The 144,179-nt window shown below is 39.8% G+C and overlaps 3 protein-coding genes, 2 long non-coding RNA genes and 1 pseudogene across 6 annotated transcripts; 4 read left to right on the forward strand and 2 right to left on the reverse strand.

The window, feature by feature from the left end:
- The first annotated feature begins 19,105 nt into the window (after nucleotides 1–19,105).
- LOC125961813 (metabotropic glutamate receptor 7-like) lies at nucleotides 19,106–20,873 on the forward strand. The gene has a single exon (XM_049700837.1). It carries the CDS (start codon nucleotides 19,119–19,121, stop codon nucleotides 20,115–20,117), a length of 999 nt encoding a protein of 332 aa, XP_049556794.1. The 5' UTR covers nucleotides 19,106–19,118; the 3' UTR covers nucleotides 20,118–20,873.
- On the forward strand, nucleotides 20,651–69,128 carry LOC125961667 (translation initiation factor IF-2-like). The gene is made up of 7 exons (XM_049700478.1): nucleotides 20,651–20,714; nucleotides 21,467–21,568; nucleotides 24,506–24,820; nucleotides 31,347–31,437; nucleotides 33,354–33,402; nucleotides 53,681–54,023; nucleotides 68,878–69,128. The coding sequence occupies exons 1-6, from the start codon at nucleotides 20,651–20,653 to the stop codon at nucleotides 53,996–53,998; spliced, it is 939 nt and encodes a 312-aa protein (XP_049556435.1). The 3' UTR covers nucleotides 53,999–54,023; nucleotides 68,878–69,128.
- Nucleotides 69,129–75,299: 6,171 nt separating this feature from the next.
- Nucleotides 75,300–87,477, forward strand: LOC125961668 (ferritin light chain-like; annotated as a pseudogene).
- A 2,321-nt stretch (nucleotides 87,478–89,798) lies between these two features.
- LOC125961861 (uncharacterized) lies at nucleotides 89,799–95,272 on the reverse strand. The gene is made up of 2 exons (XR_007472937.1): nucleotides 93,399–95,272; nucleotides 89,799–93,238 (listed from the first exon to the last, which is right to left on the reverse strand). It is a non-coding gene; the product is annotated as an uncharacterized LOC125961861 (long non-coding RNA).
- A 2,040-nt stretch (nucleotides 95,273–97,312) lies between these two features.
- On the reverse strand, nucleotides 97,313–102,146 carry LOC125961809 (UDP-N-acetylglucosamine--peptide N-acetylglucosaminyltransferase 110 kDa subunit-like). 2 transcript variants are annotated; one of them, XR_007472802.1, is made up of 2 exons: nucleotides 99,086–102,146; nucleotides 97,313–98,350 (listed from the first exon to the last, which is right to left on the reverse strand). XR_007472802.1 is itself a non-coding variant. In XM_049700835.1 (1 exon), exon 1 carries the CDS (start codon nucleotides 102,067–102,069, stop codon nucleotides 99,343–99,345), a length of 2,727 nt encoding a protein of 908 aa, XP_049556792.1. In that variant the 5' UTR covers nucleotides 102,070–102,146; the 3' UTR covers nucleotides 98,685–99,342. The 2 variants fall into 2 exon arrangements, 1 of the variants encoding a protein (XP_049556792.1); XM_049700835.1 differs by lacking the exon at nucleotides 97,313–98,350 and having other exon boundaries at nucleotides 98,685–102,146.
- Nucleotides 102,147–108,624: 6,478 nt separating this feature from the next.
- LOC125961845 (uncharacterized) lies at nucleotides 108,625–114,038 on the forward strand. Its single transcript, XR_007472921.1, has 2 exons — nucleotides 108,625–112,235; nucleotides 112,516–114,038. It is a non-coding gene; the product is annotated as an uncharacterized LOC125961845 (long non-coding RNA).
- The last annotated feature ends 30,141 nt before the right edge of the window (nucleotides 114,039–144,179 follow it).

Consider the following 144,179-nt stretch of genomic DNA (forward strand, 5'->3'; position numbering starts at 1 on the left):
GCTGATCTCTCAGCAGAAACCCTACAAGCCAGAAGGGAGTGGCAGGACATACTGAAAGTGATGAAGGAGAAAAACCTGCAGCCAAGACTACTCTACCCAGCAAGGATCTCATTCAGATTTGATGGAGAAATTAAAACCTTTACAGACAAGCAAAAGCTGAGAGAGTTCAGCACCACCAAACCAGCTTTACAACAAATGCTAAAGGATCTTCTCTAGGCAAGAAACACAAGAGAAGAAAAAGACCTATAATAACGAACCCAAAACAATTTAGAAAATGGGAATAGGAACATACATATCGCTAATTACCTTAAATGTAAATGGACTAAATGCTCCCACCAAAAGACACAGATTAGCTGAATGGATACAAAAACAAGACCCTTATATATGCTGTCTACAAGAGACCCACTTCAGACCTAGAGACACATACAGACTGAAAGTGAGGGGATGGAAAAAGATATTCCATGCAAATGGAAACCAAAAGAAAGCTGGAGTAGCAATTCTCATATCAGACAAAATAGACTTTAAAATAAAGACTATTGGGGCTTCCCTGGTGGCGCAGTGGTTGAGAGTCCGCCTGCCGATGCAGGGGACGCGGGTTCGTGCCCCGGTCCGGGAAGATCCCACATGCCGCAGAGCAGCTGGGCCTGTGAGCCATGGCCGCTGAGCCTGCGCGTCCGGAGCCTGTGCTCCACAACGGGAGAGGCCACAATAGTGAGAGGCCCGCGTACCGCAAAAAATAAATAAATAAATAAAGACTATTAGAAGAGACAAAGAAGGACACTACATAATGATCAAGGGATCAATCCAAGAAGAAGATATAACAATTGTAAATATTTATGCATCCAACATAGGAGCACCTCAATACATAAGGCAAATACTAACAGCCATAAAAGGGGAAATCGACAGTAACACATTCAGAGTAGGGGACTTTAACACCCCACTTTCACCAATGGACAGATCATCCAAAATGAAAATAAATAAGGAAACACAAGCTTTAAATGATACATTAAACAAGATGGACTTAATTGATATTTATAGGACATTCCATCCAAAAACAACAGAATACACATTTTTCTCAAGTGCTCATGGAACATTCTCCAGGATAGATCATATCTTGGGTCACAAATCAAGCCTAGATAAATTTAAGGAAATTGAAATTGTATCAAGTATCTTTTCCGAACACAACGCCATGAGACTAGGTATCAATTACAGGAAATATCTGTAAAAGACACAAACACATGGAGGCTAAATAATACACGACTTAATTACGAAGTGATCACTGAAGAAATCAAAGAGGAAATCAAAAAATACCTAGAAAAAAGTGCCAATGCAGACACAATGTCCCAAAACCTATGGGATGCAGCAAAAGCACTTCTAAGAGGGAAGTTTATAGCAATACAAGCCCACCTTAAGAAACAGGAAACCTCTCGAATAAACAACCTAACCTTGCACCTAAAGCAATTAGAGAAAGAAGAACAAAAAACTAACAAAGTTAGCAGAAGGAAAGAAATAATAAAAATCAGATCAGAAATAAATGAAAAATAAATGAAGGAAACAATAGCAAAGATCAATAAAACTAAAAGCGGGTTCTTTGAGAAGGTAAACAAAATTGATAAACCATTAACCAGACTCATCAAGAAAGAAAGGGAGAAGACTCAAATCAATACAATTAGAAATGAAAAAGGAAAAGTAATAACTGACACTGCAGAAATAAAAAAGATCATGAGAGATTACTACAAGCAAGTGTATGCCAATAAAATGGACAATCTGGAAGAAATGGACAAAGTCTTAGGAATGCACAACCTGCCAAGACTGAATCAGGAAGAAATAGAAAATATAAACAGACCAATCACAAGCACTGATATTGAAACTGTGATTAAAAATCTTCCAACAAACCAAAGCCCAGGACCAGATGGCTTCCCAGGTGGCGCAGTGGTTGAGAGTCCACCTGCCGATGCACGGGACACAGGTTCGTGCCCTGGTCTGGGAGGATCCCACATGGCGCGGAGCGGCTGGGCCCATGAGCCATGGCCGCTGAGCCTGCGTGTCCGGAGCCTGTTCTCTGCAACGGGAGAGGCCACAACAGTGAGAGGCCCGCGTACCACACACACACACACACACAAAAAATCTTCCAACAAACAAAAGCCCAGGACCACACGGCTTCACAGGCAAATTCTATCAAACATTTAGGGAAGAGCTAACACCTATCCTTCTCAAACTCTTCCAAAATATAGCAGCGGGAGCAACACTCCCAAATTCATTCTACGAGGCCACCATCACCTTGATTCCAATACCAGACAAGGATGTCACAAAGAAAGAAAACTACAGGCCAATATCACTGATGATCATAGATGCAAAAATCCTCAACAAAATACTAGCAAACACAATCCGACAGCACATTCAAAGGATCATACACCATGATCAAGTGGGGTTTATTCCAGGAATGCAAGTATTCTTCAATATACACAAATCTATCAATGTGATAAACCATAATAACAAATTGAAGGAGAAAAACCATATGATCATTTCAATACATGCAGAGAAAGCTTTTGACAAAATTCAACACCCATTTATGATAAAAACCCTGCAGAAAGTAGGCATAGAGGGAACTTTCCTCAACATAATAAAGGCCATATATGACAAACCCACAGCCAACATCATCCTCAATGGTGAAAAACTGAAACCATTTCCACTAAGATCAGAAACAAGACAAGGTTGCACACTGTCACCACTCTTATTCAATATAGTTTTGGAAGTTTTAGCCACAGCAATCAGAGAAGAAAAGGAAATAAAAGGAATCCAAATCGGAAAAGAAGAAATAAAGCTGTCACTGTTTGCAGATGACATGATACTATACATAGAGAATCCTAAAGATGCTACCAGAAAACTACTAGAACTAATCAATGAATTTGGTAAAGTTGCAGGATACAAAATTAATGCACAGAAATCTCTGGCATTCCTATACACTAATGATGAAACATCTGAAAGTGAAATCAAGAAAACACTCCCATTGACCATTGCAACAAAAAGAATAAAATATCTAGGAATAATCCTACCTAAGGAGACAAAAGACCTGTATGGAGAAAATTATAAAACACTGATGAAAGAAATTAAAGATGATACAAATAGATGGAGAGATATACCATGTTCTTGGATTGGAAGAATCAACATTGTGAAAATGACTCTACTACCCAAAGCAATCTACAGATTCAATGCAATCCCTATCAAACTACCACTGGCATTTTTCACAGAACTAGAACCAAAAATTTCACAATTTGTATGGAAACACAAAAGACCCCGAATACCCAAAGCAATCTTGAGAACGAAAAACGAAGCTAGAGGAATCAGGTTCCCTGACTTCAGACTATACTACAAAGCTACAGTAATCAAGACAGTATAGTGCTGGCACAAAAACAGAAAGAGAGATCAATGGAACAGGATAGAAAGCCCAGAGATAAACCCACGCACATATGGTCACCTTATCTTTGATAAAGGAGGCAGGAATGTACAGTGGAGAAAGGACAGCCTCTTCAATAAATTGTGCTGCGAAAACTGGACAGGTACATGTCAAAGTATGAGATTAGATCACTCCCTAACAGCATACACAAAAATATGCTCAAAATGGATTAAAGATGTAAATGTAAGGCCAGAAACTATCAAACTCTTAGAGGAAAACATAGGCAGAACACTCTATGACATAAATCACAGCAAGATCCTTTCTGACCCACCTCCTAGAGAAATGGAAATAAAATAAAATTACATTTTAAGATGAAAATTTTTACTAGAGACAAAGACATTTTAAAATGATAAAGTGATTATTCCATCTAGAATGCATAATAATTATAAACTTATAAGCACCTAACAACAGGACTTCAAAATACAATGAAGCAAAATCGACACAACAGAAAAGAGAAACAGACAGTTCTACAATAATAGTTGGATACTTTAATACCCTTCTTTCAATAGCAGAACAGACAGAAAATCAACAAGAAAATAAAAACCTTGAACAGCATTATCAATCAAGTAGACCTAACAGCCATCTATAAAATATTCCACCCAACAGCATCAGAATATACATTCTTTTCAAATGCACATGGATATACTATATGCTAGGCCATAAAACAAATTTCAGTACATTTTAAAGGACATAAACAATACAAAGAGTGCTCTCAGATGAAAACAGAATGCAATAAGAAATCGTTAACAGAAAGAAATTTGTTGAAAATCACAAATGGAAATTAAAGAATATATTCCTAAATAATTCATGGGTCAAGTAAGAACTCATAAGGGGAATTAGAAATAATTTGAGATGAATTAAAGTGAAAGTATAACATATTAATACTTGATTGGTCCCACATACTCTTCTGAAAAGCAGAGGGGTTAGACAAAGAGATCTAAATTAATTAAAAAATCATTTATTATTCTGGGAATAAAAAGAACTGGGCTTAGTCTCAGTTTTGCCTTTATCTTTGTGTCTGTTGATTATCTTGGAATAGTCATTACATAGTCAAAATACAGTTGCCAGCTCAGGAATCAAATACTGTCATCTCTAGGGCTACCATGACAAGATACCACAAACTTGTTAGCTTAAAAGAACAGAAATTTATTTTATCACAGCTCTAGAGGCCAGAAGTTCAAACCCAAAGTGTTGAGAGGGCCATGTTCTTTCTGACGCCTCAAGGGGAGGATCCTTCTTTGTCTTAACCAGATTCTGGTGGTGGCCATCAATCACTGGTGTTGGCAGTTTTTTGATTTGCAGCTGCATCACTCTGGTCTCTTTCACTGTTGTCACATGGAATTGTCTCTGTGTGTTTCTGTCTCTGGAAACAATTTGAATAGAAATTTCTATTTTAAAAAAACAAACTGTTGATTATTATGCTCTATTTAGATACTTCCTCTAACCCACACCCACCTCCATTTCCCCATATGTATTTGAGAAGGAAAGAGGAACTCCTCTGAGCTATCATATTGGAAAGAATCAATAATACAGTGTTTTACTAGAGATGCCTCTTATCTAAAATATTTGAATTAAATATAAAATCTGGGGAAATTATCGCCCAGTTTCCCTCTTCTAGAGGCATGTTCTAAATGATAGGCAGCAGAATATTTTATACCCATGAGGTTTGCTGACATTATTGATTTGGTCCAGGATCTGTATTTTCTCTCTAAAGAAAACAGTATTCTCTCTTTACTTTCCTTAATATATAATGTTGGTGTCTTAAATTTATTGTCAGAGAGGATGCTTATAGTTCAAATGATTTGGTTGTATTTCACCAGTATTATTACAAGATAGTCAAACAATGGCTGGGCTCCAGGATAGACCTCGGTCCCTTTGTTCCACTGGGATACTGATCTGAAAGCCACTGTTTTCTTATATTCCAAAGACCAAATAAATAAAAAAATAAATAAACAAACAAAAAAAACACAAGTAAATGAAACTATTTTAAAACCAACTCTCTTTTCTTCCTCATCCATGTTAATTCTCTTCTACCTAAAATTACTTCCTGGAAGTGATTTTTATGTTTCTTAGAGCTTCTTTATGTATATATCCACACTAATGCATATAAAACTGTGCCTTGTAGATACTTATACTTTTTCCATTTGAATATTTTCTCGTGTCATATAGAGTTTATCCATTGTCCTAGATATGCATTTTTCCTGTGTATTTGAACATCATAGGAAGATAAATTCTACTCTTGAAAATGTTAACTGGTCACTGAGACACAGAAAGCTATTATTCTTACCAGTTTTCAATAGTGAGTAGATTCTGTAGGGGTGGAATTTTAAGATGTAAGTATACTGTTTTTCTACACTCAAATTCCGTTCCCCTTATCATAGAAATTGACCAGTGAAGTGTGCTGCTGACTTTTCAGAATCCATGTACATATAATCCATTAGGGTATTAGATATAACATTGGTCAGAAAAGCATACTGTGAAATGTTGCTTTTATTTAAACTCCCACTATTTTCACTACATGGTTTCAAGATTTTACTTCATTTTTGTCCTCTGGTGGTGGGCTCTGTGAACTGCATATTTATGGGTCTGGAGCACATATCTTCAGGGAGGTATACAACTCCTCAGGTACCAGCTAAAGAGTAGATGATAAGAAGCATTCAGATTTATTAAAACTCATTAAGAATATCAGTTAGCCTGACTGTTGTTTCTAAAAATATAAAATATTTATCCTTCTGTTGTCAAACAACCATATTTCATGAAAAGAAGTATAAATCCTTTTTTGCTTGCAATAGAAGAACAATAATTGAAGATATTCTTCATTTGGACCAAATACCTTCTCTGAAAATATAAGTTAAAATAGGAGTTGAAATTTCCAAAATATTCTTTAGGAAATAAAACTCCACATATAATTTCAAATTATAATTTAATTTTACCTTAAATTTAAATATCTATATTGAATTTAATTTAAGGAAGGAAGAAAGAAAGAAGAAGGAAAGAAGGAAAGAAAGAAAGAAAGGACGGAGGGAGGGAGGGACGGTGGGAGGAAGGAAGGAAGGGAGGAGGGAAGGAAGGAAAAAGGAAGGAAAGAAATAAGATAAAGTAAAATAAAGTTATTAAATTAAAAAATACTTATTAAGAAAAAAATTAAGAAAAAAAGCGAACGGATAGAACCTTTGGATAAATGGTGGAAGCAAAGCTATACAGACAAAATCTCATACAGAAGCATACACTTACAAACTCACAAAAAGAGGAATAGGGGAAAAAATCATAAATCTTGCTCTCAAAGTCCACCTCCTCAATTTGGGATGATTCTTTGTCTAAATGAGGGAAGGAAAGAAGGAAGGAAGGAAGGAAGGAAAGAAAGAAAGAAGATAAAGTAATATAAAATAAAGTTATTAAAATAAAAATAATTATTAAGAAAAAAATTTTAAAAACAGACAGATAGAACCCTAGGACAAATGGTGGAAGCAAAGCTATACAGGCAAAATCTCACAGAGAAGCATACACATACACGCTCAGAAAAAGAGGTAAAGGGGAAAAAATGATAAATCTTGCTCTTGAAGTCCTCCTCAATTTGGGATGATTCGTTGTCTATTCATGTATTCCACAGATGCAGGGTACATCAAGTTGATTGTGGAGCTTTAATCCACTGCTTCTCAGGCTGCTGGGAGAGATTTCCCTTTCTCTTCTTTGTTTTCACAGCTCCCAGGGGCTCAGCTTTGGATTTGGCCCCGCCTCTGCGTGTAGGTCGCTGGAGGGCGTCTGTTTTTCACTCAGACAAGACGGGGTTAAAGAAGCCCCTGATTCGGGGGCTCTGGCTCACTCAGGCCGGGGGGGAGGGAGGGGCACGGAGTGCGGGGCGAGCCTGCGGCGCCAGAGGCCGGCGTGACTTTGCACCAGACTGAGGCTCACCATGCGTTCTCCCGGGGAAGTTGTCCCTGGATCCCGGGAACCTGGCTGTGGCGGGCTGCACAGACTCCCCGGAGGCGGGGTGTGGATAGTGACCTGTGCTCGCACACAGGCTTCTTGGTGGCGGCAGCAGCAGCCTTAGCGTCTCATGCCCGTCTCTGGAGTCCGCGCTTTTAGCCACGACTCGCGCCCGTCTCTGGAGCTCCTTTAAGCAGCGCTCTTAATCCCCTCTCCTCGCGCAGCAGGAAACAAAGAGGGAAGAAAAAGTCTCTTGCCTCTTCGGGAGCTCCAGATCTTTTCCCGGACTCCCCACCCCCCCACCTCGGCTAGCCGTGGTGCACTAACCCCTTCAGGCTATGTTCACGCCACCAACCCCAGTCCTCTCCCTGCGCTCCGACTAAAGCCCGATCCTCAGCTTGCAGCCCCGCCCACCCCCGCGGCTGAGCAGACAAACCTCTTGGGCTGGTGAGTGCCAGTTGGCACCTATCCTCACGGGCTTAGTTGCTCCACGGCATGTGGGATCTTCCCGGACCAGGGCTCGAACCCGTGTTCCCTGCACTGGCAGGAAGATTCTTAACCACTGCACCACCAGGGAAGTCCCTAAAGCAATTATTTTTTTAACTCTATGGCTTTAAATAATCCTTGGCTCTGAAATTCCCTGTACCCCTCAACTACGTAACCACAGGCCGCTCTGCCCTAAATCCTTTTCTTACACTTTGTAGCTTTTTAAGCAACGCCCCTCTTTAGGAAGACATAATCCCTTCTCTGTAGAAAACATGAAAGACCTGAACAAATCAAGATTTCTCCATGGAGAATTCAGCTAGTCCTGTGCTTAGCTCCGAACACGGAAATCCATGTCTTACACCAAGCACGCCATTACCCGGACTAATGCCTGCTTGAATAACAAGCAAATTATTGTGCTTTTAATTGTACCTTGCTGGGTCACAAAGCACGTGTGAGAGAGGAATGTGCCCAGCTTCTCCAGGAGAAACAGGTCAGGCCTCTAATCCTCCTTTTCTGTCACCTTCCCCTCCCGCTTTCCAATCCTTTCTCTTCTCAGCAGAGCAGAGGGAAGAAAAAGAGACAGCTAAATTATGTTTAAAATGGAAGAGTCTAAAAGAAGAAAAACGGCGGTCAGTACTGACTTGGGAGAGGATGCATTATCTATCCACAGCCTCTGCAGTGTGGGCCATTTGAGCACAATCAGTGTTCCAACCGGCTTGCTGGAGGGCGATATCTGCGAGCCTAAACCAGGCTTTCTCAGCCTCAGCACGACTGCTGGGTGGGGTTGGATGCTTCTTTGCTGTGGGCCTGTCCTGTGATGGAAGGACTTTTAGCCTCGCGTAAGCTGTGACCATCCAAAGTGTCCCAAGACACTTTCAAATGTCTCCTGGGTGCAAAATTGCCCCTGGTTGAGAACCACGGCCCCAAGCCCTTCCATATTGGGATGTACTTGCTCTCGCTCCCATTCTCTCCCCCCACATACACAAAACCCAAGAAAATCATGGTTCCTGTGTTAAAACTGGGGAGATCAACGTGCTCTTCATGTAGGTAGAATGAGCGGATAGGAAAAAGACACTGACTTGTGTGTAGTCAGGGGACAGAGTGGGAACCCCCTCAACGCCAAGACTGAAAAGAGTCTTAGGATGTGGGTGTGTTTCTGGCTCCCTCTGGGAAGTGGCAATGCCCCTGGTTGAACAAGCCAACTTTCGAACGCCTCTACCCTGTGCACTTTGGAATCGGGCTTGCTGTGGGCGAGATGAGGAGTGATGGCGAGGCTGCAGAGATGAAGGCGTCTGTGAAGGTGCTGACTGTCTCCTCCCACACTACTTGGGACAGGGGAGAACTACCCAGCTTCGGAGAGATACCCATTGCTCAGACAATGACGATCCTGTCTTGGACCTAAACATCGGGATGAAAGAGGGCTACTGACAAGACAGACGTTGTGCAAGCATGGGGTTGCACTTTCATTACAGACATTGAGGCAAACATTTCACTCCTGGTGATATAAGACCTCCCCTATTTTTGAGAACTTACAAGAAGCATTATTTCTTGTTACCTGCCAGAAGGAAAGGCGGGAGAACGAGCACACTGCAGTGAGCCCCCATATCCACTAGATGGCGGTGTACATCTTCCTCAGAAGCCAGGCGGGCAGCGCTCTGGGCAGCTCGTTGGCCTAAGCAAGACAAGGGCCACTTTTCTTTCCGGAGACAAGGCGTCTCTTCTCATTGTCGGCACAAACAGCCCCAAACAATTGCACTGACCACACAGCTCTAAGCCACGTTCCAGGGCACTGCCGTCTGTTCAGGAGTGAATGCTGGGAAAATGAACCACGCTGCTAATTTGCTTGATTGGGGGGAAAATAAGATCTCAAGTGACAGTGGGTGTGATTATTTTTCCAACAAGAATAGGGGCAAAGCCATTTCATCCACCCCCCCCCACAACTGCTACCATAAATGAAAGCAATCACCTTATTAGTCCTGAATTACTAACTGGCAGGGTAAAGATCTGCTGGAAGTCAAGCTGAAGTGGGGAGTCTGGAGAAAGGGATGTGATTTCTGCAGGGGAGGAGGGGAGGGGTAGGGCGCGGTGGGAGGGGCGGGAGGGGAGGGGAAGACCTGAAGCCCATTGTGAGGTCCTGCGCCCCTGTGGTCTGGGGGCCATGCTGGCCCTGACCCTGGGAGAAAAAGAGGCTCAGTGATGTCTTCAGGCCGTTCATTTTGTGCAGGAGAATGACTTTATAAAGTGAAGGAAAAAGAACCTGTTGGAGAAAACCTATCCGAGAGTTTCTCTGAAAATGCTACAGATTGAGATGAACTGGCTTGGAAAGGAGAGCACAGCCCTGTGGCGCCTGGCCACCCCGCTGCTGGTGGACCCCCCAGGAAGGTTCTGTCACGGAAACGACAGGCAGATCTGAAACCAAGTTGGGCTTTACGTCATTAAGAAATCCCCCAAAGGAATGGAATAAAGGCCTCCTTTCACACTTTGGGTTTTGCATGTGTCCTGAGGAAGCGCCTCTTCCCCAGCTGAGACAGCGCGCTGTCGCCGAGACCCAGTGAGCGTCCCTCGTCCTGCGGGCAAAGCAAAACAGCAGCGGGGTGGGTGCGCGCCCAGAGCTGCCCCTCTCGCCATTGATTTGTTCAGGGGTGACTTCTTGCGTTCTAGTTAGATGTGACTTTAATCGAAGTGCTTTCCTAAGGCGATTTATCACAACTGTGAACCGTCAGTCTGCACAGCTGCTGCTCTTTTAGGGAAACGCACAGGCTCGGGAGGCGGAGGGGCCGGCGCGGGCTCCCCTCTTTCCCACGGACAGGCCCGCGTGCCCCTCCCCACCAGAAATATGTGCGCCGCGTCCTCAGAGGCCGCCGCTTCTGTGCTCTGGCTCCTCTGCTGTTTCTGGCTGCTGAACAAGCCATCTCCTCTCTCCTGGGAGGGGCAGCTGGTTTCCTTTTGGGGCGCTCCCCTTCTCCCCGTCTCAGCTCCTGCAGCGGAGATGAGGCTGCCCCTCTCTCCCTGCACGCTGTGGGCTGGGTGTGCAACCCGGCTCGGGCCACAGTCCCCCCCCCCCACCCCCGTCCCCACCGACCCCGCTTGGCGCCCACCACAGCCGGCAAAGCCCACACGGGACGCCCAGTTAAAGCTGAACCGCAGATGAAAACCACGACTTTTTAGGGTGTCTTCAACATTGCATGCAACATACTTCTACTTAAAAAATTACTGTTTATCTGAAGTTCAGCTTTAACGAGGCGGGCATCCTGTATTTTGTCTGGCAGCCTTCTTGGTTGTAAAGAAAATGTTTGTCCAGAGCAGGTCAAATTGGAATCAGCCTAGGACTTTTAACTGGAGCTTTGGGGAACAAATACTTAAAAGGTATCTGTTGGGACTGCTAGGCTGGTAGGATTCATGCTTGCAACTGCTGGGAGCCAGCTTTGCTATCATGTGGGGAGAGCTGCTTGAACTACAAGCCAACACCACAGAGAGCAGACCTGTTTCATTTGAACAGGTGGATCCAGCTGTTCTTGAAGCTGGCCCGGTGGGTGGTAGAGGTCAGGGTGCTGATGGCCAGGAGGGATAATAATTTCCTACCCCTCAAATCTGGGAAGTGAAAACAGCAGGGCTGAATGTGCCCATGGGGCATGGCTTCTGTTCAACTGGAAGAGTGGTGAATGGCTATTGGGTGACCAAAACAGTCGGTCTACTATATTCTTACTTTGTTTGCTAATTGTTTTGCTGCGTGTAAACTCTTTGTTGCATTAGCTCTTGTTCATGACATCATGTCTGGAGACAGGGTCTGATAGACTTACATGTGGAATTGGAGACTTAAATTTCAAATCTGCCTCTGCCTGGTTGAGTGGCTTTAGGGTTCTCGTAACCTCTACAAAGTTGAGTTTCTGGGTCTGAAACCTAAGGACAGAGGTGATCGTAATCCATTTGGGCTGCTATAACAAAATACCAGAGCCTGGGTAGCTTATGAACAACAGAAATTTATTTCTCATAGTTCTGGAGGTTGGAAGTCTAAGATCAGGGTGCGAGCAGATTCACAGTCCGGTGAGTATCCTCTTCCTGGGTCACAGTTGGCATGTTTTCTCTGTAACGTCCCATGGCAGAAAGGTCGAGGGACCTCTGCGGGGTCTCTTTTATGAGGGCACTAATTTTGTTCATGAGGGCTCTACCCTCATGACCTTATGACCTCCCAAATGCCACACCTCCTGATACCATCACTTTGGGGGTTAGGATTTCAACATATGAATTTTGGGGGAGGCAAATGTTAAATCTATAGCAGAGGTACTTTCCCCATAGGATGGGGGAGAGGGAAAGTATGTAAGCACCTGTCATAGGGTCTGGTGTGGAGCAGGTGCCCCATACAGATGTTATTACAAAATATTGAGTATAGTTCCCTGTGCCATAGAGGAGATCCTTCTATCTATTCTATGCCTTCTTTGAATGACCATAGCACTTGTTGTCTGTATCATTTTTATGTCTGTTGTTGCTTTGTGACTGAAAATGAAAAATTTCTATTTGTCCATGTCCTGGCCCTTACATAAAAATGTGTTCATTTATCTATTTCATATTTATTGACTACATCTTAGACACCGTGTTAACTGCTGGTTCTAGATGTTAGTAAAATATAGACCTTCCTGCTCAAAGGGTCACAGTATTTGTGGGAAAGCAAAAAATGAACAACCTATGTCTCTAAGAGCTTTGTACTTCCCAAAGAGAACACACCTCGTAGGTACAATAAATCCATGTATCATACGTAAATGTATAAATAGTTAATGGGATTATTTATACACCTGAGATAACTGCTTTTCGATTCTGAGGAAATGATGATTATATTTCACCAGGAGCTCAATACCACTATGAGAATGAGGGCTTAACCCCCGACTTGACTCACTGCATCACTTTCCTATATAAAAATACACAAGTCTGTACATACGCTCTAGAAAAAGGCTTATCTGGCATGAATTTCAGATAGCAAGAAGAAAACTGCAAGAGGTTCAGAGAAGCATCCAGAAGCTCAGATGATTGTCTGGCACTAATACAACGTGCCTGACAGGAAAATAGAACTGTAAATCTCACAAAATTCGATGATCTTTTAAGAATTTCAAAACCTCCTGCTATTAATTGGAAATCCTAGAAGAATAGCTTCTTTTAAAATGTACCGATAATATGCTTTACAGCTTAATATTCAGAAGCCTATGTTTTGGCTAAGTGAGCTTCAGGAAGGAGGGAAATTTGTGGTTTACCTCCACTTACTTTGGAACCGCTGGTTCCAAACATCTACTTCTATGCACAGTCATCTTATCATCTGTAAAATGGAGGCAACTCTAAGACAACAGAGTTACAGAGATGTTGCACAGCTCCATGTGTCATTGTCTTCATTTGTTTCAGAATACCAATAACATCTAAGCTACTACTGAAAGAGGGCTATATTATTTGGGGTCATCTAGTGCAGCTCTGTCAAAGTAAAGAAAAGGGACCTAGAATGACTATAATTTTCCCAAGAGGACACAATTATTTTATGGTAAATCTGGGACAAGAACCCTGATCTCTTGGATCCCATTCCATTGTTCTTTCATTGCGTTCTGAACAACCCAGAGAAATAAAGAGAAATAAAACTCCTGTGTGCTGTGTCACTGGTACAGGACATGGCAAGATTGGAATTGGAGCACTACATATTAAGAGGTATCTGAGAAATTCTTCAAACTAATTGAGATATATACCAGGTACATAGAAAACAGTATGTTTTATGAAGATGATTCTGTGCAATGAACAGAACTGGTAACACACACTGGAAGGTGAATTCTCATTTTCTGGCACCTTGAAAACGCCACCTCAACATACACGTTAAAATAAACATTTGAACTGGGTCATATTTAATTCTGCATGCTCTTGTAAGTCAGCAAAATATTCCATATATCATTTAAGTTGTCACTCACTTTTTAACTTGACTTTCAATTTCTAAAAGTCTTTCCAAACATAAAACAGAGGTGGGAAAATGGTATATGGGAAGCTGCAGAGATGAAATAAGCTTATTTCATTAGGCATAAAGATGACTATCCAAACAACTTCATGGCTGAAAGTGTCCAAATCTACTGTCTTCGTTTTGTAGTCAAGGCTTCCGGAAAAATATGCTAACGGATTCCTTATTACCCAAATGCCCCATATCAGTTTCAGTAGGTATCATTATATATTATGGAAATTTTTCTCAGTGACAGTGAAAGACATCCTGGCTGAACATCCCCCTGCCCATGACACAGAGATGATGGTCTCAAGCTATCTTGAAGGCATTGGAGCCCACACTATCCGTTACTAATATTAATGGAGGATAAAACTTCATATTCTGTTTGCTCTATATTTGTTCAATCACTTCTTCCCTTCATTAAACTGGATGGCCCATAATTGAGTCTGTAGTGTCTATCATTGGAAACTGAACAAAGTTTTGTTGGTTTTATTAATGTCATACGTTTCTAGGGAGGGTCTATTCAATAACTAAGTCTAGTTTCACAGTTACAAATAAATTATGATGTAACTTTGAATAAATTAAGCTCATCATAAAGGAAGGATACTGAGAGTTGCTACTACCCCTTCCTTGAGGGACTCTCGTAAAGCGCTGAGTAAAGTAACAGAGGTGTATATGTATGCATATATTTTCAATGATATTTGTACAGACTTAAAAAGAACTCTACAGGGCTTCCCTGGTGGCGCAGTGGTTGAGAGTCCGCCTGCCGATGCAGGGGACACGGGTTCGTGCCCCGGTCCGGGAAGATCCCACATGCCGCGGAGCGGCTGGGCCCGTGTGCCATGGCCGCTGGGCCTGCGCGTCCGGAGCCTGTGCTCCGCAACAGGGGAGGCCACAACAGTGAGAGGCCCGCGTACCACAAAAAAAAAAAAAAAAAAAAAAAAAAGAACTCTACAGAATGCATTATAAAAACCTTAATGCTGTGTGTCCCTAGTTCCCAGCTCTCTCATTAGAACTACTTAAATGAACACAATCTTATCTTTTAGGATAGCTATCAGAGTACTCCAAATACTACTTCTTGCAGTACCCTGTCCCAACAATTTGCCATCCTCTTCCCATTAGTCCTCAAGTCAGAAGCCCCGAAGATCTGTTCATTAATTTATGAACACATTTCTTCATCCAGCCAAGAAAATTGATTGATCCCTTACCAAATTTCAGGCACCATTCTTCAGCATGATTTATAGGCATGTTCAGGAAACACAGCAGTGATTAACACAGATGAATATAGTCTCTCTTGAGCTGAGGGGGGAGACAAAAGTAAATAAGCAAATATAAAATCATAAGTATAGGGCTTCCCTGGTGGCGCAGTGGTTGAAAGTCCCCCTGCCGATGCAGGGGACACGGGTTCGTGCCCCGGTCCGGGAAGATGCCACATGCCGCGGAGCGGCTGGGCCCGTGAGCCATGGCCGCTGAGCCTGCACGTCCGGAGCCTGTGCTCCGCATTGGGAGAGGCCACAACAGTGAGAGGCCCGCGTACCGCCAAAAAAAAAAAAGCTATGAAAACAAAACCTATGGATGGAGACCTCCATGAAAGATGGAAGAGTATAATAATGGCCAGAGTACATTACCGTGGCAGAAGCAGCAGCCCTTAAGGAGGACAACTTTATAAATTACAAATTGGATTTAAATAGACAGGGAATTGGAAGTGGAGACATTATTTTCTGCAGAAGATGATGGACAGGGGAGAACAAAGAAAATAAAACTGAGATTGTTAGCAAAATACAATGCTAAGCATATAAGTTAGGACTGAGTCCTTAACTTTCATTTTTATTAATGAGTGGGTGAGTATAGATTACTGACTACACAGAATCAAACCTGGGAACACATTTTATATTTATGATCTTTGTGCCTAAAACTAGATTCTCCTGCAATTTAATATGACACTAGGACAATGACTGGCCAAGTTTTAGATTAATCACTCTTACACAAAGATTTTTCATTCATATAATCTCAAACAAATACTGCGTCACCAATTAAGTTCCAGATCCTATGCACTCTGGCTGAAGATATAAATATCTTGCAAGCCCAGCATCACTTTCCTCTTTCTCTGGTAACAAATCACACTTTCTATTATGACAATGGCCCCAGTTATCGGCCCAGGAATAAACACTTGACTCAGGAAGAGCCAATTAAAGCCCTCCTTTAGAGTTGATCGAGAGCTTTAAGGTTAGAGTATTTCCATCTTACGAAATTTTTGTAAAACAAAATTATTTCAAAATCGACTAATTATTCTTTAAGTTCTAGAAACTGCATTCTGTGACTAAGAGGACAATTTATTTGCCGTCGGTTCTGCTCTGCCCACTTAATGTTTCTGTTATTGTGAGATAAAGGCAGTGGGGAATGGCAAACCAATTCTGACTCATTCAACACATGAGTGCTTCTTAGGTACAAAACACCATTCTGAACATTGTCCGAGGTAAAAAGATAAATAATACCTAGCCCCTTATAATACCTAGCCCCTTACCCTCAAGGATCTTCCAGCTTAGCAAGGGAAATAAAACATGCACACAGATGACTGCAACAAAAAGAAGATAATGATTGCTGCCAGACGTTTGGGGAGAATGAGGAGAGCAAAGAGAGAACACAGAATAAGGCAACATTCAACAGTCAGCCAAGAACTATTTGTTGAGCAATTGCAAGCTGTGACCTGGAAATGGAAGAGGAGAACATAGATCTGCACATGGGCAGGTGAAAAATCAAGTGTTCTCACTTGTAACACAGCTCTTCAAATATATGTTTTGGCACCAAGTGCCTACTAAATAGCCTTAAATTAAAACTAAATAAGGATACAGTCTCTATCAAATACAGCCTCAGGTACTGATGCCTAAATACTAGGATCACAGTATTTGTGTCCCAAGGATGCCTTTCTAGTGCTTTGCTTCTTTCCCCCTTTCCAAATTAGCTAATGCTGCCTTACCAGGATATCTATTGCACTTGTTCCAGCCTTTTTGATCCAATGTATTGAATAGCAGAATAGGTGAGTTACAAGAGGATATTTTGACTTCAAACAACAGAAATAAAATACTCTATAATTGAAAAGAAAGAGGCAATCTTTCAGGCACATGTGGATCCAGGAGTTCACATGTTTTAACCAGGTCCCTTTCTCTCTTCCCCACCCCTTCTTCTCTCTGCCTTTTCTCCTCTCTGGTATTTCTCATTATGGGATCCAAATATTTCCCTGTTTATGTGGAAGCTTCTGGCACAGCTGCGGGCTTATACGCTCGCAGCTCCAGGGCTGGCTGGAAGGGGCGGGCGCATCACAGCATAAGGTTGCACAAGGTGTGCACTTATATAGCAGGGCATCACATCTATGAGTGATGGATGATCACATTGTATACAGGGGTAGCTTCGCATAGTTTTTACATCACTTTTCTTGAAGATGGCAGTAAAATGGTATGTTTTTACAAAATCAAATAGTGTAACATTGTCCAAAAGATATACATAAAGCATTTAGAGGAAGGAGGCTCCTTTTTCTTTTAACTCCGGCATGGATTGTCTATTGGACAGTGGTAACCCTATGTCATCAACCTCGTTACCCCAGCAGAAGTCCAGGGATTAGCCCTGCATAACTCTTAGCCTCTATTCCCTTCCTTGAACACTGTAGCCAGAAGGTTTTTTTCCGCCTCAAACCTTAAGTATTGAAACCTGGAGGAGGGGCATGTCTGAAAAGAAAATGATGGACTGGACTCTCCCTAGAAGGAAGATAAATGGGTGGTCAACAAGAAAAAAAATAAAATCCTCTGTACCAGGAAATGTTTGAAGTGTTGTTTGGGTATCAAAAAGCGGGTGCCCTACACATAAAGCAACAAAGGATATTGGTCTAAAAAGAACACCATGGCCAAAGGTGCATGACCTATTTCAACAGAGGATTTGAAAGTTAGAAGTTAACGTGTAAAACATTCAATTCAATTTCATCATTTTACAGATGGGCAAAGTAAAACTCAGGCACAGGAACAGAAGTGCCAAGGTCAGACAGGTGGTTGGTGGAAGAGACAACCAACTTCCCAACTTCTGACTTTTTAGGGGTGTGTGTGTGTGTTGTTTTGTTTATGTGCAAGGACATTTTTCTTTAGTACACTAACATTACAACAGAAAGTATAGTCTTGTTTTTGTTTTCTCTGCGCCCTCAATTCTGTATAAGGCAGTTTCGCTGCACTCCAACAGAAAGGCTCAGCAAGAGTAGAGACCACCATAAGCAGTACACGTGGGCACCAAGGGCAGATACATTGCCCTTCCTTGTGTAGGAACTAGGGCCACTTGTTGCTTTAATGGGCCAAGTTTGGGCTGGACCTGCAGGAGGGGACACCTTTGAAAAACAGCTTCCTAACTGCACTACAACCTGCTCTGGCATCCTGATTCCACTCCCCAAACCCCCCAAATCTTCAGCCAGAAAAAAAAAAAAGAAGAATGGATCACTGGATCACTGGATCGATGGGGAGATTTCTGTCTGCTCCTCCTACTGCCACCTCTTTCTTGCTATTTCCTGCCCGAGGAAACCTGACATCAGCCCAAAAGCATCTCTGGAACTGGGTAGGAGGGAGCCTTACACCTGTCAGCGCCAGAGAAGAAAGTGCGCTCTGCAGAGTTCTCAGTTGTTCCATCTCTTGCGATGAAAGGAAGAAAAGGAGCGAATCCGCCACAGATTTACTGGAGACCAGGGTTACTTCATCCGGCTCCGGCCACAGTAACCCCTGAAGACCAAAGATGCATTTCCATTCCCAGCATTTCTTGTTGGCGTCTTTCCCTACAGGCTAGCCCAATGCCTGGCCCCGAAGAAGTCTCTGCGTAAAGGTTCTTTAGGTCATCAATCAGCCTCCTGTGTGTATGTGTGTTTTTCTTAGGAAAAACTGGCACAGACGAATTAGCAGTACAGACTGGGGTCTCCCTACTACCCTTCATGCTTGGCGGCATCACCTTCGACTACCTCGCATTCTCCCGGCGCTGACAGTCCCGGCTCCGGACCTCAGGGTTGGAAGCAGTCAGCCCCAGCTAGAACAGCCCTGTCCGGGGCTGATGCCACCCTGTGCCTAGAATGTGCGTGTGGGTGCAGGCGGGCGAGCGAGCGGCTTCTACAGTGAGACCGAAGCAGGAGCTCAGCCTTCGCCTGCGACCTGCAATCCCCAGATTCCCTGGGGACCTCGAAACTCCCAATCGGAGGTACTCCGCCCCCCCACAGCCGCCCATCCATTCCCGCCCCCCTTACCTCAGCACGCAGCCCCTCCCTGCGTGATGATGCAAAACCCTGGGGAGGGTGGGCGCTGGGAAGGGTGGGGAGAGCCTGAGAGCGAGCGAGGGTGGGAGGGAGTGGGCGGAGGAGGAGAGGGAGCCGAACGCGCATTTAAAGCGATAGCCATCCTCGCTCTCTCCCCAGTGCTGGGCTGTTGGAGAGCTCGAGCTGCAAGCCACCGAGCGCGAGCTCGAGCGCGGCGCGCTGGCCGGGGAACCCAAGAGCGCACGGCGCCCCAAGCTGGCAGGCGCCGCGGGACCCCCCACCCTCGCCGGCTGCCCTTCCCCGGGCGCCCCTACCCTCCTCGCCCGCAGGAGACCCTGGGCTTCCCCGGAGGAGCTCACCCCAAGGGGCCAGGACTCCGGCGAGCCCGCCACCGTCCCCTCGAGTGCCGCCGCCACCACCGCAGCCGCGGGAGCAGCATGGTCCAGCTGGGGAAGCTGCTCCGCGCCCTGACTTTGATGAAGTTTCCCTGCTGCGTGCTGGAGGTGCTTCTGCGCGCGCTGGCGGCGGCGGCGCGCGGCCAGGAGATGTACGCCCCGCACTCCATTCGGATCGAGGGGGACGTCACCCTCGGGGGGCTGTTCCCGGTGCACGCGAAGGGTCCCAGCGGAGTGCCCTGCGGCGACATCAAGAGGGAGAACGGGATCCACAGGCTGGAAGCGATGCTCTACGCCCTGGACCAGATCAACAGCGATCCCAACCTGCTGCCCAACGTGACGCTGGGAGCGCGGATCCTGGACACTTGTTCCAGGGACACTTACGCGCTCGAACAGTCGCTCACTTTCGTCCAGGCGCTCATCCAGAAGGACACCTCCGAAGTGCGCTGCACCAACGGCAAGCCTCCGGTTTTCGTCAAGCCCGAGAAAGTAGTTGGAGTGATTGGGGCTTCGGGGAGTTCGGTCTCCATCCTGGTAGCCAACATCCTGAGGCTTTTCCAGGTAGGGGGGCGCTCCCTCCGGGGCAGAGCGCGCCGTAGCTCCCCGCGCTCTTTATCCTGAAGGCTGGCTTGGACTCCAGGGGTGCGGGGTCTGGTCAGCCTTCGCTCATTTCCACCCTGGAGATCCTGCCGAATCCCTCCCACCTCACCCGAGGAGGTACTTTCCCTGCTTGATTCATTTCCCTTCCATCTCTCCCCTGTCCGCGCTCCACTCCATCCGGCTTGACATTCTGGATTTATGGCCCCATTGACAAGAAACAGTCTCCGAAAAACAAGGCGATGATTTAAATGGGTTTGCATTCGAGTGAAATATGGTTCCAAAACAGGCTTGTAAAAGTGCCGGGCTCCTGTGAGAGCCACTTAGGCGCAAGGAATATGAAAGATGAGAAGACGCCTAGAAACTAGGCATTTCTCAACTCCCCAGGTTCCCTGCCCCAAGCCGCCCGACAAGCTGCAGCTGCCTTGGAAAATTTCGAGAAGAGCTTAGGGAGGCAGTTCTTAAACCGAAGGCTAGGTCTTCACCTACATTTGGACGTGAATTGCCCATTTCGCTCGGGTTGGATTTCCCGACCTGTCACCTATCTCTGCGAGGGCATGGGGCGGAAGGCGTGGGGACTGTCCTCAAGCGGGGAGAAGCCACCCGCAGACGTGCCCCCGGGTGATTTGCTCTGGGCAGTTGTTTGCACCGTCTAAACTGCCTTTGCGATCCGGCCACTGGCAGGAGCCGGGCGATCAGCTTTCTACTTCTGCCAGCTCAGAGCCCGGAGGTGAGCTCATGCTAACTGCGAGACACAGTCGCTTTTTCTGCACTCACCCTGTGCCCATCCTTTCCCACGACCTCTCTAACGCAGCCCCCAACCCCAGTCCTGGGTTTTGAGGACGATTCTCAGAGCCAGACAAGAAGGCGCCTGGAGGGAGGCAGTAGGGTGCGCTGAGCAAGGCCGGGCGGTCCTCTAGCTCCGGGTGCAGGCGGGCAACGGCGGAAGATGCGAGGACGGCGGATCGGGCCCGCTGAGCGGTGGGCGGTGCTGCAGTGCTCTCTCACCGCCTGCTCCCGCAGCCTCGGCCCCACGGCTCCTGTGCCGCCCTGGGTATAGATGGATGGCTTCTGGATGAAGAAATTGAGTTTCAGGGTCTGCGTGACTATGGGTTCTCTTGTTTCTCTTTCTTCCTGTGTGTCTCTCTCCTTGTGTCTCTTTCTCCCTGCTTTTTTTTTGTCTCTCTGTTTTTATGTTCTCCCTTTCAATTTCTGCCTCTCTTTTCCTTCTCTACCCCTATCTCCAGGTTTTTTGTTCATCTCTGTCTTGAAGTGATCCTTTCCTAATGCACAGCTCTCTCCCTGCCTGGTAGGACCCAAGCTCAGTTAGTCCCTTCTCCAGATGTTCTGGCTGACCCTTATGCTCCCCGTAGCTAAAAAGTCGGCTCCCTCTCAAGTGCCTTTCCTGAAGCATGTTGGGTTTCTGGAGGGGACTCCTTGTGAGATTCAAGCTGTCACTACATCAGCACCCAGGGGTATGAAGTTTGTGTTTGTGCCAGAAGGAGGGGTGCCTGTCTAAAGCTGCAGCCTGGTATGGCCCCTCTGAGCCTCTGAGCATCCCTAGCACCTGTTGAGTATGCCACCTCTAGATGTTTGCAAGGCCAAAAGTGCTTCTGGGCAGCCTTCACTTTGAGGTAATGCTTTCAGGAAGAGCCTGGGTTGTCGGAAGCAAAACCCAGAAGCACTTCCTTTACCTCTGAGCTTAAACTAGAGAACCTGAGGAGGCAGCGCTGCAGGGAGGATGAGGCCAGAGGTCACCTGAGAACCACAGGGGCAACTCACAGTATTTTTACTGGAGCTCTGGGTGTTGAAGGCACATTTGCTGTTTGACATTTTAAAACTTACTTTGGTGCCTTCACTTGGAGCTTGGGAGCTTGCAGATGGGCCTGCCTGTCGAAAAAAGAGTGAAATCTTAAAGTCAAGAGAGAGCTTGCAGACTAGGTGAAGGATTGTGTTTGCTGAAAAAGATTCCAGGGGGAGCTGATTCCTTCTCTGGTGTGTGGATCTGAGGCACTTGCAAGAAAAGAGAACGCTTGCCTTATGCTTAGTTCCCCCGTTCCCTGGGCTGGGAAGGAAAGGAACTGAATGCCAGCATTAGCAGTGCGCGTTGGGACCAAAACCATTCAGAGAAAACACTGTCATTTTCCTCTAATTTGCAAATTGCAGCTATTCATCTGGATTGAACAGCTGAGGGAAAAGAGCCCCCAGTTTTCACCTGCATTTATTGAGAAGAGGCTGGTAGTAGGAGGGATGCACCAACTTGTAGCTTGTGCTGCAAGCTGGATATAAGCTCGGTGTGAGTATCCTGGTTAACCACTGCCCATGTTCAAATATACAGAGATAGATTCCAACAATCTCTTCCAGTAGCCTTATTTTTGCGTGTGATCTTAGAAGCTCCTGGCATGTAAGTCCAGTCCCCAGTTTCCCAGCCTCTGCAAACCTGCAAAATGAATAGAGAGAATAGTGGAACACAGACCCCTTGTTCAAAGACACAGTCACTCTAGGGAAAGAGGAAAAGAACGGGTAGGTGAATCTTCTCTGGGATTGCAGGGTTCAGCTCAATGAAGACTGTCCTGTATAAAAGAAACTCCTCTAAATGGTTGAATTCTTAGCTCTCCAGAGATTTGAGTTTTCCTTTCCCCAGTCCCTGTGGGTTGCTGTGGGGAATGTGCCAAACCTATCATTTGAGATAAAAATTTATGGTGAGGTAAGCTTCTAGGCTGGGGGAAGGAAGACTTAGTGACTGCTAAGCACTGGGGGGCAGGAAGGAACAAGGAGCTAGTAATGGATGTAACAAATGCTGCAGCTGCCAGCAAAGCCTGGATTGAACTTCCTTCCTGAAAATGAGGACCCGGGCAAGAATGACCACTCAGATGTAAACAGTGTCTCTGACTGGGAATTCTCATCTGCCTGCCGGTGGGCCAGAGCTGAGCAAGTCCTTTCTCTCCTCTGTATGCACACTGAATTGGTTAGTAAGTGACATGTCAGAGGACAGGAATCATATTCAGTGGATCTTTCAAATCCAGGAGTTTGAGGCTAATGAAATTAGTGTGTGGCCAGGGCTCTGCCAACTAGAATTAAGTCACTGCAGCCACCCTGCAATGCATTTCCAGCCTGAAGGGAGCATCAGGGAGGAATTTCGGGAGATTTGTTTCTGAGCCTGTACAAAATAATACTCTCCTAATGCTAAGAAAGATTAAATGTAAGTTAATATTGACTACGAGTAACATATTTAAAAAATAATCGCCGAGTGGGGGATGGCTTAAAGTGGAGAGATTATATAATATGGTGTGCAAAGAATAAATCTCCTCTGACCATTGTTTCATGGGCTATAAGTAAGATCTATTACAATGGAAAGTAATGGGAACGTTTTTATTCAAGGCTTCTCTGCTATTGACTTGAGAGCAAACACTCTGAGAGTATAAATTACTCTTGCTATGTGCTGACTCTGAATGAACAATATTTCATGTGCAGTGACATGGTCTAAGCTATAGACTTGGAATTGAATGGCATCTGTTTCAATTGTTTTGTTCTCTCAAGAGCAACTAGATAGAAAAAAGTGGTCAATTTGACCCTTGTGGGAGCGTGTTGCAAATCTAAACCTGTGTCCCTCATACCATAAATGAAATACATTTGTAAATTTGTGTTTTCCTTCTGTTCACTGATGCTTGAGTATAATCTCAAACTTTGGCAGCAACATTTTATACATAAGTACTTGGTTTTCTTCCTTTCTTCTTTCTCTTTCTCCTCTCTCTCTCTCTCTCTCTCTTTCTCCATCTTATGTAATTGGATAGAACTGGGCACCTAGGATGATGTGGTGTTACTATAGTGGGATTTTTTTTTTTAAAAAAACAACTCTAACTTACCCTTTTAAAAATTTCATAAATACAGGTGTCAGTGCCATTTGGAATAGTCTCTATAACAATTTCTGTCTCCACATTTACTGTGTTTCAGCAAATTTACCTAACAGATGGTGAGTGGGCAATTTTTAAAGGGGCATTTTTAAAAAGAGCGGAGAGGGAAGGAATAGAGACAGGCACATACTATATTTGAAGTTACCTCCACGTGTATTTTATGTATGTATACCCATACAATTAAGAAGTCTTTAGATGTTTTATCTTCAAGAATAATTCAGATAATGGATTACTTGAATATCATAAACATTTAGGGTTTAACAGATTTGTTACATATAGACGTTGTATCATGGATTTAAAAGACCGTAGCCAGCGGGCAGCGGCGGGCGGAGCGACCGAGGGGCGGCGCGGGCTCGGCGGCGGGTGCGGGGGTCCATGCTTCCTCGCGATAGAGGGCTGGGGTTCGCCAGAGACGCCGGGTTGCTCCGCGTTGCCAGGTTACCGAGCGCGTGCCCTGCGCCCGCTCTTCCGCCCGGGCCGCCCTCGGCGCCGCCTGAGCCGCGGTGCGGGCTGCGCGGGGCGCCGGATCCACGGAAGCCTGGGTCGGGCGCTGCGTGCGGGACTGTCGTCGCTCGTGGACGGGGCGCGAGCGCGCGGGGGACGTAGGGCGCCGACCTGGGGCTCCCCGGCGCTCCGGCTCCGCTCAGGGCGCCCGCTCAGGGGCCTCCGGCGCGAGGCCCCCTTCGTGGTCAAGATGGCGGCGCCCAGGCGGGCCGCGCCGAGGTGAGCTGGAGCCGGGCCCGGAGAGGGGCGGGTCTGCCACGCCCAGGACTTGGACCCCGGGCTGGTCTCCCGTCTCCCGGGGAGCGGCGGGTGAGTGGGCGCGGCCGCGCGTAGGTCCCTCTCGTGGGGTGGTCAGCTCTCCGTGCGTCCGCAGACTTCTGTCGTCTGATAGTCAGATCTGGGGTGGCCCAGGTTGGAGGCGAGGGTGCTTGATTGGGGAAACCTGAGGGGTTTAAGGACTCTATTGGGATCGTTTCAGACCCCAGCAAGAAGCTGAGCAAGTTTCCTCCTGACTCTCTTCCCGGCTAAGTTTTCTCCCTTCTCTGAAGACGCCAACTTTTTTGAATCACCTTGTTCCCCGGGGGGATACAGTTGGTGGTTCTGACCGTGGAACGTAGGACCCGGCGCGGGGAAGCCTGAGCTGGTTCTAGTTACTTTGTTTGCAAAGCACTTGTCTTGTCTTCGGAATCTTTGTGTATGTAACCAACGTTGGGAAGAGCCAGCGTTTTCTTCTCCAAAACACTGCGAGGGGTAACTTTATACGTAAGAAACAAGTGGGCGTTCACATCCATCTCTTTTCCAACCACTGAGTTTTGGTTGTGTTTCCTTTCTTTAAGTTTGTCTCGTTCTGAAGTGATAACAAAGAAAAAAAAACAAAAAAAAGGCCATAGCCAATTACACAAAGTATACTCTAGTCTCAGTCCTGCCATTAATTAGCTTAAGTCATTTAATTTTTCTAGGCCTCATTTTTCTCATGTGATGTTTTTTCTTTGAAAAATAGAGTTTCTAGAAGTCTCTAATATCTGTGTCATAGTTCAGCTTGGAAAAAACCTGTTCTTATCCAAACTCCATGACATTGTATTTCCAGCTCCAACTTTGGACTTTGAGTGAGTTGGGGGCAACTTTTTAAGGATATTTTCACACAGCTTTTTTAGTTAATATCAGTCTAGCTGACTTGTCATACTCAGACTTTCTCCCTTATTCTTTTACCAGTGTGTTCCTTAGTCATATATATAAAGACTGTTGTGGGAAAAATGACCTCCTGGGTCAGCTTACTGCATGGTCATCGACACAGGGCAGGGAGTAAGATTCTGTGGATTTTACAGAAGCAGATACAGGTTTCATTATCCATGTCCTCTCCCCTTTCATCTTACAAAAACAGCAGGCTTTTCTTGGAGAACTGCCAGATAATGCCATCCTGCCTCCTGAGGGGCCCCGGGGATGAGTCGCCCAGGGACTGAACTCCAGTAAAGCAGGTGATTGGCTCATGGGTAGGCATCTGACCTCGGCTAAGTCTATCAGACTGCTCCCCAGGACTTTTGTCTCAGAGCAAAATGGAAGAATTGTCTTTTCTCTCTGGAATTTCTAAGCTGGGGAGATATGACTCTGGGACTCTCAGTGACCATCCAGCACAAGGAGAGACTTTCTGTAAAATAAAGTCTTGCAGAGGTAAGCAGGGCTGAGCGATGGAGAGCTGGAACCCTGCTGATACTCTGGAACTTCCAGATCCAACTGTATCTGGCTGCATCCCTGAGTTTCTAGGACTTGTTTGTTGAGGTTGTTGTTGTTGTTTGGTTTTTGTTTTTAAATTTCCTTTGACTATTTTGAATTTGTTTTCAGCCATGTGCATTTGAAAGCATCATAGCTAAAAGAGCTAATTTCCTACATTAATGTCAGGTTTGCTTCCTTAAGTGAAAAATCATATTCGCTATTTTCTTTAAATAAAATCCTTCTAGCTCAGGTTTGAGATATTCAACACTCTGCCTCCTACCCCCCTCTTTTCCAACATTTACTATATCACCTTGAAGCATTTGTGACCACATCTTTCCCATCTAGATGCAGTTGAGAGAGAGAGCAAAGACTTCTGATATAAACTGCAACCTATACGCCTCCTACCTGGAAGCTTTAGAACATACTTGATTCTTGTCATTAAAGCAAATCTTTTGTTGTTGTCTCCAGGGCACAGAAGCATTTTCATGGCATAATGGAGTACAAAGTACATTAAGCCTAACTCTACTTCTCATCCTCTTTTACTTTAAATAGGCAGAAAAGAACAATCTCAAACACATTTTCCCAACAAATAAAATACATATACGATTATGTTTAGAAGACATTTATGCAACATATAGTTAGACTGATTAATTAATGGACCTTTCGCCAATTGGCACAGTAAATATATATGTTCAATGTGCGCAATTAAAAAGACAATAACATATTTTTACAGGTTAATTATCTGAGAAGAGTATTGTGCCAGCACACTTGATACTACAGTATTTCATGCTTGACAGGTAATCTTCTTTCAATTATATTTACTGCTAAATGTTTCTTGGATCAAGCTATTAAATTATAAGGTCAAAAGTAAAATGATATGAAATTACAATGATAAAGGGACAGATATCCCACTTTATGAGAATAGAAGTTCTAATTTCTTCTCAGTACTACTAGTAGTGACCACAGTACTAATTTGAGCCCTTACTATGAGCCACTGTGCCCATATATATTTAGTTCTTATAGTAGTTCTGCAAAGGGCATATAATAATCCACACTGTAAAGCTGAAGAAAGTGATTCTCATAGCTGAAAGTCACATAGCTGGTGAGTGGCAAAGTCTAGATTCAAACTTAGAGTCGTCTGACAATGCCCAGGTTGTTGACCACTATGTACACTGCTCAATTGTTGCACCAATAAAGAAGTGCTTGAAATAATTATAGATTTGCCTACCCTGAAACTGCAGTGATTTAAAGACATCAAAGTTGCCAGTTGCTTAACATCTACTTACAGTAAGAAATTACATTTTATTTCATTTCTAAAACAAGATTAGTTCTGCAGGCCCATCGAAACTTGAGCACACAAATCCTACCTCCAAATGAAAGATGCTTGTTTTCCATTATTCAACAGATGGCCCTGTACAGAGGCAATAAATATATAGTAGAATTTTCATTCAAATAAATGAGAAGAGAGGTTTCTTCTTGTCCTGATTCAGTGCCCATCATTATGGATTATGATGGCTCTTCCCAAACTTTACTTCATTCACTCCACTCTTTCTACAAAACTCCAGTAATGGAATCCATCATTCAGATATATGTGCAAAGCGAAAGGACTGTATTAATACAGTTGCTGAAAGACAAGTTGATAGAGCACAGGAAATACATCCTAATAAATGCAACATTAATGTTTGTGTGGGCCTTGGAGTGAGGGGTAGAAGAATTTTCAGTTTAATGGAATATTTTGCCTCTTGCTATGAAAGTGTGGCTTAATAGTCTTGTAATTGGTCATTTACAGAATCCTCCATCTCTGGGTTTCATGCTTTCTTTACTCTGCAGCTGTTGATTCCTTCTCTTGTTCTGGATGGAAGATAGCAACGAAGCCACTTCAAAGGGCTCAGCCTGCCTTTTTGTGTTATTGTTTAGATGAAGATATTTCCATTTATTAAAGCACACTATTTAAACGTTTTTATCATGTTTCAAACTTGACTGTGTCGTGAAGGTATGAGCACAGGCAGACATAATGGGGGATGTTTTCCAGGAGAGAACATACCCTTATCAAAGGAATTATCAGAATTTTCATGTATGGATTGAGAATCAAATTCTGGAGTTAGACCTGAATTTAAATTCATACTCACAACTTATTACCAGTCTCATCTTGATCAAACGGTTACCACACTTCTCATCAATTTCCTTATCTTTGAAAGCGGAATAAGAGAAGTATGCCTGGTGGAGTTACACATAAAGCTTATCTGATAGAATATTCATAAGGATTTTGCACAAAATATATATGGAAATATTTTAGCACCGAGTTTAGCATGCGATTCGTCTTCAATACATTTAAGAGCTATTATTTTATTATTATTATGCTATCATTAAATATCACTGTTACTTAAATGTCATTATTGCTAAAATTGCTGTAAAATTACCGCAATAACCCATGATGAATTCCCCTCTTCTGTATCCTTTGTTTAAATGGAAAATATATATATAAATCTAGACAGAGAACACTTTAGTGATCCTATTCAGTGGAGTGAGAATTTCCATGGCACTGATTAAAACAAATCCTGAATTGCATGGACTTAAGATAGCAGAGAGGGGCTTCCCTGGTGGCGCAGTGGTTGAGAGTTCGTGACCCGATCTGGGAAGATCCCACATGCTGCGGAGCGGCTGGGCCTGTGAGCCATGGCTGCTGAGCCTGCGCGTCCGGAGCCTGTGCTCCGCAACGGGAGAGGCTGCAACAGTGAGAAGCCCGCGTACCACAAAGAAGAAAAAAAAAAAAAAAGATAGCAGAGAGGCTAAGAGATTTGAAGTTCGACATCCCCAAGTGTGAATTCTACTGTGACCCTCTTCTAGCTCTAGAACCTTGAGAAAGTTACTTAAACTTTCTGAGCTTTACTACTAGTTTCCTCATCTGTATCTTTTTCAGGACTATTTATCAAGCATCTTCCTGTTCTCTATGCTTGGACGTATCAATGAATAAATAGACAAGAGCCTTTGCCTTGCGTGCTCCTTCTTGCATGCTTTCTCCCTCCTTACACTCTCGTGTGGAAACGGATGTTATAAATAAATTCTATGCTTTGTCACAGGTTGATGGGCGCTACGGGATAAGGAAAAGGATGTGAAGCTCACTGAAGAGGCTTGGGTTGGGAGTGCTGGAGGAGTGTACAGGTAGGTTCTGATTTTAAATAGGGTAGTCAGGGTGGATTTTATAAGTTGACATTTGAGCAAAGACTTGAAGTGAGGGAGTTGTCAGAATGTATGATGGGGAGACCACTCCCTGGGAGCAAGAATAACCAGTCCCAAAACTCTAAGGCAGAAATATGCCGGGCAGCTTGGAGGAATATCAAGGAGGCCACCCTGGCTGACTTAGTCAGTGGGGAGGAAGAGACAGCAGGAGGGCTGGAGGTCGGATATGTGATGGGATGGATTGGGTAAGTCCTGGGAGGCCATCGCATGCATTGTGTCTTTTACTCTAAATGTAGGCAGCCAGGGGCAGGATTTTAGCCGAGGTGTGGCATGAACTGTCTCTTGTTTGAAAAGCATAACTCTTATCTGTGGTCTTGAGGATGTGGGGAGAGAGTGGAGTCAGGGAGAATCTCGGGAGGCGACTACAGGATCCTCGAGGTCTATGTTGGTGGCCTGCACCAGGCTGCTAGCGGCTGGTAATTCTCAGAAGTGGCACATTGGGAAGGTTGTGACAGCATTTCGTGGTAGATTGAATGCAAGAATGGAAAGGAAGAGGGGGTCAAGGGTGAATTTGAGATGTAGGGCCTGGGGAACTGGAAAGGTGTGGTTACTGTCACCTAAGATGGAAAAAGTTTGGGGTAGAGCATGTTTGGGGGATTAAAGACCAGTTTTGGAGGTATAAGATTTGAGATGTTTTCATGACGTCCAAGTAGAGATGCTGAGTACACAGTTGGATACACAAGTCTGCAGTTCTGAAGAAAGGTCTAAACTAGAGATACACTTTAATACAATGGAGATATTAAGAATAATTACATGGAAGTGCTATTTTAAAGGTAAAATGAAGTAATGCAATTAGCACTCTGTCTTCTCAAAACATTTAATAACTGTTAGCTAAAATAATTACCTGAAATGAAAAAATACCTATAGTTTGTTTTGTTGTTTGCAGTAAAAGTGAATAAAATGTCACAATTATTTTAATATTATTTGTGACACAGTAGTTTTAGTTAAGACACCATGACTACAAACATTTACACTAAACCTTTCAGTCTCCTGCTTTTCACTCTGATAGGGTACTTGGAACCATATTTTGTAAGGTTTAAGTTAGTTGTCATAGGGTACCTCTTTAATTAGAAGTAATTCTGAACTGTCTAGTTCCATGCAGTTTTATATACATATATGTATAATTATTATTTTATGATTTATCAAACTCAGTTGAAAATTTGCATCACTGATATACATTAGAATTTAAGCATTTACCCAGGTACTCAAGGAAAAAAATGTATTTGTCTTGTAATTTCCATGGGGTACTTACTTTCACATCTTCCCTTCACTTTGCACTTGCAGACATGGCAGGGGAAATATTATCTTACTGGTCTTTGAGTTCTCCTTAGCTATCTGCAAGTCCTTAAACAGCCTTTGTGGCTTAACCAAAATTCTCTTCCATCTTCATTCCGCTAACAGATATTGGTCTAAGCATGTACTTATACTAAGAAATGCATGACCACGTTGTCTCTACACATCTATAATTTTATGTTAACACTATCATTATGTAAGCTATACTTTAATTGTAATTATAACAGATTTTATGTCAACACACATCCATTTCTAGTGTTCATCTGGTGTTCAGGGGGAGAGCAGCATGTCGTAAATTTTATCAAAATATAACATCTGAAGACTAGAACAGAGGGTAATTGTGTAATTCTGTATTCACTCTAATTAAGTTCAGTGGAGTTGGCATAATAGAATTAAGATGAAAAAAAAAAAGACATCGAGGTACCATGGCTCCCTCTCCTAACACACCCTTTTCGTATCTGAGAGCAGAGACTCAGCACCTTTCTGTACAGAAATGGAGACAGGAAGAGGCCAGAGGATGAATGACACGCACGAATGAGGTGGAACTTTGAAGAGCAACATGGAAATGAAATACTTCTTTTGTATTTGGTAGGTGGGGAAAATGTACCAGCGTGTATGCCTACTGGGACCACGTTTTCCAGAACAGTTAAGCCCAGTGTCAACTGTGCTGTCCCACCTTCCTCGTAAGTAGGAACATACTGTTACTTGAATCTTTGCTTCCTGTTTCTTGATAGCTGGTTGAGAAGATTATCACAGGAACTGCATCTTGTTAGCAAATACAGTGTTTTGAAATGATTGACACTCACTGAAGAGTGGCAACTCCAAGCTTGCTCTCTCTTGATCTTGGACTATTTAAGTCTGGAGTGCAGGAGTGGGTTATGGGGAAAGACCATTGGAATTCTTATGTCTTCAGCATAATGGTTATAGCATAATGGTTAGGAGTGTAGGTGCTGGTTCAAATCTCTGCTTTCCACTTGCTAACCATATGAGCTTGGGCAATTTACCTGATTACCTGAACCTCAATACTCCTGCCTATAAAATGATGTTAATAATATTTCATCCCCATAGACTTGTTTTCAATGTTAAAATGAAGTCACTTACACCAAGCACTTAATACAATGCCTAGAGCATAGTAAAGTCTATTATTATTACTATTACTACTACTACTACTACTATTATTATTATTACTGTCACAATGCCAGGTGCTATTTTTCCTATGCCTTATTCCGTTATCTTCTGCCCTGTCCCCCCATTTCTGTCTTGTTTCTGTACAAGGGTAGGTTTGTCACAGAGCATTTTCTTTCCCTAGTGTCTGACTCTTAGTCATCAAGGTGACTGGTCCACGACCCGGCATTCATTGCTGCTCGTTGAAGCAACCCATTTTGAAAAGGGGAGTTGGATATTGATGCCAAGTTGGGTCAAGGAGAGAGAATTTTCTCTCTTCTGCACTCAGAGAGCTAAGTGAAATATTCAGGCCTCAGAAGGAGAATCAGGCAAAGGGCAACATGCTTAATTTCATACCTTAGTGATTAAGAACAAGTCAGACAGGCTGGATTTGAACTCATTTCCGTCATGTACTGACAAGGGGATCTTAGGTGCTTTTGTAACCCGTCTGAGGCTCAGTCAACATCTGAAAGAGACGAATAACATTATCAGGACCTAGCGTATAGCCTCGTTGTAATAAGTGAGTAAATCCTTTTAAAACGTTCAGCACGTTGTTTGGCATATAAACACGTAATAAAATTTAGCTTCTTTGACTACTACTGCTGCTAATATTATTAAGTAGCTGAGCAGATCCGAGGCCCATTTTTTTCTTAGATTGCACATAATCATTTGGACAACCAGCTCACATTGATCAACCGTTGCTTATATATAAACCCCCATGAACCCAAAGGTGCTTTAACTCTCTCCCAGTCAGAGCCTGTTCTGGGGGCAGAAGCAACACCGGCACTACCCCCGTCATCTTTGCCTTTATTGTCACTACACTCGCCTGCCGTACTGAGCACTTTCTGTTTGCCAGGCACCAAATTTAGCCCTGCGTATGCACTATATCATGTAGTTCTCACACTCAGGTGGGAGACATTATCATCGTCCCCAATTTTCAGATAAAGACGCCGAGGTGTTGGAAAGGTAAGAAACTTGACCCACAGCAAGAGATGGAGCCGGAGTATTCAAACCCTTCTCTCTGACCTCAAGAACCCTTACATATTAGCATACTACTACATCCTGGTAAGAAAATCTGCTTCCAGCCACTCTGGTGAGAGTAGAAATGATTCTCAGTCCCCACATTCCTCTATTGCCCATGCCACCCTAGCCTCAGGACTAGGTGGGAAAGGAAGTGATCTCTTCAAAGAGCAGCCAAAGGGAACCTACTCCCTTCTGCCTTTTCGTAATCAACTAACCAATATTTTATTTCCTTCTTAAGAGTCCCCACGTGTTCCTTTTGGTACTTAGCTTGGCCTTTTAGAATTCTGACATTCTGTACATGACTCATCCACTGTATTTCATGTTAATTTATTGAGGTCAAGTATAGGGTCTTACTCATCCTGAAGTCCAGTTATCCCCTGTCACATCTAACTCTGTTCTTTTCTTCTTGTAGGACATCTGCAGATATTTATTTGAATTTTGTTGAATTGTTCTCATCAATAGTACATTAAAAGTTATACAGAAAGTGCTTTCTTATAAGGAAAACCATCTAAATAGATTTCTAGCTCTTTACTTTTTATAGCACTATTGTAGAGATTATAGATCTCCAGGTAATATTTTTTAGATTGAGTTCTTCATATCATCTTATTTTTACATATAATGATAAATCTGAATTTTCTCTATCAAAGCTCTGAGACTTCACTGGCTTGTAACTTAGCTTGTTGATTATGTGTTGTTGACTTTTCCATTTACAATGATATTTGATCCTGGTAAGGATGGGGCTGGGTGGGAAGGTACATCTTAGGGCCATCAATTGGTTTTGTAGAGAACTAACATAAAGATCTAAAGTCTCATCATATTTCTGCAGAACTCATGAATCATTTTATTATAATTCCATTCATTCAGGGAGTATAAAACCATTTTCAAATTGTTATTCCTAATTTGTTCATCTTCTCTTCCTTAGTCTTAGTGAGAAGAGAGCAGGCTGAATGGAAGAAAGTCATTATGACCACTGGGGCCACTAGGGTAGGCATCAGTCCCAGAGTTTTGTTTTCATCTCTCCGCTATGAATATTGGCTAATGTCTTGAGTGCTTACTTGGTGCAAATTACTTAGCCGACCATGGCAAATGGATTGTGTCATTTCATCCCCTGATAGTCATACAATTAATGTATGTATTATTATGATATCCCATAATGCATATATGGAACAGAGCCTCAGAAGTAGTTATTTGCTCACCAAAATATGGTAGATGTGGAATTTGGACTGAGGTCTGATAGACTCCTAAATCACTCCTAGTGATTTTTACTATGAAATTAAAGTTGTATACCTCTGGAGAGTAGATAGTTTCTAAAATTTCCTCAGCTCTAACGTTTTATAATTAAATTTTTGTCTGATGGCAAGCTTAACAGTTAAGATGGGTAGGAAGGAATGCCAGCCTGTTGAATGGAATTTCCCTGAAATGAGCCAGTTCACTCATTCATTCACTCAGCATGTATTGAATGTTTGCTCTGTGCAAAGGCATTTTAGGCATCACAGTGGAGTGAGCGCCCCTTCCATAGACTCTCCTGCAGCACTCAGAGAAGTCTTGGACTGGTTTGCCTGTTATGGAATGCGGCTTGGTGATAGAAGCCTGGTTTGTCCTCCACTGATAAAACTAAGACATACTCATATGAGTTTATAGGCATCTTGAAGCCGTGGGATAGTAACACACATGAATCTTACCATTTTTGCCTGGGATTAATGATATAAAGGCTTTGGATTTGGGTATGGAAAATGGGTGCAATTATGGGTGTGTTGGTTCTACATATATACGGACATCACGTGTCATCAGCCTGCAGCTACCTGCCATTCCTCACTACTCCTTCTTTTCACAAACCAAACAAGTACCTTCTTATCTCTCCTGTGGCTAAGCTCTTGACAGTGGCACTAGGGCCTCCCTCAATAAGTACATCATTGGCTAAACCAGTGGTTTCTCAGATATGCTCACTGAACAACCCTTAAGGTGGATTGACATTCCACTGCCTAGAATAGAATATGGTGTTCTTTAGAAATCGGGGGGAAAAAATAGGCCACCAGATGTACTTTCTTTAATTTAAATTGTTTATATATATGAACAATTGTTATGTATACTTGTTCATATATATGAATGATTTAAAATTGAAGAGATAGATATATACACACACACATATATATATGTATATTTAAATTTTGGCTTCTGTTAGCAAGTAGTAAATTAAATTATTAGCAGATCCATACTGCAGGGAAATAACCAATCAGATTTCATTCAATAGCTTGCTTTTTTGTAGATTTATGGTTGTGATTTTATATCTGCAGGTATGTTTGCTGAAGAAAATATTTCTGCCACTTTACACAAAATTAAATTCATTTAATACCAATGCGGCATGTCTCAAATGTCTTAATACAGTTTTAATCTTGAATCGCATCAGAAGTATGAAATTAGAAACATACCCCAAAATCATTTGAAGATATAATTACTTTCATTTCCCTTATACTTTTGAGACTTTTGAAAAACAAGTATTTAGTTGTACTTATCTGTTTCTGTCTCTCTAAGGATAGCAAACACTGAAACACAATTCTTTTTAAAAGTCCGTATTAAAACTATATTGTCCAAGATGATCAAAACTAAGGAAGTGGCAAAGAAATTCAAAAATTTAAACTTTCAAAGGGTGCTTTTTTTGTGAATGTGTAGTACTTGTTCTTCTGAAGGAATTAATCTTTTTAAAAATTTAATTAACTTATTTTTTATTGAAGTATACTTGGTTTACAGCGTTGTGTTAATCACTGCTGTACAGCAAAGTGACTCTGTTATACATATGTATATACATTCTTTTTCATATTCTTTTCCATTATGGTTTATCACAGGATATTGAATATAGTTCCCTGTGCTATATAGTAGGACGTTGTTGTTTAGCCAATCTATATATACCAGTTTGCATCTGCTAATCCCAAACTCCCAGTTCATCCCTCTCCCACCTGCTTCCCCCTTGGCAGCCACCAGTCTATTGTCTATGTCTCTGATTCTGTTTCTGTTTCATACATAGGTTCATTTGTGTCATATTTTAGATTCCACATATAAGTGGTATCATGGTATTTGTCTTTCTCTTTCTGACTTACTTCACTTAGTATGATAATCTCTAGTTGCATCCATGTTGCTGCTGCAAATGGCATTATTTCATTCTTTTTTTTATGGCTGAGTAGTATTTCATTGTATATATGTACCACATCGTCTTTATGCATTCATCTGTTGACGGACATTTAGGTTGTTTCCATGTCTTGCCTATTGTGAATATTGCTGCTGTGAAGATCAGGGTGAATGTGTCTTTTTGAATTATAGTTTGGTCTGGATATACGCCCAGGAGTGGGATTGCTGGATCATATGGTAGGTCTATTTTTAGTTTTCTGAGGAACCTCCATACTGTTTTCCACAGTGGCTGCACCAACTTACATTCCCACCAACAGTGTTGTAGGAGGGTTCCCTTTTCTCCACACCCTCTCCAGCATATGTTATTTGTAGACTTTTTAATGATGGCCATTCTGACTGGTGTGAGGTGGTACCTCATGGTAGTTTTGATTTGCATTTCTTTAATAATTGGCAGTGTTGAGCATCTTTTCATGTGCCTATTTGCCATCTGTATTTCTTCTTTGGAGAAATGTCTCTTTAAGTCTTCTGCCTATTTTTTTGATTGGGTTGTTTGCTTTTATTGTCATCAAGTTGTATGAGCTGTTTGTATATTTTGGAAATTAAGCCCTTGCTGGTTGCATCATTTGCAAATATTTTCTCCCATTCTGTAGGTTGTCTTTTCATTTTGTTTATGGTTTCCTTTGCCATGCAAAAGCTTGTAAGTTTGATTCGGTCCCCTATGTTTATTTTCATTTTTATTTCTATTGCCTTGGGAGACTGACCTAAGAAAACATTGGTATGATTTATGTCACAGAATATTTTGCCTGTGTTCTCTTCTAGAAGTTTTATGGTGTCATGTCTTATGTTTAAGTCTTTAAGAGATTTTGAGTTTATTTTCGTGTATGGTGAAAGGATGTGTTCTAACTTCACTGGTTTATATAAGGCTGTCCAACTTTACCAACACCACTTGCGGAAGAGACTGTCTCTTTCCCATTATATATTCTTGCCTCCTTTGTCAAAGATTAATTGTCAAAGATTAACTGAGGTGTGTGGGTTTATTTCTGGGCTCTGTATTCTGTTCCATTGATCCATATGTCTGTTTTTGTGCCAATACCACGCTGTTTTGATTACTGTGACTTTGGAGTACTGTCTGAGTCTGGGGTGGCTATGCTGCCAACATTGTTCTTTTTCTTCAGGATTGCTTTGGCAGTTCTGGGTCTTTTATGGTTCTGTATGAATTTTAGGATTATTTGTTCTAATTGCGTGAAAAATGTCATGGGTAATTTGATAGGGATCGCATTAAATCTGTAGATTGCTTTGGGTAGTATGAGCATTTTAACAATATTAATTCCTCCAACCCAAGAACATGAGATGTCTTTCCATTTCTTTGAATCATCTTCACTTTCCTTTATTAATGTCTTACAGTTCTCAGCATATAAGTCTTTTGCCTTCTTGGTGAGGTTTATTCCTAAGTATTTTATTTTTGGGGTTGTGATTTTAAAAGGCATTGTTTTTTTACATTCCCTTTCCGATATTTCATTGTTGGTATAAAGAAATGCAACCAATTTCTGTACGTTAATCTTGTATTCTGCTACCTTGCTGAATTCGTTTATCAGTTGTAGTAGTTTTCATGTAGAGTCTTTAGGGTTTTCTCTATATAGTATCATATCATCTGCATCTAATGACAATTTTACCTCTTCTTGAAGGAATTAATCTTGAAGTTCTACTAAGACTTTTGGGATACCTGTTTTAATGAGCCACTACTTCCTGCCTGAGATTGCACTATGCACCAGAGATTCTAGAATTAGCATAATAAAACTAATAATGCAAACAACAGCAACAAATCTTCACAAACCTCCCTGGCAAGGAAGTAAAGTCCACTGGAAACACAGACAAGTGAAACACACATTCAAAATGGCAGTGATTCTCAAACATTTATGTGCTGAAAAATCATGACAAGCATGATAACCAGGGCAATTACTAGACCCCTTCTCCAGCTGGTCAGGTGTAAGGTCCTGTAACTCTATTTTTGGTGAATGCCTCCAGGAGAGTGTGAGACAGATGTTCTCAGTTGTCGTCAACCTTTAGTGTGCATCAGATTTGCCTGAGAATATTGTTAAAACACAGATTGCTGGGCTCCAGTGCCAGAGTTCTAACCAGTTCCCAGGTGTGGCTGATATTGCTGGCCCAGGGACCACATTTTGAGAACCACCTTTCAAAACTCTGCAGTATGCGGTTGTGTGTGTTGTGAATGAGACGGGCCCAGAGAACCAAAGGAGGGCAAAGGGACTCTGCCCTAAATTAGCCAAAGGTAACAATAGCAGCTAGAATTGATTGACCCAAGAAAAAATTATAAGAACTTTACCTGCATTTGCTCATTTAATCCTTTCAGTAAGGTACATAGGTGCTACTTAGTGTTCCTCTTTTACAGGGGTGTCCAGAGAAGGTAACTACTTTGCCCACGTCCTGAACTGGTAAGTAACAGATTAAGAATTCAAGTCTAGGAAGTCTGATTCCAGAGCCCACACCTGTACCCTTTCTGCATGTAGAGAGGAGTAAAGGGTTGTCAGTGAAGCCTTCCTGGGGGCCCTGGCCTCTGAGTGTAGATAGAAGGATGAGTGGACATAAAGATCATTATTTGTGTGTGGTGGGGGTAGGGGAGGAAGTATGAGGGCTTCCAGAAGAGCCCGCCCTCCCCATACATCTGCTATAAGCAAGTCTGATGATCAGGAGTCCGGAACATGAGTATGACTATGGGATACTGAGAAGGGTTCTAGAACCCTGGGGTTAGAGTTCTGGATCAGTTAGTAGGTAACAGAAAGTGAATGAGTGATTTACCTTACTTTCCACGGGTAGCAGGAAGTTTGGAGATAGTCCCTCTAGCGTTAGTCCAGCTGCTGAAGGGCATCACCAGGGGACTGGGTTGCTTCGCTCTTCCAGCTTCCACATCTCTAGCACGTCCACAGAGCTTCATAGTGACCCCAGAATCTCCAATAGTTTTCCAACAATTTGGGCAGGAAGAAAGAAAAGGAAAAAAAAGAAATTAAGTAAGAAAAAACAGGCAGTGTCTAACTCAGAGAGCAAATTTTTTACCACAGATGGTCAGCAGACTTGCACTTAGATCTCATCAGCTCGGATTTTAAACTGGCCACCTTAGCCTTAAGGATAATGGGGTCTCCTAAACCAGGGCTCTGATAGTAAGGAATAAGGAGAGAGTGGTACTGATTAGCAGTGCCTGCTGTCCCAAACAAATATTACCCCCAAACTATTTTTTTTAATCCTATATTTTACTTTAAAGAATGGAGGGGAAACATTATGTATCTGTAAATAGCCTTTTAGAAAGGGTACAATTATATAGTTATACAACCCCCTGGAGGGCTCCTTTCTTCTAAAATCTCTTTAAAAACTGTTCAAGGTTAAGGACATTTTTATCTTAATTTAGTCACTTGCAGTCGATTATCTTGGAATGACATCCTCTCTCTGCAGATGTTCTGTCAGGCTTTAGAAAATTCTAGAAGTGGACAGAGAAGTGTTATGGTACATGTATTTGCAATATGCACGTCTTTGAAATGAAATCCATTTAGGGAACAAAAGGCATTTCATGTCTTTGCTATCCATTTTCACATATTTGCCTTTCCAGAATTCCTTTGAACAAATCTGTTAGATGTAACCCATCCGTTTCTCCCATCTGAATTCTTTATTACTAAACATTCTTCAGTATGCTCTCACTCCCCTCTGTCAAAGGCGTTTCTCTGGGTCCTCACCCTTCTCATCTCATATGTGAATGCGTATCTTAAACTGAAGCAACAGTCTGCTATGACTTCTCCATAACTTGAAGAACCCGTCTTTGTGGGAAAAAAAGTAGACTTACTAACTTAAAAGGTAAAATGCGCGCAATGTTTCTGAGAATTAAAAACTAAGATAAAAACATAAGCAGTGGAAAAAACTTACAGTGGATCCTTTTCAAAGACTTTATTTTACAGAGAAGGCAACTGAGGTTTAAAGAAAAAATGCGTTAGTTAAACACTAAGTAATATACCTTAAACCTCAGTGGAGCAACACATGGACAGTTCATTTCTCACTCACTCAGGAGTGTAGTATGGACTTTGGTGGTCTGAGGGTCAGTTTTCTGCTCAGTTATTCAGGGACCCACCACCTTCATCGAGTGGCTCTACGTTTGTCCTAAAAAGGAAAGGAGAGAGGAAGCTGCAAGCTACAATTATCAACTCGTTATCCTTCAGACATAAACTCTTCAGGTCACCTCTGGTCACATTCTTTGGGATAGAAGCATACCCAGATGCAAGTGGAGATGGAGAATGTTGTTCCTATCTTGGTCCTAGTGATGCCTCTACAGGCTGGAGGAGCTGATTAAAGTGTAGTCAACAGCTCGTTGTTTCTGCCACAATGAGTGCTTAGCCTAAGGCTGTGGATTAATTATGTGTGTGTGTCACATATACATATAATAGACACAAACATATGTATGTGTGTGTATATATACATTTTTTAGCATGAGTTGACACATGGGGCTTCTGCCATATCAAGAGTACAAACTGCCTCTTGTTGCTTTTTCTTAATTGAAGTTGACTACTACTATCTATTTCCCTTCATTTTGCTACCTCCCCCCCGCCTTTCAGTATTATATGAAAATTCTGAAAGAAATAATTTCAAAGTTTCCAGTGCTTTTAAAGGTAATAGAATACTCAGACCTTAACAATTTTCCTGTGTGAAACTTTTGCCAGAGTAAAATGTTAACTTATGAAAAGTAAATTTAGATTGATACAAAAGAGAAAATAAGCTGATTTTTTTTTTTTTTACACAAATACCCTGAGCCAGGGTGGAAAATAAATGGAAAACTGGAGGAATTTAGATCCTTTTGTTGTAAATTTAAATATTTTTAATTGTAAAAATAATACAGGCTCATTGCAGAAACTCCAAAATTGAAAGGATTTAAAGAAAAAAGGAAAAATAACTCAAAATCCCATTTCTGATAAATCATCTCTGTAACATTTTTGAGGGTATCTTTTGAAACTTTTTTGTGACGGGGTGCATATAAATACAATGCAAGTATAAAATACCTTTAATTATTATATCAAACTACAAAACAGTTCTATAACATTTTTATTTAGTAATATAAGTATGATTACTCATCACCTAATAAAAATCTGCAGCATCATTTTTAATGGTTGAACAGCATTCTATTATTTATTTAACCAGTCCCTACTGTTCAACATTTAGATTATTCCTGTTTTGCTTTGCTAAACAATGAGACAAGCATCCTTGTTCATATGTCTTTGAGCATTTGTTTATTTCCTTAGAATGGACTTCTAGAACTTGAATGGCTGGTTGTCAGTTCTGGTACATACTGACATATTGTCTTCCAGAAAGGTTACCGTGCTTTTTATTTCTACCAAGAATTTAACATCCAATGTGGTTTCTTACACACACTCATCAGTACCAGTATTATCAATATCAATACCAGTATTATCAAGTTTTTTAAAACTTTGTCATTCTAGTCAGTAAAATATGACACCTGAATTATTTTATTTGTATTTCTTTGCTTAATAATAGCAAGGTTGAACCTATTTTCATATCTTTATTGGCTGTTAATACTTTTTACTTTGTGACTTTATGACATCCATTTTTCATCGATGTATAACAACCTTTTATATATCAATGTGTTTATTTTGTTTGTTGTAAATGCAATTTTTTTCTCTTCATTTATTTTTATTTTGTGTGTGTTGAACTTCTTTAATATTGTCAAGTCTATTCAAAAACCCTTTAATGAACACAACAAATGTGGAAAATCAGTCATTCTCCTGCATTTTGTAATCAATTTATTTCCTTTTGGGCAGTATGGAAATGTAGGTTCTTATTTCATCTTATGGTTGGAAACAATCTATTCCCTCGGAAAGGGATTATAGTCTCCATGATGCAGTAATGGGAGATTTTATAGGGTAGGCAGGGTCTACAGAAGAAAAAACCCTAAACCACACTCCATTGGTGGTTGCCTTGTTTATAAAAATGGCATTTGAGGTTGTGTGACTGCCATCAGGTAAGCAAAATTAATTTTTAGCATGAAGTACTCCTATCAGCAAGAACAGCCTAGGATAGGCTAGCAGTAAGAAGTGAGGGGTTATGGGATTGGGGCATAGCCTCTGTTTCCTCCAATGCAGCTGGAAATTTAAACTCCGGGGTTCCTGCTTGATCCAATCAGCCCAGCTAGTATGTGTTGCCAGGTAGGGTGAATAGACTCAGAAGTACAAGAGCTCATCCTTGGTCCCCTCTGGAAATGAGCAGAGAATACTGTGTCAAGCAGAGGTGATCAGTCCATGGTCTGGAGACCTGGATCTCCTCACAGAGTCCTTAAAGTCAGGGTGAGACAAAATGCCAATACAAATTATATTGATGACAGTATCAATGAGGTGACATTGAGTCCTTTGACCCAACGTGTGTCTGCAGTGTGCCATCCATTAGTAAATGGGCAAAGCCATTTGACAGATCTATCTGATACAATGAATGAATCTGACACTCATAGTTTGAAAAACTGAAACTGTATCCATTTGTCAAGAACAGTGGCTACTTGTTCTGCTTTATTCCCCCTGGTAGAACTAGGTAACATTGCAGGCAGTAAGACGTTCCGGCATTTCACCCTGGAGTAGCCCCCAAACTGAAGAAGCTGTCTTATCAGTAGTTAGCTCCTTGTCACCAAGAATATTAAAGTAGATTTGTATGATTAGCAAATTAAAGAGACTGTAGTGCCTACCACTACTGTATTCACTAAGGCACCCAAGTTATTCTAAAGAAATCCTAATAATACATTAGGACCATTTTGAATATTTTTATTTGATTAGCCATAATCTTCTAGTTATAACATCCATCACCATTTTGGCCTTCTTTTCTTACAGCCTAGCCCTGTGGTCTTGGGCTAATCACTAACCTGCTTAGATACAACTTTCTTCTCTATGAAATAGAAACAATATTATATGCTTTGAAGGACTGCAGGAAGATGAGCTGTAATGTTTATCAAGTGCCTAGTAAGTAGCCTGGCCCATAATAAATACTTGGCTAATTGTAGATGTTAGTTTCATTTTTAGTTTTATTTCCAAACATTGCTCTTTACTTTTGGAACTCTAAAATTTGTTTTGAGAGTGGAGGACTTGTTGTTTGGATTCCTCCAACACTCTCTGTATATTCTGTACTTCTATCCCTATATCATTTATATTAATGGAATAAATGATCTTTGGTCTGGTGATTCCAAGGTGACGAGGAGCTAAGTGGAGGTTCAGTATACACCTGGAAGTATGAATTTTCATGCCCAGTGCAAATGTGGGAAAGGCATTATTCCCACATTATAAATGGGGTAAAGACCTCCAACTTGAGGAGACTCTGGGTTGAGAGATGAGAGATTTACAGGTACTGTGTTTATCATACAGGGTACCACAGGGGCTTTTATGTTCTGTAGCAAGAATTTGCACCTTATACCCTTGTAGTTAGAAGTAAAGCATTCCACATAACTAATATCTAGTAAGCATTAGAGTTAGAATAAGTACCATTTATTTCACGTTTCCTTTGTGTTAAGCATTTTACAGTTACAACATATGGATGGATACTATATTGTAATGATTAACAGTGTAGTTTTTTGAGCTGGATAATCCTGGATTGGAGTCTCATCTTTATTACCTCTTTTTTTTTTCTGTTTTATTGAGGTATAATTGACAAAATTGTAAGATAGTCAAAGAGTATATCATGATGATTTGATATACATATGCGTTGTAAAAGGATCCTTCCCATCACGTTAATTAATACATCTAACAGCTCATGACACCTTTTTCCTTTTTTTCTTTTTTTGGTGAGAACACTTAAGTTCTATTCTCTCAGAAAATGTTAGTTATACAATACAGTATTATTGATGTAGTAAATATGTTATACAGTAGATCCTCAGACCTTATTCATCCTGCAGCTGAAAGTTTGTACCCTTTTACCAGTCTTCCCCTCTTTTCCCCACCCACACCCCAGCCCCTTGCAACCAGTCTTCTACTCTATTTCCATGAGTGTGGCTTTTTTTCTTTTTAGATTCCATATATAAATGATATCATTCGCATTTATCCTGTCTGGCTTATTTCATCAGCATAATGCACTCCTGTTTCATCTATATTGTCACAAAATGAAAGGATCTCCTTCATTTTTTTAAGGCTGAATAATATTCCATTACCTCTTAAATAAGTGACTTTTGGTACATTGTTTACACTTTCTAAGCCTCAGGGTTTCTTTTCTTCTGTAAAATATATATATATATATATATATATATATATACACTAACAGGTTATTTTCTGATATGTGGAATGTTTGTTGAATCAACAAATAATTAGTTGAGATCATAAATGTGACACTTAGCACTGTATTAACATTTATTAATACTCTCCCTGTTAATTTCTACAATAAATTGTATAATAAGTAACAATAATAATAGTACTACTAGTAGTTTTACAAAATGCATAGGATGTGCCAGGCATCATATACTGTACTACCCTCCTTCATGTGTACCACAAGTTACATGTGGATATCATCTTCCACGTTGTTTCCTTTAAAGAAAATTGAAGCTCAGCAAGATTGAGTAGCTTGCTCCAGATGTGAACTCAGGTCTGAATCACTCCACATATAGGTTCTTAATGACTCCATATCTTTAATTCCACATCTGCATTTGTTTGTTGTTGTTTTTAACTTTTCAAGCATCTGATCTGAAATTCCTTTCTCTGGGGCGTTTTCCACTTTGTGGGTCTTGGTGAGAAACAGAGCCTTCCTCTCGTTATACAAGCTGAACATGTCAGATACACTGTTTACTCACATGCTCAGTCTCCCTTACAGATGGAAAACAGTCGGGCGACCTCGGGTTGGCCAACTGCACCCCTCTCTTGGATTTTGAATTACAAATAAATGATGTAAAGAAGCAAGGCCAGCAGTGCTGGGTCAACCTCCTGTTTCCTGTTCCTGCTTGGTAGGAAGGCCAGCTAGGACTTATAACATCACTTTGGCCTGATCCTATAATTGCAATAGCATAGCCTTGGCTTTCGGTTGTTTCGTCTGCTTCTAGTTACTGAGGCCTAACCATAAACTTCCAAAAGTTTCCTTTCTGCTCAAATTAGCCGTATCTGGTTCCTGATGATTACAAATAAGACCTTTCCTGATATACAATGGTGACCTACTTATCCAGGCAGACGTAACATCGTCCTGGCAGGGACAGAGGGCAGGCAAGTTCCTTGAACAGCTGAACAAGAAGAAAAAGACCTAAGAAGGAAGAATTGAAGCCAGTTCTGCTTGTGTTATAATTCTACCCGCAGCTGCCTCTGTTTCACAGACCACATGCTAAGGACCATGTCCCTTCCCCTGTAAAAGACGAGCAAAGTAGACCCAGGCCTTCCAACCCAGAGACCAGCTGAGCTGTACCGTGGGCAATCTAGGATGTGAAAGACTTCACTCAATGTCTTTGTCACTTGACACATTGTTCCTCTCTTTGGGAAGTAGCTTCTTTGTGTGACAAGAATGTGCTAAACCAACACTTAAGTGGACAGAGGTGAAAGATGCCAAAATTAGCTACAGAAAAAAAGGCGTAAAGACTTGTATTTTCTGTTATTTGAAGGTGTTAAGACCCCACATAGAATATGAGTCCTTTAAAGGAAAGTTGTGAATGGCCCAGGGAATGTTGAATTTCCACGTGGCAATATGTTCGTGATCGGTCATGATGATGATGATGGTAGCATCAGTAGCATTTATCAGTGTTTCCTGGGTGAGAGGCACTTTATCCTACTGACCTTTTATCTCCATGACGACCCTGTGAAGTAGGAAATACTGTTTCAGCATCTTCAGGGTTTTTCTTTTTTTTTTTTATCAGGAATTTACCCTAGATCACAGTTGGGTGGTAGAACGACCAGAACTGGACACTGGCCTTTCCTGAATTCCCAGAGTGTGATCTTAGCAGTTGTATTGCCTGATGCAGAGCCATGTAAATGTTGCCAAAGCAATGAAACGTGTACCTATTTCTAAGAGATTCTAACTCAGAAGCTCTGGGGTTAAGTGCAGAGCAGTTGAGTGTGATTGTCTTTACAGACAGTAGATAACTGAAGAGAAGTTGTTTAAAAGTATATTTGCATATTATACTACACTGTCATATCTGTGATTGGTTAGCTATTGAGTAACTAACACAAATCCCAATCCCAACTCTAATCTCATTCATCTCTTGTATGATATTTGACCTAATTGAGGCAGATTTTTTTTTGTTCTTTCCCACAAACACACATCGAACATCCAAAACATGCTTACCATTTGTGAGCATATTCTCTTAGTTATTTAGGAGTTGAGTAAGAGTGAGAGAGAAGGGCTTCCCTGGTGGCGCAGTGGTTGAGTGTTCTGCCTGCCGATGCAGGGGACGCGGGTTCGTGCCCCGGTCCGGGAAGATCCCACATGCCGTGGAGCGGCTGGGCCCGTGAGTCATGGCCATTGAGCTTGCGCGTCCGGAGCCTGTGCTCCGCAACGGGAGAGGCCACAACAGTGAGAGGCCCGCGTACCGCAATAAAAAAAAAAGTGAGAGAGAAAAAGACACATAAATATGAAATACGGTCATCATTTTTTTAATATCCTTTATGTTGTTAATCTCTCTTAGCATTTACTGCCATTCACTCATTTGTATTATTTGGGGTATAGCAGTTTATTCACACAGCATTTTTACATATGGCTTATCATTTGTATTCTATTTTAATAACACTAATAATTATAGACTATTGACAAACTCATCAGACCCTACATATTCATTTCAAAATCATGAAAATAAGGGGGAAAATGAGGTGTAAAGTGGAAAATCTATGTGTACGTTTTCATTGGTGGAATGAGGAGCTACCTGAATATATCACTCCTTTAGCTTTTCCTTCAAATGGTGCACTTTTTCCTCCATGCATAGGAGTCCCTTCCATTAGGTAAACAGTAGTCTTGAGGGCAAACCTCAGAAGTAGAAACGGGAGAACTTTTCAGTTATGGTAAAATCAAACATAGTTTTCTTCAGTAGTGAAAAAAAAATTCTTCATGAGAAGTTCAACCACCGTGAGTTCCATGGTGAAAAACTTTCCACTTATAGATGCAACTTCCCCCAGAATTCTGAGAAATGTCGGTAGTAGAGAGGGGTGTTGCATACACCTGTTTCATTTCCCTCTGACTTTTCCTTCTCCTTTCTCTATTGCCATTAAAATCTATAGTGAAAGCACATAGTAAGCAGTCTAGGACAATTGATATGACATTTGATCTAAATCTCCAAAGTCTATTTTAGATGGGGATGCTGTGAGAGTCACAGGAGGGGGAAAATCTAGAATTATTCTTATGTGATCAAATGTACTAAAATAACAAAAGCAAATCTTATTTCTAGCTAATAACATAGCATTCCTTATGTGATGTCATATTATGGCAGAAAAGAAATATATGCGTCTATTTTCTTCTATGTTAAAACTGCTAAGGAGTGGGGACCAATGAACTAAATCAATTGTTTTGAGTTCAAGTTGTAGTTTTTAGTAGCCATCCTTCTTAGCAAGTTTTCCGAAGCAAATGTAGTTCGTTTACTATCACCACTAAATGTGCCATTGTGTAGATTTGTGGAAAAAAGTATTGTCAAATATATATACTTCAAAATGATTTGTGTAAATTTATCTATTCATATTATTATTCTCCCCAAGTAAATCAAAATCTACTATATACTGTGTTTTTCTTCTATAGCTTAAAAGGGGAATGTATGTTGAAACTTATTCAAATATTTATTAGGTGTCTACTAAGTGCCAGGCACTCTACTAGGCAGTAGAGATGTTGTATTAGAGGTGGAAAATGTCCTTGACCTCCAGAACTGATACTCTTGTAAGAGAAATACTGGGTCAAACTAAGTCAACAGTTTCTTTGCTACAGAGCTTTTTACGAGTCTTGTGAATTATGAGTCTCTGATAAGGAGATGTAGTGGACAACAGATCCCAAATTTATTTGAAATCTTTTCCTTCATGGACTGTCTCATAGGATTTATGATCCACTGAACACACCTTGAGAGACACTAGTATTCTGCAGTGGTTAGTTAATTGTTTTCTATTAAACAACTATATACTGAATCCATGATATTATTATCTGGATTTTTTGGAGGATACAATGATGTACATGGCCACTGTGATGATAAGGGGGTCCAGTTTAGTTAAGAAGAGAAACCACAGGAGCTGTAACTTAATGTAACAAAGAAATACACACACATATACATATATTTTTATGTAAATTATTATTTATATAGTATACAGTGTCTTCTGAAGAAGATAGAGTTGTTTGTAACTTGGGATCTCACAGGAGGTTTCACAGAGAAGGTAGACCCTGAGCTGGGCAGAATTTCAGTAAGTTAAATTTGGTTCTGACTGTACGATAAAATCAGGTATTTGCACTGGTCAATCTGACCTTGATGGAACAGCATTCCATTTGCAGGGAATAGTGTGATCAAACATGCAGTGGTGGAGATTGCCAGCTTGTAATATTCCAGTACCTGGAAAGTGTTGGAACATCTGCTTTCTCCACGGTCTAGAAAAGTGAATCTCGAGTGAAATGCAAGTATAATGGAGGCCAGTGCTCTTTGCTTTGTACACTGCTTTGATTCTACAACATGCAACAATGTAGTGATCTGTTTCAGATTGTCATTATTCCAGAGGGTTCTTAGTAACAGGAGTGGAAAAGGAAGACCTCTCTTCCTGTGTTTCTGCCCTATGCTCTTTTTTGTTGTTGTTGTTGCTGTACGCGGGCCTCTCACTGCTGTGGCCTCCCCCGCTGCCGAGCACAGGCTCCGGACACGCAGGCCCAGCGGCCATGACTCAGGGGCCCAGCCGCTCCGCGGCATGTGGGATCTTCCCGGGCCGGGGCACGAACCCGTGTCCCCTGCATCGGCAGGCGGACTCTCAACCACTGCGCCACCAGGGAAGCCCTGCCCTATGCTCTTAAGCCAGAAAAGGTACCAACATCACTGACCTGACCTTGTCTCAGGTATCTATCAGGATCTACTAGCATCATTCTAGTGAAAGGTAACTAGACGTCCAAAGGACTGAAAAGATACACTATAACCTTTGTATACTTTATATACCTGGTAAAACAAAAATGTCACCTGAGTGGTCCCCTTCCCTAGAAATACCAGTATGTTTTTCCAGTGCATGGCAGAACTTTGCAGGTAAAACTGGGATAAAGGTGAAGAACAGTCTTAAAATTCTAGTCCTTGAACAGCACCTAACACACAACAGGTTTTCAATAATCTTAGCAACAGTATTCACAAATAATGACCATCAGCGTAACTGCTCTTTTGTGCCAAAATACATTACCATATTACTTTTTTTCCTTCAGCTTTACAACTTGGGTTCTATTATTGTTTCCATTTTACAGATTAGGAAAGTGAGGCTCAGAGATGCTAAGTCACTTGGGCAAGGTCACAGAGCTTGTAGGAGATAAACCTGCAGGCTTACTGTTGGATCCTACAAACCAGACCATAATTTAAGTCCTTCAAAATATACCTCAGAACATTTGAGTAAATTAATGAATAAATCCTCCTAGTCAGACTGACCAGATCATTATATTAGGTTCAGCTATAAGTGGAGGAAAGTCATAATCATAGTTGGACAGTTAATACAGTAATTTACTTGCTTTGAATTTTCTAAATGATGTTTAGCTGGTAGTTTCATGATGATAACCATCGAATAAAAACAGGCATATTTTGGTGTTTGGAATAAGATCTCATATTGAGTAAAATACATATTGATTCCTAGACCTATATGATGTGAGTAACAGATGACATTGAGATGTCATCTAGAAGTACTCCTGTGCAGTTCATCATGTCAACCCAGCTAATAATTTTAGAATGTTCAGAGTGAATAATATATGCAGCCATAAAGCATATATCTAATCAATGCAAATAATATTTTTCCTATGCTAAACCCAGAGATAAGTTATAACACGCATCATAAGATTAATGGGCCATTTTTTCTTCATCACTTTGCTAAATTACTTAGTCTGGAAAACATTCAGAAGGTTGCGAATTGGAGCTCAGCAGTAGTAGTGAGACTGTGCCTCTGATGATGAAACTATTTCCACCCCGACCCCTACTGCTCCCTTCTTGGGAAAGAAGGCAACATTTCTCCTAGAAAAAGTCACAGGTTTATAAGCTGGCTTCAATAATACGTTTGGAGGAATAGTGTGTCTTTTAAGCAGAGTCTATCTCAGCATATAAAATAATTTTTACCTACCATTTAATGAAATTAACACTCACTTTGAGGCTAGGTCTTTTGCCATTTGACTCCTGGATCACGTCTATGGATATATTTTTTTCTTGAGATGAAGTGTGAACCCAATATAGTATCCATCATTCAGTCTATCTAGCTGATGTACATCCTCTGAAGCACAAGCTCCGTGAGGCCAGGCACTTTATCTGCTCTATCAGTGTAGCCCTGATGCCTAGTGTCTAGCTTTTGGAGATTCTTAATAAACATTTGTACTGAATAAGGTATGTACATGGTGAGCAAAAGTTGGCTTCCCATTTTACAGTCAAGAGTATCCCACTCATGTTCTGTGAACACTGGATAGCAGAATCTTACTATGTTATTTTTCTGTTCCCTTTGCAAGTTTCCTGAAAGGGCATTCCTGTGCTTAGAATGTCCATCTCCTCCCATCTTCCTGGAGAATAACTCTTCTTTCTTAAATACTTAGTTCCATTATTGACTCTTTAAGATTGAATGTATTACCTCCTTACAAACAGAAAAATGCAGTGCTGTTTTTTTTTTTTTTGGACATTTATCACCAGAAAATTATTCTAACACCTGAAATTCTGGACCTAAAAGGCCTGGACTAGTGGTTCTCAAAGTCTGGTATCCAGACCAGCACATCAGCTGCACGTAGGAATTTTTAGAAATGAAAGTCTTGGGCCCTGCTCCAGACCTACAGACTCGGACACTCTGGGGGTGGGGCCCACTACCTGTTTCAGCAAGCTCTCTTGGTGATGCTGATGCATACTCAAGTTTGAGAGCCACTGCTTAGACCTAGAACTTAAGGTTTAGGCTTTGGACAGATCTGAGTCCTAAACACTACTGAGACACTGGAGTGACCATGAGCAAGTTACTTCTGGGAACCTCTTAGCATCTGTGTGCCTTGCTTAGCTAATAGTGATTTTAATTAATTAGAATAATGCACACAGTGTACTCAAGAGAGTAACCAAAGCATACTTTATGTTCCATAAATTCTAGCTGTTTACGATTATCATCAATCAGAGCTTACTGACACATCCTGAAGACATTCTTCTAATAAGTGTAATAATATGGTTTGTAAAATTAACAGCTTAGAAGAGCATATTACAAAGTTCATCAGCCACGGTCTCAGCAGGAAATCAGGGGTACATCAATAAGGATAAATTGAGCCCAATGTAGAGAATCAAGAGATAGTGTAGTGCCCTGGGTTCAGTAAAAGTGTGGCTACTTTATAGGAGATGAAAGAGAAAGGAAGCCTTGCTGGAGAGAGAGTCCTCCCCAAAGATGCTGTGACGCCCCACAGAGAAGCACTATATGTTAGTTGGGGGATGCAGCCAACTCCCAGCAATTTGGCAAGAATTAATACCCTAACTTCACTCCCCTCCTTCGTTCCCTACAGTCTTCTATTGGTACTCTTTATTGGTGAGCCAAACGGAAGCCAGAGCAAGGACACTTACTAAGATAGGCCATGCAAGCCATCCATATAGAGTTGGGTGGAGAAAGGATGTGGAAGGGCAAATAGGACATATTTCCCACAGGTGGTGAGCGAGCTGTAAAATCACTCGCCCTTCTAACATCATTGCCATTGCAGGAGCACGGAGGAGCAAGTGGTTAGTTCTGACCTGGCAGATCCGGGAGACTGCAGGACAGAACTGGTATATGAGTTGGACTTTAAAGGTAGATTTGAATTTTAATGGAGAGTATGGAGTAAGAAATGGTGAAGAACCAAGGGAAAGGGAGATTCATTGCAAATGGAGAAAAGAAAAGTGGCATAAAGACAAGAAAAGTCAAGACTTACGGAAGAGATAGCAAATACTCTGCGTGTGACTGGAGCAGAGAATGGGTAGACGAAGGCTGGAAGTTAAGATGAAGTCATCCTTGAGTAACATTAAAGTTTCCTCCTTTAACCTCAATTTCCACCTTCTACTCCCTTCACTAACATTGGAAAATTAAAAGTGAATTTGACTGGGTTGGTGACAATGGCAGTATGAAGCAAAGAGAGGAGAATAAGAGTAAAAAAATTAGTAGTACCTTGGTGAAGCTGGGTAAATGATGGGTGGTGGTGTCACGTCAAAGCATGGGCAAGTGATTGTGACAAATATAGGCTTATTTCTTGACTATATGACTTCAGTTAAGGTACTTAAGCCCTCTAGGCTGCAGTCTCCCAACCTGTAAAATGGGGATAAAACCTCGCTTCCTCCAAGGTTTCTGTGAGGATCTAGTGAGCAATGGAAGTAAGAGTTGAGTCCAGTAATCAGTTTTTAATACATATAAACTAATGTGAGGATAAGGGTAAGAATACTTGCTATCATTTATTGAATACTTATTATGTGTCCAATATTGTGCTAGTCTATTTACATATCTTTTCTCACTTAGCTTTCTTTTCTCTTATCTGCCTTTCTATAGGCAAGAGATAACTGATGGCTCAGTTATGAGGAAACGCAGTTGTGAGGAAAATGTCAGAGGGAAAATGTACCAGAAAGTTAATTCCTAATGGATCTGTCAGCCTTAAACAGAGCATGTCTGTGCTAAACTGTGTAAAATATCTGTGCTAAAACTACTCAATTGGACAAGTTTTGATAAAGTATTAACTTAATGAATAGGCATAAACAGCTTGGAGCTTTTTGGAGGGTATTTGGTAATATTAGTATTGGTGTGATGACTTTTGAAAGTTCTATGGCGTGTAGAAGTCAAAAAGAAGACCCGGAAAGGGGGAAAACTCTCTCTGAAAGTTATTGGGGAAGTCTGGCTAGTAAGACTCCAAAAGGGAGAATCAGTAAGAGGCCAGGTTATTCATAGGCCTTCTAAGAATGTGTCCATGAGAAATATTTACAATGATTGGATGCCGGAATAAAGGAGAACACTGGCTCCACAAATGGTAACTTATTTTACACAAACAGGCTAATGATAAAAATAATGAAAATCTGATGGATTTTTGAGAGTTTCATTGACCAAACTGAGACAAAAGTGCATAACAGCTAGATGCTCATAGTTTTAATCAGTTCCCTTTGGAGTCAAGCAAACATAGCACCTGAAATGGTAAGGGACGTTTATGCAAGGTCACAAAGATTTTTGGTGGTGCATTTGGGATATAAACCCATTTCCGTAAGAATTCTTTCAGAAGTCAAATGTTTTCTTGTCAAAAATAGCATGAACTTACTTCCAAGAAAAGTTCCTAAGAAAAAATAATTTGAGTAATGAAGAACACTGATGTAAGAGTTAATTTAAGAACCCAGAAATAGAGGTAGAGAGTAAAGCAATTATGGGTTAAGAGTCTGCATAGGCAGAAGGAGCGGAGCGGCTGCTGCTCAATGGTAGAAAAGCCGCCGGTGTTCTGACCAATTCGTCCCCCTAGCAGTTGCGGGGGAGTTTCCTGCCGGCGCGGCTGGAGTCTCTGTTTCTCAGGGTTCGGTGGCTGGAAGATGCTCCAGAGAGACGAGGCTGCGGCGGAGGAGGTGGCGGCGGCCGAATCGGCAACGGCGCTAGGGTGGAGAGAAGGCGGCGGCGGCGGCGGCGGCGTGCGGGGCCCAACGGTGTAAACAGCCCCGGAGGCGGCGGAGGCGGTGGCCAAGACCCCGAGGGGGAAGCGGCGGCTGAGCCAGGGTCGCGCCTCCGTTGGAAACCTGGGCTGAGTGCAGCAGAGGGGTTCTGCGGCGGGCGCGAGCGGACGTCCTAGACCTCGCCTCCCTCCCTCGCCCCAGGTAAGGCCGCTGGGCGCCCCGCCGCAGGGGGAACGGCCGCGAAGCCCCGGACCGTTTTCGGGGTGCCACCGAGCTGCGGCCGGGACCTCTCCCCGCTTAATCCTCGCCTCTTTCCCTCGGCCGCGGAGCCCAGAGGAGCCCAGAGGAGCGGGACGCCGGGCCTGGCTCCTGGCTACGCCCCTAACCCAGCCGCCGCTTCCGCGCTCGGCCGAGGCTGGGAGAGGCTCGGGGCAGGAAATTTTAGTTTGCTCCAAAGCCTGGAAGTAAACTGCTTGTCCCTGTTCTCTGCGAGCATCTCTTTCACCTGAAAGCACTGGGGCTACTCCAGGCCGTAACTCGTCCCTTCCTGGTGCATGCCTGTTTGAAAACACTACCTTTCCCATTTGTTTCCCCATTAGCTTCTGCCTTCCTCTGCGCTCCATTTCACTTCCTCGTTAAATCTTCTTTCTCGCTCTTCTGTCTACGCCTCTCACCACCTCCTTCCTCCTTAGCGACTTTATTTAAATCGTTTCTCTTTTTCTTCTCAGGAGACTCCGGTCTTCTCTTCCCTGTCTTCCCCAGCAGTCCTTTTCGGATGTCATTCTTTTTACTAGTGAAGTTCTTAAATGAAACTGCTATCGTCAGTATCCCAAATCTACCAGAGGCCCATTAAGAATAGACTCACCAGCTTTAAGTGGCAGATCAGTTTCTGATTTCACCGAGCCTAGCATCCTTTGTAAAAAATTGTATTATTAAATGTAGAGTGTGGAAATAGCCCTGAAGTTATTTTTAAAATGAAGGGCTCAATGAGTGTTGGAAATAGTTATTTCATTTTTCAAGTTGCATGACCTCTAATGTCAGATTGAGCAGATCTAGAACATTTTTGCCCATCCTGTTTGGCAGAATGCTTCTTAAGCGTTTTGATAGCGGCTCACATTCATCACTATTCAAGTTGGCTTAAAAACAGTTTGAAAACTTTAGAGAAAAGACATTATGAGAACAACTAGGAAGCTGTTTGGATGAAGTCACTGTTAAATACCTTTTAAAATAGGCTTCACATGTTTAATGTATCAAAATAAAGTTGGCGGGAGTCTTGTAAAAAGGATTATTTAGGAATTTGAGTAGTCTTAAGAGTTATGTAGCTATTTTGGGAAAAACATTCTTTTTCTGTTAACAAACGTTTACAACTCCTGTGATGTGAGAATTACCGAGGTTTACTGTGGGATTAACACAGGAACTCATTTTATTTGAGCTACTACATGGATGTAGAAGTGGTAAATTGTTCAGGTTAGCGTAAATCAGTATGTAGTAGAAAAAAAAAAAAAGTCTGCATAAATTTCCCTGGAAGGGGGATATGGTCAGAGATGGCAATTTGAAAACAGTGAGTCACCAAAAGTAAAAGTAAATTACAAGCTGTTTTGGGGGTCTTCAAGAGAGATTTTATAGATTGAACAACAACAGCAGCAAGGATAAAATATAACGCTGTCATGTAGACTGCAGCCTGAAAAGAAAGCATTGCAGAAAAGCCACATCATCCTGAATTTATATTTCCGTGCATTTGAACAGATTGGAGAGCAGTAAAGTTGTTTTAAGAGCGAGTGATTTAAGTCAGCCAGCTTGTGAATAATACGAGATATTTTTGCATTTACATTAACTTATGTCCATAAATAACGAACTTTAACAATGAACAAAATCCATAATCCTGATAATGCTAAGAAAACTGGAAAGATACCTTTACCTTGAAAAGACAGGATAAAGAAGACAGCATAGAAATTTAGGGAGATTGCAGTTTTGGAAAACTTACATTAACATTTATTAGCTGCTACAGCTTTGAAATGTGATGATTTAAAGAAAGAAGTAGACTGTTGATTTCTAAAAGGTAAAGTGTTGGCTGAAAGAGAAGAGAATCTTGTTGAGACCTAAAGTGTTCTTTTAAGGATACATTTCAATGTCATTTCAAAAAATAAACACATTTCCCATAACAAAACAGTGAGGTTAATGGAATAATGCACGTGAAAGCTTTTTGGCCCGAAGGAGTTCCATCCTTTGGAACAAAGTTTTATTGTTGAACACACCATGACCCAGGCCTGTGAGTGCCAGCACAGTGGCTGTTTTTACAAGATCTGGTACAATATGCACAGTAGTTCTGGCCTTAGCACTAGGCAAGGATCATTCTTTTTGTATCTTCCTGATTGCTTCCTCTACAGAAATGGGATAATCCCTCCTCTTCTAAACTGGAAAGTAGTTTCTTCCCTCAATAAAACTAGTTTCTTCTCCAGGTTGAGCTTTTCCAACTCTTAGAGGTCTAAAATGAATGATATGAAACATACTGTATTTGCATCTATTTTTATTTAAGAGTTATCTAAGGAGACTTATCTAATTAAATAGGAATTTCCTAAGAGATGCCAAAATAAACAATCAACAAGTTTTCTTTAAAGATCATATATATTATATAACAAGATCCACCTAAGAGTTAAAATATAAGTAGGTATACAATTTAACTATTTGAAGATAATTTTTCTTCTTACCACTGAAGCAATAAGCAGGTAGTAGTACAATTTGGGGAAAACAATATTTCTGGCTTTTGTTTGTTTTATTTTAATTTGTGATATTCATGAGATCTTTTGTGAAGCCTTTGGGTATATAGTAAAATTCATGGGTTTTTAACTTTGTATTGACTCGTATTTTTGTAGATTTTAAATTTTTCTTCTGGCTTTAATTTATACTATCTCCTTTTACTTTTTCATTTAGAAATAATGTATTTTTCTCAGGATTGCAATCTCAGTGCAGTCCTCTACTTTTCTATTGGTTGGACGTTCTCTTAGACGTCTACATTTTTGTCTAGTTAGTACATTTCTAGTTTTTTATACAATTGATAAGAACTCTTTAATCTTATGAATTCTTTATATTTACTCTTTGGAGACAAGACTTATAGGGATTTCCTTGGGCTTAAACTAGAAAGAAAAATAAATTTGCATATGAAATGTTGAAGGCTTTGTTACAAAGTGGGTTAACATTATATGTATGTTTGAAATAAACTACTTCAACCAGAGCACCTAGCTGTTAACCTCCAGATTAATATCTATCATAAAATATGTGCATGCTTCCAACACATGGCATTGCCTCCTATTACTGCATGTCCAGGAGAAATGGTTTTGTCTTGTAGCAAAAGCCATTAGCTCTTTGCACATTTTTTTTTTTTTAATGACAGCTATCCAAAAATCAAGCTGAACCCTTGTATATGAGGACAATTTTTAGACAGGTCTAATATCCAGTTGTACCTTTCAGTCACTTAGAGAGAAGGCTTAGACCCCTGAAGCCCAAAGTCACAGGTTTTTAAGGATTATGGTGGTATATACCTCCAGTTTATAGGAAAAAAATGCGTTGTAGAAAATCCAAGTTAAATTAGGACTAAAATCCAAGTTAAATCTAGAACTAAAGTTTTACTGCCCCAAATACTTGTAAACTCTAGGTTACTGCTCTGTTGTCCATTTCATCAGTTGCAGAATATTCAAGTTAGTCTTTCAGTGCTAACAAGAACAAAAAAAATGCATTATGTCTAAAAGCAGAACATGATTGCCAAGCCAGATCTGCTCGTTACCTGAGAGTTTGGGGGGCCACCCAAGCGGCATCTACTTGTTTGCTACTGACCTTCAGTTAGACTTGCTCAAGAATTGTTACAGTGTAATAACATACACCCTTATGTACTCTTGAGTTTATTGAAAAGACACAGCAAATGTGCACACACACACACACACACACCAGCACACCAGCACGCACCTACTCTAGAGCCTAGAATTTTAAGAGTCAGAACTTTTTATTTGCTTCTGGATTAAGATGGACCCTGTATTTCCTCAGCATGCTAATTAGAAACTCTATAAACAATTCAAAACCAGCTTCTTAAAATTGTTTTACAAAAATTGATGTTAAATATTGTCCTCAGAGAGTTCTACTCTGACTTTTCAAATTGTTTTTTTCTCCCTTCATGGGATAAACAGTTAGGGTTTCTTTTTGTTTGTTTTTTATCTCTCATTGTAAAAAATTCTATCTTAAAAGCTGATTTATTATTTCTTCCTTAGCATGGATGACATGGGAACAAAGATGATATTTCATCAGTCTTGTTTTTATTTAAGTTGAAAGGTTATATATTTCTACTATCTATTGCAATACTGCTAAATATTTTTATAGTGCTTGTAAATCTAATGACATTATTTTTTTAGTTTGTATTTAAGGCATTTACTCAAAAGGGACCATATGCCTCAGTTCATGTCACTCTATCATCAGTGTGTATGGTCACTCTATTTTCTAATACTTTTAAGATTGGTTTTGGCCCCGACGTTCCTCTGCCAGATTTATTTCCTTTATTTTCCCCTATATAGCACCATTTGGGCCATTTAATAAATAATTTCCCAACTCACCTTTCATAGTTATTTTAAACATGTGTATCTATTTGAAATACCGAATTGTTTTGTATTTTCTAATTTTTGCAAAAGTAGTATCGACTAAAAATCACATCCTATTCTTTTATTTTTTCTACACAAAATTATTGTTTTAAAATGTGTGGCTCCATAGAAATTATTGTTTCTGGCCACTGTCTAATATTCCACCATATGTTAATACCATATTTTGCTTATCCATTACCCTGGTGATACATACTTAGGCTATTTTCAACACTTTATGTCCACCATAGGCATTAATACACTCTTTCCACATGTCCCTTTGAGTAACAGTGCAGAGTAACAGTGCAGCTGTGGAATGGCTGAGGTAGAAGTCATATATATGCCTTATTTCACAGATTCCTCCCCAGAATAGCTGTACCATTTTCCCCTCACCAGCAATACTTGGAATTTCTCTCTTGCCATATCCTTTGTCACCACACGCTGTTAATCTGCATTTTTAAAAATTAATTAATTAATTTTTGGCTGCATTGGGTCTTCGTTGCTACACTCAGGCTCTCTCTAGTTGCAGCGAGCGGGGTCTACTCTTCGTTGTGGTGCGCAGGCTTCTCATTGCAGTGGCTTCTCTTGTTGCGGAGCACAGGCTCTAGGCGCGCGGGCTCAGTAGCTGTGGCTCCCAGGCTCTAGAGCGCAGGCTCAGTAGTTGTGGTGCGCAGGCATAGTTGCTCCACAGCATAATTTGCATTTTAACTTCTGGAAATTTGGCATGTGTGGATTCATAAGAAGTAAGGTGTTTTAATTCTGCATTGCTCTGATTCTAGAAAAGTTACGTCTTCATATACTTTCTTGCTATTCATGTTTTCCATTCTGTGAATTGCCTATCATGACTTCGCTCATTTTTCTATTGAGTATTGTGTGTCTTTAGAGATGTAGAAGTTTTTGTATTCAGATGTTGAGTCCTTTATTGGGTTTTAGATAATGTATATGTCTTCTACCCATCAACTGTTTTTCAGTCTGACTTTGGTATCCTTTATTGTACATAAAATTCTAATTTTTTATTAAAGTATAATTGACTTACAATATTATGTTAATTTCAGGTGTACAACATGGTGATTCAATATTTTTATAGATTATGCTCCATTGAAAGTTATTATAAAATATTGGCTGTATTCCCCATGCCCTACAATATATCCTTGTATCTCATTTATTTTATACATAGTTGTCTGCACTTCCTAATTCCCAGTCTGTATCTTGCCCCTCTCGCTTCCCTCTCCCCACTGGTAACCACTAAATTGTTTTCTATATCTGTGAATCTGTTTCTGTTTTGTTGTATTCATTCGTCTTATTTTTTTGATTCTACTTATAAGTGATATCATTACAGTATTTGTCTTTGTCTGACTTATTTCACTAAGCATAATACCCTCCAGGTCCATCTATATTGTTGCAAATGGCAAAATTTAACATTTTTTATGGCTGAGCAGTGTTCCATTGTGTACATATGGCACGTATTCTTTGTTCATTCATCTGTTGATGGACACTTAGGTTGCTTCCATATCTTGGCTATTGTAAACAATGCTGTTATAAACACTGGATGTGGGTGCATGCATCTTTTCAAATCAGTGTTTCTGTTTTCTTCAGATATATACCCAGGAGTGGAATTACTGGATTATCTGGTTGCTCTGTTTTGTTTTTATTTTTATTAACATCTTTATTGGAGTATAGTTGCTTTACAATGGTGTGTTAGTTTCTGCTTTATAACAAAGTGAGTCAGCTATACATATACATATGTCCCCATATCTTCTTCCTCTTGTGTCTCCCTTCCACCCTCCCTATCCCACCCCTCTAGTGGCTACATCAGTTAACATTCCCACCAACAGTGTACCAGGGTTCCCTTTTCTCCACATCCTCGGCAAGGCTTGTTAGTTTTGTTCTTTTTTATGATAGCCATTCTGACATGTGTGAGGTGATCTCTCATTGTGGTTTTGATTTGCATTTCCCTGATGGCTAGTGATGTTGAGCATCTTTTCATGTGCCTGTTGGCCATCTGTATGTTTTCTTTGGAAAAATGTCTATTCAGCTCTTCTGCCTATTCTTTTAAATCAGATTTTTTATATTAATAAATTTATAATTTTAATATAGTTAAATTCATCACTTTTGCTTCATACAATGTATGCTTCTTTATTTTTCAAAGATCTATTTCATCTCTTACCCTGAAATCACAAATATATTACCTTCCAATTTCTTTTATTCTCTCTAGATTTTATTTTTCACATTTAAATATTAAAACTATTGTATTTTAGTTTTGTACATTAGGTGGAATTATATAACATAATGGTTAATAGAATGATTTCTGTGGGGTTTAAGTTCCAGCTCCACCATGTACTTCTTAGGCTAGTCATTTTATCTCTCATACTTCAGTTTTTCCACCTGTAAAATGAGGATAATAGTTTATGCCTTGTGGATTTTTTTGTGAAGATTAGGTGAGCTATATAGGACTGGGTACAACATAAGTGATATCACTAGGTTAAGATCCAGTCTCATCTCTTTTTAAAATGAGACTGTTTCCCCAAAAGCTGTAATTCAACTTCCTCCATTGGACTATGATTCCATCTCTTTCATGTGCCAACTTTCTATCTGTATATAGCTCTATTTCTAGGCCACCTGTTTGAGTTGTTTTCTTATTTGCTATTTCTTCCAAGGGCATCACACAGTTCTTATCTATCATGACTTCCCAATATATCTTAATGTGTAGGGCACATTCTCCATTTTGAGCTTATTTTTCAAAACTACCTTAGCTGTATGGAGAACTTTATTCTTCCAGATACATTTTATTTTACTTTATTTTATTTTAATTTTTTTATAGGAGATAGAGCAATCTGCTCTTTTTTTTTCTTTTTTTCTTTTTTTTGGCTGCATTGGGTCTTCATTGCTGCGTGTGAGCTTTGTCTAGTTGCAGCGAGCCGTGGGGCAGGAGGCTACTCTTTGTTGTGGTGCACAGGCTTGTCATTGCAGTGTCTTCCCTTGTTGCAGAGCACAGGCTCCAGGCTCGTGGGCTTCAGTAGTTGTGGCTCGTGGGCTCTAGAGTGCAGGCTCAGCAGTTGTGGTGCACCAGCTTAGTTGCTCCGTGGCATGTGGGATCTTCCTGGACCAGGGATTGAACCCATGTTCCCTCCATTGGCAGGTGGATTCTCAACCACTGCGCCACCATTGAAGTCCCCCAGATACATTTTAGAATCACTTTTTTATGCTGTCCCTCAAAAAAAAAAAAAAAAAGAGCTTGGCCTTTTATTACAGTTGCATTTAATTTTATAGATTAATATAAGGACATTTATATTATTATAGTAAGTCATCTCATCCATACCTGTGATATAAATTTCTTTTACTCATGTGTCCTCTAATAAAGTTTTCATTATGAAGATTTTCTGCATAATTTAATAGGTGAAACCCCATACTCTCTATAGGTTTTGTTACTATGGTAAATTCATCTTGTATTGTATCTAGATATTGATGCTATGGAGGAACACAATTGATCTTGGTGTATTAATTTTTTTCCAGCCCCTATATTGACCTCTTTTCTTAGATTTAATAGTTTATTGATTTTCCTGTGTTTCCAATGAAATACATAATCAAAACGATCTATAAATATGACATTTTTATCTATATTCTTCTAAACCTTCTCTCTTTCTATTTCTCTCAATACACAGCTCCAAAAAGGTCGGTTCCAATAGACCAGTAATGTTAGAAATCTTCATCTCAATTCTCTCCTTAAAGGAAATGCTAATTTTTTAAAAAAATTAGTAGTATAATAATTTTTGTTAGTGTATACATGTGCCATGTATTTTTGGTATATAGCCTTTATCAAGGAAAGATAGTTATTATTTGGATCTAGTTTTATAAAATTTACCCTACCCAATAGATTTTGAACCTCATGGGATGCTTTTTATCTCTTCTATCTAAAAAGAATGATGATATGATTTTCTCCTTTTATTTAACTAATACAGTGAATCACATGAATTGATTGGCTGATACTGAACCAACCTTGCATTCTCAAGGATAAACCCACTTGACCAAATTGTATTATAGTATAGATTAGCTTTTGCTGTATTACAAACCACCTCAAAACTGAGTGGCTTAGGGAGATCAGCTTGGTGCTTTGGGACCACCTAGAGGAGTGGGATAGGGAGGGTGGGAGGGAGGGAGACACAAGAGGGAAGAGATATGGGAACATATGTATAACTGATTCACTTTGTTATAAAGCAGAAACTAACAAACCATTGTAAAGAAATTATACTCCAATAAAGATATAAAAAACAAAAAAACAACAAAAAACTTAGTGGCTTAAAATAGCAATTACTTGGCCATTTAGGACTGGATTCATCTGGGTAGTGTTTTACTTTTGGTTTTATCTGGGCTCCTTCATGCAGTTTTAGTCAACTGATGGATCAGCTGAGTGAGAGCTGGTCTGAGACAGCCTCACTCACAGGTTCGGTGGTTGGCTTGGACAGTGGGAGCACCTGGTCCACTTGTCTTCAGAACCTAGTGGGCTAGTCCTCGGCAACTGAGCCATAAAGCTCTTTTGCTATTGTCTCATCATGTGGGTTGAGTATGCCAAACCCAGTCCTGCTGAAGTGGTGACTTAGGAATGAGGGTGTCAGAAGGGGATTGTACCATAATTTTTGAAACATCCTATCACAATGTTTTTAATATACCTTAAAACTCTGTGGAATAATAGTGTATTTAGGTTTTTGACTTATATTTTTAATAAGGAAACTTTGATTGTAATGTTTTTTTATATTGCCCCTGTTTGGTATAATATTCTTCTTGCACCTCTAGCCCCATTATTCTAGCTTGGGGTACTTAAAATGTATTGAAGGGGATAGAAATGAGTATTGCATCTTAAATAAAAGTCTTGGACAAGTGGTTCCCACTTATCACTGAGGTTGTTCAAAAGGCTGCACTCTCACGGTGGACTATTGAACCCTTATGTACACCAAGCATTACATCTCACTTATACAATATTTATATCACAGCGCCTATGAATAGCACAATACCCATTGCTAATTCAGATTGTGTTTTAAGATATGAGACAAAATGTAAGACTTTTATTATAGTCATAAACATCTAGCAAACCAACCAGAAAATAAAAGCTAATTTTCAGTTGGTTGGCCGAGAACAAAAAAGCGAAGAATACCTAGTGCAAAACCATATCTCTGCTAACTACTGTTGGATTTAGAGCACACACATGCTAAAAAATATCTTCTTATCAAAGATTTGAGGTTGGACCTGAAAAAATTATATCAGAAGTGAAAATAATCATGTGGTCTGACCAGCGTGGATCACACAAAGTAAGTGTATACTATATATAAAGTAGATAGACTACGAGGTCCTACTGTATAGCACAGGCAACTATATTCAATACCTTGTAATAACCTATAATGGAAAAGGATCTGAAGAAGAAATACATATATCGGAATCACTTGGCTGTACACCTGAAACACAACATTGTCAATCAACTAAACTTCAAGTAAAACAAAACAAAACAAAAAACTAAGTGTAAAGGGAAGTATAGTTTTATAAATTCACCTCTGATATCCAATGGACCAACTGAAAGACAACAGAAACTACAACTATCTAGGAGACAGGACATGGCCAGCAAACCAGGCCGTTACCCTTGTTAACGGTCATACCTGCCAAAAAACATACAGACTAGCCTGCATTCATGAATACATAGGAATTCTTCATTTATCTGGCATTGTTAGGCAATGAGGTATTGTATGTTAGGAGAAGTTTTTTTAAAATGACAAATTTGAGAGGAGTTATTTTAACCTTCACTCGGTAATTTTTTTCTAAAATTAAGAAATGTATCTACTGGTGTATCTAATGTTTCCTTGATAACTCGGGGTCATCAGTTCAATCAACGTTTGCATGAATAATGCAAATGGAAACAAGACAGGCATGCTTACTGAAACTGAAAATGACATAGCAATGGCTGGAATAACTGATGAGAGAGCAAGAAAAAAGCAAAACTGAAAACAAACCGTGATGAGGAAACAATCAGTCAAGTTCTGACTTTCTGTACTTAGTTTCAAAAAGAGATACCACAAATCCCAGCGAGAGACTCCAGCATCATTAGCTGTCTTTCTCCTTTGTTTCCACCTTCCTTTGCTTTTCCTTCTACCCTAGATTGTTCCAGGAAGTGTTTATAGCTCCTTGCAAGACACATTCTAATACTTGCTTTCTCTCACACAAACTTCACAATATGTCCATGTGATAAATAGTGTGGAGGTAAAAGAGAATTCATCACAGGGACAGCTCCTATGAAAATAAAATTAGAAACTAGCTTCTAAACATGCAGAGAGAAGGGCGTGGTGTCAGGCACTAATTTCCTTGCGAATTCCTCTCCATGTCTAATAGACGTTCTTCTTTACCAAGATCCCTTTTTATTGGTGTCCTATTCCAGACTGCTCCACTCCGCCCATCCTCATCCTGTAAAATACATTCACACTCTTTTGTGACCCTACTTATTTGCCCATTAAATAATCAATCATAGTACTGTCGGAATTAAATACAGAGCGAAATTAAAATACTGGAGTCACTTGGAGGGTTTAAGCAGCTCCACCAGAAAATAATGGGCATGGATTTAAAAGAGGCTGCGTGGGACTTGCTCTTGTCCAAATTCTTTCTCAAGAAGTATCTGAAATAAGCCTAAATTCAGAGTTAATCAGACTGGCCTGCTTTCTCAGGTGGACTGGAATTCTGCTCTTTCCCCTCAACTCCCTGATGTCAGTGGTTCTTTCCGGAGAGGAGGTGGACTTCTCTGCCTACTGCAGAAGCTCAGTTCCCCCCGGGTCTGCTCCCTGTCTGAATCCCACACTTGAGGCCAGATGCCAGCCTTCCCAGAACATTTGTGGTCTCCTTTCAGTTTCTGACCTGCTCAGATTGAGTCCCTCTAGACTCTTTCTGGAAACCTGATCTTCAACCCCTTTCGCTGACCTCGATGGTTACCTGCCTACTTTAGGCCTCAGGTGCTTTAGCTATAAAATGATATAGTTGCCCTTAATTCTAAAGTCTTCTTTCTAAAGCGCTACAATGTGGTGGCTCCTTGAAAATGTTTCTCTTTGCTGATTTTAATTTTGTAGAGAATTAAAATCCCAGCCACTCTAAAAGACAGTAAGTTACATTGGATAAGGAAAGTGTGCTTTTGTAGGTAGATTAACAGGGATGGAAGACGACTTAGTATGTTTTAAGATACTCATGATCCGTTCTCGTGAGAGTCGGGGAAGAAGGGGAAGAGAGTTAATAAAATACCAAACAATTGTGACAAATTAAGTTCACCAAGATGTAGGTAATTAGTTACTACTTGAATAAGCCACACAAATCCAATTCAAGTTGTCCTTTATTTTTCTAAGAAGGATCCCAGTGAACTGAGTCCCATGTTCAGTGACTCCACGTTCAATGGCTTAGTCTTTAAAAACTGTTATGTTGCTGGAAGCAGAAATATTGCCCATCAGTCCTAATTGATGTTTAGCTATCACGCACATTTGAAATAAATTTATTACTTTGCCTGATCTCAGTGTAATACATTCTAAAGGGGCAAAGAGCACACGAAAAGTTATGGAGTCTCCATCTTCTACACTAAAGTGTGCAATAGATTACATATTATTTGGCCGTGAAATTCACAAGCCATAGAAACCACACCATTAGCAATGTATACAGTGGTAAACAGCAGGTAATGAGAATGATATAAAACAAAACAGACTGTGTAGGTTGGCACTGCTGCCAATAAAGCAATTATTAAATGCATTCATATGCATCTACGCTAGGTAAGCTCTTTAGGGCAATTGCTATGAGTTCTACATACCTGTCAGGATATTATATATAGCCCAGTTTCTATGCCCTTTATTCAAAGACGCTGAGAAAGGGTTACTCTGGGTAAATTCAGACCTTTTCTCAATATAGAATTTGGTCAACATGCATTCTGAACAGCAAAATTTCACAGTATTTTCATACACTAATTGCCACCTCAGCAAATGCAGGATTAAGTATAATGGATTATAAGAAGTTAGAAAGGAAAGATGGAAGAAAAGAAGGAAGGTAGAAAAAAGGTGGATATGGAGTACTTCAACATTTATGTAGAGTGGACCTAAAACTAACCTGAGGTTTCCCTGAATTATTAGCATACGCTATAGAAACTTAAATGAAAAAATAAAAAAACCCAGCAAGGGAAACTCAAAGATTCTTTGTTTTTTCACTTTACTGCATATACACGTCCATCTTAAACAATCTATATGCTTATATCCAACAAGAGAGCATTGTTTTGCAAGGCTATTTGGGTTCTATCAGCATGTAAAGGTCAGACAACTCAGCTTTAGCAGAGTCAGCTTTCAGGTGAATAATTGTTTCTTTCAGGTTGCGAGCATTTGAATTCTCCAGAAATGTTTCCCAAAACATGAAAACTAAAAGAGTCCTAGGACAGCGTCCTTTAGAAGTTTTATAGTATCAAGGTTTTTGGAGGAAGAGTATCCTTGTCCATTATCAACACAATGATTCCAAGCAGATCAATTTATGCTGAGAATATTATATAACAGAACCCACTTCACATCCATTATACTGACAATGATCTTCCTTACTTCAACCTTGTGCTTCTTATAAAGTTGAAAATACGGAGCCAAGAACAGACAGTGACAATGCCAGAGACTCAGATGTACCTATAGGTGCCTTCAGACAACATCAGCCACCCAGGCTAAAGTCCTGGTTTAAAACATCCCAACATGAATGAATCTCAAAAACTATATGCTGAGCAAGTGAAGCCAGATCAAAAGGGCACCCACTGTATTATTCAACTTACATGAAATTCTAAACTCGGCAAAAGTCATCTCTAAAGATAAGAAACAGATCCGTGGTTGCCTTGGGGTGGGAGATGGGGATACTTTTGCAAAAGCCTGGGAGGAAACTTTCTAGTGTTTTAGAATTGTTATCTATCTTTATGGGGGTGGTAGTTATACAAATGTATACATTAATTAAAAGTCACTGAGCCGTTGACTAAAAATGTCTGCATTTTATTGTATGTAAATGATACCTTAATAAGGTTGATTACAAAATGAACCAAAACCAAAACAAAGCAGAAGAAAAACCTCTCAAGACCTTAAAGAAAATACACTGTTTTCTTCCAGGGTACCAGATTGGAAATGAGGCATTGGTCTGTTCTACCCTCAGATTATCCCTAGATAGATTATCTAGTCTATTTTAAAGCACTAGAGTCCCCCTATCAGGAAAACTCACCCCATGTTTAATTTCTTTGATTTCTTCTGTGCCTCTTCTCCCAACACAGTGAAGCCATTCACGGAAGAAAATTCAGCTTTTTCCAACTTTGCATCACCATATATTCTTTGCAAAGCTATTATTTATAGAATAAAATTTGGCGACACTTTGTAAAAATCTAGCTTTTTGAGCCTTACAAATCTTAACAGTTACCCTATTTATTGCCTCCAGTGGAATTTGGAAAAAAAATTATTTTGAAAATGAATAGCTGAGAATTGACTTCTTTGCTTGTTGTGATTTTCTCTTCCTCTAAGATAGAAATGAGTAGGAATGAGAAACACATACATAAAGAAAAAAAATTATCTTGCTGCCTTTGCATGGTTATAATTTATAGGAGGCCCTTTTCAACAATAATCTATTATCAGAATCAATAAAATATAATCTCCATGAAGGCCAGGCCAGGATATTTGTCTCTTTTTCAGCAGATTGCAATACAAACCACATTCATGGATATGCTTCTTGATGATCTTTGTAATACTGGAACAGTTGACCATTTCCTCATGCCTCTTCACCTTAACTTCAACCTGGTTTTTCACTGATGACCTCACATTTCCTTCTCTATCACTTGGTTGTGGGCCTCTTTTCCAACTTCAACTCCAACTCGCATTTCACTCTGGAACCAAAGGAAGACTCACACCTTCCTGCTTTTTAGTGATACCTCAAGGTCATTTCCATATTGTGATCATCCTGAAGAATAGCCAGACAATTGTTATTTCAAAGCCATCTGACAGTTTGTAGCTCTAAAAATTAACTAAGGACCGCATTTGTCAAAAATATCCTAGTTTAAGATTTTGGTAATACAGCAACAGTAATCCCGAAGTCACTTATGACAATCAGTGTGGGAAGCACCCTCCTTCAGGAAGATCCTTTGCCATACAATACTCTTTCCCTGTCAGGTAATAAGGAAGCACGGCAAGGAAAGTAACCTTTTGTGGAAAGAAATACTTGGCTTCGAGAAGGCTTGCAGTTCATACATTTTTCTTGAATTAGATTCCCCATTAATTACTTTATCCACAAAGAGGTAATTATCAGAATTATGTAAGCAATTAAGGACATGCTACTCCACATTCTTTCAGCTTGTTGACCTTTCTCACTTTATTTCATGTGGCCATCTGAAACATCAGTGATTTACATGTCTTTCTTTTTTTTTTTAACAGATTTCTGTGTGTGTGTGTGTCCCCATGATGAAAACATCATTAAAGTAAAATATCATGAATAGACTCTTAAGAAGCAGAGTCTACTGAAAGTCCTGGAAAATATGAAAGCACTAATATTCATGGACAGCTCTACACTCTGAAAGTTACTCCAAATGTTGTTGATCTCTCTTTTGTCTAGGAGTTTTTCAAATTTTCTCCCATGATCATTTGTTAGTTTTATAATTACATAATAAAGGCATTACATCATACAATCTTTTGTTATCCATTGCAGTTTTAAAACTATTCCTTTCCTTGTCCTCAGCAGATATGTCATAGATTATTCGTACACAAGCAAAGACTTTCAACGTAACAGTACTTTATAGTGAGAAGAACTATACTGAGCTATCTCTATCCTAAGACAATACACTAGGAAAGCACTAGGAATTCTTAAGCACTAGGAATACAGAGACGATCAAGGGGCAAGTTCCTTGCCTTCGAGTATACATGATCATTATAGCAAATGCTTAAATAGCACTTAGTATATAACTCACCACAGCAGTCTTATTATCCTCCTTTTTAATAGGTGAGCAGAGGAAGCCACAGGGAAGTCATAGGGTAAAGCCAGAATTTGAACCTAGGTAGACTAGTACACTCTCCACGGCTTTAACTACTACATTAAAAATATATATATATATATATATATATGTTATATATACATATATATATAAAAAACTCCAAGTATTCCAAAGTTACAAAACACTTATCTACAAAACTCAAAAAGGAGCACACAAACTTGCATAGAAAATAAACATGTAAAAGTTCATAAATAAACCACAGTATAACCTGCTCCACATAATATACTGACTGCAGTGTCCTGGGCCTCTCCCATCCTTAGGTAGCTGGAAATTACAACAAAATATTACTTTTCACCTTTGGAAGCCACACCATCTCTCATACCAACCAACCAGTTACTTCCTTAGAGGGAATAGGAAATTAACCTGAATATCATAAAAAAATATATATATATAGCATTAGTGATGTAGAATCTTTGTTTAAAGACAATAACTTCAATAGCAGAGGGAACGTTACCATTGCAGGCTTCCGATAACCTCTATATTTCTCAGATTTCATGCTAAATCATAAAATGCCATATTGTGTCTGAAGCTATTTTTTCAATAGTCCATTTTCTTAAATGGACTAGCAATGCCGTAAATACTGAGGAACATTTTGGCTCCCAAATCCTAAAGCCATTCTGATTATGCCTGGGTGATCATGGGGACGTCATCGGAACTACCAGAGGACTGGCTGAAATACCAGTGTTCTGGCCAGCTTACAAATCAGAAATTATACAGAATCCAATTTTATTTTTTTGTTAAGTAATTCCTATGAGGCTTTTGGGATGTCAATGTAAAGGCCTTTCACGTGTAATCTTTATCCATTAGATAGGGAACAATGCCAATCCCCATCATAAATACTTTCACAACCTGACACTGAAAATCCACTGTAGGGCATAGGACCTGCAAATAGGATATGAATCACACACATCCACTCATTCAGACAATCCACAAATATTCATTTTTAAGTCTACTATATGCCAATAATGTACTGGCCTCTCAGATGCTAAACCATGCTAAATGCTGAAACAGACATACTCAGTTGGGCCCTCCTGGAACTTATTACCTACAGAAGTGCCTTCATTGTAAATGGTCAGGTCTCAGCCAATGCTATTATCATCAGCAGGTGACCAAAGGATAGAGCTTGCTTTCTAAACAAGCTCCACACTCTTTGCTTTCAACATTTTTGTTTTCCTTCAAGGCACATAATCCAGTGGTCAGTTTCTCACAGTTAGTGAGGTTTGGGGAAAAGGTACCCAGTGAACAATTCCTTGTGGCCTCACTCTTTCCTCACACTCTCCTCTGTGCTTTTGAGCTAAAGAGACCTGGATTAAAGTCACTTGCTCTAACCTTATTATTTTAAAATACGGCTGCTCCTGCTTTGAGGATTTCCACTGGACCAACAGCAGCAAAGCAGCACTGAATCAGAAGCAGGTAAATTTCAAAATGACAGCTCTAAACATATCCACTCTCCTTTTGTTTTCCTCCTATCCCTTTGCTCTGAACACCTCTGCCCTGAGGCTTTGCCTTTACCCTTCTCTGATTACTGCTCCAAAAGGGTTTCCAAGAGCGGGGAGTATTTATGGTTTCATTTGCTCCCAAGTCCTTGGTGGAAAAGGATGCTTGCTTCCTGATTCTTACTAATTCCACACTCACATCATCAACACAAAAATCATCATTAAAAAAAAACATTTCCTCAGCTTCATATTTCTTCTGGGCCAACACTGAAAGAATATTTTCAAAGAAACAATATCCTCTCTCCTTTGCCCTTCTGAGTTTCACGTTCTTACCTCCAGTCTCATTTTCAACCCTTATTACGGGATGCATCACAAACACAGAAGAAAGTTCTTTGTGCTTTCCTGTACCAGCTAATTATTCTAATTTGTTCTGTCTCTACCGAACAGAATGCGAAATCAACACAAAGGCTGATTATGCGACCTCTTCCAAGGGAATGGTCTGAGAGTTGTCTATTTACTAATGAAGCTCAGTGTGTATTAAGGGTTGACTGAAGCAATCATCAGGAATTTTCATCCCTTAAATTAGTCTTTTCTACCAGATGCACATCTTTCATTTCGGATAATATAACTTTTAAGTTCAGGATACAACTGGACAAAAGAAAAGAAAAAAAGGTAACCAACACAACATTTGTAGTAATAACACAGTAACAGCTATCGTCCTTCCCTGAGGAATTCAGCCTACTTTATGGACACAATTTAGTACAAACTCATAAAAAAGCTAACAAAGCCCCAAACCACTTCACAAGAGCGTAGAGAGGTAAAGGTCAGAAATTATTACTGCCAGACCCAGCAGACAATAGCACCTACCGGAAAGAGCACAGGACAGGAAAACCTGGAAGCCTGTGTTCCAGTTTCGGTTATTCCTGTAAGCATTAGTACGATCTGAGTGAACTCAGCCTGCCCTGCTTTTTCCGTTTATAAAAACCTACATCATCCTCTCAGTAGAATGAAATGCCACATCTGAAAAGTTGCAGATCTCTTTAGGAAAGAAAAAAGCTCATGCTTTCCAACCAAAATGGAATAATTCAGTCAATGGAGACTTAATAAAACTCTGCCATAAAGCAATTGTTTACTTGAAATCTATCTTTTGTGGTATATTTATTGGGGTAAGGAGTGTCAGCAAATCATAATTAGAGTTACCGATTATTCCAGAAATCAAGGTCATTGAGTTCAGATTCCAACTTTGACCCTGACCCAGGCTTACAGAGATGTAAGATGTCCCAATACCTCATATCCAGCATACATGGGAGAAACAAGGTATGCAGACAGATCCTCTTATAAATATCCCATATGTAGTGGTTTTAATACAGGGTCTCAGATTCATTGCCATTCTTCGCATCCAGATGTGGGCATTTTCCCTTGAATTTAGGCAGGCTTTCCATGGCTTCAAACAATAGAGCAGGGGTCAGTAAATTATGGCTGGTGGGCCAAGTCTAGGCCTCTACCAGCTTTTATAAATGAAGCTTTATTGGAACACAGCCATGTTCCTTAGTATATGTATTGTTTGTGTCTGTTTTCACATCACAGCAGCAGAGCTAAGTAGTTGCAAAAGAGACTGTATGGCTTGTAAAGCCTAAAATATTGACTGTCTGACACTTTATGGAAAAAGGTCTCCAACGCCTGCAATAGTATATAATGAAAGTGATGCTATGTAACATCTAAGACTAGGTCATAAAAGGTCATGCAGCTTTTGCATGATTCTCGTGGAATGCTTCAACCCTGGACACTCATTCTCTTGGAATACTCTATCTTGAATCCTAACTACCACGTTATGAGAAGTCCAAGCCACCTGGGCAGCCATCTATAGGCACTCCAGTCAACAGTCCTTGTTGGGCCCAGTCTTCAAGGGCCAGACATGTGAATTAAAATTATCTAGATGATTCCAGCTCCAGCCATCCGAATCCTCATGAGCTGAGGTTTCAGATATCAGTCATGGAGTAGAGACAAGCCATCTCCTCTGTGTACTGTTTGAATTGCTGACCCACAAAATCTGGGCACATATTAAAATTTTTGTTTATTTCACCACTAAGTTTGGACTTCTTTATTATGTAGCAATAGATAACTATAGCACTGTGTCTGTACACAGGATATCTACATTTCACAGAGCACAGATTTTTAGATGTGAATGTTGACTGCTCAATTTCTAAGAAGAACGTATACACACATATAGGTACAAAATGTTTATGCATATGTAAATATTAGACCTATATAAACTAATCTATATTATCCATAAAATGAGGGGGCCTTGATAATGGCTAACATTATTTTTCGGTACTTATTGTGTTCCAAGAACTGATAAATTCTTGCATTGTATGAATTTTCTCTTTCACCCTCATAGCAACTCCCTGAGAGAAGTAATGGTATCTCTATTTTATAGATGAGAAAACTGAGGCAAAAACAGATAACATGCTCAAGAGTACTCAACAAGTAAATTTTTAGAGTCAAGATTTGAACCCAGGTTCTCAAGTTTTAGATCCCTTACTCATACTCACCAAGCTATATACTGAGGAAGGGGATGAAAGCTGACGCCATTACCTCATGCTCAAGAAGTCAGACAGAAACTTAGCAGGTACGGTTGAAAGAAGACAGGACTTGGAGTCGTAAGTCCAGAGCCTGAGTTATGAGATGAATTCTCCTCTCATCTAGATATAGGTTTGTTTTTAGAAAATGAAGAAGATCACTGCATATTTTGATTGTTAATTTCTGTACTTAATGATTACCAAAGAATGGAATTTTACCAGGGAGCTATTTTGCAATGACATAAATTATTGATTCAAACTCAAACCTTTATTATAAATTATTGATTCAAAATCAAATCTTTATTAAGTCTCCCTTGCATCAGAAGTTTTTCCCACTCTTCATTTCTTTGAAACCCTTTCCTGTCTACTCTTGGCCAAAGCTTGAAGCCTAATTTAACACTTGGAAATAAAATAATGAAATAGTCATAACACAGCAATTCCAATGCCTACTGAAATGGAAGCTCTAAATAATTTTTCAGATAATTTAGGAAATTAAAAATATTTACATCATAGATGCAAAGACAGAAGTTACTTGTGTAATAAATGGTGAGACAAAAAGTTTCTGGTCAAGTAGATTTGTTTACATATGATCACTAATCTGAGTTCTACCCCTGTGCTAAAACCCAGTGACAGGTTGCGTACAGCTTCTAAAGGGATAGTTCAGTGCATTGGGTCAAATTCATGCCATAAAATGTGGTATTAGTAGTAGTACTAGAAGACAGAGTGACTGTCTTCTTTGGGACATAGATGAAGACCCCAAGATAGACAATATCAAGGACAAATTATGTAGAAAAGATATTATCTCAGTCCTTGGAACATGTCATCCAGGATAGAACAAGAAGTAGATTTATTATCAAGTACATGAAGCCAGAGACAGTAAGCAATGAGTGGTAGTTGCTTAAAATAGACAGGTTTTAGAAGTAGAGGCACGGATGTAGAAAACAAACTTAGGGTTACCAGGGGATTGTGGCAGGGAGGCTAAATTGGGAGATTGGGACTGAAATATACACACTACTATACATGAAATAAATAACTAGTAAGAACCTGCTCTTCTTATTAGCCCAGGGAACTCCATTCAGTACTCTGTAATGGGCTATTTGGAAAAGACTCCAAAAAAAAAAAATAAAAGTGGGGCTTCCCTGGTGGCACAGTGGTTGAGAGTCCGCCTGCTGATGCAGGGGACACGGGTTCGTGCCCCGGTCCGTGAAGATCCCACATGCTGCGGAGCGGCTGGGCCCATGAGCCATGGCTGCTGAGCCTGCGCGTCTGGAGCCTGTGCTCCACAACGGGAAAGGCCACAACAGTGAGACGCCCGTGTACTGAAAAAAGAAAAAAAAAAAAAGTGGATATATGTACATGTATAACTGATTCACTTTGCTGTACACCTGAAACTAACACAACACTGTAAATCAACTATGCTCCAATAAAAATTTAAAGAAAAAATAGGTTTTAAGAACCATAGTCAGGGAGCAGTGTGGATTGGAAAGACCTTGCAAGAAAAATTTCTGCATCCTCAGACAATGCTCCCCAAGCTGGCTATTGCAAGGGTGAGCATTTAAGAGATCTTTGACCTAAGGAGGACATGAGATTAACAGTCTATCCCAATGTGCATGAATTATTCTCCTCCGTGCTATCAGAAATCAGATGGCATCCTAGAGCAGGGGTCAGCAGATCTTTTTTGTAAAGGGTCAGATAGTAAATATTTTGGATTTTCTGTACCATACGTCTCCATTGCAACTGCCCATCTGCTGCCGTAGCACAGAAACAGCCATGCACAATACGTTAAGGAATGGATGAGGCTGTGTTCAAGCAAAACGTTATGTACAAAACCAGGAGTCAAGCGAGATCTGATCAGTGGGCCAGAGTGTGCGGACGCCAGTTCTGGGTCAGTGTTCACAGCTGAATGAGTCATGAGGCCTTAAGTTCCAGTTCTCATTCTACTACTTTCTACCTGGGTGAACTTGGGTTCGTCCTTTTATTTATATGGGCCACTGTATTAGTCAAGGTTCTCCAGAAAAACAGAACCAACAGCATGTGTATACAATGTGCCCATATATACTGACAGATATAGATCTAGATATCCATATCTATATAAAGATAGAGAAAGAGAGAGAGATTTTAAACAACTGGTTCACACAATAATAGAGGCTTGGTAAATTCAAAATCTGCAGGTTAGGCTGTCTAGAGACTCTCGGAAGAGTTGCAGTTCAATTTCTGTAAGTCTTCTGGCAGAATTCCTTTTTGCAACAGGGAGGTCAGTCTTTATTAAGAGCTTCACCTGATTGGATGAGGCCCATGCATATTATGGAGGATAATCTGCTTTACTCAAAGTCCACCACAAATTTAATTATGAATTTCATCCATAAACACCATCACAGGGACTACCCTGGTGGCACAGTGGTTAAGAATCCGCCTGCCAATGCAGGGGACACGGGTTTGAGCCCTGGTCTGGGAAGATCTCACATGCCGTGGAGCAACTAACCCCGTGCACCACAGCTACTGAGCCCGTGCACCTAGCGCCCATGCTCTGCAACAAGAGAAGCCACCGCAATGAGAAGCCCGCACACCACAACAAAGAGTAGCCCTCGCTTGCTGCAAATAGAGAAAGCCCACGTGCAGCAACGAAGACCCAATGCAGCCAAAAATTATAAATAAATAAAACATAAAAATTTTAAAAAACACAAAAACACAATCACAGAAATATCCAGAATAATATTTGACCAAATAACTGGGCATGGTGGCCCAGACAAATTGACATGGAAAATTCACCACCTAAGCCATAGTTGTGTCACCTTTTACTGAGAAATATGACTTATCTGAACTATTTTGATACCTAGAAGATACCTTCTAGAGGTAACACCCTCAGTATTTTACATGGTAGGCAGTAGAGGGAATGAGCCCATTTGCCCAGTCATATGACACCTAAAGGATAAAATTCTGTCTTCACTCTCCAACCCACAAGGATGAATGCCAAAAATACATCACTTATATCTGCTTTAGCTAACATAGGATAGGTCTGGAACAGACCTATGCTCCCAGTAAGTCTCATGAAATGCTGTTTCATTAAGGAGAGACTTTACTTGCTAAGATTAGAAGCAAAAGAGGGTGGTGGATAAAAAACTGTCCAAGGATATAAGCTCATGCAAGGAAGCAGGCAAGAGAATGGGTATCCGAAGATGTGCGCTCTGAGCCAACACTAATTCAACAGCATCAGGTTACAATTCAGGGAGCCCAACCGCTGGGTTTTTTTTCCCCCTTCTTCTTTTCCCCCAAAGAGGGACAAGCATACTGACAAAGGAAGAGCATTAGTCACCACAGATAAATTGCTTTTTAGAGGTGATCTCGCAAATGGTTTGGCTCAGTGTAGACTATGATTTGGCTCCCCAAACCATAAGCTAGAGCATTTCATTCCAGGTCCCTCCTCAAATATCCATGATAGGTAAAACTCTGGCATCAAGTAGGTCTTGAAATCTCCTCAGGTGATTATAATATGCAACCAGGGCTGAGAATCTGGAGATGTAGAGCAAATTTAAATTGAACTTTAGTTAAACAGTAAAACAAGCTCTGACTCTACTGGCTGGAGCTAGACAAGGGATATGGATTTAGTGGGATGAGAAGATAGAGGACACCAGGGAGTAAATCAAATGCTTTACACCTGTGCTTAGCTAATTGTTACTCAGATAATTCAGACAATCTTACAGCACCTGAACCCTGAAATTCCTTAGTTCTGTTTAAAAAAAAGTAACTCTTCAAGTAACTGAACTCTGAGAATCATGCCAATCATAAAAAGAAGAAATCTTATTTTTTGAATTAGTTGATTTCATATATACTGTTTCACTTTCATGATATTAATTAGTTATCTTTCTTTCCATTTTATGTTTGAGGAAAGTAAGGCTTTAAAGTCTCAGTAATTTTCTCAAGGTCACTTGTTAAGGGTGTGGTAGGCAGCATAATGGCTCCTAAAAATGCCCTCACCCTAATCCCTAGAACCAATAATATGTTACCTTACACGGTAAAGAGGACTTTGCAGATATGACTGAAGTTATAGGCCTTGAGATAGAAAGATTATCCTGGATTACCTCATGGAACAAATCTAATTGCATGAGTCCTTAAAAGCAGAAAACCATTCCCAACTGTAGAAAGAGAAAGAGAGAGATGTCCTAATAGAAGCAGAATCAGAGAGATGCAACATTTTGGGGTTTGTAGGTGGAGAAAGGGGACTCTGAGTCAAGGACTACAAGTGACCGCTGGAAGCGGATAAAGTCCAGGGAACAGAAACACCCCTAAGAGCCTCCAGAAAAGAATGTAGCTCTGCCAACACTTTTTTTTCTTTTTTAACCATCTTTATTGGAGTATAATTGCTTTACAATGGTGTGTTAGTTTCTGCTTCATAACAAAGTGAATCAGCTATACATATACATATATCCCCATATCTCCTCCCTCTTGCATCTCCTTCCCACCCTCCCTTCCCTATCCCACACATCTAGGTGGACACAAAGCACAGAGCTGATCTCCCTGTGCTTTGTGGCTGCTTCCCACTAGCTAGCTATTTTACATTTGGTAGTGTATATATGTCCATGCCACTCTCTCACTTCATCCCAGATTACCCTTCCCCGTCCCTGTGTCCTCAAGTCCACTCTCTATGGCTGCGTCTTTATTCCTGCCCTGCCCCTAGGTTCTTCATAACCATTTTTTCTTTTTTTTTTAGATTCCATATATATGTGTTAGCATATGGTATTTGTTTTTCTCTTTCTGACTTACTTCACTCTGTATGACAGTCTCTAGGTCAATCCACCTCACTACAAATAACTCAATTTCATTTCTTTTTATGGCTGAGTAATATTCCATTGTATATATGTGCCACATCTTTATCCATTCATCTGTCGATCCTGCCAACACTTTTACTTTACTCAATTGAGACCAATGTCAGACTTGTAAGGTCATAAATTTACGTTGCTTTGAGTCACTAAATTTGGGATAATTTGTATGAAAGCAATAAAAAAAAATACAGAGGTCCTACAAGAGCCAGGCTATATATTTATACTTAAGTATTTCTGAAATGAATTTAACCTTGTGATTGACAGCAGCAGCAGCAGCAGCTTCCAAGGGATCCCACCACACACCTGAGGCAAAAGGAGCCTAATACAAAGCAGTGACAGCAGCAGGTCACTGGCCCACACTTGGGGTAGAGGGGGACTTGATCTACTGTAGCAGCAGCATAGCCTGAATGGGAACCCATCCTCCTGTGGCACTAGTCCCATCAACATTAGTCTAATCTGCTAGCATCTGCTGTGCCAACAGGCCCAACATATACAAACCCGCCAACTCAGTAGCATTAAGTGAGCCAGGCTCAGTGTTTCCTGAAACTCATATCCAGTTGCACTGGAAATCCAAGATATCACCTACTGTTATGAAAACATAAACAATAACAGAAGACTGGGAACTTCAGAAAGAAAAGGGGAACAATGGAATGGGTGAAAACAAATGGGGTAAATATAAGAGATTATCATTAGCCTCATGAGTTTCTTAAATTCTATATGATGGTCGAAGCAAAAATGATGACACCATCTGATGGGGTTCTCAATGTAGAGAAAGGAAATACTACAGAAAATCATACTTTAAAACTGGGGAATATTAAGAGACCTAAATGGAAGTAAAATTTTGAAACTTCACTTGAAGTAATGGAACACTGATTCCAGTAGGCTATGATAAATTACATATGTATACTGTAATGCCAAAAGCAACCACTAAGAAAACTATACAAACAGTATACACAAATGATTATAAATGAATTAAATTAAAATGGACTTATTAAAAAATGTTTAAGTAACCCACAAGAAGGAAAAATAAGGGAAACACAGGATTGAGAAACTAAGGTAAAAGACAAAACAAAAAATAACATGGTAGATGAAATCTTTGACATGGTAATAATTACATTAACAGTAAATGGTCTAAATAACCAACTCAAAGACAGAGATTGGAAGAGTAGATTAAAAAATCGCAAGCATGATCCAACTATATACTGTCTATAAGAAGCTTACTTTAAACATCATGATATAGGTAGTTCAAAGTAAAAGGATGAAAATGATATATCATGTGAACATTAATCGGAAAAAGCAGGAATGGCTATATTAATATCAGATAAAGTACACTTCAGAGCAAAGGAAATTATTAGGGGCAAAGAGGGTCATTACATAAAGATAATAGGAATAATCCACCTAGATGACCTAGTGATACTAAATGTGTGTGCACCAAACAACAGAACTTCAAAATACATGAAGCAAACACTGAAAAAGGTAAAAGGAGAAAGTTTTAAATCCACAATTATTATTTGAGACTTCAACACAGCAATTTATACAACTACCAGAGAGAAAAATCAGCAAGGATATGGAAGAACTGAAAACATCATCAATCAACAGGATATAACTGACATTTAAAGAACACACTCAGTAAGAGCAGAATACATATTCAAGTGTCCATGGAACATTCACTCATATACCATATACTGGGCGATAAAAAAACATTAGGAGATTTAAAAGAATTAAAATTATAGAGAGTATGTTCTCTAGCCATAATGGAATCAGACTAGAAATCAATAAGAGAAAGACAACAGGAAAATCTTCAATCACATGAAAACTAAACATCACACTTCCAAATAACTCATGGGTAAAAAAGACAGCATCAAGGAAAAAATTTTAAATGCATAGAATAAAAGAAAATGCAGATACAACAGATCAAAGTTTGTGGAATGAAGTGAAAGCAATGCTGAAAGGGAAGTTTATAGCACTAAATTGGGAAAGAAAATATTTCAAAGCAATAATCTAATTTTCTATATTAAAATAGTAAAAAAAGGAAGAAGAAAAAACACTAAACAAGCAGAAAGAAGGAAATAATAAAGATGAAACATAAATCCATGAAACTGAAAACAGGAAAATAGGGGGGGAAATCAATGAAACAAAAGGCTGGTTCTTTGAAATAAACAATCTAACCAATAAAGATCTAGCAATACTGATAAAGATAAACAGAGAGATGGCACAAATCACAGATATCAGAAATGCAACCAGGGATACCATGACATATCCTGCAGGTTAATGAGGGACAAGTTACTATGAACAAGTCTACACTATAAATTCAAAAATGTAGATGAAATGGGCCAATGTTTCTACACCCAAAACTACCAAAACTCAGCCAAGATGAAATAGATAATCTCAATTTTCCTGTAACCATTAGAAACACTGGTTTTTCATTTAAAAACTCCCAAAAGAAATGTTCAGGCTTAGATGTTTCACTTTTACCCAAGACTTAAAGAATTAACACCAATTTTACATGATTTGATAAGAAATACAAGTAGAGGGAACAGTTTCTAATTAATTTTATGAAGCCAGTATTACCTTGATATCAAAACCAGACAGGGATAGTATAGAAAGAAACCTACAGACCAATATTTTTTATGAAATTGGCTGAAAAACCCTCAGCCAAATATTAGCAAATTAAATCCAGAAATATATGAAAAGAATAATATACCATGACCAAGTGGGATTTATTCCAGTTATGCAAAGTTGGTTAAATATTTGAAAATTAAACAGTGTAATCCACCATATCCAATAGATTAAGGGGGAAAAGTCATGTGATCCTATCCATTAATGCAGAGAAAGCATTTGACAAAATCCAATCCCATTCATGATTTTAAAAAAAGAAGAAAAAAAACTCCAAGCAAACTAGGAATAGAAAAGGAGCATACTGAAACTCATAAAGATGATCTACAAACAACCTATACCGACATGATATTTAACTGTGAAAGACTGGATGCTTTCTCTGTAAGATCAGAAAAAAGGCACTGATATCTGCTCTCACCACTTTTATTAAATATATCACTGGAGGTTCTAGTAAGAAAATAAAGCAAAAATAAATAAATACATAAATTTAAAAGTTAAATTTTTAAAAAGTTTATTTAAAAGATAAAAGGACTATTCCTACTACGTTGCATAGGAAGGAACATATCCTACTGAATGTTGAATAGTAATATATCCTATTATACTGAATAAGGAAAAGTAAAACTGTCTGTATCTGAAGATGAGATGATAATCTAAATGGAGAAAATACCAAGGAATCCACAAAAAGCTTGAGAAATAATATTAGTTTGTAAATGATTTAGAGTACAAGATCACCACAATTTTATCAAATTATATATTAATAACAAATGTGTAGAAGCTTAAATAAAAATATGTGATGCCATTTACAACTGACCTAAACAAATACTTAACTATAAGCCCAATAAGACATTTATAGGACCTCTAGACTGAAAATTACAAAATGCTGATGAAGAAAAATTTTTAAGTCCCAAACAAATAGGGAGACATACCTTGTTCATGGATTAGAAAACACAACATGATAAAGATGTCAATTCTCCCCAAGTTAAGAGGCTTAACACAATTACTCTTAAAATGCCCTCAAGGTTTTTGTGGATCTAGACAAGCTTATTCTAAGATTTATATGGTAAGAAGAGGCTGAAGAATAGCTAAAACAACTTGTAAAGGAAGATGAAAATGGGAGGAATTAATCTACCCAATTTCAAGATTTTGCAGTAATGATGGAGGGTAGATACATAGATCAATGGAATGGAATAGAGAACCCAGAAATAGACTGACATAAATACATATAACTTGTTTTTGACAGCAGTGCAAAAGCTATCAAGGAAGAATAGACTTTTCAAAAAATGGTACTGAAACAGTTGGACATCCCTCGACAAAAACAAACAAACAAAAAATGAACCTTAACCTCCACACCTTACACAAAAATTAAATCAAAGTGGATCATAATCTTAAATGTAAAAGTAGGACATTTTTAGAAAAAAAAATAGGAGAAAATGTTTGGCATCTAGAACTAGGGGAATAATTCTTAGATTTGACACCAAAAGTATGATCAATAAAGGCAAAAGCTGATAAATTGGATCTCATCAAAATGAGTTAAAAATGCTTCATAGAAGAGCCTTTTAAGTGGATGAAAACTCAAATTACACAGTAGGAAAACATATTTGAAAATCCCATATGAGACAAATGACTTGTATCTATAATATACAAAGAACTCTCCAAACAACTTAAAAAAATCCAACTAGAAAATAGGCAGAAGACAGGAACAGACATTTCATGGAAGAGAATATACACACGGCAAACGAGCACATGAAAAGATGCTCAGCATCATTAGCCATTAGGGAAATGCCAATTAAGACCATAATGAGATGTCAGAGAGTAACTAAAATTAAAGTATAGTGACAACATCAAATGCTGGCGAGTACATAGAAAAATTATATCACATCACTGGTGGGAAAATAAAATGGTTTAGCCACTCTGATCAACAGCTTGACAGTCTCTTTTAATCCTAAAAGTAGATTCACCCTACAACGCAGTAATTGTACTCTTGAGCATTTATCCAAAAGAAACAAAAACTTAATTAAGTTCCCACAGAAACTTACACATAAATGTTCATAGCAGTTTTATTTATAATAGCCAAAAACTGGCAACTACCCAAATATCTTTCAGTGGATGAATGTTGAAACAAATTGTGATAAAATCTTATGATAGAATACTACCGAGCAACAAAAAGGAACAAATTATTAATATATGCAAAAATTGAAATGAACTTCAAGGGAATGATGCCGAGGGAAAAATTTTGAAAAGCCGATCTCCGAAGATTAAGTAATTCATGATTATGTTTACATATTATTCTTAAAATAACAAAACCGTGGAGATGGAGAACAGATTAGAAGTTGCCAAGGGTTAGAGATGGGGGTAGAAGGTACAGCGGGGGAACTCTGTGAGGTTTTTGTGGTTCCAGTACAAATAATACAGCAATCTTGGTTTTAATTCCTAAAGATTTCTAAAAGCAATTCCTAATAAGAGGTGTCCAGATATTTAGCAATGGCAGATTAGAGGTATAGCTCCCCAACATAACAACTTCAAAAGAGAACATACTAATTCAATGCATATGTTAATTTCAAAAAGGCCAGTCACAATACTTAAATGGTATATATCTTAACGATATTATTCTAAGTATCCAGCTATACCAGATGGACTAGCAAGATTTTCTGTACATTCAACCTTATTTAAGACAGTAAATCTTATAATAAGACAGTTAAAAAAAGAAAAAGAAAAAAAAAACAAACCTCAACTACAGTTGGATATTTTCATAGGAAGATGAGGTGAAAATATGCAGCAGCGGTTCAAAAGCTTAAGCAGTGGCACCTAAATTTGGTTGTGCATTAGAATCATCTGAAGCACTTTTTAAAAACCCTCACACTGACGGTTGGTCATCGTAGACCAATAAAATCATTTTAAATCTCCTCAGACGATGCCAATGTCTAGCCAGAACTGAGAACCAGCGGACTAAGCAGAAGGGGATGTTTCTACAAAGATCTCTTAACAGTAAGTCCTTTCACCCAATCAGATTTACCTCCCCGCAAAGGGCTAAAGAACGCTAGTGTTGTCCATACTTGCTTAGCTTTAATTAGCACTTGTGACTTGCCCAAAACCTAGATCATGTTTCCCCTAAATTTCATGTTATTCCCTATGTTTTTCAAACCCAGGGCTAAGGGGTTTGCCAGGATGAGATTTTAAGTGCTCACACAGGGGAAGTCCCTGGCAAACCAGGACAGCGGTCCCTCTACATTGAAATGTAAAGCATCCTAAATAACCCTGCCACTGCTCCCAGATCCTAGTCTGTGCCAACCAGTGGAGAAAAGGCATTCTCCATTACTACCACGGCAAATGCTGCTGTACTTGCCTTGGCTGGTCCCTATCTTTTCCAGGCACCACTCCCCTTCACCTGCTGGTGGATGCTTTGGCCAGCTGACAATGCAGATATTTTCAAACTTTAAGGTGAATAAAAATCATCTGGAGGGCCTGTTATAACAGAGATCACTGAGCCCCACCAGAGCTGCTGATTCCATAGGGCTGGGACAGGGCCCTAAAACTTGAATATCTGACACATTATCAGGGGACGCTGGTAAAACTGGTCAGGTTGTTACCGAATGCAGGTTCGTGTGTCTGAAGCACAGAGAGGCCAAACAAACCTAAAGGTTGGAGTCTGGAGCAGAGAAAGGTTTATTGCAGGATCGAGCAAGGAGAGGGGTGGCCCGAGTTCCAAAACACCCTGAAATCTCCAAAGGATTTCAGCAAAGCATTTTTAAAGGCCAGGTGAGGGAGGGACGTCCCAGGGAGTGTGATCAGCTCGTGCACAATCCTCTGATTGGTTGATGTGGAGGCCACAGGGCAGGTAACATTATCCATCCTTAGGTGCCAGAAGGTCTGGGGGCTACGTGCTCATGATCATCAAGGAGTTAATTTCTTCCACTGGGTGGTGGTTTTGAGCATCTGAAAACTCAAGAAATATGCCTGAGATACTATTATCTGAGTACTTCAGAGAGGAACTACAGCAGAGGATATGGGGGATGCGTCTGTCCTAGGAAGGCCCCATAGGGTACTGCTTGGTTACAAGGTGACCATACTTTGAGAACCACTGCTCTAGTGGCCTGGAATGTTCAGAAAGTAATGGAAGAATCCCTTCCCAGGTCTAGATTCTAGTATCGCCAGCTATTTTGGTGGGGGGAAGGGTAAGTTTTGTCCTTGCTTGGACTTCTTGTTCATTTATATCAAAGCCTATTTGAGGCAGTGCGCTCGGCAGTCCTGCAGTTCTGTCTTTTGCTTCAACAGTGTTTGGAATGAACAGACCCAGGGACGCTCCTTGCTCCAGCCCCCGACCACCCTCCAACCTTTCTTCCTGTCGCAGCCTTTGGAATCAGCCACTCAGCTATCCTCAGCCTCCAGGACAGGCCAACACCGTTTTTTGAGCTTAGCTCCTTATCACTGATCAACCACGAGTTCCCAGGTGCGTCAGAATTATTCCATCGAGGTGGAGGCCGCCGTCCACCGCCTGTTCAACATGCATCTGGGGACACTTACCTCTCTCTGAGCTTCTATTTCGACAGCAACAATGGGACTCTGGACAGTGTGGGCCACATTTTTCGCCAACTGGCTGAGGAGAAGTGTGAGGGCGCCCAGCATCTCTTGAAAATGCAAAACCAGTGCTGTGGCCGCGCCCTCTTCCAGGATGTGCGGAAGCCTTCTCAAGATGAGTGGGGTAAAACCCAGGACGCGGTGGAAGCCGCCATTCTTAGGGAGAAGAGCCTGCACCAGGCACTATCAGATCTGCGCGCCCTGGGTTCCGCCCGCGCAGACTCCCACCTCTGTGACTTCCTGGAGAGCCGCTTCCTGGAGGAGCAGGTGAAACTCATCAAGAAGATGGGCGACCACCTGACCAACCTCCTTAGGCTGGCTGGTCCGCAGGCTGTGCTGGGCGAGTATCTCTTTGAAAGGCTCACCCTCGAGCACAAACAGGAGTCTCTGAAGTCCAGCGGCCTCCGAGGAGGCCCTCTGGCATCAGAGCTTCTGCCTGAAGCCCTGCTCTGCAGCTACTAGGCAGCTTTGTAACCGCCCTGGAGCCCTCTCCCAAGCCTTGGACCAAATGGAAACAATAACGCTTTTTGCAGAAGGAAAAAAAAAAAGCCTATTTGAAACACAAACAGAATAAAGAGGAAAAAAAGAAATATATGTATATATATATATTCATGTTCTTTTTTTTCCTTTTTTTAAAAATTTATTTTACTGAAGTATAGTTGATATACAATGTTGTGTTTATGCTGTACAACAAAGTGATTCAGTTATACGTATATATAATTTTTCATATTCTTTTCCATTATGGTTAATTACAGGACATTGAATATAGTTCCCTGTACTATGCAGTAGGACCTTGTTGTTTATCCATCATATATATAATAGGTTACCTCTGCTAATCCCAAACTCCTAATCCATCACTCCCCCACCTCCCCCTTCCCCTCGGGAACCACAAGTTTGTGTGCTATGTCTGTGAGTCTGTTTGTTTCATGGATAAGTTCATTTGTATCATATTCTAGATTCCACATATAAGTGATATCATATGGTATTTGTCTTTCTCCTTCTCACTTACTTCATTTAGTATAATAGTCTCTAGGTCCAGCCATGTTGCTGCAAATGGCATTATTTCATTCTTTTTTATAGCTGAGTAGTATTCCATTTTATATATATCACATCTTCTTTATCCATTCATCTGTGAGTGGACATTTAGGTTGTTTTCATGTCTTGGCTATTATAAATAGTGCTGCTGTGAACATAGGGGTGCATGTATGTTTTCGAATTATAGTTTTGTCCACATATATGCCCAGGAGTAAGATTGCTGGATCACATGGTAGCTCTATTTTTAGCTTTTTGAGGAACTGCCATAGTGTTTTCCATAGTGGTTGCACCAATTTACATCCCCACCAACAGTGTAGAAGTAAGTCAGAAAGAGAGAGACAAATACCGTATGCTAACACATATATATAGAATTTGAGAAAAAAAATGTCATGAAGAACCTAGGGGTAAAACAGGAATAAAGACACAGACTTACTAGAGAACGGACTTGAGGATATGGGGAGGGGGAAGGGTAAACTGTGACAAAGCGTGAGAGAGGCATGGACATATATTCATGTTCTTTTAACATATGAATTGCCCCACTTTATCTGTGTGAAATAAGTTGTTCCCGTTATTGGGCTGCTTCTCAAGCTTTGCTGCTCATTTGAATGACCTAAAGAGCTTTTAAGAAAAACATTGGTGTCTGGGTCCCAGCCCCAGAGATTTTGATTCAGTAGGTCTAGGGAGGAGCCTGGGCACAGGGAGGGCTCAGAGTTCCCCAGGTGATTCTAATGTGCAGCAACTTTGGGAACCACCTCTTGGCTTCAATCCAGCTAGTGAGCAGATATTAAATCTAAGACACATGGGCTAGTGCGTGAGCTCTAGGAAGATTCGTGCCAGGGAAAATGATCGATAGTTGTGTTACTTCTCTGAAATGGATTGAAATTTCCAATTAGCATGAACAGGGGAGGGTGAATGGGTGAATGCAATAAAGTGTATCGTTTACGTATTGCCCTATGTGTATGGCTAGAAGCTTTTGCAACTGAGGTCTGCCCTACTTTTCATGCTAATGGTAATGCTTGTCCTCCTAATGCAGCTGTAAACTTTATAAGCCCATAGGTAGACAGCATCACAAAATATTTACCCCTCCCCACTGGCCCACTCTCAAGCTTCTCTCCTCTTCCCCAATACACAAATGTACATCAATGCTCTTGAGACCAATATCAACATATTGACCTTCAATTCTTCTACTTTGCAGCTTCCCTCTTATCAGGAGATGTCAGCATTTAGTGCAAGGACAAGTGCTTGCCTCTTGGTGAGTAATGTAGGCAATGCCTCCAAGAGACAAATAGCCCTTAGGGAGGGGGAAAAAGTCTTTCAAAAAGGTTGATGCCCAGAGGAGGCATTTTCAGTCATCTCAGCTTAGAGGTCAAATATCCAAAATTAAAAAGGTTAAAAAAAAGAAAAAGAAGAAAGCAAGGAAGAAAAGAAGGAAACAATTTTCTTATCTCATAGTAATAAGGCAGTTTTCCTTAAAAAAAAAAAAGACTTAAGCCATAAATTCTCTTTCCTAATCAAAATGTGCTTTTCCGTCTTTAGACTATTCCTCTTATATCCTGTATTATTCATGACGTTTAATTCTTGAAATAGCACATGGCTGAAAACAGAAGCTAACCTCTTGTCCACTATGAATTAAATCTTCTTTTCCTAGGACCTGTCTACAATGTACAATTTGGGGTTTGCCAACATAATTATTTTCTCTGAAATAAGTTACAGCATTTTGCCTTTTCAATATATAGTTATACAATATATTCTTAACACAGCATAGTTAATATAGTCAATATAGTAAATACAACTATAACACACGTGATATGATGCCACTTTGGTGATTTTCTTCATCCATGTAATTCTGAAATTTGACAGTATAGTTTTCATATTCTAATGAGCTGAGTATTACCTTTGCAAGGATAGAAAAATAAAATAAATTCATAATATTCTTGTGTGGTTTGCCCCTGGGGTGGATTACCATAATGGGGGGATATTTGAGCCTTTCCCCAAGTCATTAAAAAACCTCCAGCGAGCAGCCAGCCCCTTGTCCTCTCCAGGGAGTGGGGGAAAGGATCTTTAATCATAATAATCCTGGGGGGAGAAATCTCAGAAATAAGACATCTGCTTCTGTGCCTTGCTGTTTTGCAGAATAGCAATGATTGCTTTAGCAGCTTCTATTGCCATGTGTGTACAATAAGCAAATGAACATAAAATTGAATGAACGCATAAAAGAAGGATAAACCCACCCAGCTTAACAAATCCACTCTCTCACCTGCTGTGCCCTGAAACATGAAAGAAAGAATCATGGGATCATAAGGATTAATAAAATAACAGTCTCTGTTAACAATATTGACAGAAGGTATAGGAAAATTTGTCTGATGTGGGACCAACAGCTTAACTGCTTAATCCTTTTTTTTTTTTAAGGGCAACTCATTCATTTATTGTTTAAAGATTGCAAGACAACTTCTGAATTTCTGTAGCACAATTTAAATGTTTTACTTTTTTGATAAATCAGAGTATAATAGAAAAAACAATTAGTTTCCAGTAATATCTATATCTCTATTCAGAATTAAGTCTTCCACAGACATGTAACCTGGAAACAAAAGCCTGTTACAATAAGCAAAGCTTCAACAGAGTTGCTACTTTTCGGGCCAGGGAAAGGTTCATCCCTATAGGAGGAGGATGTGCTATGTAAAATGGCTGCAAGGTCGCAGTCTTGAGGGCGCTGGAAGTCTATTATCCTATCCCACATTAAGTAGTTTGGTGAACTTCAAACGTCCGTTCATCTGCAACCAAGCTGGCAAACTTTAACTGATATTTCAAGCAGGTAAAAAATAAATTAAAAGAAATCCTTACACTGATGTTCCTTGATTCACAGTTAAATGGTTCATTAACATGTAATTCTGGCTAAGAATTACTTTTGAGACTCCTTGCTCAGATTTTGGTTAACAGTACAAATCTTTGAGAAATTCAAGTTCTTATTAATCAATAATTTGTCAGCTAGGCTACATTCAGGCATCAGCTGCAACTACAGAATAGGTGCACTGCCTCAGCGCTTTGGAAAGACATAATCTAGAACACTACTAGCAGACAAAATATCTGTTACTAGACAGCACAGGTGCAGTACAGCAAGACAAAAACATATATTCATGTGTGCCGCGGACCAGCCGGAGAAAGAGGATCTCACCGCCCAGGGTCAGAAGGGAAGGGGTAAGGAACTGAAGTGGCACCGACGAATGGGGTCAGAAGGACGAAGACAACTGATGGTTGCAAGGCAAATTTTATTGCGCTACAGTTGCAGATTATCTAGACTAGAAAAAGGAAGGTTGCCAGATGGTGGTTTACATTATCTACAGACTGTCTCGGCTCAAGGTTAACTTCCCTGGGAGGAAACCCATAAACCCAGAAGCATCAAAAATAACCTGCATGTGCAGGGGGGAGACAGCTTTGCTTGTCTCATTTTACATTCTTTCTGATCTCTGGGCCCTGGTGATTTATCTCCCATGGAATGGAACAAGGAGGGGAACAAGTAGGGACAGTCCCTTCGAGCAGCGGCGGCATGCCTAGCATGTCCTTACCTGCTCTCAAGGCTGACTGCTTCCCACAGGTCCCCCATTTTTATTTTTTAACTTTTGCTGCAAAATAATTCCATGAAGTTTAGTGCCGAGAGTAGTGTACTGTTGCATGAGGATACGAAACAGACATGAGAAGATTATTATCAATAATAGGCAAATTATGGCCAGGGTAATAAATCCTGACAACCTTCCAGTAATCCAAGACTGAGGGTTTAACCACTTTAAATGATCCAGTAAAGTTTGAATTACATCTTCTGGCGAAACATCATCAAGATGTGTATTTTGTATATCCTGAATTTCAGCATTTAATTTCTTAAGATCAAGACTAATATTATTATCTGACCAAACACTCAGCAGATGCATTTTTACTTTTTCCCATTCCCAAATACAGTCACTGTACTTTTAAGGAGTAACACACATCCATGTATACTTTGCATGACAAGCTAGACGCATCCTCAATTTTAATGCTGCCATCTGATCTCCAATCCCCAAAATTGCGTTTTTAAATTCATCTAACTTGTTATTAATCCGTAAATATATGTGACTTTGTAAAGATAAAGCAAGACTGCTATGTTGAGATAACTGATTAGCAAAGTGAGCATGATGAATACTCTGTGAAAGAGCAAGACCGGCAGTAGCCACAGTAGCAGACACAGCAGCTGAGGCAAGTAAGCTTACTATTAGCCACCCAAGAAAACGTCTCCTTCTCTGCAAGGCTTTAGAGAGTTCCACCCATGCCTGTACTCCAGTATCTTCATACCAAGGTTCTCTCAGATGTACAGGCACCATAACATACATGGGTTGCTTTAGTATAAGCACAGATTGCGTTCCTGCAGAAGGGAACATACAACTGCTAAAAATACAATTAACACAGCTAATATTATATCCTCCTTTGGAAGAATTACCAATGTTAATAGAACCACACAAACGTGTATATGGAGGAGCAACACAAGTTATAACAGGTGTATTGGAATAAGTTAGAGCTAGTTTCCATATATCCCAGTTCTTTTGAAATGTGATAAACCTATCTATGATGGGAAAAGAAGAGATAAGAATTGACACCTTGGTATAATCTATAGTACACCATATTTGGTTATTATTCCAAGATGCATTGCAATGTTCAAAATTGGATCCAGGAAAGTTAACGGTCATAAAGGGAGGCAATTGATTTTTTGATTTTCTGTTAAGCATAGTAACCTTATGTTCAGCTATAAGTATCCCTTGTCCTCCAAGTAAACGCTTCATACAGAAATAATTTCCTGAATCTTCACCTGTAACCTTGGCTATAGTAATAGCGGAATCCCTAAGTGGTGAGGCGTATGAGATTTGACCTCTAATATTAATAGCTTGCCCATTTTATACCAAATGATGGTATCCTTAAGATCCTCTCGTCGGCTGGTAGCGTGGCATGTAAGAGTAATGTTGGTTCCTGTAAAACGAAGGATGCCTGGAGAGCCTGACAAACTAATTGATTGATCCGTTCCCTCATAAACATCTGTATGCTCATAACTAATAGCCTTTACACATCCAGTTTCCAGATTCAATGGGCTAAGACAGACAGGATGGGTACTAAACCAGTTAGTATAATTTACAGACATATTGATTTGTTTTATATTCCCAATAAGAGGCCCATAAACAGTTATCATTGTAAAATACAGGAAACTCTGCTTCAGACCAAGATATGGGTTGTAATAGTGGAGGATCAGGTACATAGGCCCAGTAAGTTGCTGCATTAACAGAGGGAACACATGAAATGGTTGCCAACATAGCCAAAAATAAAGTTACAGGTGTAACAGGATTATTCTGTTGTTTCACTGACTCTTGAGCTCATGAAACCAGTTGTTTAATTTGTCCCCAAGTTGGAACATCACTCCTTTGGGTCGTCCTGGCAAGTGGTCTCCTCTTCTTCTTCTTTTTCTCAATCAACACTGTCAAATTTTCAGGAGAGGTGCAGAGCTTCTTCATCTTCTGAACTAGGTGAGCTGTGGCGAGCCATCTATTTGCTTGACTAAGCGCTCAGGAAGCCAGCGAGGTCCAGGCGCTGATCTGGGAAACATACACACGTGACCACGTCCCCAAATCAACACAGGATCAGGACCACGCCAAGTGCTGGTTAACGGATCTTTCCAGAGGACCTCCGGAGATTGAGAGGCCAATCTTGGCTCAGCCACCAACCTTCCCCCTGCAGAGCAGCCAAATTTGTCAACAGTGAGAACATTTAAAATAAACAGAGCATCATTTATAAGGTTATGTGGCGTTGTTCTATACAATTCCCCCCTTTTTATTTTTTCAATAGTTAGCTTTAAAGATCTATTTGCACGTTCTATAATACCTTGTCCTTGAGGGTTATATGGAATGCCTGTAATATGGGTAATTTTGTAATGAATTACAAAATGTTGCAAAAGCAGCGGGCCCATTATCGGTTTTAATAATTTTGGGAAGGTTCATGAAAGCAAAACAGTGTAATAAATGAGTGATAACATGTTTAGTAGCTTCTCCGGTCTGTGCTGTAGCACAGAGGAAACCAGAATAAGTATCGATAGTGACATGAACAAACTGTAATTTCCCAAAAGACGGGATATGAGTAACATCCATTTGCCATAAATGTCTAGGTAATAATCCACGAGGATTAACAACATAATGTGGAACAGGAAGGTGAGGTAAGCATTGTGGGCACTGCTTAACAATTTGTGGGGCGGCTTCACGAGTAAGGGAAAATTGTGTGTGTAATGTAGCCGCTGACTGACGGTGTAAAGCGTGCAACTGCTGTGCTGCTTGTGAAGCAGTTTGATCATAACTTACCATAATATGAGGGTGTCCAGGACATGGACCATGAGTATCAAGAGTATGGAGATAATGAATGCAGTATATTAGCCATTCTTGACAGCATGACGAACGGAAAGGAGGAGTACGGTAAATTGGGACATGTCCTGCTTTAGGGAAAAGAGATTGAGGAGGAGGAGTAACTTCAACTCTATTCTTGGGAGGAAAATGTACAGGATAAAGATCACGTTTAGATCGAGTTAAAACATCTGCAGTCGCATTAAGTTTAGTCAATGGACCAGGCAAGTTAGAATGAGCACGGATATACAGACCTGCAACAGGACCATCATGGGAACGAATAAGCTGTTGAAGCAAACGAAAAGAGGATGATAATTCAGGGTCATTAGTATGTCCTATGCTCGCAGTCTCCAGAAGAAATCACAAGCTAATAAGATATTTACTATCAGAAAACAAATTAAAAGATATAGAAGGCAAATGTTTAAAAGACATAATGACAGCATACAGTTCAACACGTTGAGCTGAAGTCAAGGAAGTTTCTTTAACGAGGTTTGTTCCATCGTCAATGATTACAGTAGCCACTCCTGAAGAAGAACCGTCCGTAAAAACCAAAGGTACATGAGGGACAGGCTGTTGCCTAATTATAGAAGGAAAGATATGAGTTAAGTTTGCTGAATTGGATCAATTTATCAGCAGGGTAATGGCATTCCAAGGTACCTGAAAATCCTGCAAGAGCAAGACCCCATTCATTACTATGTTGAAAAAGCCAATTTTGTTGACTAACTGAATCAGGGATAATAATTTGAGAAGGTTCTATACTTATAGGTTGTAAGCATCTAGTTCTACCTTGCATTATTAAATTACTAATAAGTTCATAATAAGGGTTAATAACTTTAGAGGGTGTAGATTTCATATGAATCTATTCAATAATTCCAACAGTTTGCCATAAGACGGCAGTAGGCACATGAGGAGTTGGACAAATTATTAAGAAAATAGGAAGGTGAGTATGAATTCTAGTTAATTGTGTAGAACTGACAGATCTATTGACTATTTGTAAAGCTTGAAATCCTTCTGGAGTCATAGAGCGTGAAGAAGAAGGATCTGAGTCACCTTTAAGAATATCAAACAAAGGCTGTAATTGAGCAGTAGTAAGTTTTAAGGCAGGCCTTAGCCAATTAATATCTCCAAGTAATTTTTGAAAAGCATTTAATGTTTTTAAATTATCAACTCGAATTTGCAGTTTTTGAGGCCTAATAGTAGTGTTATCAATATATTTTCCCAAATATAAAAATGGAGATTGTCTTTGAAGTTTTCTTGAGGCAATGACCAAGCCAAATGATTGTAAGGACTGTTGTAAAAATTGAAAAGCAGTCTCTAATAAAGAAATATTATCCGTGGCTAAAAGTATATCATCCATATAATGTATGCGATATAACGATGGAAACCTTTTTCTCACAGGAGTCAAGGCCTGAGCCACATATTTTTGGCATAATGTAGGACTATTTGCCATGCCCTGAGGCAATACTTTCCATTGAAATCTCCTCATGGGTTCCTTAAAAATTAAGGCAGGCAAGCTAAAAGCAAAATGTTTTCTATCTTCAGGAAACAAAGGAATAGTGAAAAAACAATCTTTTAAATCTATAACTAAAAGATGATAATTGTGTGGTATGGCTGTTGGAGAGGGTAGGCCTGGTTGAAGAGCTCCCATTATTAGCATAGTTTTATTAACAGCTCTTAGATCCTGTAATAACCTATATTTTCCAGATTTTTTCTTGATAATAAAAATAGGAGTATTCCAAGGACTACTGGAAATTTCTAAATGCCCTAATTGTTCCAGTACTAATTGTTCTGCAGCTTCTCATTTCTCCTTTGTGAGGGGCCATCGGTCCACCCATACAGGGTCATCAGTCAGCCAAGTAATTGGATCAGCAGTGAGTGGAGAATCCAAGGCCCCTAAGAAAAACCCAAACCTTGTCTATCATTTTTTATTTTCACATCAATAGGATAGACAGTTCCTTGTTGATTTGTTCCCAGCGCTTTTGTGGGAAGAAATCCTTGATCCAACATCATATTAGAGACTTGAGAGTTTGGACTATAAAGTAATACTCCCATTTCTTTTAATATATCTCGGCCCCAGAGGTTTAAAGGCAGCCCAGGCAAAACATAAGGCTGGAAATATCCTGAATGGCCCTCACTATCTTGCCATAAAAAAAACTGACTACTTTGCATAGGAGAAGAACTTTGTCCTATTCCGTGAAGTTCTGTAATAGTAGGACTAATGGGCCAACGTTTAGGCCAGTGTACCTGCGTCATAACAGAGACATCAGCTCCAGTGTCTAACAAACCTGAAAAAACCTTTCCATTAATGGTTCATTTCATTTCTGGATGTTCTTTCCCTATCTTCTGAATCCAGTAGGCAGCATCAGACGATCCAAAAGCCTTTGTTTCTCTCTTTTGATGTTGTAAAATTTGTCCATGAGGTACAAAGGGCAAAAGTAGCAATTGTGCAATTTTATCACCAGGAGAAATAGTTATTATATTTTTAATAGTTTGTGCCATGACTTTTATTTCTCCTTCGTAGTCAGAATCTATGACTCCTGGCATAACAGTTAAACCTTTCATGGTGACACTACTTCTTCCCAATAATAGTCCCATCAAACCCTTGGGTAAAGGTCCACAGATGCCCGTAGAGAGGGCCTGAGGACCCATTTCAGGAGTTAATACATATCGGGCGGAGGTACTGAGCTCCAGTCCTGCGCTTCCTGGTGTTGCTCTGGAGAGCGAGGATATTGTATGTTTTTGTTTTTGGTTAATGTCTGATTGATAATTTGAGGAGGATACACAGACATTGCGCTTATTATTTGTTGGGGCCGGGGAAGGCCCTGGGAAGAGTTTCCCGACAGTGGTGGCCCATCCTTGTGGGCCACTGAGCAACAATCTTGTGCCCAATGTTTTCCCCTATTGCATTTAGGGCATAAACCAGGGATTTTCTGACCATCTGGAGGTTTTTGAGTAGGGAAGGAAGGACTAGGGTTAGAATTAAAAGATCTACATTCTCTAGCAAAAGGACCTGCCTTTCCGCATTTAAAACAAGTCTTTGTTTTCTTTTGATTGTTTTTAAACCCCACTTTAGTTAATGCTGCAGCCACAGCAGCACCCTGTATATAAGTAGGCCCAATGTCTGCACAAAGGTGAATATAATCCTCCAATGTTCCCCGTTTTCTCCAAGGTCGAATCGCAGCCTGACACTCATTATTAGCATTTTCAAAAGCAAGTTGCTTAACTACAATCGTACCAGTGAGTCCGTCCACAATGAGTCTCCCCACCGCCTGTGACAACCTATCTACAAAATCAGCATATGGTTCATCAGGTCCCTGTCTAAGTTTTGAAAGATCTTCAGTTTTGTGTGTAGAAGGTCATTTCCTCCAGGCTTGTAATGCCAAATGATTTATTTGAGGATAAGCAACAAAGGGATAAGTTAATTGATCTTGTAAAGAAAGATATTGTCCTTCCCCAATCAGCATATGATAATCAACTGGAATATTATGGGCAGCATTCTTTTCTGCTTGTTCAGCAGCCCGTTCATAAAAATCAAACTTCCATATTAAATAATCTCCACCATTTAAACAAGCTCGTGCAATAGACTTCCAATCAGCGGGGGGAAGAGCTTCTCCTGTCAACCATAGCAGTAGTAAAAGGAGCAGTGGGCCCATATTGAGCACAGGCAGATTTTCAATCTTTCAAAACTTTCAAAGGGAGAGCCTGATGCTCCCTAGTAGCTTGTTGAGGATTATTAGGATCAGGTCCTTCTATGACGGGACAACAGAAAATAGGATCTTCTCCTCGTTTTATTGCTCCTTGTACAGCGCGCTGCAAGGGACTGAGCATTTTTACAGATGTGGATTTTTGAGGAAGACAGTCCTTATTAACCTGCAGCTTTTTCACTGACTTCTCTATCACAGCCATTAGAAAATCATCCTCAGGATATTTCTCTCTTTTATGTTTACAAGCCTCATCTGTTAAGTCAAAATGTTCCTCTTCATCTAAAATATTTAAATTAATTAGCTCTTTCGGTTTAGGAAGTGGCGACACAGTAGCTGATAATACAGTCTCTCCTTCTGTCAGAGGCTTATGTTTTTCTGACTTTACATTCAAATCAACACTATCATGAGAAGAATCTAAACATATTTTTATCAGATTCCACAAACTATATGTAACAACAGGAGTATGAGTAGGCCCTCGAGACTCGTAATAATTTTTTAAATCTTCTCCAACTTTCTGCCAGATTTCTATGTCAACAGAGCCGCCATCAGGAAACCAGGGAGATACACCATGGATATGCTGTAAAAATTCAGTCAACAATAAAGTTCAGAAACTTTATTACCCCGAGCTCTAAGCATCAAAAGTAAAACCTGAGCAAATAATTCACACTCCTTTGAGCCCTTTTGCCCCATCTTATTTTACTTCTGACTATTGCCTTATGCCCCTATTAGTTTCACTGTTACTGGTGGCCACACATATTTTGCATAAGGGTTCTCTTACCTGCACTTTCTTCTTCTTTTAATTGCCTTCGCGCTTCAGGTCCCTGTTCGAGTGCCACTTGCCGCGGACCAGCCGGAGAAAGAGGATCTCACCGCCCAGGGTCAGAAGGGAAGGGGTAAGGAACTGAAGTAGCACTGACGGATGGGGTCAGAAGGACCAAGACAATTGATGGTTGCAAGGCAAATTTTATTGCGCTACAGTTGCAGATTATCTAGACTAGAAAAAGGAAGGTTGCCAGATGGTGGTTTACATTATCTACAGACTGTCTCGGCTTGAGGTTAACTTCCCTGGGAGGAAACCCATAAACCCAGAAGCATCAAAAATAACCTGCATGTGCAGGGGGGAGACAGCTTTGCTTGTCTCATTTTACATTCTTTCTGATCTCTGGGCCCTGGTGATTTATCTCCCATGGAATGGAACAAGGAGGGGAACAAGTAGGGACAGTCCCTTCGAGCAGCGGCCGCATGCCTGGCATGTCCTTACCTGCCCTCAAGGCTGACTGCTTCCCACATGTATGTTGCCTTGTTTAAGCCTCAAGCCCTCGATCCTTTGCTGAAATACAATAATTTCATTCCTATGGTTTTCAATACCAAAAACTCAACCTCCAGGAGGGCTAAAGTCTAATTTGTACTCCAAACCAAGTAGCAGTGCAGTTCGCTACTACTGAGACTGAATCCATAAAGACTTCAAGACCACGTCCAGAAGACAAGTTATTATATATAATACCCTAGAAGGTCTGAAACATAATTATCATATACATAGCTGGTCCTTCAGAGCTTTTTACCTATAACATGTTTTTTGATGAAAGTTATTTAATGTACTGGAGATAACTGTGACTTACTGATCAAATATTTGAATACTTATACTTACCTGGGATTTCATTTCTGCTGAAAGAAAAAGGTAGAACAGGACTCACTAAAACAAACAAACAAACAAACATTAGAAATGAAAGTAAAAATCTTAACACACACTATGACTTTTGGAAGCAGCATAGAGGGGCAGTCAACGGTAAAACACTGATGAAATAGGTCAAAACTCTAGGCCAAAAATCCATTATTATCATCAGTGACAGTACCACAACTGTGCCCTTCAGAATTAATAATCACTCCTAAGAATCTTCATTTGGCACCAGATGATGCGGTTAAGAGAAACACTCTGGGAGGTTTTGAATCAGACTTGGTTTTTTGTTAGCCAAGTTACAGGAGAATCTTTAAAGTGGGGGGAAGGGAAGAAGGAAACGGACCAGGAAAAGAATTTAAGCCATCATCTATAAACCAACAAAGCACTGATAGTTCCAAACATTATGTCAGACACTAAAATGACTGATATAGGCTCAAGTGGTTTATAAAACCTATAAAAAGACTACACCAGCAAAGTCCCCATTTATCTGTAGAGTTCAGAAACTAAAACAAGGAATATTTTAGCTTAAAAGTTTATCTCAAGAGAATCATACACACTTCACATGAATACAAATACCTGAAACCAAACATTTTTAAAAGCTCCAATACCCAAAATATAAAGAAAAATATTAATTCAGAAGACTCAGTCAATCCATGATAATCACAAAATGGCTGGGCAATCTCTATCTCCCTTCCACACTAACCATCCATCCCATGGAAGACCAAGGGAGATCAGACCTTCCAGACTTACCTTCCAGACCTTCCAGACACCTGGCTGCTGCAAAATTCTATGGAGACTCCTTGTGGAACAGCAGTTTCCCATCTCTTGTGTCTCTCCCTATCGTGATCATGATCATGCAGGAAGCAAGTCTGGCTGTGCTATTTCTTATCATTGTCTGTCACCCATCTGCAGCATGGTATTGTACAGATAAGGAAAAAGTAGTTCCCTTTCCCCCAGAAGGTTGAGGCTCAGGTACAGGGTAATTCTCCTGTGCACACAGTCATTATTTAGGCCGACTCAGTGACTTCAACAGGCTTAATCATGTGATCAGGTTTGTTGCCAGCTGCGTAATGCTCCCACATCTGTAGATAGAGCCGCTCTAGGTCCATTGTGTATTGTTTGGTGTTGAACAGAGGGCTAGATGTTCTCTGCTTCCAGACTTTGCCACGAATTTTCTTCAGGTATTCTAGATCAGTTCCCAGTTTCACAGCTATGTCTTCATATTCTTGTCTATTTTGAGCAATAAGCTCAAGACAGCCTAAACAAGTGAGCTGGGAAGCTGCAACTCGGGAAGCAAGAGTCTCTCCTGGCATAGTCACCACGGGTGTCCCTGACCAAAGGACATCCATCCCTGTGGTGTGTCCATTACAGAGTGGAGTGTCCAAGCAGACATCAGCCAGCTGGCCTCTCCGAACATGTTCCTCCTTAGGAGCAACAGGTGAAAAAATGATACGCTTCTGGGGAAGGCCCATATTTTGTGCATACTGTTGAATATTAGGTTCTCCTACTGCTGGAAAACGCAACAGCCACAGTACACTATTGGGAACACGCTTCAGAATATTTGCCCACATCTGCAAAGTAGATGGGTCAATTTTATATAACTGATTGAAGTTACAGTACACAATGGCATCTTCCGGTAACCCGTACTGAGAACGTGTGGTTACAATAATGGTACGGGGAACCTCCTCTCCAGTGGCAGCCTTGATGTTGATCTGGGTAGTTGCCAGTCCATTGCTAAGACTGAATCCATTAATTGTTATCTGAATTTGTCCTCTGTTAATCATTTCAATAACTGCCTCTGCAATAGTATTCATAGGAGTGACAGGCATATTAAGAGCCGTATTACTGCTGTCTGCGTTGTCTCCTCCATCAGGACATTTCATCTTGACAATCTGCACATCTGGGAGACTATCAAGAAATGCTTTGAGGTCGATGCCATTCAGCACAATCCGATTGTCACAAATGTGCCCATTGGACTTAAAATCGATGACTGCCTTCTTCTTCAGGTGAGGGAACATATTAGCATGATCACCAATAAAGAAAGTATGGGGCATATAAGCCACTTTCTCAGAATACTGCTCAGCAACTTCAGCAGGTGAAGTTTCCTGATCAGTGATGATATAATCCATGAAAAGCACGCCACTGGTCCCAGGGTAGCCCAGCCACATTGCCTGAATAGGAGCTGGCCTGAGAGCAAAGAGTTCATTTCGAGCACCCCTGGTATAACCATTCATATTTACAAGGCTGTGTATACCATCTTGATGGATGCGATCAGCTGCTTTCCCATTGCATGGAATCTGAGAAAGATCAATGAAATGATGGGCTTCTGCCATCACCTTCGCTTGGAAGTTTGTGCCATCATCTGGGCTCAGGGCATAACAGAATACCTCAAATTTATCAGGATTGTGCATGCCTGGAATAGACTGCATAAGATGAGAAGTAGGATGATTCCCAAAGTCAGAACTCACATATCCTACATGCAGTCGACCATCACTGAGCTTCAAGTCTTTTGGATGTTCGTATGGTGGTTTATGAAAGACACTGATCTCATCCAAGCAGAGGTTCCCGTGGCTCTCAGCAATAGCCTTCCTGAAGCCATGAGAAAGAGGATAGAGCATACTATGATGAGGCTGCACAGAAGGCAACCTATTCTTCTCCAGCTGGTCAGCCACAATGCTGACCAACTTCTTCATTCGCTCATCATAGTCTGTCCAATCACAGACAATCTGCAGGCAATGAGCCAAATCACAATAAGCGTCAGGAAAATCAGGTTCAAGCTTCAGAGCAGTGCGATAAGAAGCAATTGCTTCTGGAATATTCCCTGAATACTTGTGAATGGAAGCCAGATTGCTGTGGGCATCCGCAAGTGCAGGGTTAATCTGAATGGCACGAGTATAACACTGCAAGGCTCCCTGAACATCCTGCATCTCCTTTAGAGTGTCTCCCATGTTACAGTAGGCATCAGCAAAGGTAGGACTGATTCGAACAGCCTCCTTATAATGCATCAGAGCTTCCTGCAGTTTTCCCTGCTGCTGCAATACACTTGCTAAATTTGAATGGGCAACAGCAAACTCTGGGAAGACTTCTAATGCTTTACAATACAAGCGAACTGCCTCTTCAAAGTTTCCCTGGTCTCCTTTGATATTGGCTAGGTTATTCAGAGAGTCTGCATGGGTGGGACACAGCCGCAGAGCTGTATTATAACACTCTTCTGCTTCGGCAACACTGCCCTTCTCTTCCAGAGCGTTGGCTAGGTTGCAGTAAGCATCAGGGAAATGTGGTTGCAATTCAATAGCTCGCCTGTAGGTGTCTACTGCCAGATCCATCAGGCCTTGCTCATAATATACACAAGCCAGGTTGGCATGTACCACTGCATGATTTGGGCTCAAGCTTAGGGCACAAAGGTAAGCTGCCACAGCTCTGTCAAAAATCCGTGCCTCTTGCAAGACATTTCCTAAATTGATATAAGCATCCAGAAAATTGGGGTCAAGGGTGACAGCCTTTTCAAAGTGATGAATTGCAAGCCAAATCTCCCCTTGTGCATTGAAAACACAGCCAAGATTACTCCAAGCTACTGCAAAGTTCGGTTGCGTCTCCATTGCTTTCAAATAACATGCCTTGGCTCCTTCCAAGCGACCCAGGGCTTTGAGCAGGTTCCCCAGGTCACTGCGAACACAGTACAAATCAGGATTGTACTGAAGAGCAGAGATGTAAGCTTGTACTGCCCCTTCCATGTCACCTGCTGCTACCAAAGCGGCTGCCAGGTTAATATAACCATTGATGAAATCTGGTTTGAGACGCAATGCATGCCGGTAATGCTCAACTGCTTCCTGCAACTGCCCTCTTTCCTTGTACACATTCCCCAATTCGAATAGGCTTCTGCCAGAAGAGGGTTTTGTTTAACTGCCAGAGTACTAAAGTGGGCAGATCTGTCCAGCCTTCGACACTGGAAGTGTAGAGATGAAAGTAATAAAAGTACTCCAGTATTGTCTGGCTCTTGTCTCCACAGCTGCATGCAGTGTCTCTCAGCTGCCTCAAAATCTCCTGCCTGATATTCTCGATGTGCCAACTCAGCTAACCCTTGGAAGGAAAGCATACGTTTCGTTGGTTCTGTGCTGTCGGCCACGTTGCCCACAGAAGACGCCATCTGGAGCTTCTGGAGAGAGAAAAGGGGGTAATTGAGTCCCGCTGCCGCCACTACTGGCAAGAATGTTTCTAGAGGTAGCAAATACGAGGGCAGCAGCCGTACCACTGCTTTGGCAGGCTTAAGCGGCAGCAACAGTTCCAGGCACCAAACCTTAGGAACTCTGGTTGGCCATCTACCTCTCACGCTCTTGAAATCTTAATTCTTAACCCTGCCCTCTTCCACCTAATTATTATTCTCCTAATCAGGGAATAAAAATTACCTATACACTCGCCTTAGAAGAAATCAAAAGTCAGTAGTCCAAACACTTTTCAAAATTTTGTTTTCTGTCCAGTTGGAAAGGAAATACATGATTGACTTTACTTCATCATTCATATAGTCAATGTGGAAAACATTAGGGCTGTGAATTTCAATACAGTAAGTTCAGAAAATTTTAAATTGGCCTTCCCAAACCACTAATAAGTAACCGATGTTGTATATAATGCTTAGAGACTGAGTTTGATATTTTAAAAGTTCTGAAAGGATTAGCTAATTTCTCATCATATTTCTCATGCCTCAAACCTGAGTATTATTTTTTAAAAAATAAATTTATTTATCTTTATTTATTTATTTTTATTTTGGCTGCGTTGGGTCTTCAATGCTACGTGCAGACTTTCTCTAGTTGCGGCGAGCGGGGGCTACTCTTTGTTGCGGTGCCCGGGCTTCTCATCACAGCAGCTTCTATTGTTGTTCCACAACTCTATGGGTTCCTTTTTAGGTCCTATGAAGAACCCTAGAAATTAGTTCATGGAATTATAGGTTTTTGCAAAATTGTCAAAAGTGAGATATTTTAACTTCCATCAGGTAAGACCAGCGTCTCTTTCTTTGCCAATTTTCCTTCTATCATATTCCGCTATGTTGGATCATACTGGAATGGCCACAGGCTTTTTTGAAATCTGGCTAAGGAGATTTTCTTTTTTCTGTGGTACGCGGGCCTCTCACTGTTGTGGCCTCTCCCGTTGTGGAGCACAGGCTCTGGACGCACAGGCTCAGCGGCCATGGCTCACGGGCCTAGCCGCTCCGCGGCATTGGGATCTTCCCGGACCGGGACACGAACCTGTGTCCCCTGCGTCGGCAGGTGGACTCTCAACCACTGCGCCACCAGGGAAGCCCTAAGGAGATGTTTTAAGTGAGGCTAGTATGTGATTTTCAGACACCGCCATATGTAATTGACTATATACTATCCCATTACAGGAATAACTTCCAGTACTCATACTGACTACTCTACTGACTTAACCTAGCACAAGACACAGAAGCATAAGGACAAAAACCACCTTACAATATAGCCATGTCTTGCACTTCACAGCTCTCAAAGCATGTGCGTTTGAAGAAGAAAAAAAGAACTGAAAAGTACAAAACCAGAAGCTATTCTGTGGAAAATTATTTCAATCATCAGGCATGTGAAAGATAAGTCAAAGATTCAGTTCTCATCAAGCTTAGTCAAAACGGAAATTTTCTTGTGTCAAGAATATACTCCGGGGGCTTCCCTGATGGCGCAGTGGTTAAGAAGCCACCTGCCAATGCAGGGGACAAGGGTTCGAGCCCTGGTCCGGGAAGATCCCACATGCCACAGAGCAACTAAGCCGGTGTGCCACAACTACGGAACCTGCGCTCTAGAGCCCGTGAGCCACGACTATTGAGCCTGCGAGCCACAACCACTGAAACCTCCATGCCTAGCACCTGGGCTCTGCAACAAGAGAAGCCACCGCAATGAGAAGCTTGTGCACCGCAACGAAGAGTAGCCCCCAGTCCCTGCAAGTAGAGAAAGCCTGCCTGCGCACAGCAACGAAGACCCAACACAGCCAAAAATACATAAATACATAAATAAATAAATAAATAAATAAATGAATGAATGAATATACTCCATCAAAAATGTGTGTAATAGAATGGTGTGAATGAGTATTTTATCAGAATCCCTGTAATGCACAAACCTATAGCAGTACTGAAATCAGTAATGCATTTATAATAGTAAATATTTATGAGGAAGTAATCCATAGAGGTTTTCTCAAAGTTAACAATGAAAATTAATGTGACATTATCAATAATAAATTGTGAAGCTGAAATAAACTTTTCTAAACTATTAATAACTGGAAGCAAATTCTAATCAACCATGTTACAAGAAATCTATGTCTAAAAACTACAAAGTTTATTTCTTAAAATTTTATTTCGAAAATACATAAACTGTCGTATGAGGAGGCAGTTAAAGAATATATAGCTAAAAGAGTGGGGGAAAAGTTTTATAGAGACACATCTGGCAGTAGTTCATTTTTAAATGTCATTTTTCTAGATTTTGTGACACCTATAGTATTGATATTTGAAAGCATTTAAAAAATTGTACTTTGAAGATTTGCTACTTCCAGGTAGAATAAAATATTTTGAAGCAAAACAACGTTTGCACTGAGAAAAACAAAAAAAGCCAAATAAAATAGCCAGCATTCAATCAAAAAGTTCTAGACAAACCAAGAGATAGAATCATATGGCTAAAATTCTAAGAAAAGAACAGATAATACAAAAATATTTATATAAGATATTGTGTGTCTTTATCAGGAAAAGTCTTTATCAAGAAAAGACTTTAAAATCATCAGAATTAATATTATATTTTATTTATTTGTATATTATATTTATATAGAGATATTTATATATTTATATAAAGAACTTAAAGATAAAGCCCTAGTTAAGGCAGTGACAATAGCAGTAGCAGTGGGAGTGAAAAGAAATGGTTATATTCAAGCATATTTTGTCAGGAAAAGTCCATGATCAAATGTCTGACTGCACACATGGGATGGATAGACGGAGTGGGAAAAATCAAAGTTAACTATAGAGGTTCTAGTGAAGATGGGGTTGCCGTCACCCAACCCAAGGGGCTGCGATCATCCCCAAGGTCTAGGAGACTCAAAGGGAAGGTCATGGTCAGAGGCAAAGTTAATTGGTGGGAAAATAAGACTCCCAGTCTCTCCATCTCCTTATACCAGTTTTTTTTGTAACATCTTTATCGGAGTATAATTGCTTTACAATGGTGTGTTAGTTTCTGCTTTATAACAAAGTAAATCAGTTATACATATGTCCCCATATCTCCTCCCTCTTGCATCTCCCTCCCTCCCACCCTCCCTATCCCACCCCTCTAGGTGGTCACAAAGCACCGAGCGCATCTCCCTGTGCTATGCGGAAGCTTCCCACTAGCTATCTATTCCTTATACCAGTTTTGTTTTTCTGCTCATATACGTAGCAGCTTTTCATTCAAGGGGAAAGTCATTGATCTGACTGGTCAAATTAAACAACATAGTTCAAGGCATATTTACAGTGGTTAGTTCCTCCACAATTTAGAAAGTCACATTCACAAGTTCCCTCTTCCTACGCCGCGGAACACATTGGCCATTCCTCCAAAGTTTCCACTCCACAGAGTGGACCAGAGATGACGTTAGCCCAGAACTGAGAGCTTGGCATGAGATGGTGTCAGCCCCACGTAGAGCTCTGGCATAAGTTATAACCCAACCCAGCTCTACAGAGAGCTCTGCATGGAATCCTGGGAGTAAACTCAGCCATAATAATGGGATTCTGTTTTTCATTTGCTTTTCTTCCTTGCTTAACTTTCCCTGGCCACTCTGACAGACAAACTTTCAGGCATTCCTGGGCCACTCACTAACTTTATTCCATTTGATCTCATCCAGATTCCCAGGAAAATTACTAACTATAAGGAGGGAAATTTGGAACATGGTGAGTTTTAGATGCCTGAAATATACAGGTCATTGAATCCAGTTAAGTAGCAAATTATCTGGATCTCAAATATGCCAGTAGAATAGCAGACTAAGCTCAATTTAATATACTCTTACTGGAGACACATGTAAATTCTGGGTCAATTTTGAAAAAGTTAAGAGCACATAGCTGAGATTAAAAGAAAGAAAGGAACACCTGCATGTTTCAGAAAGTAACAGAGAAATTAAATCCAGAGAAAGAAGAGCGGACTGATGTCTGTGGGTTCCGTTCCTTAGTATAGGCCTTATGTAAATAGGGGCTGGAGCTAGAAATCTAACATTACCTTGAGGCCAGGAATTTAGAGTCAGGATGGAACAATATTGAGAAGTTGGTACAGATATCCTACAGAAATTTCATGAGGAACTGCTTAGTCCATTAAGAGGGCCAAGGGCGGTGGTGAGGAAGATTGATATCTCTTGAAAATCTTCAGGTACAGAAAACATCAACACCTCTGAAAAGTAGGCCTGTCCTTCCCAGCGTTGTGATGGCCAGGTTGTCACTAACCTGTAAGGCCCTGTATGAATCAGAAACTGCAAGGAGAGTAATTCAAAGAAAAACAGATGCAGGATGGGTGTGGCAATAAATCCTAGGACCCTATCAGAAACAAAATTAAAACCACTCTAAAGGGAAATTTTAACAAACCAGAGCAGAGAGTATCCTAACCAGAATAGAATAATAATTCTCAGGAAGTTACTTTAGTTATTTAAGTAATATTCAATGCATTTCTATGGCCAGGCCCTTGTGAAGAATTCTAAAACATATACAAACAATTCGTTTACATCTTATATATCCCACCATCCAGAGCAAAATTCACTTAACTACTGTACTGGTGGAAAACGGGCAGCTCTATGGAGACAATAAAAAGGTGTTTACCATCAAAAAATGTCAAGGTAAGAAAGATAATGTCTAATTTTTAATTATCCTGTGGTTTATTGAAATCTTTTGGAAACCCAAAATAGAGAAAACCTAGCAGGCAATGAAGACTTAAATATTTAGAGATTTATCAACTCATCTATAAAAGCTTTATTAATCTCTTCTTTTAATACCATTCCGGAGAGGTATAAATGTGTCCAGTGATAGGGTTGAAGAAGCCTGAGAGAATTTCAATTGTTTACTATTCTTGGTCAGCTATTAAGACCTTTCAGGAGCATCTTGATTTTCATGGCATCATCCAACAAAAAGCAGGATATTTCACAGAAAGTCCTGGTCCACTTTTTGGCTTGCTTTTGTGTTTATGTTTTTGGTTTTCTCACATTGGGCGGTACATTAGGCTACCTATTGCATACTCCCTCATTCATGCATGCATTCATTCAAACAATATTTACTGAGTTGTGATATTTAATTAACACCCAATAAATGATGTTTAGATGAATGAATGCGCTTTTTATCAAAGTAAGTGTAAGTACTGAGAAAAATTACAGAATGTATGATCCCAGCCACACAAAAGCGTATAATTGTGTTGAGGATATAACATATGCTGATGAAATAACTAATATATCATATTGGACAGTCTCTAAGTTCAAAAATGAGTTTTTATAAATAATCAGAGCCTAAGGAGGACAAAGAAGGGACAGTTCATTATGGGTTGAATCTATCAATAAATGTACATTTCAGATGAGATTTGAGATTGATCTTAAAGAAAGAAGAGGACTTAGATACATGAACAGAGAAAAAAAAGGCATGGTGATAGCATGTGCATAGATAGTGTGGCCTATATTTATGTTCTTCATTAAAGATAGTCAGAGATAACCCAAATGTAACTGTTCCCATGGGTCCATTCTCAGTATCCAAACAAAATGGCAAATCCTATCCTAGTAAAACTAATGAAAAACACAGTCTTTAACAAAGACATTGTGAAGGAAAGGGGGAGAGAAAGGCTTGCATCCCACACCACACAACAAAACTTATTTAATTATGTTTCATTTTCTCCCTCTGAAAATTTCCTCTCCCCCTCTCTGTACGTCTCTCTTCTCCCACATCTGGCCACACACTACCAGCCACCTTTCCAGATCTTTCCAGAACTCTCCATCCTAGTTTCATTATGCCACAAGTTGAACATCTCACAGGTCTCCAGGATGCATCCTCATCACTTATTCCACAAAGACAAACAAAGGACACTTCTCAGGATCAAGTTTCTTGGAAGGAAGAGGTCACGAGGAGTGATTATAAATAACATAAGGTGGAGAGCAGTGACTTAAAATACCATTTTTCCTCTTAGAATGTGAATACAGGGAACTTTGGGAAACTAGAAAATCTAGAAAGGATTCATTGATAATTATTTATTTTCAATGAATAAAATAAAATGTAATAATACGGCTAAACTCTGACAGATTAACTTTTTCAACAGTTGCTTTCACACACCTTCACTATTGGGATGTTTCATAAACACATCTTTCTTCTTTCTTTGCAGATACTGGCACCAAACTTTCAAACAATAAGAACCTTCCCATAAGTCCCTTGCCAGGCAAGATTAAGGTATAACAATCCAAACAGATTTTTGAAGAAGATGACTGGTTGAAAGCACAGGAAAAGAGCTGGGTTTCTCTTTTTCAACAGTCACATAATGAGTCATGTGGGAATTGGTTTACAAAGTCTCTCTCCATGAGGGGCTAAGGTTAAGATTAGAACTTCTGAGGCCAGAAGAGCAAAATAACTACAACAACACACATATTTTCAAGAGCCGCCCTTTGGATGTGAGGGATTGATTTTTCCCACGCTTTTTTCAGCAACCCAACTGGTGTCTTTAGTAAATGACATAAGGGAATACAGTGTGGCCAAGAAGGCTTAGATTTCCTTAGCCCCAAGTCAGATATTCTCAAGTGACTGTCCACTGAAATTAAAAAGAGAGATTTACAAGAGGAAACTGGATACAACTGAGTGTACTTTTATTTCAACCCTTTATCTGAATGTTTTGTTTTGATTTCAGTTCTCCACTGAAGTTGCCTACATTAATATATTTTTAAGAACATTTCCTTAAGTTGAAGTATTCATTCAGTATATTCATTTACTATAATTGAGAAAAGCCAAATGACTTAGGCAAATTCATTTCTATATTGCCACAGCAGTGTATTGTGAACTAAATGACACCTGGCAGTTCTTTACTCAGATACTAACTCAATTAGAAGGCAGAACAATGATAGCTACCCATTGAGGGAAGGAAAGGACACTTAGCCTCTGTAGCTGTCTTAGGTCTCTTATCATCACAGTAACAAATTGAAGACTAAAAACCATACGATCATCTCAATAGATGCAGAAAAAGCTTTTGAAAAAATTCAATATCCATTCATGGTAAAAACTCTCCAGAAAGTGGGCACAGAGGGAACATACCTCAACATAATAAAGGCCATATATGACAAGCCCATAGCTAACATACTCAATGGTGAAAAGCTGAAAGCATTTCCCCTAAGATTAGGAACAAGACAAGGATGCCCACTCTAACCACTTTTATTGAACAGAGTTTTGGAAGTCCTAGCCACAGCAATCAGACAAGAAAAAATAAATAAATAAAAGGACTCCAAAATGGAAAGGAAAAAGTAAAACTGTCCCTGTTTGCAGATGGCATGATACATAGAAAATCTGAAAGACACCATCAAAAAACTATTCGAGCTCAAACATGAACTTGGTAAATTTGCAGGATACAATAGATTTCTATATATAAATTTTGTATTTCTATACACTCACAGTGAACTATCAGAAAGAGAAATTAAGGAAACAATCCCATTTACAATCGCATAAAAAAGAATAAAATACATAAGAATAAACCTGCCTAAGGAGGTAAAAGACCTGTACCCAGGAAACTATATGACACTCATAAAAGAAATGAAAGATGACACAAACAGCTGGAAAGATATACCATGGTCACGGATTGGAAGAATTAATATTGTTAAAATGACCATCATACCCAAGGAAATCTACGGATTCAGTGTGGTCTGTATCAACATATCAAGGGCATTTTCCACAGACCTAGAATAAATAATTTTAAAGTTTGTGTGGAAACACAAAAGATCCTGAATAGCTAAAACAGTCTTGAGAAAGAAGAACACAACTGGAGGAATCATGCTCCCTGGCTTCAGACTGTGCTACAAACCTACAGTAATCAAAACAGTATGGTACCGGCACAAAAACATCCATCACTGGAACAGAATAGAGAGCCCAGAAAGAAACCTATGCACTTATGGTCAATGAATCTATGACAAAGGAGGCAAGAATATGTAATGGAGAAAAGTCTGGGCTTCCTTAGGGATGGTTTCATCAATTAATTTGTTTTCTTAAATGGACCATACTTTTCCATGTCTTTGTATACCTTGTGAGTTTTTTGGTTGAACATTTGGCTTTCAAATATTGTAATGTGGTGTCTATGGAAATCAGATTCTCCCACTTTCCCAGGGTTTTCTGGGCTTTTGATTGTTGAAGGCTGTAGTAGTCTGTTTGTTTAGGGACCTTTCCAAACTAGTTTTGCAATGACTGTACCCTTATCGTATGTAGGCACTGAAATCTCTGTTCCTTTAGTTCATGTTTAGCTAATGTTTTGACAGAGATGTCCTTGAATTCCTGCACCTAAGACAAACAAAAACAAATATACACAAGCACATCCACATGCACACTCAAAACCACACACCTCTCCCCATTGTGCAGATTGCTGGATCACTCCTTAACATTTAGCTGACCTGCACTGAGTTCAGGGCTCAGCCCATGGTAAAAGCTTAGAGACTCCTCTGGTGTTTTCAGAACATGCATCTTATCTTGAGTATGCATGTGGCTTTCTTAATTTCTCTGGACACATGTGTACTTTTTGTATGTTCTAAGTTCCCAAAGAATCTCCCCCAACTTTTGCTCCTGCATCTTATGTGGTCTATTGTATTTCAATGCACAGTCTTCTGCCCCAGCCATCTGTGCTTTGTTAGTTCACCTTGCACTTTTTTTGAGCAATGACCGCTGCTTTTCCAGACTGTGTTCCAGGTTAGCTAAGACAGAGATAAGCGTCTTGTGTCAGTCCTTCAGGTAGCTCCCAGACAGGTTAGAACAGATACACATAATAATCCGAGAGTACGGTCTCTTCTGCTCCCTCCTGAAGCAGGATTGAGGGTCCCATACTAGGAATGGTCTGCTGCTACTTTAAGACTATCACTGCATTAAAACCCCACCACTTTAAGACCACCACTACACTAACAGTAGATGGGGCAAGGGCAAGTAAAAATGCCACAAAGCTTTCCTGCCATTTTCAAATTGCCCCTTCCCTGGTTCAGTATGTGTTTGGTTGCTGTAAATCTTTGCCTGATTTCAGGACTAAGAGAAACTCAAGGAACGCCACAACAAGAAACAGTATAATCAAACTCTCAGATGCCAAAAGACAGAGAAAGAATCTTTACTCCCAAAGGAGAAAGAAAAAACAAACTTGTTACAAAGCAGGGATCCTCAAAAAGGTTCATAGCTAATTTCCTATCTGAAACCACAGAAGAGGCCAGACATATTTAAAGTGCTGAAAGAAAAAAATTGTCCACCAAGAATTCTATATTTAGCCAAACTGGTTTCAAAACTTAGGGAGAAATTAACACATTCCCAGATGAACAAAGGCTGAGGGCGTTTGTTTTACAACTTCCTAACACTGCCCTATGACAAATGCTAAATTGAACCTTCAGGTTGAAATGAAAGGACACTAGACAGCAACTCGAAGCTGTATAAAGAAATAGAAATCTCCAGTAAAGATAAATACATGGGCAGATACTAAAGCCAGTATTGTGCTACTGGCTTGTAATTCTACTTTTTATTTCTTACATGATTGAAAAAACAAATGCATAAAATAATCATAAATCCATGTTATTGGGCTCACAAAGTATAAAGGTGTAATTTGTGACAACAATAATGTAAGGAGGATGAATGGAACTGTAGAGGAACAGAGTTTCTGTGTGCTATTGAAGTTGGTTACAATTCAAATGATACTGGTTGAACTTTAGAAGGGTAAATGTAATCTTCTTGATAACCACAAAGAAAATATCAATAGACTATATGCAAAAAGAAATGAAAAAGGAATCAAGAGTTCACTACAACAAAATCGGCTAAGCACAGAAGAAGTCAGTAATGGAGTAAATGAGGGGCAAAAAATGCGTAAGACATACAGAAAACAGCCAGGAAACAGACAGAATTAAGTTCTTCCTCATCAGTAATTTTTGAAGAAGTGGATTAAGCTCTCCAATAAAAAGATAAATATTGGCAGAGTGGACCTTAAAAACATCCATAATCCAAGTATATGCTGTCCGCAAAAAACTCACTTGATTTCAAGAGACACAAGTTGGTTGAAAGTTAAAGCACAGAATAAAATATCCCATGCAAATAGTAACAAAAAGAAAGAAAGAGAGAGAAAGAAAAAGGAAGGAAGGAAGGAAGGAAGGAAGGAAGGAAGGAAGGAAGATAGATCTGGGATGGCTACGTTAATATCACACAAAATAAACTTTAAATCAAAAACTATCACAAGAGGAAAATGAGGACACTATATGTTGATAACAAGTTCAATCTATCAAGAAGATATAACAACTATAAACATATATGTACCAAACATCCCCCAAATATGTGAAGCAGACATTGACAGAATTGAAGGAAGAAATAGATAGTTCTAAAATAATAGTTGGAGATGAATACCTTGCTTTCAATAATGGATAACACATCTAGACAGAAGATCAGTAGAGAGGTTAGGGGACTGAATAACACATTTAACCAACTAAACCTAACAGCCATATATAGATCACTCCACTCAACAACAGCAGAATACACATTTTTCTCAAGTACACATGGAACATTCTCCAGGAAAGACCATATGTTATGCCACAATACAAGTACCAAAACATTTTTAAGAAACTGAAATCATACAAAGTATCTTCTTTAGCCACAGTGAAATGAAGGTAGAAATCAATAACAGAACGATTGGTAGCCATTTCCCATCATGCCTGCCACACATGATATAAAGCAATGAAGGGGAAAACATACTTGACCATTTAGAAAAGTGGCAAAGAGGACATACCATTGACACAGAGTGTGTGCTGTTTCCCGTTGTCAGAGATAGAAATAAATTAGCATCATTTATTCATTAGTGTGTTAATTTCTTGGTCAATCATTGCGCAGCCAGTGTTTCTGCCTGATGGGAAGTTTTCCTATACTCAGTGTTGAGTGGAGACAACCTTGAAAGGGACATTTAAAAGGATTATACTGTGATGGGCTTAGCAGTACCCTTCCTCCTATGCCAGTATTTAGGCTGGGGTATTTCCATGTAGTGTGTATAATCGTAGGCCCCAGGTCACCAGAATTTAGTTGGATTCGTTTTGTTAATACATTCCCTCAGTACTTTGTCTTTTATTTGACTGTTGCATTTACTTCATTCTTTATTACCACTGCAAAACAACTTTGTTTCCTGTTCAGATGCCAAAAAATGGATATCAATACCTCCTGAGTTTTACACATCACAGGTCTGTTTTACATATCAGAGACAGAGACAGCAACTATTTCCAATGACTTTGAGACATGCTTTGAAAATGTGATTAACATGTGGAGTGTTGAAATGTGTGTCGAGCTCATTATACTTGCTCTAAAAGGTTTCAAACTGCAAAGATTTAAAAATCTTTATCTTTGAATAGTTTTCCTGTGCTGTCCCTTTGTGTCAGACTGTTAATGTGCAGTCTGGCACCTTCAAATAATATGGCTTTGTAACCAATTATTTACATGTTGTTTTATCCACAGAGAATCTTTTTTTAATAAATTTATTTATTTTTGGCTGTGTTGGGTGTTTGTTGCTGCACATGGGCTTTCTCTAGTTGGGGCGAGTGGGGGTTACTCTACATTGTGGTGTGCGGGCTCCTCATTGCTGTGCCTTCTCTCGTTGCGGAGCACGGGCTCTAGGCGCTAGGGTTTCAGTAGTTGTGGCAAGCGGGCTTCAGTAGTTGTGGCTCAGTGGCCCTAGAGCACAGGCTCAGTAGTTGTGGCGCACGGGCTTAGTTGCTCCGCGGCATGTGGGATCTTCCCAGACCAGGGCCCGAACCAGTCCCCTGCACTGGCAGGAGGATTCCCACCTACTGTGCCACCAGGGAAGTCCCCACACAGAGAATCTTAAGGTCAAAACATACAACTCGATTAACTACACTTCCTCCTGTTTACATTTCCCTCACCTTTTCTTCATCTTCTGTCTATGTTTCCTTGGCCCTGTTTATATTAAGTGCTTTTGCCATTATATTTGATTGTCTGTATTCCGGTGAGTTACCACAATGCTTTATGAGACATGGTAGGATATAAATGCATTTTTTATATATATATATATATATATATATATATATATATATATATATGTAGTTTGCTTGAATGCAGTGTTTTTTGTTTTCTGTACTGAATTCATTATCATGGGTCGGTATAAAATTTAGCATAGGTCAATATGTAATTTGTAAACTACTAAGGTCTTAAAAGTGAGGAATTAAGTCTTTTAAATTTAATTATTTATTGTAAAGAGCAGAATAGCATACATAAACAGGTGCCTAAGGAAAATTTGTATTCTAATATGGAACTCTCATGAACACTTTTTTTTTCTTCTAATGGTATGATAGTAGGCCATTTGATTATTTCTATTTTTATGGCTTTAACTTTAGAACAATGAAATATTTGTAAATTTTAAAAAGTATTTTTCTTTATTTGATGCGGGTGGGATACTGGAGAAATGAAAGGTCAAACACCTATTGAGGAATCCATACTTGTCTATATATTGTGTACTTTTATTTCAATAACTGATTTAAAATTCCTAAAAGGATGCTATAATAAGTTATTATGCCATTTTACAGACTGAATTAAGTGAATTTCAGGGAGGTATGAAACTTGCCTAAGGTTATCCAGCTGCCAAGCGGTTGGAGTGAGAATTAAATCCAGGTATACCTATCGCCAAAGTTTCTGCTCATCTCTTTATATCATCCACTTTTAATAGCCAATGCTTTCCTGCTTACAAATATGACTGAGGTTTCCAGATAGTCAACATTCCTTTGTAATCAGATAGAAAACTTACTGTTGATTCTCTAAAGACATATTCCTTTTCCATTAAGTGCCTTTAGTTGTTCAAATAATACTTCCAGACAGTAGTAATCACACAGTTGGAGACTAAGAACAGAACTCAGGGATGTGTCTAGCAGTCAGTAAAGACCAACTGGGCTCACTGATGATATTTACGGTCATTTCCTCTAGACTAACATAATCTTATTAATAAGACCCTAATAATTCACAGTATTGCCCTTGCCTGATTGTTTGTTCTTCTCCCTCTATCACTCTCTCTTTCCCCATATTATTATTATTTTTGGCAATTTTTGGTGAATTAAATTCAGGGATTAGTATTCAGGAGTACTAGTCACAAAAGCAGAGAATCTTAGCTCACCAAAGGAAGAAAATAGAGAAAAAGTATAAATTATATGAATACACACACATACACACATGTGCCAACTATATGCTGCACTTCTCCAAAATCTATTCAGTATCTGCACATTTAGTGTATATTAGCAGTAAGACCAGAAATGAGCGTAATGCTCTGTTTACAAGGCACAGAAAAGAGACCCAAATATGGAAATTACTAGCAATGAGAATGGGGAAGAAAGACTACAACAAGGAATGTAGATGATATTTTTGTTTCCTAGCTATGATGCCAAATATTGAACTTTCAACTTGAGACAAGGAGGCCATAAAAAGTTGTATTAGTTTCCTAGAGCTGCCATGACAAAGTACCAGAGACTGAGGAGGTTAAACAACAGAAATTTACTCACTCACAGGTCTAGAGGCTAGAAATCTGAGATAAGGTGTCAGCAGGATTGATTTCTTCTCAAGTATCTCTTCTTGGTTTGTAGATGCCATGTTTTCCTTTTGTCTTCACATGGTCTTCTCTCTGTGCATGTCTGTGTCCTAATATTTTCTTTTTATAAGGACACCAGTCATATTGGATTAGAGCCCACCCATTTGACCTCATTTGACCTCAGTTACCTATTTAAGGGCCTTATCTCCAAATACAGTCATATTACGAGGTATTGGGGGTTAAGACTTCCACATATTAACTTGAGCAGGACACAATTCAGCTGATAATAGAAGATAAGAGTAATTTAAGCAAGTAAGTAACTATTGTTTACAGTGAGTTGCTTAAGGATATGAATTTACTCAAGAAAAACAAGAAGAAATTACATAACACTGTACGTTATACAAAGATATTAAATTAATCATCATAACATCCTGTGAGATGGGCATTAAATTAGACTAAGCAAGATGAAGCAACTTATCCAGAATTGTATAGTTGGTACTTTCCAGAATTTAAACCAGGTATTTTCCCAGTTCCTTTCTACGTTATATATTCATTTCATTATTTGAAATGAATTTTGAGTCTTCATTTTGCTTAGTTTCTGAAGTTACATGGGGATAGAATGGAGTTGGATATTTTCAGTGACATTCACACATGGGGAAGGAAATTGAGTCCAGAAGCTTCAGCAATCTTTCCATGGAGAACACTAACAACAGAACCAGAAACACCATTATCCTTTTGGTTCAGTGATCTTTCCTGAAGCACTACAAGAATCAATTTTAAGAAGCCCAGTGTTTTCCAAACTTTCACCAATGGGCTCTGTAGGGTCCTCTAACAGTATCTAAGACACTAACTAGTTTCACGTCCCAAGCCACTTAAGACAAGGAGTTCTGATTGTTCTCTGTGAGGAAATCAAGTGACAATCATAGCTGGTGATTTAGGATAGTTTCTTCAGGGCCCAGGCAAAACCTAATACACAGTAATAATCATTGTTAACCGCATCTTTGACAAGGATTAATCAGGTATCAAAGAGGTCTATAAATTGGGAGAAATTATGATCAAAGAGAAACACAGACCACAGATATTTAATTAATGCTCAATTTTTTATGAGTTTAACTTTGGTTAACCTAATTTTCCTTCTTCTAGACAATTTCCAATTCGTCTCCACAAAGAGACCAGAATAATCACCTTCCAATACACGATTTATTGTGTTGCTTTAATTTAAAGCATACAGTGACTTCTACATTCACTCCACCAAGTTTTGCCAGGAGAGAAAAGGAGACGTGATATTTTGTCTTGAATTAGATATGCCACCATACTTGACTTAGCTCATCCTACTGGAAGCACTTTGAGGGCAGATTCTACAGTCTTGTCTTACATCCTCTACGGAATCAAGCCAAGGGAATCACACACAGTTACAGCTGGAAAAACATTTGTTCTGGGTTAATACTTTTAGCCTTTACCACCAAGACTTTATCACCAAGACCTATCTTTACAGTCTCTAAACAGGAGACCTTCTTGCCTTCCGTTTTCATATTGACTAGGAAGGTAAAGGGAAGAACTGAGAAGTACCCAAAGTCAGCTAGCAGCCAGCACAGATAAATCATCTGTGGAGATAGTGTTTCTTTCAAAAGATATAAACATAAGAGGAAGTCCTAGTGTTTGAAACAACTGTGCATAATAAAATTCCATGAAAACCTAGAAATCCAGATGCAGATCAGTAACATATTGGTTAAATAAGCTGTCATGTTCATGCAATGGACAAGTGTACATACATTAAGAAGAACGAGATACTCTTTTCTATGAGATTCTCTTTTCACTGAACTCATCAGTGCTGCAAACACAATGTTACATAATACTTTTCTTTAACATTATATCAGGCATCCTCATCTTGTCCTGCATTTATTGCCAGTGTTACTAAAGTCTATCACTTACCTCTTTCTCTTTTAGACATATAATTTCTTCTTATTTTGGAAACATTCACCAATCCCTATTTTACTCTTTCTTTTAAATTACAAATGAATATTGAATTTTATAAAATATCTTTTGGGGGATATTTCAAGTGATTATATACTTTTGCTCTCCTTTGACCTTGTTATATGGTAAATTATATTTTGTTATTTTATATTATGCTATTTATTATATATTGTATTATGTTTACTAATGACATTTATTATATTATAATTACATTATTTTTAAGGTAGCATTTTGCTTTAGATAGACAAAACAACCAGTGGAATAGGAAGCATCTTAAAATTAGATGCAAGAGCATAAGGGAATTGAGATTAAAATAAAATTCACATTTTGGATCAGTAGCAAAAATTATTCAACAAAAGTGTGAAAATATGGCTATCATAGAATTACTAAATTCTAGATACAGCAACCAGTTAAAAGTTAAAAAATAATGAAAGTGTAAAAGTATCAGAAACCTGGGAGACTCAAAGTAAATTATTCATGAGGAATACCTTTCTAAGATACAAAGAAAAATGGATACATTTAATTATATAAGAATTAAAATTTTCCTCATGGCAAAATGCACTACAAAGGTCAGAAAACAAGCAAAAGAAATTGGGAAATATATTTAGAAATGGATATGCCTCCTTTACAACTTTTGAGAGAAGCACATGTTTCTTTTTCCTTTAACCTGTTATGTGGGTATTAATCTATAATGTAAGTGCATGGTTCCTTTCCTTTAACCTGTAATGTGAGATTTAATCTATATGGTAAGTGCATGGTTCCTTTCCTTTCATCTGTAATGTGAGCGTCAACATGGGGCACTGTTTCCAAGCATAGACTTTGGATGTTCCTGTACTGGTCCTGTCACTGACCATCCACAAAAACTTACAAATGCTGCTTTACTTTCCTGGGGGTTAGAGTCTTAGCTAAGAAATGGAAGCAAAATAGAACTTGCCCCCAGGTATGATAGAAGGTTTAAAGGAGTAAATATGTAAGTGACTTAGCACAGTGCCTAGTACAAGAGAGATCAATATAAGTACTTACCAATTTTTTAAAGAGACACATGAAAGAAATAAAATGTGGTGATTTCAATCTATTGATATATATTCTTGACATTAAACTACATTGGATGACCTAACTTGCTCGTGATTTTTCTTACTCTAGTGAACTTGGGTAGCTAATATCATAGTTTAAAATTTTTCCTTTTATATTTACAAGTAAATTTGACCTGTAAATTTCTTTTTCCTTACAGTCCTAATCTATTTTCAGTATTAGGATTATATAGACTTCGTAAGATGAATAAAGGAGCATTCTTCCTTTGCTACTCCCTAGAAGTTTTTCTTTGTTAATATTGATGTTATCTGTTTAACAGAAGTTGGATAGAATTCACCTCCCAAATGATCTGGCCGGGTCTGGTAGTTTCTTGGTGAAAGCTTGTAAACTATTGACTTAATTCCTTTACTGGTGCAAGAACTCCAGCTACAAATTTCCTCTGGTGTCAGTTTTGGTAAACTTTAGGAGCTAGGAAATTGTCCACTTTACAGAAATGTTCAAATTTACTGGCATTTCATATATTCTCTGTTTGTACTCTCTGCGATAACATTGTCCTGATTCTTTCTGTATATTGTTTACTTACATTTTTGTTTTGCTTAATCAAAGTTTTTTTTTAAATCTTTTCAAAGAATATTCGACTTACTAAATCACCTCAATTTTATACTTCTTTCTGTTTTATTAAGTTCTGCTCATATCTTTATTGTCTATTTTTCTATGTTCTCAGGGTTTATTGTTTTACTCTTCTGATGTCAATTAAAACACTTGGTTATTAATTTTAATAAATCTTTTTACTTATAAATAGTTGAACTTTTTGAAGGTTCCAGCTTAGTTGTACGTATCTAAGGGTCAGCTCCTCCTCACAGTTGCTGGCCTAAGGCTTAGTTGACCCTATAGCAATGTATATATTGACATTTTTTCCCCTCGACTTTCTGTGTTTTGCTACTTCTCACTTCTCTTTGCAGAGAAGCCCTTTGAAATACCCTTAACTTATTTTACAGCCAATAAGTCTTTAAAATACTGTGTATTTTTTAAGATAAATCAACTTATATAATTAGGCAGGAAATCTGATCTGCCATATTTTTAAAAACAGCATAATTTCACTCTTCTCCACGATTAATCTGCTGTATTACACGACCTTCGAGTTTTTAGCTTTATCAATGACATGTACTTTAAAAATGTTTGAAAGATCCTACCCAGTCTTTTAAAACATCCTTGCTCCTTGTTTCAGTTCTAGTTTTATGTATATTTTCTGCCTGGCACCTGATTATTCCAACATCTGATGGATGGCCTTGCGAATCTAATTCTGCTATTGATTGTTTTTGCTGATTCTCTCCACTTGTAGCTGATTTCTTCATTATTGTGTAAATTTAGATCATGAGCTCACGTTTAGCTAAACTTTATCTGTGGGAACGCTATAGGCCTGTGTTGAAGGTCTACCTCTCCAGAAAGGGTTTAGTTTTGTGTTTGGAATACCACCGATTTGGGAGCATTTTAAGTTAATTTCTTAGCTTCTGTTTGCAAGACCGCAAATAAATTTGCAACCCAAACACTGTGAACACAGATCTGCGGTTCAGAATTCTCAAGATTTCCTACCTGTTTCCTACCCAGAGCAGAGGCCAAGAGAATTTGCTCTTAGTCTCCCTTTGCCAGCAGATATTTTTTTCTCCTGGCACACCCTTTCATTAAAGGTGAAGCCAGGGATAGATAGGTTTAGTTCTAACTTCCCATCTAGCAGGGATGGAGTCTTACCTCCTGCCTCCCATGTGGTCATGGCCATTTAAAAACAAGTCTCTATACCAGGTGTGTCATTCAACTACGGCCTGTATTCCAAATCCAGACAGCTGCCTATTTTTTATGGCCTATGAGCTATGAATAATTTTCACGTTTTAACTGGTAACATTTTAAATTTTAAATGGTTACCTAAGTACCTAAATAATATCCTCAATTTTGCCTCTTTGGTCTACAAAGCCTAAAATATTTGCCATTTGGCTCCATAAAAACAGGATTTCCAGCTTCTGTTCTAAGCTATCAAGATCTTCAATCCACTCTTAATATAGCTATAACTCTCACACATGTACCACCCTTCCTTCATGGGTCCTGGACATTTCGACTGCACACTTCCAAAATAAACCACGCACTTAAAAATAAGTTGTGTACATTTAACCTAGCATACCTAACCCTTTTCTTTTAGGAGAGTTTTTCAAGTAATCTTGCCCACCGTATTCTTCAGAACTTCATTAATAATGGCAAAAAAACTGGGCTTACCTGGTGGCGCAGTGGTTGAGAGTCCGCCTGCCAATGCAGAGGACACGGGTTCGTGCCCCGGTCTGGGAAGGTCCCACATGCCGTGGCGCGGCTGGGCCCGTGAGCCATGGCCGCTGAGCCTGTGCGTCCGGAGCCTGTGCTCCGCAACGGGAGAGGCCACAACAGTGAGAGGCTTACGTACCAAAAAAACAAACAAACAAAAAACAAAAAAAGGCAAAAAATTAAAACAACTTAACATTCAACAAAAATGGGAAATGTTCATAACAATTATAGAAGCACATATAGTAGAAAACTATAAACTGTTATTGAAAGAGTGAGACATAACCTTTTATTCTTAGAGAACTATGTTTATTTAGGTCCCTTTTGTTTAAATAAGTGTATTTCTGTGTATGTATGTATACAGTCATGTATTTATATACACATACATTATTTGTATGATATATTTATATAAACATATGAAATACATACCTATATACATACTTTTGATTTATATTTGTATACAAACACAGGAATATAATTATATATTATATATTTATATACATTGAACTGAAAACTGATAGTATACATATATATCGTGTATAAATGTGTGTCTACGTGCATGTGTAGAAAAGCAGGTTGAGAGATATGGAAGCATGAGTTAGACAGGGTTCAAGATTTTAAAAGTAGTTATGTGTAGGTAGTGAGGTTAAGGCCCATTTGATTGAAAATATTGCATATCTTTACATCAATTGTTATGATGACCAGATTCCTATGTAAATAAAATTATAAATAGCTATACATACTCGTATATGTAATGTATAACTAAAAGATATATGTTTTATATATGTATTATATTTATACTATATAATACAATTATACTAATACATTATATATTGTGTTATATAGAATATATTAACTATAGTGTATTATATCACATAATAATAATTATATTTATATATTATGATATAATTGTTTTATAATCAATATTACAGGATATATCATATTAATATTATGAACATATTAACTATAGAAATACATTTCATTACTCATATATTTTGTATATAATATATGCTAGGCAAAAATATATATTAATATAATACATAATTGTTATACACTAATATAAATATTAGTATATTACATTTATACATCAATATAATATTTAATATTGGTATATTTATATTATTTTTAATATATACATAGCTAATGCTCTTTAAAGCCATCTGCTACAAGTAGAATAAGACCAGGAGTATGGCCAAAGCAAATTGTAAAAATATTAGATTACTTATATTCATTTATATGTCATTTTCCTGGAATCTGCCTCTGGCTATTAGAGAGGACACACAGCAAAATCAACAAAAAGTGCCCAGGACATAGGATCCTTTATTCATTGGAACCTCAAAGGAAACACAGTGCTATTCAGTCTCCCTTCAAAGAGCCAAGAGGAAACCTTGAAGCACCCAGTAAAAGCCAATTCAAACAGAAAAGCTTTTCCACTTAAACTGGAAAAAGTTAAGTTCCCAAGAGACCCCCTACATCAACCCCTGAAGCTCATCTGGCAGTAAAAACAATAATGTTCACCGAACAACAAGAAACGCAAAACAATAGTTGTTTTACCAAAAACACAAAAAAGCAGCTAATTAGTGTCTTTCCTGTTTGAGAGAAGGGGGTGGGAAGTGGGCAGAAGACCTGATAGGAAAGATAAAAAGAAAAGGAAAAGGAAATAACAGTTTCCAGTTTGACACTCAAGCTGTCTTCTGCATCCATTTCGTCAAGGCCACCAAGTCAATGTGGAGGCTTTTTCCTCCTTCCCTTTTCTTTTCATGAGACCCATCACAACCAGCACTGCAGATTCCATCCAATTAAGGAATGCTGTTGCCTACATGTGTGAATGAGCTGTGAGTAAAGTACTGAAGTAGAGGACACCTAAAGTGAAACGTCTTCATGAATGTCCACGTGGCTGAGCAGCAAGTTAACGGTTCATAGATGTGCTAAAGAAGAAGAGTTGGGTTTTATTTTATTTACTTTTCCCTGGACTGTGTTGAATGACTATCATCGACAAGTTCAGGCTACTTTTCGCTGAGGATTAATGCACTGGGAGAGCTGAGAGAACACTGAACAGTAGAGCTGTCTTTTTCTTGACCAGTTCACCTTAGTTTCCCAAACACTAAGTCTTTCCCTAATTCTTTCTCCTTTTTATTGTAGTAAAATGAACATAACACAAAATTCACCATTTTGATCATTTTACAATTCACTGTACCATTCAGTGGAATTTACTACTGTCACAATGTTGTGCAACTATCACCACTGTCCAACTACAAAACATTTTCATCACCCCAAGAGGAAACATACACCCATTTTGAGGAGTCATTCCCTATTTCCCTCTCTTCCAAACCCCTGGAAACCACTAATGTATAGTATTTTCCGTGTGTATGGATTTGCCACTGCTGGACATTTCATATAAATGGAACCATACAATATAGAGCCTTTCGCGCCTGACTTCTTTCACCTAGTTGCATCCATGATGTAGCATGTGTCAGTAATCCATTCACTTCTATGGCTGAATTCCCTGATCCTGTTTTCTTCATACTGTTTGAATACAAAATTTAAAATAAGTTGAGAGTGAAGCTCTGTTTTAAGGGCACATCTACGAGGCCAATTCTTTTAAAAAAGGTGAAAATGGAGATATTGTTGAGAAATTGATAATCGTTGAGAAGCCTCAGCCAATTTGATAATGAAAAGTTTGGGAAATGTTGCAAAAAATTATCTGCTTTATATTAAAAGCCTTTTAAGCAAGGATTCAGGAGATTGTCTTTTTCTTGCAGGTAACTTAAATGAGTCAGAAGGAAATAACTGCGCTTTAAAACAGATTTTGAAAGGATTCTATTTATTCTTAATAGACGAATGGGAGTACACGTAGTTCACATCCAATATGGACTCTCTGTCCAAACACTGTTTATCGTTTTAGCCACCACTATCGAATTATATTTCTTGAGAGTAAGGCAGTTCAACTCCTGCATATTACTTTTTTTTCCCTGCATATTACTTTTTAAAATTCATCTATCAAATTATCAAATTCATCAATTCATTAATACAGTATAAACAAGAGATGTTCATGTTTCAGTGCAGTTCAAATATCAGGTATAAAGAACCACCAGCAAGAAAAAGAATCCTACATCTCTTGCCAGAATGTGGTCAGCTCTGGGGTGCTTTGCTAGCTGAAACACACTTTCATTGTTAAGAGGATAGAGGCTGTTTAAGAGGGATGAGAGCCAAAAAATGTTAACTACGTGTATGTGTTAAGAACAGGGCTAGGTTATCTCATATTCTATATCAGCCAAGGCTCACCATTTTACATATGTGAAAAGCGAAGTTAAAAGTGTTTTAGTGGTGGTGCAGTGGTTAAGAATCTGCCTGCCAGTGCAGGGGACGCGGGTTTGAGCCCTGGGCCGGGAAGGTCCCACATGCCACGGAGCAACTAAGAGCGTGCGCCACAACTACTGAGCCTGCACTCTAGAGCCCGTGAACCACAACTACTGAAGCCCACACACCTAGAACCCGTGCTCAGCAACAAAGACAAGCCACCACAATGAGAAGCCCGCGCACCATAACAAAGAGTAGCCCCCGCTCACCGCAACTAGACAAAGCCCGCGCATAGCAAGGAAGAGCCAACGCAGCCAAAAATAAATAAATAAATCTATTTTTCTTAAAAAAAGTGTTTTAGTAACTTACTAAAAGGCACGCAATCAGTAAATCTGAGCAAGAATTCAATCCCAAATCTGTCACACTGAAGTTTAAGCTAATACATGAGATTAACAAAAACAGCACTAAATTAAAAGTTCAGAGATATTTTTAATTTCATACTCTTTCACTAACGCTCTTTGGAGATAAATCATTTCTTTTATATGGGCCTTAGTTTTCACAACTATAATAGTTGGAAGCTTTTCTAGATGATCTCTATGTAGTCTTCCAATTCTAAAATGTTCCACTCATTTGGATTCCTACAATAATTGCCCTTGCAATACATGCACGCTGCCACCAAGTAGCCGCAGAGACTATTAGTTCCTTTTATATCCCTAGTGGGGAGTGCATTTTGACATCAGACTTACCGGTCAATAGTACAACCTGTTACTATAACTATAAAATAACAAAATAATCTGGTATTATTTCCTGTAAAGCAGAAGCTTTACATTGTCTGTGAATCATATCAGAATCACCTGTAGGTTTGATTGGTTGTGTTTTAACATCTTTATTGGAGTATAATTGCTTTACAATGGTGTGTTAGTTTCTGCTTTATAACACCTGTAGGTTTTTAAACATAGAGGAAATCCATAACCCATTGAATGAGAATCTTCAGAGACAGGACATGGGCATCTGGATTTTTGGGCTCCCATCATCCGTATATTTTATTTTATTTTATTTTTTGCCTATGTACAATATTTGTCACATCCTCTTGAATCTTTAAATGTTTCTTTTTGTTTTAAAATTTTAGCATATTCCATAATCTTCACCTACTTTTCATAAGGTGTTATCTGTTATGTTTATTCGATCTTGTGCTTCTCCTGCTTAAGTCTTCTTTTTTTCCTTTTTTTTTGGGGGGGGGGGCCGCCTCATGGCTTGCAGGATCTTAGTTCCCTGACCGGAAATTGGACCCCAGGGCCCCAGCAGTGAAAGCGCCAAGTTCTAACCACTGGACCACCAGGGAAGTCCCAAGACTTCTGTTTTAAATGACTTTTTTCCCACTCTAATTCATTCCTGGGATCAGTTTCATGTTTGAACATTAAACCAACCTTGCATTACTAGAATAAAGCTACTTTGATTGTGATATATGATTGTTTTACATACCATGGATACAGTTTGTGCTTCTGTTTACACATTTTGCATACATGTTCAAAAGAGAAACTGGCCTGTGATTCTATTCTTGTAATATTCTTTTTAGTTTATGTTGGCCTTATAAAGATTTTGAGCAATATATACTTTTCTGTTTCCTGGAAGATTTTTATGTAAGATTACCAATATTTCTTCCCTAAATATTTGGAACAATTTACTTGGAAAGCCATTTATCCCTGGAAATCATTTTCTGTAAAGGTACTTAATTATACAAACAACTTTTGCAGTAGATATAGGTTTTTGAGATATGTTTTCTTTCTTGAGTTAGTCTTGTTAGCTTGCATTTTTAAAGAATTTGTCATTTTCGATGAATTTTCAAATTTATAAATATGAAATTATCATAATTTTAACAGCTTTATTGAGATGTAATTTACATACCATAATTTCAACACTTTAATGTATACAATTCAGTGGTTCTCAGTGTAACCACTAAAAGACTTGTGTAACCATCACAACAATCCAATTTTAGATTCCTGTCCCCCCACAAAAAACCCATTACACATGAACAAGCTTTATTCAATCTCCTCAACCCTCTCAGCCCTAGGCAACCACTCATCTACTTCCTGTCTCTACAGATTTGCTATTCTGGGCATTTCATATAAATGGGACCATACAATATGTGATCTTTTGTGAGTGGCTGCTTTTACTTTACATAATGCTTTCATGGTTCATCCATGTTGTAACATGGATCAATAGATCATTCCTTTCTATAGCTGAATGCTATTCTATTGTATGGATATTCCACATTTTGGTTATTCATTTGTCATTTGAATTATTTCCACCTTTTGTTTTTAGAAATATGCTTCTATGAACATTCACGTACAAGCTTTCGAGCAGACATAAGTTTTTATTTCTCTTAGGTATATATTTAGTAGTGGAACTGCTGGGTCATAGGGTAACTCTATGTTTAACACTTGCAGGAACTCTCAAGCTGTTTTGTAAAATGGCCGCACCATTTTACATTCCCACCAGCAATGTATGTGGGGTTCAATCTCTTCTCTTACAGCCTAGCATGTCATCTATGCTGGAAAACGTTTCACATGTAGTTGAGCAGGATGAGTATTTTACTGTTTGGCTGAGTGTTCTGTAAACATTTATTAGGTCTTGTTAATTCATAGTCTTGTCCAAGTCTTCTATATCGTTGTTGATCTTCTGCCTAACTGTTCTATCCATTATTGACTGTGGAGTACTGAAGCCTCTACCCAATGTTGTGCAATTATCTATTTCTTCCTTCAATTCTTCATGGATTTTGGTATTTTCTTCTTCGTGTACTTTGGTTTTACCTTTTTCAGGGCAAATAGGGTAAAGATTTTTGTATCTTCCTTTTTTTTTTTTTTTTTTTTTGCGGTACGCGGGCCTCTCACTGTTGTGGCCTCTCCGGTTGCAGAGCACAGGCTCCGGACACGCAGGCTCAGCGACCATGGCTCACAGGCCTAGCCGCTCCACGGCATGTCGGATCTTCCCGGACTGGGGCACGAACCCGTGTCCCCTGCATTGGCAGGCAGACTCCCAACCACTGCGCCACCAGGGAAGCCCTATCTTCCCTTTCTTTATCATAAAATGTCCCTTTTCATATCTAGTAACTTTTTTGTTTGTTTTAAAGTCTATTTTTTCTGGTATTAGTATAGCCACTTCAGCAATGCTTACGGTTGCTATTTGCATGAGGTATATTTTTTCATCCTTTTACTTTGTACACATTAGACTTTTGAATCCAAGCAGTGTCTCCTATAGAAAACATTTTTTAATACGCAGTTCGACAATATCTGCCTTTTGATTGTATTGTTTAATTCATTTACATTTAGTTTTTATTATTGATATGGTAGGATTTATTTATGTCTATCATTTTACCTTTGGTTTTCTACATGTCTCATGTTTTTGCTTTTTTGTTATTGTTCCTCCAGTTTCCTTTTATAGTAAGTAGATATTTTCTACTGTAACATGTAATTCCTTTAATGATTTTTAACCACATTGTTTGAGTAATGGCTGCACTAGGGCTTATGTAATACATCTAAGAATCTCTTCAGATTTTTACTAGGTTCATTCCAGATAGAAACAGAAACTGTACTTTTATAGAGCTGTATGCCTTCCCCTCTTTTTTGTTTTTATTACATTTATATATGTTACATACTTAACAACATATTATTATAATAATTACTTCTCACAAACTTATTTTTTCAAAGAGCTTAGAGAAGAAAGTTGAGCAAATAAATATTTTTGAGTTTGTCGGGTTAATCTATTTACCATTTCTGGTTCTCTTCCTTTCTTCCTGCGGATTCAGCTTATGGTGTACTGTCATTTTTATTCTAACACAGCTTTGTTCTCACTGCGTTCATTGTGCCATATCATCAAATATATGATATTTTTTATGTTATATAGAGAACAATCCAAATATAGTCATATTGTTTAGGTACTTTTTAAATTAGTTAAGAGAAGAAAGGAGAAGAAATTTGAAATTATAGTATCTTTTATAATTCCCTACACAACTGCTCTGGTCAGCATTCTTTGTTTTGTTTGTATGGCTTGAGTTACTGTCTGCTATCATTTGAAGAACTTCCACTAGTATTGCTTGTGAAGCCCGTCTGCTAACAATGAACTCACTCAGTTTCTGTTTCTGAGTTATGGTAAAGTATTGATGATAAGTTCTGGAGTGGTAGGAAAAACTAAAATGCGATGTGCTGTATGATGTATGCTTCACTGAAGTGTCTTGGTCAAATTCTAATGATTTATGATAGAAATCACATAAAGCAAGCATCACAATTCTCCAGGAATGTTCTGTAGAATGCTAATGTTAATGATGAACATGTGATCCTAAATCTTTCACTTGTATTGACCTTATCTCAATAATTCTTCTCCCAACAATGCCATAACTAGAGTTGAGTTCTAAAGTGTACCTTCCTCTTTTCCAATAGAAATAGTCCCACAATTTCAGAAAGTTCTCGAAGGTGAAAAAGTGCACACGGTGTTTATCACGTTTGCAAATGCCAATGAAAATGCTAAGGTAACACTGTCCAAAAGGCAATATTCTTCTGTGAGGGCACCCAACTTTAAACAAATACACATATTCTAAATACAGCTTAGATCTGTGACATGTTTTGGCCAATGAAGTGTGAGCAGACATGATGGCCTTCAATGAGCAGCAGAGGCCTTAAATGGGCTTGTGCAGTTGGGCTCACCTCTTATGTTTCAGTGAACTTTGTGAGAAGACAGGGCCTGGGAGCTGCGGCCTCATAGTTGGGCTCCAGAGGAACATGTGTGTTACAGACCTCAAACTCACCCAAAACACGGAGCAAAACCAGCCATCTAGAGGACTAAAAGAGAGCCACTGCAGCTAGCCAAGAGGTCCAAGAAAAATAAATTCTTGTTTATGGAACTGAGTTTTGGGTCGATTTGTTCCAAAGCATTATCACAGCAAGAGCTGACTAACACAACATCCTCCAAATCATTGTTATGTAAATGGTGCCACCATGCCTACAAGTAAGGCAATTGTGTACTCAAATTGTGAGAGTCCTTGAACTCTTGGTGCCTCTCCAACACAATGTACATGGCTAAATTTCCACAAATAAGTTCACTAATATACCACAAAGATCTCCCTAAGCTTTTATTAAATGTAATGCAAAGTTCTTTCTTTTCATTTTCTGCTTCTACATAGTTAAACTGCTTTTTATCAATGTAAAATGGCTCTTACCTTTTGGCTTCTGTCGTGAGAGTCTTTTGAACTCTGAACCACTGTAGGATATCACCTATAAATGGAATCTAAAACATACAACAATTGAACGAATATAACAAAAAAGAAGGAGAGTCACTGATATAGAGAACAAACTAATGGTTGCCAGTGCGGAGGGGGAGGAGGGGGCAATACAGGGGTGGGGAAGTGAGAGATGTAAACTACTGGGTGTACGACAGGCTCAAGGATGTATTGTACAACACAGGGAATATAGCCAATATTTTGTAATAACTGTAAATGTAAAGTAACCTTTAAAAAGGATATAAAATTTTTTTTAAAAAGAAATCATACTTAAAATTCGAAACAATTTAAATGTCCATCAACAGGAAAATGCACATATAAATTATTGGATTTCCCTACATGGGAATCCTACGTAGCGAGGAAAGTACATGAACTAGACAGATCTTTACGTGTCAGCATGGATGAACCTAGCAAAGATAACACTAAATAAAGCAAGTAACAAGAGAAAACAAAATAGAATACGATATGCAGTTTAAGAATACTTAAACATGTAGCCTACATAGAAAGACATCCATGCCAGTGATGGAGACCAAGTTCAGAGGAGTGGTTACCCAGGGTCAGCTGGGGAGTGGCTGTGCTTGGGAAAGTGGTCACACCAGAGACTCTTCAACAGGAATGGTAATGTTTCACTTCACACGCTGGCTGGAGGACGGAGGAGTGTCTGCGATGTTATAATGTGAGCACGCTGCATGTAAAATCCATTGCTGACCACATCTAGGGGAACTGATGCGTGGGAGCTGGTAGTGGGTGGAGGCATCCAGAAGGTGGTGGTAGAAGAGGAACATTGTACACGTAACGCCTAAGGCCTGACCAGAGGACGATCACTGCTCTAGAAACTGGACACAAATCCAACTTCTACGGCCAATCTTAGAAGACAAACTGAGGCATATTTAAAATTTTAACACTTTATGTGCGCAAAAATACATTCAATTCAGGCAGCACAAAGCGGAAGAGGTGAGGAGCACTCCAGCCACAGGAGCTGCAGAGATGTTTATTTTAAAAGGGCAGAAGCAAAGCAAGGAAACGAGTGATTTGCTATGGCTTTAACGCCTAGTTGGTGGTTTGTGACTGGGTGTCTTCAGCAGTGTTCGTCACCCTGAGGCGCTGACAGGCTTAGAATTTGGTTGGTTTAAGTAGGCGGCCGCATCGCTAGAGACACCGCAGGCTAACGGCCTCCTTGCAGGGTTAATTTACTAACACCAATTGTCTGAGTCCTTCCTCTTACTCAGTCACTTCACTTCCTACGCCTCAGTTTCTCCTCTCTAAAGTGGATATTCAGTAGTAAATTCTCTGTGGAGGTGTCAGGACAAAACAAAGTGATTATTAGGAACCACAATCATGTCCTGAATGCACGGAACACGTCACCGTTTGCCAACCACCGTGTCAAGTCAGCAGAAACGACAGAAATTAAGAGCTCTCCGCAGAAATTCACACACCTGTGCACCAGGTAAGGGACCACAGGCAGACGTTCACTCAGCCTTTCCTGCGTGCCTCAAGGAGTTCACGCTCTCTCCTGGGCGGGGCGAGCATAGACACTTTGAGGTAGTTTAACTACTTTTAAAATGCGCTGATACAACCATGTCTCACTTTTGTTTGGATCACTCAGCAAACGCTTTTTGGAAACCCCAAATTCTCCACAACTCCTACCTTTCGCGCTGCCGTAGTCTCGAAGCTGCCGACACCGCTCCTCAAGCCGCGTCGTCAGGGGAGGCGGGTCTGCGTGCGGACGCACAGCGAGCGCGCAGAAGTCTTCGAGCCCCGCCCCCACGGGCCCGCCCGGAGGCTTAAACCGCAACCCCGCGGCTCGGGAGGGCGTTAATGCTCGCGCCAACACCAGGCCGCGCGTGGGCTCCGGAGCGCGGCATGGAGGCCCCGGCTTAGCTGGGGCCCGTGGCCCTATGTCTTCTGGCTGCGACGCCGGTCCTGCGCACGATGCGGGGCCACAGCCGCCGGGCGGTGGGCGCCCGAGGGGCCGGGAGGCGAGCCGGGACCCACAGGAGGGTGTGGGCATCCTGTCTGCAGCCAGCGTCCCCGAGGCCGCGCTCAGGCCCTGATCACTCGGTGAAGCTGCGCCCGGACAGCGCGGCCGACTCCTTCTCGCGCTCTGAGGACCTGTGCGCGCTGCAGGACTCGGTGCCTCTGCCCTCCGTGCGGGCTTCCCTGAGGGAGGGCCTGCTGGAGTTAACGCCAGCCGCCTGCGCGGGGTAGACTGGGCGCCGCTCCTGAGCACCCTCTGCCCCTGATATGTATCCAGAGCTTCTTCCAGCCACGGCTTGTCGAGACAGGTTTGTACTTCCCGCTTCCAGGGGCCCTCGTGTGGGCGCTGAGAAGCGGGGTATTAAATGGTTAAAGGTGGAGGGTGGGCACTAGAACCGGTGCGCAGTGCCCGGGTGTGCGTGCACTAGATGGGGCGTGCGGCCTAGGACTCCTGCCAGCTCGGTGACCCCGGCCGAGTGCCTTAAGGCCTCAAGGTCTCAGTGTTCTCATCTGTAGCATGGGCTTAACAGGACCCAGCCTCCGTGGCGGTTACAAGGATGCACTGTGTTAATGCTTCTAGACTCTACAAAGTAGAACACTTAGCACAGTTTGGAGCATCGTTAATTGTTGCATAGATGTTACCTGGTCTGTTGAATGACTTTGCCTGGTACACACCAAAGCGATTAGGAAATGGATATATCCCAGCTTCATTTCCTTTCCATTCAAACAGGGCTCAGGAAAAAAAAATTTTTTTTCAATAGGTGTATCGTATATAGTGGAAAGAGCACCGGTGTCAAGGCAGCTTAGGGTTTGAATTCCAGGGCTGATGCTTTCTGTGGCCTGGACAGGTTTCTTTTGCACTATAATCCCCACACTTGTAAAATGACATTAAAAATCACTCTTTCTGTGGGTTCTTAGAATTAATTAAGCAGGTTATGTGTGTGAAGTATCCTGGCACATGAATGAGTTGTCAGAACCAAGGTTTGCTGGAGACCATGCTTCTGCCCCTTCTACTGGGCAGCAAGTAAACACAAGCACAGGAGTCAGTGCTCTGGAAGAACTGAGTTCTGCTGCTACAGAGCACAGAATCTCTCTTTTTCTTTAATTTAATTTTTATTCTATATTGGTGTATAGTTGATTTACAATACTGTGTTGGTTTCAGGTGTACAGTAAAGTGATTCAGTTATACATATATCCATTCCTTTTCAGATTCTTTTCCCGTACACTTTGTTACAGGATATGGAGTAGAGGTCCCTGTGCTATGCAGTAGGTCCTTGTTGATTATTTTATATATAGTCGTGTGTATATGTTAATGCCAAACTCCTAATGGATCCCTCCCCGCCATCTTTCCCCTTTGCAGAGCACAGAAACTTGGAAGGGCAAGTTCAGGGTAGGATTCTTGGAGGAAGTGCCGTCCTTTCTAAGGATATGTAGAAGCTCCTGGGGTGGCAGGAGAGAGCAGTGTGTGTTGAAGTTTGAGAAATATAGGAAAATATGGCAAAACTAATGTACAGGACTGGAACTCAGGGTTTGGGAAAGAAATGAGAGTTGATACTGAAAACTTAGTGGGGCCCAACAGAAAAGCACCTTGTTTGTCCTGTCAGAAGTTTGGATGTTTATCCTGAAGGCTACGGGAAACACCAAAGAACAGTGAAATGGAATTCTGGTTTACAGGCTCACTTGGACCTCCATGTGGAAGGCAGTTGATTGGGTGCAGGGTGAATTGTTATCTAAGGGTCCCACTTAAGTTATAAAAGGTGGGACCGGGTTTTGCAGATCTGAGAGAGAATGGATGAGGCCTGGTGACCAGTTAGAAAAGGGAGGGCAGCAAGCGTGGGTGACAGTTTACAGCTGCATCTTTTTGAGAGATACAGAGCACAGTAGAAAGGGATTGGGGGTGGCGAGAGGATCTTACTTCATCTTCAGTGCTTTAGAGGGGCCTGGTAGACAGGTCTGGGCCCAAGGTACAGATGTGGGCTTTTGGGAGGACAGGTGTTTGAAGGCATGGTAGAGACTTAGGTTATCCACAAGAATATCCAAAGAATCATAGGTCTGAGAGTTTTTTTAAGTGGGTATATTTGAGGATGTTTATAAGCTGAGAGAAAGTAGCCAACAGAGGAAGGGTTTAAAGATCTAGGAGAGGAAGTGATTGTTCATTTGTTTTTGAAAGCTGAATACTTATCGTGTGCCTGGCCCTTTTCTTAGATCTGGGGTTCACACCATCTGTTATCTCTTCTGCAAGGACAGTTGAATTCATGCCCCGGTGAACAGAAGTCAGATTATTCTTTGCATCCCATTCAGGTGTAAGAACTGTTTTGTACCTCTGAAGGGAAGCAAGCTCTATCCTTTGGTCACCTGCTGATGATAATAGCATTGGCTGAGACCTGACCATTTACAACGAAGGCACTTCTGTAGGTAATAAGTTCCAGGAGGGCCCGAACTGAGTATGTCTGTTTCAGCATTTAGCATGGTTTAGCATCTGAGAGGCCGGTACATTATTGGCATATAGTAGACTTAAAAATGAGTATTTGTGGATTGTCTGAATGAGTGGATGTGTGTGATTCACATCCTATTTGCAGGTCCTATGCCCTGCAATGGATTTTCAGTGTCAGGTTGTGAAAGTATTTATGACGGGGATTGGCATTGTTCCCTATCTAATGGATAAAGATTATACATGAAAGGACTTTACACTGACATCCTAAAAGCCTCATAGGAATTACTTAACAAAAAAATAAAATTGTATTCTGTATAATTTCTAATTTGTAAGCTGACCAGAACACTGGTATTTCAGCCAGTCCTCTGGTAGTTCCGATGACGTCCCCATGATCACCCAGGCATAATGAGGATGGCTTTAGGATTTGGAAGCCAAAATGTTCCTCAGTATTTACTGCTTTGCTAGTGCATTTAAGAAAATTGGACTATTGAAAAAATAGCTTCAGACACAATATAGCATTTTATGATTTAGCTTGAAATCTGAGAAATATAGAGGTTATCTGAAGCCTGCAATGGTAAAGTTCCCTCTGCTATTGAAGTTATTGTCTTTAAACAAGGATTCTACATCACTAATGCTATATACATATATTTTATGATATTCAGGTTAGTTTCCTGTTCTCTCTAAGGAAGTAATTGGTTGGTTGGTATGAGAGATGGTGTGGCTTCCAAAGGTGAAAAGTATTATTTTGTTGTAATTTCCAGCTACCTAAGGATGGGAGAGGCCCAGGACACTGCAGTCAGTATATTATGTGGAGCAGGTTATATTGTGGTTTATTTATGAACTTTTACTTGTTTATTTTCTTTTTGCGGTACACGGGCCTCTCACTGTTGCGGACTCTCCTGTTGAGGAGCACAGGCTCCGGACGCGCAGGCTCAGCGGCCATGGCTCACGGGCCTAGCCACTCGGCGGCATGTGGGATCTTCCCGGAGTGGGGCACGAACCCATGTCCCCTGCATCGGCAGGCAGACTCTCAACCACTGCGCCACAAGGTAAGCCCACATGTTTATTTTCTATGCAAGTTTGTGTGCTCCTTTTTGAGTTTTGGTAGATAAGTGTTTTGTAACTTTGGAATACTTGGAGTCTTATATATATATATATATATATATATATATATATATATAACTTATATATATATATTTTTTAATGTAGTAGTTAAAGCCGTGGAGAGTGTACTAGTCTACCTAGGTTCAAATTCTGGCTTTACCCTATGACTTCCCTGTGGCTTCCTCTGCTCACCTATTAAAAAGGAGGATAATAAGACTGCTGTGGTGAGTTATATACTAAGTGCTATTTAAGCATTTGCTATAATGATCATGTATACTCGAAGGCAAGGCACTTGCCCGTTGATCGTCTCTGTATTCCTAGTGCTTAAGAATTCCTAGTGCTTTCCTAGTGCATTGTCTTAGGATAGAGATAGCTCAGTATAGTTCTTCTCACTATAAAGTACTGTTACGTTGAAAGTCTTTGCTTATGTACTAATAATCTATGACATATCTGCTGAGGACAAGGAAAGGAATAGTTTTAAAACTGCAATGGATAACAAAAGATTGTATGATGTAATGCCTTTATTATGTAATTATAAAACTAACAAATGATCATGGTAGAAAATTTGAAAAACTCCTAGACAAAAGAGAGATCAACAACATTTGGAGTAACTTTCAGAGTGTAGAGTTGTCCATGAATATTAGTGCTTTCATATTTTCCAGGACTTTCAGTAGACTCTGCTTCTTAAGAGTCTATTCATGATATTTTACTGTAATGATGTTTTCATCATGGGGACACACACACAGAAATCTGTTAAAAAAAAAAAGAAAGACAGACATGTAAATCACTGATGTTTCAGATGGCCACATGAAATAAAGTGAGAAAGGTCAACAAGCTGAAAGAATGAGAAGTAGCATCTCCTTAATTGCTTACATAACTCTGATAATTACCTCTTTGTGGATAAAGTAATTAATGAGGAATCTAATTCAAGAAAAATGTATGAACTTCAAGCCTTCTCAAAGCCAAGTATTTCTTTCCACAAAAGGTTACTTTCTACAGCCGTGCTTCCTTATTACCAGACAGGGAAAGAGTATTGTATGGCAAAGGATCTTCCTGAAGGAGGGTGCTTCCCACACTGGTTGTCATAAATGACTTCGGAATTACTGTTGCTGTATTACCAAAATCTTAAACTAGGATATTTTTGACAAATTTGGTCCTTAGTTAATTTTTAGAGCTACAAACTGTCAGATGGCTCTGAAATAACAATTGTCTGGCTATTCTTCAGGGTGATCACAATATGGTAATGACCTCGAGGTATCACTAAAAAGCAGGAAGGTGTGAGTCTTCCTTTGGTGCCAGAGTGAAATGCGAGTTGGAGTTGGAGTTGGAAAAGAGGCCCACAACCAAGTGATAGAGAAGGAAATGTGAGGTCATTGGTGAAAATCCAGGTTGAAGTTAAGGTGAAGAGGCATGAGGAAATGGGCAACTCTTCCAGTATTACAAAGATCATCAAGAAGCATATCCATGAATGTGGTTTGTATTGCAATCTGCTGAAAAAGAGACAAATATCCTGGCCTGGCCTTCATGGAGATTATATTTTATTGATTCTGATAATAGATTATTGTTGAAAAGGGCCTCCTATAAATTATAACCATGCAAAGGCAGCAAGATAATTTATTTTTCTTTATGTATGTGTTTCTCATTCCTACTCACTTCTCTCTTAGGGGAAGAGAAAATCACACACACAAAAAATGTCAAATCTCAGCTATTCATTTTCAAAATAATTTTTTTCCAAATTCCAGGTGAGACAATAGGTTAACTGTTAAGATTTGTAAGGCTCAAAAAGCTAGATTTTTACAAAGTGTAGCCAAATTTTATTCCATACATAATAGCTTTGGAAAGAATATGTGATGATGCAAATTTGGCAAAAGCTGGTTTTCCTTCCGTGCATGACTTCACTGTTTTGGGAGAAGAGGCAGAGAAGAAATCAAAGGAATTAAACATGGGGTGAGTTTTCCTGATAGGGGACTCTAGTGCTTTAAAATAGACTAGATAATCCTAGGGAAAATCTGAGGGTAGAACAGACCAATGCCTCATTTCCAATCTGGTACCCTGGAAGAAAACAGTGTATTTCCTTTGAGGTCTTGAGAGGTTTTTCTTCTGTTTTGTTTTGGTTTTGGTTCATTTTGTAATCAACCTTATTAAGGTATCATTTACATACAATAAAATGCAGACATTTTTAGTCAACGGTTCAGTGACTTTTAATTAATGTATACATTTGTATAACTACCACCCCCATAAAGATAGATAACAATTCTAAAACCCTAGAAAGTTTCCTCCTAGGCTTTTGCAAAAGTATCCCCATCTCCCACCCCAAGGCAACCACGGATCTGTTTTTTATCTTTAGAGATGACTTTTGCCCAGTTTAGAATTTCATGTAAGTTGAATAATACAGTGGGTGCCCTTTGGATCTGGCTTCACTTGCTCAGTATATGATTTTTGAGATGCATTCATGTTGGGATGTTTTAAACCAGGACTTTAGCCTGGGTGGCTGATGTTGTCTGAAGGCTCCTATAGGTACATCTGAGTCTCTGGCATTGTCACTGTCTGTTCTTGGCTCCGTATTTTCAACTTTACTAAGAAGCACAAGGTTGAAGTAAGGAAGATCATTGTCAGTATAATGGAAGTGAAGTGGGTTCTGTTATATAATATTCTCAGCATAAATTGACCTGCTTGGAATCATTGTGTTGATAATCGACAAGGATACTCTTCCTCCAAAAGCCTTGATACTATAAAACTTCTAAAGGACGCTGTCCTAGGACTCTTTTAGTTTTCATATTTTGGGAAACATTTCTGGAGAATTCAAATGCTCACAACCTGAAAGAAGCAATTATTCACCTGAAGGCTGACTCTGCTAAAGTTGAGTTGTCTGACCTTTACATGCTGATAGAACCCAAATAGCCTTGCAAAACAATGCTCTCTTATTGGATATAAGCATATAGATTGTTTAAGATGGACGTGTTTATGCAGTAAAGTGAAGAAACAAAGAATCTTTGAGTTTCCCTTGCTGGTTTTGTTTTTATTTTTTCATTTAAGTTTCTATAGCGTATGCTAATAGTTCAGGGAAACCTCAGTTTAGTTTTAGGTCCACTCTACGTAAATGATGAAGTACTCCATACCCACCTTTTTTCTACCTTCCTTCTTTTCTTCCATCTTTTCTTTCTAACTTCTTATAATCCATTATACTTAATCCTGCATTTGTTGAGGTGGCAATTAGTGTAGGAAAATTGAAAGCACTGTGAAATTTTGCTGTTCAGAATGCATGTTGACCAAATTCTATATTGAGAAAAGGTCTGAATTTACCAAGAGTAACCCTTTCTCAGTGTCTTTGAATAAACGCCATAGAAATTGGGCTATATATAATATCCTGACAGGTATGTAGAACTCATAGCAATTGCCCTAAAGAGCTTACCTAGCGTAGATGCATATGAATGCATTTAATGATTGTTTTATTGGCAGCAGTGCCAACATACACAGTCTATTTTGTTTTATATCATTCTCGTTACCTGCTGTTTACCACTGTATACATTGCTAATGGCGTGGTTTCTATGGCTTGTGAATTTCACGGCCAAATAATATGTAATTTATTGCACACTTCAGTGTAGAAGATGGAAACTCCATAACTTTTCATGTGCTCTTGGCCCCTTTGGAATGTATTACACTGAGATCAGGCAAAGTAATAAATTTATTTGAAATGTGCATGATAGCTAAACATCAATTAGGACTGATGGGCAATATTTCTTCTTCCAGCCACATAACAGTTTTTAAAGACTAAGCCATTGAACGTGGTGTTACTGAACATGGGACTTAGTTCACTGGGATCCTTCTTAGAAAAATAAAGGACAACTTGAATTGGATTTGTGTGGCTTATTCAAGTAGTAACTAATCACCTACCTCTTGGTGAACTTAGTTTGTCACAATCGTTTGGTATTTTATTAACTCTCTTCCCCTTCTTCCCCGACTCTCACGAGAACGGATCATGAGTATCTTAAAACATACTAAGTCGTATTCCATCCCTGTTAATCTAACTACAAAAGCACACTTTCCTTATCCAATGCAACTTACTGTCTTTTAGAGTAGCTGTGGTTTTAATTCTGTACAAAATTAAAACCAGCAAAGAGAAACATTTTCAAGGAGCCACCACATTGTAGAGCTTTAGAAAGAAGACTTTAGAATTAAGGGCCAATATATCAATTTATAGCTAAAGTACCTGAGGCTTAAAGTAGGCAGGTAACCGTCGAGGTCAGGGAAAGGGGTGGAAGATCAGGTTTCAAGCTGAGGAAGAGTCTACAGGAACTCAATCTGAGCAGGTCAAAAACTGAAAGGAGACCACGAATGTTCTGGGAAGGCTGCCATCTGGCCTCCAGTGTGGGATTCAGATGGGGAGTGGTTCCTGGGGTAACTGAGCTTCTGCAGTAGGCAGAGAAGTCCACCTCATCTCCAGAAAGTGCCACTGACATCAAGGAGTTGAGGGGAAAGAGCAATGAGTTCCACTCCACCTGAGAAAGCAGGCCAATCTGATTAACTCTGAATTTAGGCTTATTTCAGATACTTCTTGAGAAAGAACTCGGACAAGAGCAAGTCCCACGCAGCCTCTTTTAAATCCATGCCCAGTATTTTCTGGTGGAGCTGCTTAAACCCTCCAAGTGACTCCAGTATTTTAATTTCACTCTATATTTAATTCCGACAGTTCTATGATTGATTATTTAATGGGCAAATAAGTAGGGTCACAAAAGAGTGTGAATGTATTTTACAGGATGAGGATGGGCGGAGTGGAGCAGTCTGGAATAGGACACCAATAAAAAGGGATCTTGGTAAAGAAGAACGTCTATTAGAAATGGAGAGGAATTCGCAAGGAAATTAGTGCCTGACACCACGCCCTTCTCTCTGCATGTGTAGAAGCTAGTTTCTAATTTTATTTTCATTGGAGATGTGCCTGTGATGAATTGTCTTTTATCTCCACACTATTTATCACATGGACATATTGTGAAGTTTGTGTGAGAGAAAGCAAGTATTAGAATTTGTTTTGCAAGGAGCTATAAACACTTCCTGGAACAATCTAGGGTAGAAGGAAAAGGAGAGGAAGGTGGAAACAAAGGAGAAAGACAGCTAATGATGCTGGAGTCTCCCGCTGGGATTTGTGGTATCTCTTTTTGAAACTAAGTATAGAAAGTCAGAACTTGACTGATTGTTTCTTGATCACGGTTTGTTTTCATTTTTGTTTTTTTCTTGCTCTCTCATCAGTTACTCCAGCCAGTGCCATGTCATTTTCAGTTTCAGTAAGCATGCCTGCCTTGTTTCCATTTGCATTATTCATTATTCATGCAAACGTTGATTGAACTGATGACCCCGAGTTATCACGGAAACATTAGATACACCAGTGGATACATTTCTTAATTTTAGAAAAAAATTACTGAGTGAAGGTTAAAATAACTCCTCTTAAATTTGTCATTAAAAAAAAAACTTTTCCTAGCATACAATACTTCATTGCCTAATAATGCCAGATAAATGAAGAATTCCTATGAATTCATGAATGCAGGCTAGTCTGTATATTTTTTGGCAGGTATGACCGTTACCGAGGGTAACGGCCTGGTTTGCTGGCCATGTCCTGTCTCCTAGAAAGTTGTACTTTCTGTTGTCTTTCAGTTGGTCCATTGGATATCAGAGGTGAATTTATAAAACTATACTTCCCTTTACACTTATTTGTTTTGTTTTGTTTTGTTTTACTTGAAGTATAGTTGATTGACAATGTTGTGTTTCAGGTGTACAGCCACGTGATTCAGATATATATATTTCTTTTTTCAGATCCTTTTCCTTTACAGGTTATTACAAAGTGTTGAATATAGTTGCCTGTGCTATACGGTAGGACCTCGTAGTTTATCTACTTTATATATAGTATACACTTACATTGTATGATCCACGCTGGTCAGACCACATAATTATTTTCACTTCTGATATAATATTTTCCAGTCCAACCTCAAATCTTTGATGAGAAGATATTTTAAAGTAAGTTTAGCATGTGTGTGCTCTAAATCCAACAGTAGTTATTAGAGATATGATTTTGCACTAGGTATTCCTCTCTTTTTTGTTCTTGGCCAACCCACTGAAAATTAGTTTTTATTTTCTGGTTGGTTTGCTAGATGTTTATGACTATAATAAAAGTCTTAAATTTTGTCTCATATCTTAAAACACAATCTGAATTAGCAACGGATATTGTGTTATACATAGGGGCTGTGATATAAATATAGTTTCTAACTTCAAAAACATATAGCCTAGAAGGGAACACAGACACATATGCAGCAATTATGGCAACTGCATTTGTTTACTAAGTGAAATAGTACTGAGATGCATAAAGTGCTAGCAAGCCTTGAACAGCCAAATCAGCTTCAAAAACAGATGTGCAGTTCTTTAAAAAACCTTTTTAACATTTTTCCAGCTACATGTAGCATATAACTTAGCATAAAATCGGTATGGGTTTTATTTTAAGTAATTTAGCATTTTGACGTCCTCATAATGAAATTAAATCCAAAAGGAGATTTCTCTCCATGATCTCTTGAAATGGTCCTTGATCATCCACAATATTTCCCATCATCACAAAGGTGGTACCAAGGGCAGGGAACTCCAACATTATTAAAGTTTCATAAAGCAAAGTGAATTTTAAGAATATAATGTCCCCAAACTGATAAAGGTCTTGACAGATAATTTCAAGGGAAGCATAACTTATTTTCTGTTTGTCAGAGGGCAAAAATATTTAGGTTGAGTTAATGAATGGTAGAGTTTTTGAGTGGAGAGTGTCCTTAAAATATTATGTAGATCTGTACTGTCAACAGATGCTAGCCACGTGGCATTATTTATATTTAAACAAATTTAAAAATAAGATTAAAAATTCAGTTCCTCATTTGCATTTGCCATATTTCAAAGATGTTTATTAGCTCCATGTAGCTGTTGAATATACTGCTTTACATAGTACAGATATAGAATATTTTCATTATCAACAAAAATTTTATTGAGCAATACTAAAATTATACCCAGATCTGCACAGAGAAGGCAACCAAGTCTCAAGGAAATAATATAACTTCCCCAAGATCACACAGCTGTGTTTTTAAAGAAAAACAAAATGACACAAAGGAAATAGTAAAAGAGGCATTAACGAAACCCAGTAAGTTTCTGGAGCAGTCAAAGTAGGGTTTATAAGTGCATACTTAGCTGTTAGCAGGGTTGAAGCTCTTGACGGTTGGTAAGATCTACCTGCCTGAATTTGGACATTAGCATTTTATGTGATGAATTAAAAGCAAAAAATAATTTCAACGAATGGCTACCAGCTCCATATTTTTAGCCACTGCCGTGCTTCCAGGTTATGTTTATCACTTTCATATACAGGGCACCACTGTGAGATGTGATGGTTTATTTGACCCCAGAGAAATCAAGAAATCTTGTGGGGGTTATGGCTATATTTGAAAAGGTTGATTTTTAAATGCATCATGCAGACTGGCCCTGTTTTAAAAGGGATTCCTGCCATCAAATAATCAAAATGTAAACTGTCTTCTCACCTTGCAAAAGTCAAAGATAGCCCCTTCATCTGTATTATTATTGAAATCCAAATATTATTTTTCCATTCTCCAACTTGTTTTCCTCACAGTGTGATCAACTATTGCCAAGGAAGGAAAGGTTAGATTTATCAATCAAAGTTTGCTAAAGGCCCCCTATGTAACTGAATCCTCAGGAGAAACAATCGTCATGTATTCATTTTCTGTTGTTTCAGTATCTTCGTAAAGAGTCATTTCAATATGTTTGGTTCTGTAGCAGAGGTTCTGTGAAGTGCTTATCTTCCTCAGAGGTCCAGAAAGCCTGCGAGTCTGTGGGTAAAGATGGGTAAGGAGAGAGAGGGAAGGAGGCTAGATAGAGGCTCAGTGCTGAGACAAGGACAGTGTTCTAAAGCCTCCTGGGGGTGAGGCTGGGGTGCACAAACACCCACGACTAATCTAGACAGAACCTGAATCATCAAGGGGACGACCACTGTGAAGTCATGTGGTCACCTTTCCCTCTAGAAATAAACATTGTCCTCAGTAAGTCTCCTCCCGCCCCAGAAGAGCATTAGGAAGGTCTGGGGAGGGGGATTATTGGCAGAAATGGGAAAAGCAGGTTGAAGGGATTAGCCTGGAGCAGAGAGCCCAAGAAACCCAAGCCAGTAGATGGAAGGCAGACTTTTCATGGAAGTCTCCAAGCCCATGTCAAGTTCTGGGACCACCAAATACAAGTCAAAGAGTGCTCATTTAACCCCTTTGGGCCCCCACGGGAGTGGAGGAAGGCTGGACAGAGAGGGAGAAGGGGCCATTGAAGGTACAGTATTTACTATGGGATTTAACTCCTCAAAGGCCTCCCAGTAGCTTCAGATCTGCTCAAGAATCCTTCATGTCCTGCTGGTTTGCAGTGAGTGGCTCACAGCTTCAAGGCCTCCTCTGCCAGATGGAGAACGATTTCAAACATCCTGCCTCTATTTTGTACTGTAGCGATGCAGAGAGCAGACCTGACCCCATTTTCAGGTTCTAAAGAGAAATTCTAAGTACCTGAAAGACTGAAGAACATGGTGGCTTTTATTTAAGATGTGGAGATAGAGAGCACATACCTGGACTTGGGCCTGCAGCAGCACCAAATTGCACCAAGAGTTCCCTTTATTTTCTCTCGCATCTCTGTTCCTCCTTTTCTGTC

This window comes from Orcinus orca, chromosome 17 (assembly GCF_937001465.1).
Source record: "Orcinus orca chromosome 17, mOrcOrc1.1, whole genome shotgun sequence".
NCBI classification, from domain to species: Eukaryota; Metazoa; Chordata; class Mammalia; order Artiodactyla; family Delphinidae; genus Orcinus; species Orcinus orca.

What these genes read in the sequence shown, in the direction of transcription:
- LOC125961813 (XM_049700837.1), top strand. Translation starts at nt 19,119, where the DNA reads ATGATGCAAAACCCTGGGGAGGGTGGGCGCTGGGAAGGGTGGGGAGAG.
- LOC125961667 (XM_049700478.1), top strand. Translation starts at nt 20,651, where the DNA reads ATGGGGCGGAAGGCGTGGGGACTGTCCTCAAGCGGGGAGAAGCCACCC. An exon ending in CACTACATCAGCACCCAGGG is followed by an intron (nt 21,569 to 24,505) that starts GTATGAAGTTTG and finishes GCGCCGCCTGAG; the next exon opens with CCGCGGTGCGGGCTGCGCGG. An exon ending in TGTGCTGTCCCACCTTCCTC is followed by an intron (nt 31,438 to 33,353) that starts GTAAGTAGGAAC and finishes TTCTTCTTGTAG; the next exon opens with GACATCTGCAGATATTTATT.
- LOC125961809 (XM_049700835.1), bottom strand. Translation starts at nt 102,069, where the DNA reads ATGGAAGGGGCAGTACAAGCTTACATCTCTGCTCTTCAGTACAATCCT.